The sequence below is a fragment of the Neovison vison genome, chromosome 7 (genome assembly GCF_020171115.1).
Source record: "Neovison vison isolate M4711 chromosome 7, ASM_NN_V1, whole genome shotgun sequence".
Classification (NCBI taxonomy): domain Eukaryota; kingdom Metazoa; phylum Chordata; class Mammalia; order Carnivora; family Mustelidae; genus Neogale; species Neogale vison.
In genome coordinates, this window is record NC_058097.1 from 49950336 (window position 1) to 50056937 (window position 106602).

Below are 106602 nucleotides of genomic sequence, written 5' to 3' on the forward strand. Positions count from 1 at the left end.
TGTCTTTTTGTGACTGGCTTATCTCATTTCACATAATGTACTTTAAGGTTCATCCATACATAGCATGTGAGAGGATATCCTTTTTTAAGGCTGAATAATATTCCATTTTATGCATACATCATATTTCGTTTATCCATTCATCCATCAATGGGTTATTTTCACCTTCTGGCTATTGTCCATATGCTGCTACGAACAGGAAATGTGCAAATATATTTCCCAGATCCTGCTCTCAGTTCTTTTGAATATGTATAATCGTAAGTCCACAAGTGGGATTAGGGGGTCTTTGATTATATAAAAAAGGAAAAGGAGGTATCAAGTTTCATTAGTTCTAAGTGTGTGGGGGGTGTTTTGTTTTGTTTCTATGAGTGTCCCTGGAGTTAGGATGCCTGGGTTCAAATCTCAGCCCTACCTCTTACCTGCTATGTGCCCCTCGACAAGTTACTTCACTTCTCTGCCCTCAGTTTTTCCATCTGCGAATAGGAATATTGACTAGAAACTACAACCTTCAGGCTTTTGTGAAGGTAAGTGATTAGATATGCACAAAATATTTTTTAAATGCTTATAAAAGGAACAGATGATTGATACACGTAACAACCTGGATGGTTCTCCAGGGCATTACGATGAGTGGGGAAAACCCCAATTTCAGAGCGGTACCTATTATATGATCCCATTTATATAACATTCTCAAAGTCACAGTGGTTGTCGGGGCCAGAGGGTGGGGGAAGGGTGTGGTCCCTAAGGGAGAGCACGTGACACTTTTCTTCCTGATGATGCAACAGCTGTGTATCCTGAGGGTGGTGATGAGAGAGTCAGAGAGAGATGTTAAAAATGACGGAATTCAAGTAAGATCTGTCCCCCACTTTCTATTGTTGTAGCAAAGTCAGCGTGCTGGCTCTGACAAAGGACTATGGTTGTGAGAGGTGTGATTGAGGAAAACTGACTGCGGGTTCTGTGAGAATTCTCTGTACTTCTCCTGAACAACTTCAAAATGAAATGTTATACTAAAAACCATGTCTGGCACACTGGAAGAGGTCAATGAGCGTTAGTCATTATGGTCCTAGATCTCCCTTTGTACACCTTTCATCCGGTCTTATTTGCTTTCTTTTCTTTCTTTTCTGGCAACCTCTAAGCTGGACAAAATGAATAACAAGTTCCCTTGGGGAGGGGAAAAAATGTTGCCTCCCACTAAATTCTCCCAGACTGAAAGACTTCCCAACCTAAAGTTTTATAGTCACAGATATAATTATGATTCATCTGTAAATTTCACACCAGTCATTGTTTTACAACTTATGTAATTATCTAAACAGTATTTCACAAACCTTGAAACTACCCAGGCATGGCAGGTCTTCCATGCTTATAACAGGAAAAAGAATTAACCAAGTGTTCAGAACACCAGGAGACGCCTTACTTTGCTGGGAGCCCAACCCAAAGGCTAAAGACAAGGGAAAAATAAGAACCCAACTTTGCACTTGCCGGTTTATGTGCAACGAAACTTTTGAAAATGACCCAAGTAATATATTCTAGCTGAAGAAGCGGTGAGGACAGAACAGAAGGGGGATATGGTCATGATTTATCACTCTATACTTTAAAAAAAAAAAAGATTTTATTTATTTATTTGATGGAGAGAGACAACCAGGGAGGAAACACAAACGGGGGAGTGGGAGAGAGAGAAGCAGGCTTCCTGCCAAGCAGAGACCCTGACATGGGACTCCATCCCAGGACTCCCGGATCATGACCGGAGCCAAAGGCAGAAGCTTAATGGTTGAGCCACCCAAGTGCCCCTATAGCTTTTAAATAAACATATTTCATTTTTGTAACATGTGAGAATAGTACCTATTCAAAAAATTAAGTAGAAATGATGTTTTGCATACACACACATAGATTCTCATCCAAGTCTCTCTGGTTTTAAAACTGGCTATTTCTGGGGCACCTGGGTGGCTCAGTGGATTAAAGCCTCTGCCTTCAGCTCGGGTCCTGGGATTGAACCCCACATTGGGCTTTCTACTCCGCAGAGAGTCTGCTTCCTCCTCTCTCTCTCCCTGCCTGCCTCTCTGACTACTTGTGATCTCTGTCTGTCAAATAAATAAATAAAATCTTAAAAAAATAAAAACAACAACAAACACTGGCTATTTCTTTTTCTTTTCAGAGAAAGAGAGGGAGGGGAGAGACAAAGGGAGAGGGAGAGCCCTAATAAGCAGTCTCCATGGCCAGTGCAGAGCCTGATGGTGGTGTGTGTGTGTGGGGGGGGGTACTCAATCTCATGACCTTGAGATCATGACCTGAGCCGAAATCAAGAGTCTGACGCTTAATGCCTGAACCACCCAGGCGCCCCCAAACCCAGTTATTTCTTATTCTGTGACCTTGGAAAATAATTTTAATGTCCCTTGGCCTCAGTTTTTCCTGCTTATAATGAGGATAGCAACAGCAGCAAGGTTTATGGGAATATAAAAAAGTTAATCTGGGGGTGCCTGAGTGGTTCAGTTGACTGAGTGTCAGACTCTTGATTTTGGCTCAGGTCATGATCTCAGGGTGGTGACATTGAGTCCCAGCCCAGGCTTCATGCTCAATGAAGAGTGTGCTTGAAATTCTTGTTCTCCCTCTCCCTCCCCCTCTCCCTACTCATGTGTGCCAGCATTTGCTCTCTCTCTTTCTCTGTCTCAAATAAATAAATCTTTTTAAAAAGTCTTAAAATAAAAAATAAAAAATGTTAATCCATGCAAAGCCCTTAAAACAATTTTACAGAGCATTCGCTCAGCAGACGTTGGTCCATCTGAAGAGACCCCTCTTCCCTTCCCCCTACTTGGACAATCCTCCCTTATCTCAGCACAGCCCTGGAGCTAGGAGGGGCAACGGCATGTTGCGGGGGAGATAGGTACGCTTGCCGTGCGCGGCTTGTAACGCGCAGATAGTCACGTAGGCAAGGGGGGTCGCCTAGATATGTGGGCAAGGGGGGTCGCCTAAGTATGTGGACCTAGTCACGTAGGCAGGATGTTTCTCTGCTAAGTAATAAGGTCCACTCCCCCTCCTCACTCCTCCTCCCCACCTTTCTCTTCGCGAGCCGGGGTCCTTCAAAGCCAATCTACAAACACCGAGTATGCCTTACATTCAAACCAGCCAATGAAAACTTTGTAACCATGCTTCTGCTTCTGTACGTATGCTTTCGCTTCCCCAAACCCCATAAAAAGGCCCTAAACAAAGGGCTGGCGCGCGAGTCTTCCTAAGACTTGATCGCCCGCAGGTACCTGTGTCAACTCAATAAACCTCGTGCTGTTTGCATCTGATCAGTGGACTCGGCTTGGTTTTTGGGTCCGGGGGTCTCCTCCTGAGAAGGGGTCCATTCCGGGGTGCTTGGAGCCCCGGGGGGATCTTTCACATCGTCTTAACATTTCCCCCTGAATAAGTAAAAACAAAAAAGTACTTTCTTTTTACCTTCTGCTGCCATCTTAATGAACCTAGCCAGTGAAGATTCTACTGAGAAAAAAAAGTATTACTTTTTATAATGAGAAAGTCATATTTCTTCAACCCACTGAGCCACCCAGGCACCCCTCATATTTCTTTATCTCTCTGGGTTTGTTTTTTTTTTTAAAGACAGTTTCATGATTTAATCCCAGGAGATTAAGTACAACAACACAAGTAAACCAATGACTATAATTGCTTGATGTATATGAGCTGTTTATTATATTATCACTATTGTTCTTTTTAAAAATTTTTGTAATTTTTTAATTAACTTATAATGTATGATTAGCCCCAGGGGTACAGGTCTGTGAATCGCCAGACTTACACATTTCACAGCACTCACCATAGCACATACCTTCCCCAATGTCCATAACCCCACCACCCTCTCCATACCTCCCTCCCCCCGGCAACCCTCAGTTTGTTTTGTGAGATTAAGAGTCTCTTATGGTTTGTCTCCCTTCCAATCCCATCTTGTTTCATTTATTCTTTTCCTACCCCCCCATATTGCATCTCCACTTCCTCATATCAGGGAGATCTTATGATAGTTCTCTTTCTCCGATTGACTTACTTTGCTAAGCATACTACCTTCTAGTTCCATCCACGTGGTCGCAAATGGCAAGATTTCGTTTCTTTTGATGGCTGCATAGTATTCCATTGTAGATATATACCACATCTTCTTTATCCATTCATCTATTAATGGATATCTAGGTTCTTTCCATAGTTTGGCTATTGTGGACATTGCTGCTATAAACATTCGGGTGCACGTGCCCCTTTGGATCACTACATTTGTATCTTTAGGGTAAATACCCAGTAGTGCAATTACTGGGTCATAGGGTAGCTCTATTTTCAACTTTTTGAGGAACCTCCATGCTATTTTCCAGAGTGGTTGCACCAACTTGCATTCTACCAACAGTGTAGGAGGGTTCCCCTTTCTCCACATCCTCGCCAGCATCTGTCATTTCCTGACTTGTTAATTTTAGCCATTCTGACTGGTGTGAGGTCGTATCTAATTGTGGTTTTGATTTGTATTTCCATGATGCTGAGTGATGTGGAGCACTTTTTCATGTGTCTGTTGGCCATCTGGATGTCTTCTTTGTAGAAATGTCTATTCATGTCTTCTTCCCACTTCTTGATTGGATTATTTGTTCTTTGGGTGTTGAGTTTGCTAAGCTCTTTATAGATTTTGGATACTAGCCCTTTATCTGATATGTCGTTTGCAAATATCTTCTCCCATTCTGTCAGTTGTCTTTTGATTTTGTTAACTGTTTCCTTTGCTGTGCAAAAGCTTTTTATTTTGATGAAGTCCCAATGGTTGCCCTTGTTTCCCCTGCCTTTGGCAATGTTACTAGGAAGGTGCTGAGGCTGAGGTCAAAGAGGTTGTTGCATCTGTTTTCCTCAAGGATTTTGATGGATTTCTTTCTCACACTGAGATCCTTCATCCATTTTGAGTCTATTTTTGTGTGTGATGTAAGGAAATGGTCCAATTTTATTTTTCTGCATGTGGCTGTCCAATTTTCCCAACACCATTTGTTGAAGAGACTGTCTTTTTTCCATTGGACATTCTTTCCTGCTTTGTCAAAGATTAGTTGATCATAGAGTTGAGGGTCTATTTCTGGGCTCTCTATTCTGTTCCATTGATCTATTTGTCTGTTTTTGTGCAAGTACCATACTGTCTTGATGATAACAGCTTTGTAATAGAGCTTGAAGTCTGGAATTGTGATGCCACCAACTTTGGCTTTCTTTTTCAATGTTCCTCTGACTATTCAAGGTGTTTTTCTGGTTCCATATAAATTTTAGGATTATTTGTTCCATTTCTTTGAAAAAAGTGGATGGGATTTTGATAGGGATTGCATTAAATGTATAGATTGCTTTAGGTAGCATAGACATTTTCACAATATTTGTTCTTCCAATTCATGAACATGGAACATTTTTCCATTTCCTTGTGTCTTCCTCAATTTCTTTCATGAGTACTTAATAGTTTTCTGAGTATAGATTCTTTGCCTCTTTGATTAGGTTTATTCCTAGGTATCTTATGGTTTTGGGTGCATTTGTAAATGGGCTTGACTCCTTATTATTACTATTATTCTTATCAAGATCATTATTTGGGTATCCGGGTGCACAGAGGAGATGGTTCTAGAAGACAACCAAGATCACCATGACCCTGAAAGATCCCCCCGGGGCTCCAAGCACCCCGGAATGGACCCCTTCTCAGGAGGAGACCCCCGGACCCAAAAACCAAGCCGAGTCCACTGATCAGATGCAAACAGCACGAGGTTTATTGAGTTGACACAGGTACCTGCGGGCGATCAAGTCTTAGGAAGACTCGCGCGCCAGCCCTTTGTTCAGGGCCTTTTTATGGGGTTTGGGGAAGCGAAAGCATACGTACAGAAGCAGAAACATAGTTACAAGGTTCTTATTGGCTGGTTTGAATGTAAGGCATACTCGGTGTTTGTAGATTGGCTTTGAAGGACCCCGGCTCGCGAAGAGAAAGGTGGGGAGGGGGAGTGAGGAGGGGGAGTGGACCTTATTACTTAGCAGAGAAACATCCTGCCTACGTGACTAGGTCCACATACTTAGGCGACCCCCCTTGCCTACATGACTATGCACATAAGGTATCCTGTTTAAACAGGAGACCAGTATCACCCCCTAAAAGCCAAGCGGTTACAGAAAGGCAAGAGAGCGGTTAAACAATTAACTGGGGGAAGGGTCTAACAGGGGAAGGGCGAAGCCAAACGATTACAGAAAAGCCAAGAAGCAGTTAGTTAATCAATGGCTGGGGGGGGTGTCTATATGCGGAGTCTTTCATTCCCCCCCTTTTTTTATCATGGATAGAATCTTATATCCATTCGCTCTGGTCCTGTACCAGGTCAGTTTGGGATCTGGTCTGTCGAATTAGCTGATATTGCTGTGTCACCAGTGGTTTCGCAGCCCCAATAGCGACAATAAAAGTGGGATGTCCCACTACAGTAGGTCCACTCTCTGGGTCTGTGAAACCCGGGGCATACATAGAAGGTACGTGTTCTTAACATACTTTGTTGACTTCAGTCCCCATAGCTTCCCCAAGGATTTAACCCGAGTCGCCCCCGGGGGGGATGGTTGTGAAGGCGGCTTTTGTAGGTCAAAGTAATTTTCTACGTCCTAATTGGCTGGAGTTCCCATTGCTAGCTTGCAGATGTTAGGGTGTACTAGCTGCAGGGCTTGCAGATGGGCTTGAGGAACTGAGTTATGTGTCTTTGGAAATTGGGCTATTGATAAGGTAACTTCTTTGTTGTAAATCTCAAGGACATTTGCAAACAAAGGGAGACTCCTGCCTTACAAGACTGTGATCTCTGCAATATAAACATTTGTTCTTTTTTTAGGGCAGTCAGGGGTGCCTGTGAAATGTCATACATATTACCAAGGGGAGTGGGTGGAGAGGGGGTGCAAGGCGCCAGCCCCTGCTCCCTCTTCAGCCAGCCTCCTGAACAATTTTGACCCTTAAATCTTTAAGGTGGTTGAAGGTGGAAGGTCTTATCTTCTGTAACTTCTTCCTGCTGAATAGGGGCGTAGAGCTGTCCCTACCTACTCAGGTCAACATTGATCAGTGGAGGAATGTATAGGGGAGTTACGAAAGGCGGAGGCAGCTGAATCCAGTGCTGACAGTGAAAAAGTATCTTTGCGCATGGTAAGGATCATCTGTCGTGGTGAAGTCATTGCAGCGATGGAGTCTTGGCACCAAGTAGAGAAACAGCGAACAAAGCAACATATTAAGGCTAATAAGGCAATAAGAATGAGAAGCCCAAAAAGGAGATTTGGCCGCAGTCCTCCTCCAAACCAGTAAGCTAACCAATTGCTGAGAGAGAGAGAAGGATCTTGTAGAGCCTTAATCTGGGCATTCATATCCTTTATTAATCCTGTGACATTTTTGTGATAGTCTGGGATGTACACACAACATTCTGTCTTGATAATTGCACATATGCCACATGACATCCTCTAGTCCCAAAGATGGAACAAAAATGGATGCTAAGTGATCATACCATTTAAAAACAGATCGCGTCCACCTTTGTTTCAAGTTGGGGAGATTAGCTGGAGTTGTAATGGTCTTAGTAACGCGCCCATGAATCCAGGCAAATCCTAAAGTACAGCGACCTATCCACCCTGGAGGAAGCCAGGGCCACAGGTTGGTTCCACAGATCCAGTGGGTTCCGTTTGGAGCTGATCATCTAATGCCAGGTCGCCTTGCCCAGTCAGTAGCAAACCAGTCAGTGGCCTGGAGTACTATTACTTGGTAACACATTTCTAATGATAGCCGTCCCAGATATCGTGTGTTATTTGCCCAAATATCACTCGTATGATTTCTTTGTTCCCAGCATAAAACTGCCTTCTGAATGAGCCGTCCAATCGTGGGTGAAAGCCACAGATATGCAGCACAGATCTGATATATGCCATCTTCAGTATAGCGATAAGGAGGGTTTGTAACTTAGACCCATATTTGATTGGGGAGTTATGGATTGATAGCAATCCCCTTTCCTTCCAAATAGCTCCATGGGCATGTAGTACCAGGAAGGCATATTTGGAGTCAATGTTAATGTTTATTCTTAGGCTTTGGCAATTGCAAAGTGCTAGTGAACACTACAGTATACCTAGCTTTTCTTATATATATATTTTTTATGAAAACTATTGTCATCAGTAAACTGTCATTCATCCGGCATATCTGTAAGTATAGCCCAGTATTTAATTAGTCGGCCTTCATCATTCTTTGGTGGCCTTTGAATTCTAAGAAAAATCTGGACCTGATGTGAACTCATTAGTTAGGGGCTGTTCCATAGTGAGCTCTGAGGCTCTTTTTATAGGAGGGCTGTTTTAGGTTTCGCTAAAGCATCTGTTTGCAATTGCACCTCAACAGAGGTGGCCTCTAGGATAAATATGACTAAGGGATGAAACCAGTAAGACCTTTGAGTGGTCCAGCCTTAACAATATCCTGATTATGGAGGATCACTGGCAAGTGAGAAAACTTGTCAAGAGATAAGGGGAGGCCCCCATGCATCATCCGATCTAATCATAAAGAAAGTGGGGTCATCCGTTATCTCTATAAGTCCATAGTTAATCCTATGGAGTGCAATAGGCTGGCCTTTAGGCAATTTTATTATCCCAGCCACAAACAAGGTGTTAGTTAAGTTATACAATTATAGGGGAATCGATCCCATTTTCCAGTTGTTTAATCATGTGCCGTGGGGTCTGCTAATATCCCCACAAAATAAGATCGACTAAAGGAGCTATTGTACAACTTCTCTGAAGTTTACCTCAAATTGTTTAGCTTAGGTAAACAAACATTTATAGACAATTAAATCTAGAACTTAACATCCATAAAGGTGTGTTACTAAAACAGAATTTCTCTCTAAAATAACCCTCATTTCCAGAGATAGCCAAATCAGGACTAATTCACTTGTGAAACAAGTCCAGTTTCAACAAACTTGGCCTAATTATTTACACAAGCTTAGCAAGAACAGTGAGTGTGATCATACAGATCTTTTAGAATCTGCTTTGCTGGAACTTTTTATAAGGAATCTCTAGGTTGAACTTCTAGTAGCCTCTTCAGGCCAGAAGCCAGGCCACGTACTTGCCATCAGGCATGCCTGCAATACCTGTCGATTTGGGCATATGCCTCTTCATGAGATTCTGCACCTACCAAGGAGTGACATTCTTTACTCACCTGGTGAGGCTGCTGGGAACTCTGTAAACAAGGTATCAGGCCAATAGTCCCAAGGGGCTTTATGGCTCCAGGTTTCATAAAGTCAACCTTAGTTCCTTAAAGCTGTCTGGTCATATCTGAGTCTATGCATGTCTTTTTCAACTATGACATTCCAGTCAAAGCCTTGGTAAAATAACCAGTTTCCAATGCTGTCCTGTTACAAAGAGAACAGATTCTTATTGAACTTATGCAAATGACTGATTGCCATGGAAGAAAGAATACTTACTGAGACCTTTTGGTTTCAGAGGGTTTAGATTAGAGAGAAAAGTTGAATGCCTTGAGCACTTTTACATCTCTGTGAGTTACAGATAACTTAAGAAAAAGTATCCCTAGTCTGGAAGAGCAAACATTAGAGAACCAGCAATGTCTAAAACAAGACAAAACATTAAGAGACATAACACTATAATCTTGTAGTTCATTTAGTCCCATGTTACTAAATCTGGTGAATGCACCTTTAGTTAGTTCTGGAAATTCTTACCCATTTCAGTTTTAGGATTTTCAAGTATATCAAATATCTATTTGTCCTGAAAGTCCTTTATATGAATCTCCTTTAAGATAAAACTCATTTTACAAGAGAATTAAAACAATTACAAATGACAAAACTCGGAATGGATATGGTTAGAGCTGATGAGACAAGAGTTTACAATTTAGCTGGCAAGGAAATCAGGTTACTTCTGTGACACATAACATTTCTGTAATTATAATATCAAGCGATGATTTTTTAAAACATTTAAAACTTTAGGAAATGTATAGAATCTCTAGAATAATTATAGCATTTTCCCAAATGTAACCCAAGGTTTATCATTGGTTTAAATCTTGTCAACAATTGCTAAAATCTTAGAAAGTTTTAAAGCACATGCCTAAATATAATTAGGGATGTTAAACACGTGATAAAACAAAACATAGAGACTGGGTTTTCTGGGCTGGCAAAGAGAAAACCATTTACATTCTCTTATCTGATCAATTAATCTAAGAAAACTTTGTCCTTTTAAACAAAGAAAACCAGCTTTTTTTTTTTTATACCAGTGTCTTTTCCCTTTTTAATTTTATTTCTAAGTGTGCAGTCTTAAGATAGGAGTTTTCTGGGTTTTTCTCCCATCATGAATGATGTCGCAGACAAGGGAGGGGGATCTTTCCCCTGCTGTCCTGCTCGCATTCCTCACAGGAACTTAGGAGCGTTTTAGCTAAGGCCTGTCCGAATAAACCCTAGACCAGGCTACTCCGTGGAGTAGATGACCGTTCTGCCATATGACGCCCTGCGAGACTCAGGGTACAGCCCACTCAGACTCCGTAGCCGAAGCAGTGAAGCCGTACAGACAGATTTACACAGTCAGGCACTCTTCAGATTCAAACAGGTTGGATACCCTCCCTTTTGGGTATCTCTGGCTAATGGGAGGTGATCAATCTCCCTTTTTACTCTTTACAGATTAGAGTGAATTTCTATGGTTACAGGCAATGGAGGATGGCAACCGGGTGTTTTCGCAGTCTCTCAAGGTTGGGCTGCTTTCTTAATCTCTCAAGGCCAAATGGCCCTTATACTTGGAAGTATAATCTATGTGGAGGCAGGTCAGGAGAGTATTAAATCACCTTGGAGGCTGTTTTTCTTTTTTTAGTCTGTCCTGACCATATCTAAAATTCCTTTTCTGAAGATTTCCCTTCACAAACCTTTTACATTTTTCCTTTGCATTCAGGTTTTGTCCCAAGCCATTTTCTTTCAAACAACCATTTTATTGAGGACAAAATTACCTTCCCTAACCTTCAACAAAATGTTTTCCCATTCCTTAAATCTTTTTTATATATCACCTACTTTTTTATAGAGTTTTCCTTATTTCCATCAGTTTTAGTTACACTGAGCAGAATTTGATAGTCTTAGAAACCCCTTAATCTCTAGTTAAGACTAAGTATTAACCAACTGTGAACTGTTACAACAGAATTCTTCAGATGTCAAATTTATGAAACAGTTAAGTGCAAAACACGTTTACCAACAGATTTAAATACTCTTAGTTTCTTTGCAGTAAGAAGTCAAAAGCATAAACCTACATCCAGTAATTAACGACTTAGCATTTTATCCTTTAAGACCTAGATGTCCACAATTTAATTCCATTTGTCATCCAACCAAAACTTTAAACTTTCAGGTTACCAAAGACTTTGAAAGCTACTTCAGCAATTACCCATTAGAACTTAGTTTAGTCATTTCTTTGCTAACAAATTTTAATAAATAACACAAGCTTATTTGACCTTTAATAAACTTTGATAGAATAAAAGCTTCACATTTACTGCTGTAACTTCAAAGACACATCTTATCTTAATTAAACCAACAAACTTAACTTAGTTCCAATAGTGATTTACGTTTCACCTGGGCCCACTCCACTTTGAATGTTTACCTGAGACATGCATGGGAAGATCTGGAGTGGGGGTGCGTTAGGTCCAGGGGCTGCTCTTCTTGCTCCTTGACAGTGAAGAGAGAAGGAGCCATGGTGCATGATTGAGAGGCTAGTCATGCAGGCTGCACGCACATTGGTACAGAAATACGATAAGGGGGAAACAGAAGAAACAAAGTGCTGCCAGGAGGCAGAGAAAAGATTCCCGGTTTTAGAGCTCATAAGCCCCAACAGAGGAGCAGATGCCATGCTTTCCCACCAGCAAGGGGGGAGGGGTTAAGCAGTCCAAGTCGGGCCAGAGAACACAGGGAAACTTCCCCGAAACAAAGAGAGTTTTGGCAGCTGCTTGGGAATATTCCTTATGGTCTCTGTCTCGAGTTAGACCAACCCCAGTTGGTTCCAGTTATAGCCATTAACATGGGAAGTGAGTGAGGGAGAAACCCCCACATCTATTAGGAGAAACTCAGAATCTCTTCAGTGACCTAAAGTGAGACTTAAGGGGGTGGTAAGTGTTTGCCCCATTTTAGAGTCAAAGAAAACACCAAGGACAATAAGTAAGACACACAAAACAGTTAACAAGAAGGACGCTGCGCGATTTCGGTACAAAACCGAAAGCAAAAACTCAAGCGGAGATCCCGGGGGTCCGGATTCCCCCTCTCCAACCAAGGCCACGTATCTCTCTGATACAGGCTGAGCTCCAAATGCCCCGCTGCACCGGGGCCCAAATGTCCCTAAGGACCCAAATGTCCCGCCCGGCGGGACTACAAACGCCTCTGGAACGTCTTCCAGGGCTGCGAGGGAGAAGTCCGAGCCTGTCAGCTCCTTCTGGCCCTCGCCAAATACAAATGGATCCGATCGAACCCCAAACCAAACGCATGCGCAAATACTCAAATGTCCCGCCCGGCGGGACTACAAACGCCTCTGGAACGTCTTCCAGGGCTGCGAGGGAGAAGTCCGAGCCCGTCAGCTCCTTCTGGCCCTCGCCAAATACAAATGGATCCGATCGAACCCCAAACCAAACGCATGCGCAAATTCACAAGTAACAGGTTCAGACGCAGCCACAGACGCAACGAACAGACACAACGAATAAAGTGCTGGCCAGCTTACCTCCTGACAGTGGGTCGGTGGTCCTTGGGTGGGGGGGTCTCGTATCCCGGACGAGCCCCCAAATGAAAGATCCCCCCGGGGCTCCAAGCACCCCGGAATGGACCCCTTCTCAGGAGGAGACCCCCGGACCCAAAAACCAAGCCGAGTCCACTGATCAGATGCAAACAGCACGAGGTTTATTGAGTTGACACAGGTACCTGCGGGCGATCAAGTCTTAGGAAGACTCGCGCGCCAGCCCTTTGTTCAGGGCCTTTTTATGGGGTTTGGGGAAGCGAAAGCATACGTACAGAAGCAGAAACATAGTTACAAGGTTCTTATTGGCTGGTTTGAATGTAAGGCATACTCGGTGTTTGTAGATTGGCTTTGAAGGACCCCGGCTCGCGAAGAGAAAGGTGGGGAGGGGGAGTGAGGAGGGGGAGTGGACCTTATTACTTAGCAGAGAAACATCCTGCCTATGTGACTAGGTCCACATACTTAGGCGACCCCCCTTGCCTACATGACTATGCACATAAGGTATCCTGTTTAAACAGGAGACCAGTATCACCCCCTAAAAGCCAAGCGGTTACAGAAAGGCAAGAGAGCGGTTAAACAATTAACTGGGGGAAGGGTCTAACAGGGGAAGGGCGAAGCCAAACGATTACAGAAAAGCCAAGAAGCAGTTAGTTAATCAATGGCTGGCGGGGGGTGTCTATATGCGGAGTCTTTCAACCCAAGAATAAACAGAAATGATGGTGATGTCTCCAACTTATTTTTTTTAAAGATTTATTTATTTATTTAAGAGAGAGAGAGTTCTCTCACACTGAGGTCCTTCAAGGGGAAGAGCAGAGGAAGAGGGGGAGAGAATTTTATGCCAACTCCAGCTGAGCGTGGAGCCCACCTCACAGCTCAAGCTCATAACCCTGAGGTCATGACTTGAGCGGAAATCAAGAGTCTGATGCTTAGCCAAGGGAGCCCGATTTCTCCAACTTATTAAATCATTACATTGTTGGCCATCCTTGGAGGTTCCAGTGGCTGAGCTCTGAGGCAGGAATACTCAGTCTCTTGCCCAGGGTCTGATCCCAGAGGCCATACTCTTGGCCCTTCCCTTTAAAACCTGAGAGACCCAAGGTCAGGACAGGAGCTCACAAGGGGCAAAGCTCAGGTGGTCACCTCCTTCTGTCGCTACCTGAGGTACACCTGCCACTCTGTCCCCTATCTAGCACCAGAACTGGGTGCTGAGGCCCACAGTGACCCACTCTGGGGAACTTGGGACCCCTTCTCTATTCTTTACTTCCACAACGGGACTGTCTCCCTGTGTGTGTCTCCGGCTCCACCAGGGGTCAGTGTTGCCCAGTGGTTGGGAGCACACAGTGGGGATGGTGTGGGGACCAGGGCTCAGATCCCAGCTCTGCCACTCTCCAGCTTGGTCCACAAACGCCTCTCAGCTTCTCTGTGCTTTGCTTTTTTCATCTGTACAGTAGGGGAATCTAACGGTTCCTATTTCAGAGGATGTTGAGATTATGCCAGTTAACATTTGTGAGGAAGGAAACAAGGTGAGAACTATCTGTACAACCTATAGGGAGGTTTATATGTAGGTTCTCCATAACCATAATGTCAGTGTATTACTGGTTTTTGTGGCTTGCTTTTCTCTGATCGCTTTGTGTCTTGAGTCTTTCTGCGTCCACGTGTCCTCTTTTTTCCTTCACTGGGGTCATGAACTCTGCTGCCTCCTAGGGCCAGGCGGGTCAGGAAACCCTGCAGCCTGCCCTCAGGGGGCTGGCCACTCAGAGCCGGCTGCTGATGGATAATGTCCGTGGGAATGCAGACACAATGTTGATTTTCAGGAGAAGCTTGAAATCTCCTGGTGCATCAATGCTGGTGGCCAATTAAAAAAAAAAAAAATTGCCCAGGGGTGATTGGGTGGTTCAGTGGGTTAAGTGTCTGCCTTTGGCTCAGGTCATGATCTCAGGGTCCTGGGATAGAGTCCTGCATCGGGCTCCCTACCCACGGGGGAGCCTGCTTCCCCGTCTGGCTCTGCCCTTCACTCCCCTGCTCCAGCTATCTTTTTTTTTTTTTTTTTTAAGATTTTATTTATTTATTTGACAGAGAGAGATCACAAGTAGGCAGAGAGGCAGGCAGAGAGAGAGGAGGAAGCAGGCTCCCTGCTGAGCAGAGAGCCAGATTCGGGACTCAATCCCAGGACCCTGAGATCATGACCTGAGCCGAAGGCAGCGGCTTAACCCACTGAGCCACCCAGACTCCCCCAGCTATCTCTTTCTCAAATAAATAAATAAAATCTTTAAAAAAAATGCCTAGAATCCAGATCCCAGAATAAACTCACCCATACGTGGTCAACTAATCTTAGAGAGGGTGCCAAGAATAGACAAGGAGGAAAGGACAGCCTTTCTAACCAATGGTGTGGGGGAAAATTGGATATCCACATGCAAAAGAATGAAACTGAATCCCTATCTTACACGCCACATGAAAATCAATTCAAAATGGATTAAAGAGAGCCAACTGAGTGGCTCAGGTGGTCAAGCGTCTGCCTTTGGCTCGGGTCATGATCTCAGGACACTGGGACCAAGTCTGGAGTTGAGCTCCCTGCTCAGAGGGGAGTCTGCTTCTCCCTCTCCCTCTGATCCTCCTCCCTGCTTGTGCTCTCTCTCTCTCTCTGTCTCAAATAAATAAATAAAATCTTTTAAAAATGGGTTAAAGATTTAAACAGAAGACCTGAAACTGTCCAACTCCTGGAAGAAAAAAGGGGGGAAAGAATCTTCATGATTTTGATCTTGGTAATGATTTCTTGAATATGATACCAAAACACAGGTAACACAAGCCAAAAATAGACAGGTGGAATCATATCAAACTGAAACATTTCTGCCCAGCAAAGGGAATATCCCCAATGACAGGTAACCTATGGAGTTTGAGCAAACACTGGCAGACCGTACAATTGATAAGGGGTTAATACCCAAACTATATGAGAAACTCCTTCAATTCAATAACAAAAAACAAACAAAAAGCAAAAACAAAACAAAACAGAATAAAAACCCCAAATAACCTAATTTAAAAATGGGCAAAGGTAGGGGCACTGGATGGCTCAGTTAGTTAAGAGTCTGCCTTCGGCTCTGGTCATGATCCTGGGGTCCTGGGATCTAGTCCTGCATCGGGTTCCCTGTTCAGCAAAGACTCTGCTTCTCTCTCTCTCTACAGGTCTCCTTGCTTATGTTCTCTCTCTCTCTGTCTCTGTAAAATAAGTATATAAATAAAATATTTTTTAAAAGGACATGAGAACATTATACAAAACGACTATTGTAACAATGCTCTGAAAAACAAAAATGCCCTTAAAATTCTCCAGCAAAAATGGGCAAAGGACAGGAATAGACATTTCTCCAAAGAAGACATAGAAATGACAACCAGGTATATGAAACAATGATCAACATCACTAATCATCAGGGAAATGGAGATCAAAACTACAGGGAGGGGGCACCTGGATGGCTCAGTGGGTTAAGCCTCTGCCTTTGGCTCAGGTCGTGATCCCAGCATCCTGGGATCAAGCCCTGCATGGGGCTCTATGCTCTCTCTCTCCCTCTGCCCGCCTCTCTGCCTACTTGTGATCTCTTTCTCTGTCAGATAAATAAATCAAATCTTAAAAAAAAAAAACACACACACACAGGGAGATATCACTTTACAATTGTTAGGATGGAAGTTATTAAAGCAAAGACAACAAAAACAGAGATGAGAAGGGTTGGTGAGGATGTGGAGATATTGGAACACCTGTTCACTCTTGGTGGGAACACGAATGGTGTTACTGCTGCGGGATACAGTGTGGTGGTTTCTCAAAAAATTAAAAGTAGAATTGTACTGTATAGCCGTATGATCAGCAATCTCACTCTGGTTATTTATTCAAGGGAAGTGAAATCAGAGTCTCCAAGAGATATTTATTTGTGTGTGTAAACAACCCAAGTGTCCACCAACAGATGAATGGATAAGAAAAATAGAGCACATCCACACAACAGAATATTATTCTGCTTTAAAAAAGGAAATCCTGACATATGTCACAACATGGATGGACCTGAGGGATGTTGTACTAAGTGAAATAAGCCAGTCCCAGAAATACTGCACAATTACACTTATATGGGATATCTAACCACCAACACACACTTGAGCAAGACTTTTTTGTTCAAGAATGGATTTCTTATGCTCCTAATAGGAAATAAATTGGCAGCTGAGTTCGCTAAGCTAGAGTGGTGAAGTCAAGATTCAGTTTTTGATTGAGTTCTATGTACTGTATTTTCTCACTTGGTGAGTTTCTGATGACCAAGATGAGTGCCATAAGGGTCCTCCAAGATGTTAGTGAGGTTTTTTTTAAGACTTTATTTATTTGAGAGAAAGAGAGTGAGCAAGAGAGAGAGAGAGAGAGAGAGAGCTCTTGTAAGCATGGGGGAGGGGCAGAAGAAGTGGGAGAAGCAGTTTCCCTGCAGATCAGGGAGTCTTACACAGAACCCAGCATGCTGGGATCAGGACTTGAGCCCAAGGCAGATGCTTAACCGACTGAGCCATCCAGGCACCCCCTGAAATTGTTTATATCCATTTTGATCTACACAGAAACCTCCTATCTTTGGGTTAGCATCACATTTTGTGAAACACTGTTTCAGATATTTGCAAAGTAATATTAATATTAACAACAAGAGTGAATACTTATGAAGTACTTCCCATGTGTGCCAGGCTCGGGACTATCTGCTTTATAGGTTTGAACTGAATGAAGTTTCTCAGTATTCTGTGAGATAAGTAATATGGTTATCCCCATTTCACAGATAAGAAAGAGAGGCTCAGAGAGATTTGGTAATGTCCCCAAGGTTATCCGGCTAGTGAATGCAGAGCCAGGATTTGAACCCTGACAGCCTGGGCTCCAGAGTCTGTCTCTTAATCAGGGTAAAATCAGTTTGGAAGTTGTTTCTGTTACTGTAAATCAGTTGTTAGTAAGGGCATTAATTCTTCCCTCCCTGAGGGCATTTGTTCACTCAGTGAATATTTATTGACTACCTACCATGTTCCAGGCATTCATTTCTCTTGGCCCTAGCCATACAATTGCAAACTTGGCCGGGAAGTTTTGTTCTCATGGAGGAGTTTATGTTCCGGTGGAGGAGACAGACACCAGGAACAAGTGAATCACTAAAGCATCATGTGATTTTATGGTGGATAAAATAATGCCCACCAGCAAAGATGTCTTGTGAATATTTGAGCTTACTTGGGGACTTTGCAGATGTAATTAAAGATCTTGAGATGGGGTGATTAACCCAGATTACACAAAGGCTCTTCTAAGAGACAGGCAAGGGCATCAGAGTTAGACAAGGCAATGTGACAGTGGAAGCAGAGGTCAGAGTGATGCGTTGCTAGCTCTGAGCATGGAGGAAGGGACCACCAGCCAAGGAACGCAGGTGCCTCTAGAAGCTACAAAAAGCAAGGAAGTGGGTTCTCCCCTAGAGCCTCCAGAAGGAATCAGTCCAATGAGATTGCCTTATGACTTCTGGCCTTCTGAACTATAAGAGATTAAACCTGGGTTGTGTTGAGCCACTATATTTGTGATATTTTCTTACAGCAGCAATATGAAATTGATATAGATTTATCAAACCAAAAATAAGTTTTATACTGATAATTAGGGTATATATACTGATCATAAGGGTAGAAGAATGGAGCCACTAGAGTGGAGCTAGACAGGGAGCCATCAGGGAAGGATCCTCTGGGGAAGGGACATTTAAGAAGAAACCTGAATAACGACAGAGACAAGTAGATATGTGGGCAAAGAGCATTCTGGGTAGAAACAGCAGCAAGTGCAAAGATCCTGAGGTGGGAATATGCTTTACATATTTAAGACACAGCAAGGAGGCAGGTACTGCTGGAGTGAGCAAGGTGGAGAAGGAGGAAGTGAAGTCAAAGCAGGAATAAGAAGGGAGAGATCATGAGTGGGCCTTTGGGTCAAGGTAAAAATTCTAGCTTCTACTCTGAGTGTGATCACAAGATTTTAGGACCAAGTTTGCATGTTAAATAATTTTCTCATATAGCTAAGGGTCATTGTAGATCAGCCCAGCCAAGGATCTGTTTCTAGAGCTTTTTTTTTTTTTCCCTGCTCCCGCTCCCCCATCTCCACAACCAGTTTACAAAGTGCTTTGGCAAGGACTCCTGGGTGGCTCAGTCATTAAGCATCTGCCCTGCTCTCAGGTCATGAGCCCAGGGTCCTGGGATCGAGTCCCACATTGGGCTCCTCACTTGGCGGGGAGCCTGCTTCCCCCTCTCTCTCTGCCTACTCACTCCCCCTGCTTGTGCTCTCTCTGACAAATAAATAAAATCTTAAAAAAAAAAAGTTCTCCTGGAAGTTTCCACTTACGATCACTTGATACCACTTAAGCTTTGATCCCATTTAATTTGATTCCTATTTTCTCCAAATCAGCCCTATCCAGTGAAAATCTAACATGAGACAAATACATAATTTAAAATTTTCTAGTAGCCACACTAAAGAAGAGTGGGAAGCAAGTAAAAATTTAATTTTAGAGATATTTTATTTTATCCCAGCATATCCAAATAATGATCATTCCAACATGTAATCAGTATAAATTAATAATAAGATAGCTTACATTCCCTTTATACCAAGTCTTCAAAACCTAGCAAATATTTTACACCTACAGCGGTATCCCCACCCAAACACTAAATCTTCATCGGACATAACTAATCTCTATGCATCCTATGAAACTTCAACTTGGAAAAGCAGATTCATGTACCCAGATTGTCCCAAATGCACTTAAAACCTTTCCAGTAACTGAAGCGAGATCCAGTATTTACATTTAAATTAGTTAAAATTGAATAGAAGTTAAAAGCTGGTTCCTCAACCACACTTACCCTGTTTCAAGGGCTCGGGAACCACCCGTGGCTGGTGGATGTTGTACTGGGTGAAGCAGATCTGAGTCCACCAGGCAGGAAATGTCTCAGTCACTTCTGGGGTTCCCTATCCTGCTCTGCAAAGTGGTGAGAGAACTCAGCTTGGCTGGTGCTAGAAACATGGAGGAAAGTCCAGGCCATTGGCCCAGGGGTGCGCCATCTTAATTTCTGCCCCTTGGATGTTTGCTGAGGTCCCTCCCAAACCCTGTTGCTGCAGAAGGGACAGGAGGGCCAGGAGGTGCCTCCCATGGTGGTCCCTGCCATCCTCCCATCGTACATGTGGTCAGGGTACATTTTCTGTCACTCCCCATGCTAGGGTAAGCTACAACTCTCTCTCTCTCCAGTAAAACCCTCTCCCTCTATTCTCCCCCGTTCCATGCAGACCCTAGGACTGGCCCGGTCAGTTCTGGCCTCTCCCTCGCCTGGGACAGGAACAGGCAAGGGAGATGCTCCCATGAGCCTTTGTGGGGTTTTCCCTACTGAATCCCCCATTGCTTCTCATTTTGTTTTGTTTTGTTTTTAAGATTTTATTTATTTACTTGACAGAGAGAGAGAGTGGGAGAGCACAAGTTGGGGGAGCGGCAGGCAGAGAGAGAGAGAGAGGGAGAAGCAGACACACACACACATACACACACACCTCCCCCACTGAGCAAGGATGCATGGCTTTGGATCCTAGGATCAAGACCTGAGCCGAAGGCAGACACTTAACCAATGGAGCCACCCAGGTACTCCTCCCTGTGTGCTCTTTTTTTTTTTAATTAATTTATTTGACAGGCAGAGATCACAAGTAGGCAGAGAGGCAGGCAGAGAGAGAGAGAGAGGGGAGGAAGCAGGCTCCCCACTGAGCAGAGAGCCCGATGTGGGGCTCAATCCCAGGACCCTGGGATCATGACCTGAGCAGAAGGCAGAGGCTTTAACCCACTGAGCCACTCAGGTGCCCCTTCTTGTGCTCTTAATAAAGGAGGAAAACACTTCACTTCTCTTCAGGTAGTATAATCTGCCCCAATGTAGATTTAGTTATTAAGTGAGACAGGGCTTGGGGCCACATCCCTCTGGGAATAGACAGAAGCAGGCACGAGTAGGAGTGAAGAGGGTCTGGACAGGGAGAGGGGAGGCGAAGCAGGTGACCTGCTAGGTCTGAATTATGTTTCTGAGGAGGTGCTGCCTGGGGGGCCTGCAGGTGAGCGGAGAACCAGAGGGGACTCGTGAATGGGGTGCTGCTTATGCAGAATGGGTTCTGGGCCTAGGATGGATCAGGCTGGGGGAAATTCACACTCCCTTTTGTCTCCTTTTTTTTTAAGGTTTAATTAATTAACTAATTAATTTGTCAGAGAGAGAGAGAGAGCATAAGCAGGTAGCGTGGCAGGCAGAGGCAGAGAGAGCAGCAGGCTCCCTGCTGAGCAGAGAGTCCAATGCAGAGCTCAATCCCAGGACCCTGGGATCATGACCTGAGCTGAAGGCAGATGCTTAACTGACTGAGCCACCCAGGTATCCCTTGTCTATGTTTTTAAAATAACTTCCAGAATGCGAGATAATTTCTCTGTCTGTGTCCCAATCTGTCTGTCTCTGTCTCATTTTGGGTCTCCGGCTCTCTTGTCTCTGTCCCTCTCTGCCTTTATCTCTTCGCCCTGTTCTCTCTCCTTGTCTCTGTTCCTCTCCCTCTCATCTGCTCTGTGACCATTTCTCTCTCTGCTCATCTCTGTCTCCCCTTGTCTCTATGTCCACCCTCCCCCAACCCCAGTCTGAGTTCTGAGCCAGGGAGCCCGGTTCCTGGGCCAACACTCCAAACCATTCCCACCTGCCAGGCCAGAAGCATCTCCACGGCGTAACTCTCCCACAGCTCTGTCCTGGACCCATACCCTAATAAGAGGATCACTTCTGTTTTACCTCAGGCAGTACAGGGCATAGGAGAGACCATGAAACAGGGACAGAGAGACGTGACGTCTACTTTCTTCTTTTTTCTTTCAGCTGCCCAGCCCTGGGCCCCAGAACTGGCCCCAACCTGCCTCCTGCCACTGTCCAGACCTTAGTCACGTCTGGGCGGCTGGGAGACCTGAGCCCACCCTGAACCCCCGCCCCTCCTCCATGCCTCGTCTGTCCTTGTGATTAGAGCTGCTGGTCCCAGGACCTGGGCAGGGTTGGGGGGCGGGTGTCCATGTGTCACCAGGAGACTGAACGCAGGCAGATAAACGGAGACAGAGCTAGAGAACCAGACAGCCACTAAGAAAGCTACAAAGAGAGACAGGGTCGGAAAGACAGAGACGAGGCCAGAGAGAGGCAGAGAGAAGCACAGACATTCATGCTTCATCATCACAGTCATCTGTCGCCCAACCCCTCATCAAGCAATCCACACCTGCTCCTTAGGTGATCTCACCCAACCCCATGGCTCTAAACACCACCTCTCCCCTATGACTCCCCACCACTTCTCAGCAGCGCTGACCTCTGCCTGCACCTCTGCTTGCCCATGCGTCCAACCACTTGGCTCCCAACAGACATCCCCAGCTCAGCCCTTGCCCCCACATCTCCTTGCCTGCCTCCACAAAGTGTGCCACAAATGGTCAGGCCAAGCCTCGCCTCCTTTCCCCTCCCCTCCCCCCACTTGCCACCCCTTGGTAAGTATATTGGCTCTATCTTCAAACCGAGCCTCTTCTCCCTGGACCACAGCATTGTCTACCTGGGCTGCTCTCCCTCCCACCTCTGTGTTAGTCACTGCTCCCTTCTCCCTCTCCAGTCATTCTCCACACAAGATTCTCTTAAAAGTAAATAAGATCACATTACTCCCTCTACCCCTATGCTTAAAATCTATTGCACTTAAATAAACCCAAACTTCTTCCCCAGCACAAAACCCTGCACAGTCTGTCTTGTTCCTTCTCCTTATTCTGCCTTGCACTCACCAAGTTCTCACTTTTTCCTGCAAGGCTCATGGGGCATGGTGGCTGTAAGCCTAAATGCCCCCTCCTCTGACTCCCCAGCCACCACCTTGTCTGCAGAAAGCCCACTGTTCCAGTCATTCTACCATCACCTGTGTTCTCTTCACACATGTGACTATCAGATATTTCCTTTCAGTTTTTCTTCTTTTTAATATTTTATTTGACAGAGGCAGTGACATCACAAGTAAGTAGAGAGGCAGGCAGGGCGGGGTGGGGGGCAGGAAGCAGGCTCCCCGCTGAGCAGAGAGCCCCATGCTAAGAGGGGCTCCATCCCTGGACTCTGAGATCATGACCTGAGCAGTAGGCAGAGGCTTAACCGTCTGAGCCACCCAGGCACCCCCTTTCAGTTTTTCTGTTTGTCTGTCTCCCCTACTGGGATGTGAGCTCCATGAGCCCTGGAATTTGCTGGTTTCTTCCTGCATCTCAAGTGCAGACAGCAGAGCTCAGAGCATGGCAGGTGCGTACTTGCTTTTTTCTGAGCAAGGGTTTCACCGTGCTCCCACTTACTGGCTCCTACTACATGCCTGACACTGCGCCAAGGCTCTTTCCCTGCATTCTCTTTTTGGATAGGTATTTTTGGAGTGAGGAACAGTAATTCCCTGGTTTTACGGATGGGAAAAGGTAAGCTCAGAGAGAGGCAGTCACCCCAAGTTTCCAAAGGTAGACCACTAGGGTAGACCCCTAGTCTCTCTGTTTCTCTGAACGTCTCTGTCCATGACTCTGGCTTTCAGTTTGTCTCTGAACCCAGGAAGGTTTGCTGGGAAGCATAGTAGGGAGACAGAGGGAAAGAGGGAGAATGAGAAAGATTTAATAGAGAGAAAATAAGAGAACACAAGAGAGAGAAAATGAAAGACAACAAGAGAGAATAAGAACACAAGATGATGAGAGAGGGAGAACCAAGAAACAAGTGGGACCCTGAGTCCAGGATGTCCCCGCTGGGTCACTGCTCCCAGCACCTCTGCGCACAACCCCCCCACCGCCAGCTAGTAGCCTGGCACTAGGGCTGAGCTGGAACTGTGCAGCACCTGACCCCAGGAATGTGTCCCTGGGGGTAGGCCGGCCCAGCTGCGAATGCTTATAAGTCCCACAGGGGCCCCTGCAGGAAGCAGCCAGTGGGAGTGCAGCCCAGCGCAGGATCCCGGAGCCCAGAGGCAGCCAGGTGAGCATCCCTGTGGTCTCCTCGCCCATCCCGCCCCCCCTAAGAGCACAGTCTCCCCACAACCCCACACCACTGTGAATTTCAGCCTTAGGACCCTGTGTCTCCCAGTCTCCTCTCCAGGAGGTCTCTATTTAGTTAGGAGTTTCTACCTTTCTCTCTCTGGCTCCCCTGGTCTCTCTGTTTCTCTGAACGTCTCTGTCCATGACTCTGGCTCTCAGTCTGTCTCTGATTATCTCTTGAAAGTGCTGTCTCTGTCCCCTCCGAGCCTCAGCGCCCCGTCTCCATGCTCCTATTCTCTCAGTTTAGAAACAGAAAGACACTTCCTCCTTCCCTTCCTCTCCACCTAATTCTCTCTCCTTCCATTTCTCTCTCCCTCTCCCTTTATCTCTCACTCTCTAAGTCTCTCTAGGTTCTGGGGCTCTGAGCCAAGATCTCAGACCTACCATGTGTGTGTTGGGAGGCAGGGGTGGTGTAGGGGTCCTAGTCTGACCAATAATATTCTAGGGGGACAGAAAGAGAGGGAGACAGAGACAGAGGGAGAGATTTGAGCTGTAGGTCTCCCCAGACTCATCAGAAACTGACTGTCTTGTGCAGGTGCCAAGGTCATGACCACAGCAGGAAACCCCTGGGGCTGTTTCCTGGGGTACCTCATCCTTGGTGTCACAGGTATCTGAGTGTGTATATGTGTGTCTGTCAGTGCCTAGGGGCACAGGGTTCGTCCCTGTGCAGGTATGACTCAGTGTCCTCCTCGGTGTGACTAAAGCTGCCTGTGTGACTGCCGCGTGACCATGCTCTCTGGTTAAACACGTGTGATTCCTTGTATCATAGGGAGTTTGTGTGTGTGCTGCTGGTGCACTGTGTGTGTGTGGCTTTGCACACCTCTGTGTGCGACACAGAGTGCTGAGCTGTGTGGTTGAACCAGTGAAACGCGGTGAATTAGGGACGGAGGATTCGGAGTGTCTGTGCCTGAGAAGATCCCGTGGAGTGACAAAGGCGGCGGACGATGCTGTGAGGACATGGGAAGCCCAGGGGGCCGCGAACAGGGAGGCTGTGCTTCTGGATGTGTCACCCATTGCGGGGAATCCGTGCCTACTTTTTTGAGCCTCTGATCCAGGGATCCCCAGGGACCCACGTCAAGGGCGTGATGGGGTTTCTTTGGGAACTGGCTTGTTGCTGGTGCGACTGCGGGGCGGGACTCAGGGCCACAGAGAGCGACACTGCTTGCTTGAGCGTCTGGCTGCGTCACCCTTGTCTCTGCACCCTGTTTGAGGGTTTGAGTCCCCTGTTCTGGGGAACCGTGGCCCGGGTAGTGCACGAGCCTGGCGTGTTTCGTGGGGGGGGGGGGGTGGCGCGCGCGCGGGGAGGGAGGGAGAGAAAGACGGACAAAGGTAGCAAATGGGTCTCGGAGGTGGGCGTGACTGGCTCAAAGCTGCAACACCCCTCTCGACGAGAGACCCCTCTCCTCTGCTCTGATGACTTCCGGACTCCCAGTCCACCACAAGAAACGTCATCTGGTCCATAAAAGCCCTGCGCCAGGACCCCACCCCCAGGAGGCCTGGTCCCACCTCCTGCTCTTACCCTAGCATTCCTGACTCAGCCCCTAGGAGCCAGACTCTGCCCTCAGGGTCCCTGACTGCACCCATGAGGCCCTGATCACGCCTAGGCACCATAGCAGCCCCCGAAGTACTGGTCACGCCCCCTCACCGAGACCTCCCCCACCCCCGCCCTCAGGACCTTAGTCCTGTTTTTTGAGCCTGCCCCCCCCCACCTGGCCCACACCCCTGCAGCGATCCCTGCCCTTAGGAGCCCTGGTTGCATCCTGAGACCATCCCCAGTCCTGCCCACACCCTCGAAGCCCTAACCACGTCCCTAGCCCATGGCCACGCCCCCAGGAGCCTTGGTCCCACCCCGAGCCCGCCCCTAGCCCTCGTCCGCCCTCAGGATCCTTGGCCTCGGGTGGCGGCGGCCACATCATCAACGGCGAAGACTGCAGCCCACACTCGCAGCCCTGGCAGGCGGCACTGTTCACGGAAGACGAATTCTTCTGCGGGGGTGTTCTGGTGCATCCGCAATGGGTGCTGTCGGCGGCACACTGTTTCCAGGAGTGAGTGCGGGGCGGGGTGGGGGTGGGGAGCGGACCGGACAGGGCAGTACTGTCGCTGAGGGGAGGGGCCTAATATCAGGCTCGGCCTCCGTGCTAAGAGCCGAAACGTCTGCGAAGCGAGGCTCTGCTCGAGAAGTGGGGAAGAGAGTCAACCCAGGGTCGAAATCCCATCTCAGCTGCTGAGTCACTAGTGAATTAAGACAAGTTCTTATGGCTGGATTGTTGATTGTATGAATTACGGTTTGAGATCATGGCTGGCTATCTCTTAGCGTCGTGCTTAACAAGGAGGATGAGGTTGGGGTCGGTGGGTGGAGATGGGGTTGTGCTTGAGCGTGGCCATGGAGATAACGGTGTAGTTGCCACAAAACTAACCGGTCGCCCGTGTCCCTCAGCTCCTACACAATCGGGCTGGGACTGCACAGTCTCGAGGCCAACGAAGAGCCAGGCAGCCGGATGGTGGAGGCCAACTTCTCCATACAGCACCCAGAGTACAACAAACCCTTTATCGCCAACGACCTCATGCTCATCAAGTTGCAAGAGTCGGTGTCCGGGTCTGACACCATCCAGAACATCAGCATCGCCTCCCAGTGCCCGACTGCTGGGGATTCTTGCCTCGTTTCTGGCTGGGGTCAGCTGGTGAATGGTGAGCTCCTGAGTGTGCGTTTGCCGCCCTCCCTGAAGGGTTCTCCTCCCAGCCGGAGGGGGCTGACCCAGAGCTCTGCGTCGCAGGCAGGCAGCCCCAAGTGCTCCAGTGCGTGAATATCTCGGTGGTGCCCGAGGAGATCTGCAGTGCCTTCTACGCCCCCGTCTACCACCATAGCATGTTCTGCGCTGGCGGAGGACAGGACCGAAAGGACTCCTGCAATGTAAGAGATGGGGGAGGGGAGGAGAGGGAAGGGGGCAATGGAGAAGGGAGGGAGGGGCACGCAGGGAGAAACCCACCCCGGGAGACAGAGGGATGGAGAAACAGAGTAATAGACATGAGCTCACGCACACACAGAGATACACCTCAGGGAGAAACAGAGATAGACTCAGAGATGAAACGCAAAGAGAAGTAGGGGGAGGGAAACAGTATACCAGAGATGCAGAGAGGCACAGAGACTCTGGGAGTCAGAGACAGAGAAACAAGCCATAGGTGGAGATAAAACAAACAAACAAACAAAAAAGAGTGAGAGACAGAATAACAACAAATGCAGGAGAATCAAGCAGCCGTTGAACCTCAGGGAGCAGAATTCCATGTAGTCAGGGCACTGGAAGGGGCCTTGAAGGTGTACATCACTGTCTTTTATTTCCCTCTTTGTCTCTTGGTGTCTTTGGGTTCCTTTCTGGTTTCAATCTGTCTCCACATCTCTGTGTTTTGGATTCTCTCTTTCTTCCTCTCTCCAAAACCAGGGTGACTCTGGGGGCCCCCTGGTCTGCAACGGGTCCCTGCAGGGCCTCGTGTCCTTTGGACAAGCCCAGTGTGGCCTACCCTACGTGCCAGGAGTCTACACCAACCTCTGCAAGTTCACTGACTGGATACAGAAAACCATCCAGGACAGTTAACTCCTGGGACTTGGACCCAAGAAACCGAGCCCCCAGTATATGTTGTAGAAGGGATTCAGGACCCTGGGTGTCCAGTGCTTTCCTGCCTGAGACCCAGGAGTTTACACTCCCAACTCCCTCCTCCCTTAGCCCCAAGAATCCAGTCCCACCAAGAATCTTTTCCTGTACACAGTGCCCCCTAGTGGCACAATGTTGACCCAGCCTTACCAGTGGCAGAGGGGGTTGGTTTTTCATCTTTTTTGTCCTCTTCTCTTAAGCCCAGAAATAAAAATTTAAAAGAATCTCAGGCTCTGTTTGAACTGTCCTCCTTGCTTCCAATCCTATTTAAAGGATTCCAACAAATAACTTTTCCTTCTTGGGAACCAGGAGAGCAACTGGATTCCCAAGGGAGGAGATATGCTTGAGAGGTTAAGAGAAACTGATTCTGTGGATGTCCAATTTCAAAAAAGCCAAGTCAGCAAATGGCCAGTTAATGAGATTTTCTTGCTTAGTTGTTGTTGTTGTTTTTAACTTTGGTTAATCTGTTTTGTTTTTGTCTTCTTAAACGCATTCGAAGAACTTTTCATTTGAATCTGCCTCAGAATCCTCCTCCTGGAACTGGGGCATGATGGGAAGGATCACGGAGAGATATGGAGACGGAGGGCAGAGATGGTGGGAGACTGAGGGCCCAGGAATATTTGGAATTAAAAAAAAAAGAATATTTGGAATTGTTATCATACTCTTCGTTGATATATTATATCCATAAGAATACACTGCTAAGAATGTCTATTCAAGAACGAGTTAATAAATATATTATTTGGGAATCTATTCATCTGGAGATATTCCTCAAAATACATAAAGTAAGGAGTGAAATAACTAAAAGTGAAGTAAACAAATTCCCACTCTTAAAAGAGGATTTAAAGATGGCTCTTACAAAATAATAGAACAGGAGCCCCTGGCTGGTGCAGTTGGTAGAACACCTGACTCTTGATCTCAGGGTTGTAAGTTTGAGCCCTGAGTTGGACATGGAGCCTACAAGGAAGAAAGAAAGAAAGAAAGAAAGAAAGAAAGAAAGAAAGAAAATAATAGAATGAAAAAGATAAAGATGTGTAAGGACATAGATGATCAATAGGATTAATAAACTCTATTTAGGGGCACCTGGGTGGCTCAGTGGGTTAAGCCTCTGCCTTCAGCTCAGGTCATGATCTCAGTGTCCTGGGATTGAGACCCATATCGGCTCCCTGCTCAGTGGGGAGCCTGCTCCCCCAACCCTCTCTCTCTGCCTGCCTGCTTGTGATCTCTCTCTCTGTCAACTAAATAAATAAAATCTTTTTTAAAAACCCTCTATTTAATGGCTAAACAAGATGGGATCAGGAGGGAGACAATCCATAAGAGAATCTTAATCTCGGGAAACAAGCTGGGGGGGTGAGGGGGGAGGGACAGGATGGCTGGGTTATGGACACTGGGGAGGGTATGTGCTATGGTGAGTGCTGTGAACTGTGTAAGACTGATGATTCACAGACCTGAGCCCCTGAAGCAAATAATACATTATATGTTAATTTTTAAAAACTCTATTTAATGGTTATATATAGAACACTGTACCCAGTATCTGAATAATATACCATCCTTCCAAAAGATACATCTACCAGAATGGCTGGAATTAAAAAAGAATCACAACACCAAGTGTTGGTTAACATGTAGAGCGGCTGTAACTCTCTTACTTCGCTGAGGGGGCATAAATGGTACAACTGCTTTGGAAAACTGTTTGGCCATGTCTGAAAAAAGATGAGCATACCTCTACCCCATGACCAGCAGGTTGGCTTCTAGGTATGTATGTAAGAGCAATGAGAAAAAACAATAGACTAGTCAAGAATGCTCAGAGAAACATCAAGTTCCTCATAGAAGAATAGAAGTTCCTCATAATAGCCAAATTGGAAACAACCCAAATGTCCATAAAAGGCTGAATGGACAAACTAGGACATAGTCATTCAATGGTATGCTACTCTGTAATGAAAAGAAATGAACTGTTGATAGACCCACCAATGGAGGTGCAGCTCAAAACTCCTTATGCTGAGTGAAAGAAGCCAGACACAAAATATGACATACTGTATGGTTCCTTTTATATATGAAATTCTAGAACAGACAAAACTAATCATGGGGTGGGAAGGAGTAGGTGTAGAAACAATGGGAAGTGATGTAAGAGAACTTTTCTGAAGTGACAGAAATTTTCTAGAACTTGACAGGAGTGTGGGTTACAGGGGTCCTGCATTCATAGAAACTCATTGAAATGTACATTTCACTGTATATACCTCAATAAAAAATTATACTTTAATTTAAAAGCTTCATAGAGTATCTACAAAAAGTGACCAGATACTGAGCTATGAAACAAGTCTTAACAATTTTCAAAGTTATAATATACAGAGTATGTTGTCTGACCACAAGGTAATTATGCCAGAAATCATGACAAAATGATTATGCAGAAAATCCCCACAGGGCTTTTTTTAGAAGATTTTTATTTATTTGAGAGAGATCAGAAGCAGGGGGGAGGGGCAGAGGAGAAGCAGACTCCCTGCTGAGTAGGGAGCCCCTTGCAGGACTCTCCATCCCAGGACCCCAGGATCATGACCTGAGCCAAATGCAGACGCTTACCCTCTGAGCCACCCATATGCCCTCCTCACGTTTTGATTTTTGAAATATACTTCTAAGTAACCCACAGCTCAAAGAAGAAACCATAGGGGAAATCAGAAAATATTTTTAGTTGCATGACAAGGAAAATACAATGTAATAAAATATAAAATATAATCACTAAAGAGTAGAAATAGGGTATATTAAGTCCAAACAAACAGAAAGGAAAAAACAAGGGGGAAAAATCCCACAAAATTATATGATCCCCAAAAACTTAGGAAACATGGAAAAAGCAAGACAAATAGTAAATTTAAAGTAAGAAAATATTAATAGTGCCCAGTACGTCAACAATCCACAATAAATGCAATTGGTTAAACTCAGATTAGAATGTAAAAGTCTGGGACGCCTGGGTGGCGCAGTTGGTTAAACGACTGCCTCCGGCTCAGGGCGTGATCCTGGAGTCCCTGGATCGAGTCCCACATCAGGCTCCCAGCTCCATGGGGAGTCTGCTTCTCCCTCTGACCTTCTCCTCGCTCATGCTCTCTCTCACTGTCTCTCTCTCTCAAATAAATAAAATAAAATCTTAAAAAAAAAAAGAATGTAAAAGTCTGTTCTATGCTGTTTATTAGAGACACACCAAAAGCTCATGGAAAAGTTGAAAGCAAAAAAAGATTTACCAAGAAATATTACCACTAAGAGTGGGTAGCTTTACTGGTATCGATCAAATTAGACATTAATACTAAAACCATTACTAGGCAGGGTGAGTCACTACAAAGTAATAATTCATAAAAAATTTATAATGGATACAATTCCAAATTTGAATATTTGTAATAAAATAGCTTCATAATACTTAATATAAAAATTAGTAGGAGTATAGGGAGAACTGGAGCAATTCATCCCATGGAAGTGTGAGATTTCAATGCCACTATCACACCAAGGATTTGGTATCACACAGATCACACTCTCCAGCCATGATGCAAGAAAATTAAAATTAAAATTAAAATTCAATATGCACATCAACACAATACCCATACGCACAGAAGTTAAAATGCAACCACTCATCTGCATAATTCATGAGAAAAATTAAATCATAATGGACAAAAATGGATGAAAAAATCATCATAAAGCAAATTTTTAAAAACTTAGAATGATAAAAATGTGACATATGAAGACTTGTGGGGAGCAGCAGATTTATAGTTTGAATAATTAGATTACAAAGAAGAATGAGTGAATATAAAGGAGCCAAGTGTTAGACAAAAAAATAGCCAATTAACCTAACGCAAAGGAGACTGAGGTGGGGAGACCTCCAGAAATGAAATCGGGTGCTAGCTGGAGGTGAGAGCAACCTGGGGTGTCGCCCTCGGCCCGCAAGAACGACAACCAGCCTGGCATGGTGTTAATGCTTCTTCTCTTTATTTCGACAACTTTCTTAGCTTATATGTGTCAGGGTGACCAATAAGGGGCCAAACAATGGGGAGAGCCAATGAGAGTCCTGTTACTATGCTGATTAAATTTGAAACAGCCAATGACTATGTCCTCCTTTAGGTGGGCTTCACCAGAAAGTTCGGTGTTCACTTGCAGCCTATTTTGCTGGCAGTGAGCCAAGCACCATCGTGTAATGGTGGGGACTTCCCCGGCCGGAGGCGGTCCCCGACACTGGGGCTCTGGGTCAGAGCTCAATTTCAAAGTGCCTGTCTCCAACCCATGCTCTAAACACCCTCATGTGGGTCTGAGAGGTGGGTGAGCTGAGGGGTTGTGGACTGGAAGAGAGCAGCATCTGACCCCCATGTGTCCACCTGTCACAGGGGTGGGAGAGCTTGTAAGCCCCCCTGTGGCTCCACGAAGCAGTGGCAGATTGGAGCCCAGCCAAGCCCAGATCAGCTAGGTGAGTGAGGGGTGGGCTAGTCTGTGTCCTGCCTCTCTGGCCCCCACATCACCTTCTGGGTCTCTGACGGCTCTGTCTCTCCATCTGTAAGTCTAAGTCTGTATCTCTGGCTCAGTAATTTCTCTCTCCCTCTGTCTCTGTTCTGTCTCTGTATCCCCCAGATGCAGAACCCATCCGCTCTCCTATCCTGCTCTGCGTCTCCATCACCTAATTCGTCCCAGATCGGACCTGCTTGCCCTTCCTTCCTTCCTTTATTTCTTAAGATTTTATTTGATTATTTGTCAGAGAGAGAGAGAGGGAGAGCGCACAAGCAGGGGGAGCGGCAAGCAGAGTTCTCAGAGAAGCAGGCTCCTTGCCCTGCAAGAAGGCTGATGTGGGACTCCATCCCAGGACCCTGGGATCCTGACAACCTGAGCCCAAGGCAGATGCTTAACCCATTCAGCTACCCAGACCGACCGCCTTCTCTCTCTCTCTTCCTCTCTGAATCTCGTGTTTCTCTTTGTTTTTTGTTGTTGTTGTTGTTGTTGTTTTCTTTATTACTGTCACGCTATCTTCCCTCTGCTGCCGCCGTTCTAACTGTTGCTGACACTTTCTCTCTTTTCCTCCCAGGTGTCTCGCGTCCCTGTCGTCACAGGGCTGAAGTCTCAGGGCTGAGGATGAGGTGTCCTTCCTGCACCCTTTCCCAGCCCAGAGATCTCCTGGGAAACAGTGAAAGAATGGAGGGAGGCGGGGTGGACAGGCCTGAGCTAAAGGCCCCGTACTCACCTGAAGACTCGGTGGAGCCTGAGACTCCCCCGTGACTCTTGTATGGACCGAGAGGACCCGTCTTGCCGAGGGAAAGGGAGTGAATGTGAGATGCCGTGTGCACCCAGGCAGGTTTTGCAACTGTTGTGTCTGAGGGTGGGGATAGGGGAGGAGTTGGGGGAGAGAGATGCAGAAGAGGTGTCCTAACGCACGGCTTTCTTGACTGGAGACTGTGTCCAGGCCTCACCTTCCTGAACCTTCCTTGGTCCTTAACCCGCCCGCTGAGCTCTGGCCCCGCCCTGAACCCTGGCTCCCACACTTTGTGCTCTGACCCAGCCTCTAGGCGTCCAGGCCAGGGCCCGGCCAAAGCCCCATCACTAACGGCACGGGGTGCAGACCACACCCAAACATGGCCGTGTTGCAAGGAGAGGGACTCCACTGCCTGCCCGGTGCGCGCTCTTGAAGCGGAACGTAGACTTTGGGGGCGGGACCTGAGTTGGGGGCGGGGCTTCATCTATGGGGTGGGGCCTGAGTAGAAGAGGAGTGCCTTTCTCCGAAAAGGTTTCCAGCGGAATTGAAGAGGGGTTGAGACCGGATGGGTTTGCGGTGGAAATGAGATGCGGCTGACTTTCGGGTGGGAGCTCAGATGAGGGGAGGCTGCCGCCGCACGGGCGTGCTGAGGCAGGGAGAGATGTGTTCATCTGCGGCAACTCCAACATCCAGCTGGGTCCGCACAACCTTGTGGGGACCGAGATTCTCATAGCCAGGACCTCACGCTCACCAAACCGAACTCAGCAACCACGGAGCCGGACTGGGTCGGCACCAGCAGCATCACCACTTGTGTCCGGCTGGCACTTACATCCCACAGTGAGCTCTTCAGTCATTGTTGCTGCCCTTGAGCCCGTGGGGGTGGGGGTGGGGGTCTGTCCCTAACAGCTCTGTCCCTAGTCCACATCTCCGAGTGTGGATCCTGTCCGTAGGCGACGGCCCAAGCTGCCTGCAGTGGTGTCTGAGAAGGATGGTCATGGAGTTCCCTCTTGATTCACTCTCTTTTGAGGGCCTCATGGGCAGGGGGCAGAGGTAACTGTATTCCTTGGCTCATGTACCGTTGATCCAGCATCCATGACCCATCCTCCCACTGTGTTTATATTCAACTCATTGACTCAGACTCTCAACTAATAACTAATGATTCCCTCTCATCCCCATAACCCACTCCCCTTCCCACAGGCACCCCTTCCGGTGTCTTCACTGGGCGTCATGACTTGACTGTGCTCTACAGAATGAGTACTGTGGGCGCATAGTGTAATTTACATAAGGCTGTTAGGCTCCGTGACTTATTGTGTGTTCACACGTTTTCACTCATGGTTGTGCTTTCATCCCTGACATGCACGCATCGGCTTTGTACTTCGGACTCTGCTCAGTGCCATGTGGCGAGCACCTACCACATGTCACTGTCCACCTGCCCAGGGCGGACACCCACCCTTTCCACAAGAGCCTGGCCACCCCCGCCTTCAGTGTGTCTGTACAACCTGGGTGAGAAGGTGTTTCCAGACACTGCCTAATGTCTCCTGGAGGTTGGGGGGTTGCCCCCATTTGAAAGCCACTGGTCTTCCCCATCTGTACCCCTGGCTCCACACTTTAAGACACAGGCCAGGTGGGTCCCTGACTTCCACATCTAGAAAGGACAAACGAGGCCAGAATTTGCTGCGTATTCTATTTGACTAAGGGGAGGGGAAGGTCAGAGGCATTCAGCTGTTGTCCAACATGGTCTCTTTGATCCATTGCAGATAGGGCATCACTTTGATATAGACGGAGGGCATACTGGGGCTGTCACATGGAACATGGCCCCCGGCTGGGATTCCCTGAAGCATACCATCGCAGATCAGGGGGCCCTCCAAGTCACCCTGCAGCACAAAGGGGAGAGGAAAAGGAACATTAGCAAGGCCTTCGGTTCTGCATGCAGAGTACCAGCTCCTGGGCCCACAGAGCAGAGACAGTGACACCCCAGCTCCGGGGGAAATCAGAGTTGTCTCCAGAGTCCACTGCCAGAGGGCTGGTGGGATTCCAACAGAGAGGACAATAGCTTGAGTCCTGGCCAATGGGGAGAAGACTTAAGGGTCTAGTTTCTGAACAGTGGGGAGGGTCCAGGAGAATAGTCCCAGCAGACAGATCAACGGCAAAAAGAAGTGGGGTCCATCTACTGGGCCCTCCAACCTTGAGGGCCCATCTCTGATATCACCTCTCCCCTATAGCTTCCCCGGGTCCCTCCGAGGAGTGGCAGTCACCTCCCTGAGGCCCCATGTGGGGTCCCACAGGAGGGACCCCTTCCCTCTGGTGTCACCTCCCACCCTCTCCCCTTGCTCACTGGGCTCCATCCGCACTGGCCTCACTGACACCCTCACATACACCAGGCCCACTTGCCCCAGGACCTCTGCACCTGCTCTAGCCCCCATTCCACGGGGCTCACCCTCACCTGCTGCAGGTGTCCACTCAATCCCACCACCTCCTTGCCTTCCCCTCAGCTCACTGGCCATCTCCCCCGGCTCCATGATTTCTCCTTCTGCCCCACGGCACCAGCATCTCCTGACATGAAAGCAGTGCCCCTCATGAAGCCCCCCCCCACCACGTGAGGGACACAGACAGAAACAGTGAACGTGACATAGACAGCAGTGACTGCTGTCTTCCCATGGGCTAGGTTGGTGTCGGGCACGCAGTAGATGCTCAGTAAGTATGTGCTGCCTGGAGGAAGGGATGGACTGTGATGTAGAAGACTGAGGTGCGGGTGGTGCCTGGAAAGGGTGTGGGATAGGGCAGGGGGCACACAGCTGGACAGGAGTGGGACCGATGCCTGGTTAACCCTTGCACCCCGGTCCTGTATCTGGGCCTCGTGTCCGAGCCTAGGTGGTCGAGGGGGAAGAGGCTGGCTCACCGGGCAGGTGTCACTGTTGCCCTCCAAAGGGCCAGCACACAACATGTGATCTGTCACCTTCTGGATGTGGGCCTTGGCACACACATCATTGGGCAGGAGTTTGAGGTCCATACACTGGAGATCGCCAGTGTCTGAGACTAGGACCAAGAGAAAAAAGAGCTGTGGCCAGACCCCAAGTGGCTCCTCAGTCCTCCTCCTCCCTCAGATCCTGAGTCCAGTCCCCAGCCCCCTCCTCCCTACACCCAGGTGTCTGGGCTCCAGGCTGCATGGTCCAGCTCTGGCGTACACTTACCTGGTTCAATGCTGCCCCAACCAGAGGTGTAGCAGGTGCTCCCCGGTTTGGGTTCCTGGGTGGGCAGGTCCAGGACCCTCATGGCATCTGTAATCTGGGCGGGCTCTGCCAGGCGGAGCAGCATGAGGTCGTGGCTGTAGTCCTCTCCAGGGAGGCAGGTGTGTTTCTCCAAGAGACTCAGGTTGAATTTAGGGTGTGGGAAGTTTCTAATATCCTCAAATAATTGGGCTGTGTCTTCATGCTGGAACAGGCTGCGGCGACCCAGCCAGAGCTGGTAATTTCTGGGGAGAAAGGGAGCCCCAGGGAATGAGAAGAGAGAAGGGGGAAGGGAGGTGGGGCCAGGGAGGGTCCTGAAGACAGAGTGAAACAAGAGGCAACCATGCAGAAAGAGAGAGAGCCTGCGGTAAAGAATTAGTCACGGAAAAATAGAGACCTGGGGAAAACAAAAGAGGGTGACAGCATGAAAGGCAGATCCAGAGATAAAGAGAAGCAGTGAAAGAGAGAGCTTGAAACAGGAGAAGGAACGAGGCAGAGGGTAGAACAGGGAGCCCGAAGGAGCACAAAGGCAACGGGAGAGGAAGCGAAAAGGTAGCGACCCTGAGGAAGGGTCCCTGGAAAGAAGCAAGAGTGAAAGAACAGACAGGAAGGAGCAGCAGGTCCAGTGCGACAGGGACAGGAGCAAGAGGAGAGAGGGAGGAATGCAGGCAGGTGGTGGGTGCAGCCTGAGAGAGAGCAGGGAGGGAGGACAGGAGGGGCTGGAAGGGGACCTGGGACTGGCTCAGCTGCAGCAGGGGCTGCAGGGCTGGCTCCCCAGCAGCGGGTGGCCTGGCCCCCAGCCCAAGGTCGGCAGCCCCCTTCCTCCCAGGACCTCCTCCATCTCCTACCTCTACATCCCTCCACCACCCCCTCCCACCCAGGACTATCTCCGCTTCTCCTCCCCCCCAACCAGCTCCCCTTACTAACCTTCCTCCCCCTCTTCTTCTCCACCCCCTTCTCCCCCTCTTTGGCCTCCTCTTTCTCCTCCTTCTCCTTCCTCCAGGGCCCCCACCAGACTCCAGCTGAAACCAGCCCTTCCCTGTGTCCCCTGGAGGCCATCACTGTCCTGGAGGGAGGGGCTGGGCACATGAGAAGCCCCACACACACACACACACATCAGGAGAATCCCTTCCTTTTCTCTGGGGGTCTCCCTCAGTCCCATCCTGGGGGTGCTCATCAGCAATCGGGGGAAGCGAGTGAGGCAGAGACCCAGAGAGACAGATGGGGCAGAGGCATGGAGGGTGAGACCTACAGTGACAGGGATGTAGGATGTAGGGAGGGACCCAGAGGTGGACAGACACAGGGGGACACACAGAGACCCTGAGACAGGAGAAAAAGGGAGACAGATAAATCATAGACAGACAGACACACGACAGAGCAAGTGACTGAGAGACAGAGACACAGGGCAGGGAGACAGGAAGATGGTTACAGGGAGAGACACAGAGACACGGGCTGCCATGGGAGGGCTTCCCTGGGGTGATCCCTGCCACTCTCCATGGGCCCCAGACCAGCACCATCTTTGTTTCCCTCAGCCCCCCAGCCTTCCCCCTCCCCAAGAGAGATTTCACAACCCAAAGCCCATTGGACCCTCAAATACATGCACTATGTCCCTGAAGCTCTCTGATACCCCCCTGAACCAAGATGCCTGTCCCCCAACTTCCCACATCCCTGTGGGGTGAACCCAAGGTCTGTGCCCCATTGCTTATTCCTGTGGGAGCCCAGACACACCCTCCCAGACCCCATGCTCAGACTCACTTGTACATGCACTGGGCAGCTGTGAGCACCCACTGTGGGTGCACCAGGACACCCCCGCACCTGACACTGCTGAAATTGTACACAAGCGACAGCCAGGGTTGGAAATTATTACACTCCGAGCCTCCGATCATCTGGGACTGGATAGGAGCCACAGCACCTGCAGAGGGATGCTGGGTCAGGGCAGGTGGGAGGAGATGATGGGGCTGGGAGGGTCTAGGTTAGGAGAGGGACACAGCCGCAGAAGAGCAGAGCTGAGGTTCTGATAAGTGGTGCGGTAAGGGTCTGTGATTTTCCTGCAGTCCCTAAATTGGGTGGGTGACAGGTCCTGCCTGAGAAGACATTCTGCTGAGACAGACTGCACCCCAGGAATCAGAAGAAAACAGGAAGCATCTGGAGCAACTTGTGGTGTGCAGGCCAGCTGTTTTGCAGTGATCTGGAGTTCCTGGACTGGGGGACAGCTGGTTTTGGGGGAGGTGTTGGCTCAGAGAAGAGGAAGGGGATTTAGAAGCCAGTGTTAAGCGGGCGCCTGGGTGGCTCAGTGGGTTAAAGCCTCTGCCTTTGGCTCAGGTCATGATCCCAGGGTCCTGGGATGGAGGCCTGTGTGGGCTCTCTGCTCAGCAGGGAGCCTGCTACCCTTCCTCTCTCTCTGCCTGCCTCTCTGCCTTCTTGTGATCTCTGTCTGTCAAATAAATAAATAAAATCTTTATAAAGAAAGAAAAAGAAAATCAGTGTTAAGGACTCCACAGGAGAGGGTCATGGATCATGGACTGGGAGAGAAGAATTTGAGTGGTGCTAAGGGGTCTCAGTCTTAAATATCTTCTATGCCTGTGGTGGGAATTTTTGGTTCTGAGAAGGTTTCAATATTTAGGGGATGAGGACTGAGAGATGACAGCTGAAAAGGAAAGGTCACCTGGGGGCTCAGGAGCCAGAGCACTGGACCTTGGAGAACTAGGAGGTAGGACAGGAGGATCAGGGTCCCTGGGTCCAATGAGGAGGAGGTGCTGCTTGGAAGAATTGGGAAGCACTGAAGAGAAGAGACAGAGATGGCTCCAGACTGCGCGTGTCCGGAAGCTGTCTGGGGGTCACTGGGAGGAAGCAGGCACCCAGTGTGGCAGTGAGGACTGTAAAGAAGATGGCAGGGTGGAGAGCTAAGGAAGGTTCTGGGGTGGGGGTGGGAGAGGCAGGAAGAGACTGGTACCCAGCCTGGGCTGGACTGTGGGTGGGAGAAACAGGCTGCACAGATGGGGAGAGCGCTGGCCTTGTGGGGGTGGCAGGGTGAGAGCACCATGAGAGTCAGGGCCCCTCTCCCTCTTTCAGATCCATTCTACTCACCAGTCCACCCCAGGGACATTGCCAAGCACAGGACCAGGAGCCACATGGTGACAGAGTGTCCAGGAGCTGGCAGACGGTGAGCTAGGAGCTGGGGAGCCTTTAAAGTCTACAACCCCCCCCAAAAAAAAAAAAGTCTACAACCCCATGGCCACACCCCTGATCTGCTGCTACCAAGAAGCTGACCAAAGCCTGGCCCTGCTTCTGGGTGTGGACAGCCCCCACCCCCAGGGCTATGGGAGGGATGAAAGAGCAAGCACCTGTTGTTCTTAGGTCCTTAATCACGCTGGATATATGCTGGGCTCTGAGTCCAAATGGGCCAGGGCCTACAGCCCTGTTGCCTTGCTCTTTTCGACACAGGCAGTGAGAGGAAGCCCGAGAAAACAGAATCAGCAGCACTGGAGAATCAGGATTCCTATTACAAAGCCTCCAATGGCTACACTCCAAGAGAGATTTCACAACCCAAAGCCCATTGGACCCTCAAATACATGCACTATGTCCCTGAAGCTCTCTGATATCCCCCTGAGCCAAGATGCCTGTCCCCCAACTTCCCACATCCCTGAAATACGAGCTTGGCTTTCAGAACCCCTGTGCTTCCAGATGCAGGAATGAGTTGCCCGACTAAAATGTTCCCCTCAAAATCAATTCTTGGAATGCCAGAGATCCACAATCCCAACACTACTGGACCCAGAGATACGAAATTCCAAAGGTATCCTGAAGCGAATCTCCTAGCATCCCAAAATCCAACGTTCCCCAGAACAATTCAAAGGTACCAACATAGACCCCCTCCCAACTCCTCATTCCTTAACCTGGACATCTGATGACCCAGGACACCTGGAGGAGCTGCATATTCACATCAAGAGAACCCTCGAAGAATCCAGTGGCCCTGCTCCAGTGAACATTTAGATTAGAGGGGCCTCGTTAATGCACCTCAGGATGAAGTGGCATTGAACATCGCATTTTGGAGTCTCAGAAGAGACTCAAGAACTAGAGCCTTTTGGGTCTCCAGTGTTATCTTATGTGCTATGGACAGAATGTCTGCATTCCTCCCAAATTCTTACATTGAACTGCTACTCTCCAGTGTGATGGTTTGAGGAGATGGGGCCTTTGGGAAGTGATTATGTCACAAAGGTGAAGTCCTCATGAATGGAATGAATGCACTTAAAAGGGATTCCTTGCCCCTTCTGCCATGCCAAGACACAGAGAGAAGAAAGTCATCTGTGAGCCAGGAAGGGGGCTCTCACCTACGGAAGACAGGTGGATCCAGCCCCTCCCATATCAAGCACTTGATCCAATCTTTCCCTCTCTGTGCTGAGCCGCATGAGAAGCTCCCAAGACAGGAAGTGAGAGAAGTGGTCACCGACAGTCACAAGTAAAGACCATAAAGACTGGGGTACAGGAACACATTCAGTCCATGATCTGACCTCCCCCACACACAGATCAGTGTCACCCTGTGGGAGAAATGTGGCTGCATTAGTGAGGAATCCCTGGAGACAGTGCCCAATCCCCATCCTAATCCCCATACATGACCTCAACCAAAACCCAGTACAACCCAACCGCAACCAACCCCAATCCCACATGTGTCCAATCCAAGGCAAATGAACCCACCCAACTTAACCCAACAGAATACAGCCACCACCTTCTCCACATTCAAAATCAAACCAAACCCATACTATCATCCTTCCATCCAACACAACCCAATCTTAACCCCCAGGTCTTCTACATCCCCAAATATATTGCCCACCATCCCCCTTTAGCCCCCACATCATTCCCATCCAAATCAAACCAAAACCATTCCAAATCCCAACTTTACCCATGCCTTCCTTTCAATTTCTCCAGGTGTTCCTGATGTGTTTTTTCAACATTGTCCCCCTTCTAGCTTTTCAAACTATGGTCTCTTTCCTCTGGAACTCCATTCCTTTTGTCCCTCCCACCATCTCATTTGCTAGTACCTGAAGGAGGGAGGAGAGGAAAAGGACAGGAGGGCAGGGGTTTCCATGGTTTAGGATGGAGGCAAAGCCAGTGGACACAGATTCAGACATGTGGTCACTTGGACTGAGTCACTCAATGTCACCCATGTACCATACCTCTTAAGTGGATGTAGCCACTGAGAATGGATGACAAAGAGATGTCTCTGTGTCACAGATGACTCCAACATCTCAGCCAAACTCAGTGTCACACAAGGTTATGAATGTGGTCATCCTATTTCATGGATGTACACACATGCAAATCACACTTTCAAACTTGGGCACTGAGTGGACAGCACCTCATGCTGAAACTCACTTGACATATGCACGTTATTCAAGAACCACAGTAGATGTTCGTATGTGCATATGGATGTAGGCAGATAAGTCATGAGTGCCTGTGCGCGCGCGCACACACACACACACACACACACACACTGACACCAAGCTTTGGATGTACCAACTCAGACCTAAATTCACAGTGTCCAATGGAGGTCTGACCACATCCAATATCAGAGATGCACACACTTGTACATGGGGTCTAGACATAGAAGCCGGGTCCTGAATAAGGATACACAGGGGAGACATGTCAGTATGGACTCAGGACCCTGAAGATATGTTCAGAAACATAGCTCTATAAAATGGTATTATAGCCAGCATTTGACCTCTATGTGTTTCCATTTCCTCATCTGTTAAATGGAGGTTGTTTTAAGGTTAAAGAGGGGTCTGTGTGTGAGAGAATGCCTAGGACAAGTTGCTGCTTAATAGCAGTTATTTTCGTCAAGGGCTAAATGTGGGTATTAAATGTTGTGGACACAGATATGGTCATGCTCAGACATAGATGCAGACCCAGGTAAGATAGTCAAGGTCAAAACTGGATTATTCCACAAGCCACTTAGTGGTGGTGATTCAAAGTGGCAGGCACAAACCCAGAGGCCGAGCATTCAGTTGTGGACCCAGTGGATCCGACCCCAGTGCAACACCTGGACACAGGCTGGACATTGAAGATGACAGAGACAGCTGGAGATACAGGCTTCAGGACAGGACACTACTATCCATCGCTACACCAGCCCCCAAGTCAGATGCTTGATGTTCAAGATCTCTCACTGTGTTTCACGTATGATGACAAAGTTCACAAGAGGAAGCAAGTAGGAGACAGGTAAGGCCTTGCACACTCATCCCCCCACACACTCACAGCTGCACTGTGCACAAGTACCAGACAGGCAGTTTACGAGCTCGAAGGACTATGAACTTCTATGAACTCCTTGTCTACGATAGAACTCTCTATCTATGGGAAACATAGAGACATCCCCTCAAGGTCAAAGCCACACACACACACACACACACACACACAGAAATAGAAGCCAACACTAGGGCAGGACTGGACATCAATCCCACAGATCAAATGACCACACTCTTCCCCCTGCTGTTGGAAACTAGAGCTGAACTCTGGTGAGCAGAGGCCATGTAGATGTGGTGGAGAAAGAGCATGAGGAAAGCAGAGTGATACTACCTTCCCCTTCCTTGGAGGAAAGGGAAGGGGTGAGACTGGACTCATGTTCTCAGAAATTCTCCATGGGCATGTCACATCTTCATAACAAAGGAATCAATATGTATTTTACTTTGGACTGTCTTCCAAGATTGTTTGTCTATCATGCAGCCTTTCAAGATGGTATCTCCCTTAGAGAAGGTTTGTTTACTGTCCACGATTTAATAAAAGATAATGTCTGTTTATGGCCAAGGACAACAAAAATTATATGTCCCTCCAGAGAAATTTTATTTGCAATCCAGAATTATAAAGATAATATCTCAACCACATTCTGACTTTGGAAAGTTTGCCAGCAGCCCCCTTATAAGATTAAGGATTCCCAAACTCAAATCCTCAGCTATGACACAAATCACTGTATGCACAGAATCTACCTATGTTCCTTGATCACCCCCATGGGCGTTGGGGAGCCAGGTGAATGGGTGTAAATATAAAGCCCATGCTGCCTCCTGGGCCATGAGTCGTAAAATCCTGCCTCTGACCCAGGATCTGCTGTGTTCTGCCAGTACTCACAAACTGGCCAGCTAACATTTGCTTGCAAGGCAGTAAAATCTTGGACTTTTCAGAATTCGTGACAAACAGCTAGGCACTGAGGCAGCAACTGGCCAGATGGAGGTGGAGGTAGACAGGGGACCTGCTGGGCAGCCACATGGTGGAGGACAGACCAGGACTGAGCTGAACTTTGGGGGAGAGGTGTAAGCAGTGGAGATGCTGGACTCGCCTGCCCCAAGGATGCATCCAAACACAAAGTTATCTCACCAGCTTTTTCAGAAACTTCCTTTCATCACTCACGTCCCTCCCCCTGCCCAACACGCTCTTCCTCTTGTCTCCCTCTCGGGAAAGTATACTGTTCCCTCAGGCACCAGGACAGACCCCAGGTGCCTCACAGACCTTCAGACACGAACACTTGCTCCCTGGATCTTCTCTATCCCCTACACCCTAGCTCAGACACATCTCTATTTGGACCCTACCCACAGTGTCCTCCCTTTCATCAGGATCTTCCCATATATCTCCTTTTGAACTTCTGAACGCTCTTCTTTCCCAGTCATGCCTTCATTTGAACAGAAGATACTGGGATGGCTGGCAACTCATTTTACATTGTAATTCAGCCACTCAGAGGGTAAGACTCCAGGTTTGGATTTCAGAAACCTCAGCTCTGCAGCAATAAAAAAATAAATGGTTCTTTCCGGGCAGACATAGAATGGTGAAGACCACCAGAAGCAGTTTGCTTGCAGTTCCTAAAGCCAGAACTACACCATACACCAGAAATACATCTTATCTCAGGGATATATCAACTCTCCACTTTAAAAAATTTTTTTTCTTAGAGAGAGAGTACACATAAGCAGCGGGGCTTAGAGGGCTTGGGCTGAGTTGGAACTGTGCTGTGGAGGTGGAGGGACATGGCGACAGGAACACTGCTCAGGGTCCGGATAGAGAGACAAGGGGAGTGGGAAGGGTGGGAAGGTTCTGAAATTCTGGAGCCATCCCTGGGGTTGTGGGTTGGTGGCAGGGCCTGGGTGGGGAGACTATAGTGAGTGTATAGAGAGCCAACTACAAGAATCAAGCAGGAGACAGAGGCCAACATTTGGAGTAGCATGTGGTGTGGGGGTCTGGTGATTTGAGGAATCACATGGCAGGGGGTGGGGGGAAATGGTGTGTGGTCTGGGATATTAAGAGTTTCCAGAGGGGGGCACCTGGGTGGCTCAGTGGGTTAAGCCGCTGCCTTCGGCTCAGGTCATGATCTCAGGGTCCTGCTCTCTGCTCAGCAGGGAGCCTGCTTCCTCCTCTCTCTCTCTCTGCCTGCCTCTCTGCCTACTTGTAATCTCTCTCTGTCAAATAAATAAATAAAATCTTTAAAAAAAAAAAAAAAGAGTTTCCAGAAACTCCACATAAGGGTCCCAGAGGGGCAGAGGCTGAGAGAGGAAAGCTTTAGTGAGTTCCATGCTGGAAAAACTTTTGAGGCCTGTGGTGAGCTTTTGAGGTTGTAAAACATCACTGATTTAGGTGTTAGTTCTGGTGGGCTGAGAAAAGCATCTTGGATGGATTTAGGGTGTTTGAGAATGGGGGTTCCCAGAACTGTGGCTGGAGGCTTTCAGCTGGGCTAAGAGTTGAGAGAATTGGATATCTCCCTATCACAAGGTGACTGAAAGGGTGAGGGTCAATGCTAGGAGTGATCTCCCATGAGCTGTTGGCATTCTAAGAGGGAGTGGGAGGTTCAGGAACAATGCTGTGGTCATGGTGGGAATGTAGTCAGGAGGAGAGAGGTGAGTGATAGTCATCCTGGGAGGGGGTGAGAGGTGGCCCTTTCTGTCTGAAGGACATGGAAATCATGGTCTCAGGTACCAAAGGGACTTGGGTTTCTCCTAGCAGTGGTCTCAGAACCAGAATGGAAAAGTAGCAAAGCACTTGATAGCCTAGGGATCCTGGTTCATTTGACAACCCAAGTCAAGAGTATCCTCATGCAAAATCCAGTACTTTGTGCAATGGACTATGTAGTTCTCAGGAGCTAGATTCATGCATCTCAAGGTTCATCTTTGGGGGTCTCAAAGGAGAGACAGAATGGTTTACTAGGCTTCCACCATTTTGATTTCCAAGGCTCTTTGGAAAAATCAGAGCTACTCTTGATGGGTCAGCCTAAGGTATGTGTTTAAAACTTGATAGAAAATCCCCCTCCTTTCCTATTAAGTGCACAAATAAGCTCTTGGGGGCATTGAGGGGCACATGGCTGGGACAGTTGGTAGAGCACTGAACTCTTGATCTCAGGGAGATGGGGTAAGTGAGTTCAAGCCCCAAGTTGGGGATAGAGTTTACTTTTTAAAAGTAATGAAATATCCTCCTTTCAAAAATAAAATAAATAAGTGGCCATTGTATAAACTGAAACTAAAATAACACAGCATGCTAACTATACTGGATTTTTTTTTTTTAATGGGCAGACACAAACCCATTTTAAGATCATAAGAACTGGAGTAGAGGAATATAGTCATTCAGGGGCCAGAAAACTCACATGCAGATCGGGGTCCCCCGAGTCACCCTGTGGAGAGACCTTATGGGTCCAGCACCCAATCTCCATCCTGACCCTCATCTACAAGCCCAACCAAAATAGCACCTGACACACCTAACTGAATGCTGACCCCCTGTCCCCATACAACCCCAACTCACTCATTTCAAACCAAACCAATTTCTGGACAATGGCCATTCCACAATGCAGCCTTGGAGCCTATGATTCCTGGAGAGATGATGTCCAGCCTTGATCATCCATCTTCCCAACATGGCTCCCTGTGGTCTTGGGCTCCCTGTCAGACACGAGGGCTCAGCCAGTTGCCATGCAGGCTCTGGCCACAAGGGGGCAGTTGTGGGCCGCACTCTGGGCAGTGCAAGTGGTAGGAGTCACAACGGTTGGGCTAGTTTCAACAACATGACCTCATGGTGATGACCTTGTGTCTCACAGCACTGCTAGATGAAGCCTGAAACAGCCCACAGTTGCCCTTGAGCATTGCGTTTATGCAAACTGTACGCACCACGAACACCCACGTGCAACTGTGTAGGCAGATGGCTATGCACAGGTTGAGTGTGGGGCAGACAAAAGAGCAAAGTGTAAGCAACCTGGGCTCTCTCAACCCTATGGGACACTGGAGTTCCACTCACCTGCTCTTAACATCCTAGAGCCACAGTCTTGCCCTGCCTCTCAGATTCCTTGCAGTCCGGAGGCACACACACATGCACTCCAGCCCCGTAACTCCAGTACCTCTTCCACATAGTATGCGAGCTGGGAAATGTCCCTTCGTGGGAGGCATATTTATTTTCTAAAGAGCAAATAAATCTTTATGAGAGCAGGATGTTGTCTTTATGCGCTAGGATAAGACACGGACTTTTTCTGGAGAGAGATCTCTATTGTCCCGGATTGTAAACCAACTGCTCGGACCGGAATAACCGTCTTGCAAGACGGCTTGGTAGACCAAACTCCAAAAACACGCAGAAACATGGGAGTCCATGGAGAATTCTATTGCAACCACCTTTGTCTTTTGTCCTGCTCTGTCTCTCTCCTCCTCTTCTCCGAGTCACCCTCTCTTTCCTCACCCCACCGGTTTTGATGTTCTGCGTGACTTGGATCTTGGTCCCTTTCCCTCTGTCCCGGAAGCGCGGCGGGAGCCCTCTGGTCTGAGGTGGACGGATACTTGCAGACTTTGTGTCCACGAGAGCACAGGGCTGCGAAAAACTCCCGCACACCAACCTAATTCCTGCACAAACCTGTGCCCGTTCGCCGAATGGACCCAGGAATTCCTGCAGAACAGCTAAGAACAAATTCCAGGACGAGTCTCCAACCTACGCCTCTCGGCCGCCGCCAAGACCCACCTCCTTCAGCGTTCCCGAATTCTGCGTTATTCCCCCAAACCCTCCTGCCTCAGACCCGGGAGCAAACCTCCGTGGACAAGCGCACTTGGCGCCACCTAGTGGCGAGAGCCTGCCAGGCCAAGAAGAAAAGACGCCATGTTTTCAGTCTCGGTCCCCCACCCACAGCCCCGCCCGCGGCTCCTCCCAGCACAGAACTTGAGACAAAATCTCAAGAGATAAACTAGTAATCCTAGTCCGTACCGGAGTACTTCTCCCTGCTGGAGAGAACACTCTCACGCTGGGGTCCCAAACATCTGTTTCTTACCCCCTGGGACTCAGTGTCCCCGTGTGTAAAACAGGAGTCTCTATAAAGGAATTTCAGAGAAAGGTGCCATATCTGAGAGGTGGACAGTCAGATTTCGGATTCTTCAAGTCCTGGAACTGCCGCTGCGCGACTGTGTCATCTAAGACAGACCATACGACCACTTCTCCCCAGGATATACAGGACTAGTCATCATCTGGGATTACTAGGCCCTAAAAGCCAGGCATGGCAGCATTTATGGCCCTAAATGCCAAGCAGGCACTCTTGTCTCAAAACATTCCTATAAGGCAGAAGCAATTATTTGCACCTTACAGATGCGGAAACTGAGGCATAGGGAGGCCAAGTGACTTGCCCAAGGTTGCACAGTATTATGGACTGGAGGCAAGATGCCAACCCAGGCCCCTGGCTCTAGAGTTCACATCTGAATCACATCCTGTGTTAACTGGTCTTTTAAGTGCGAACCTAATGTTATGATTTACACATCTGCTCCATGCATATTACCTCATCCAACCAGAGACCATCCCCACCCTTTTTCCACTCCTAACCCACAACGAGACCCTGATAACCAAAGAAGTGATGCTTTGCACCCAAGGACCCCTTGGATCATTCTCTTGCCCCCTCCCTTCTGCAGCCTAGATGACCTTGAACAACTGGGGCCTTCCCCTCCCCACTGTTTGTTAGTGTGTGAAATTAACAGTGCCCTTAGCTCCTTATATGTAGTGGCTCTTAGACACTCCTTGGGAAACTCTACAAGGAGACCCTCTGATTATCTGATTCTAAAGATGAGAATCAGAAGCAGAGAAAGGAAGACACACCAGAATCTCCCAAACTAGCAAGCAGTGAGGTGGAGCTCTCTGACTCCAGAGCCTGTACTCTGAAACACCACCTTCCACTGTCCCACATTGAAGGTGGAGGGGAGGGGTGAAGGGAAGCCTCAGGCACCAGGAGTCCAGTCCCATTCCAGGGCAGGAGGGACACAATGATTGTCTCCATGGGGAAGGGGGTTCAAGATGAGACTTGTTCGGACAAGGGGATCCCAGCCTCAAATGACTCACTGAAGGCAGGTACCTTGTCCAGGGGTGATGCAGTCACCACTGAAGGGCTATGAGAAGGGGAGGAAAGAGGTCAACTCTGAGTGTAGAGAGACCTTCTGAGATCACCTGGTAATGGGTGGGAGGAGACAAAATAGAGGACGGGAGGCTGGAGGTGAGGGTCTAGGAGTAGAGGAGGATGCCTGACTTGCAGCCAGGCCAAGGGAATGGAGAGAAGGGATGGGGCTGGAGACCATTGAGCTGTAGGGGATAAGGAAAAGGAAGGTGTGGGGACAGTGCCTGCGGGACAGGCCATAGGACAGGGTGAACAGTGGAGCTGTCCCTGAGATGGAAAACATGGGAAGACGAGTTTGGCAAGAGAGAAATGAGTTAGGACACTGTGAGTGAGAAGGGCCTGAGGGCATTGGGGGTGGGAGGATGCCCAGAAGCAGGTGGCTGCCAGAGGCTGGAGTTCGAGGTCAGATGAAGGAGACTTGTGTGGTTGGTGGTTGAACCACATGAGTTGAGACAAGAGAGGTTCAGGCTTCAGGGAGTGTTCTCAGGAGGAGGAGGAGGAGCAAGGCAGACGGCAGGACTCAGGCCTCCTGTGGAGGTGAAGGACAACTGGAAAGAGGCCCAGAAGGACATGGATCGATAGCCCAGGTCTGTCTAGGTCAAAGTGGGTGGGAGGAGGGGCGCTGACGTCACTGTGTCAGGGCGGAGCGGGGCGCCCTCCCCATGAGCCTGTGAGCCTGGGCTGAGCTAGGTCTGAGATCTGTCCGTGTCCCCATCTGTGTCATGGGGATGCTTACAACACCTGTCTGAGTGAAAGGAGCACATGCGATCATGATGGAAAGTGCTTAGCCTGACACCAGGGAAGTTCTCATGGTGATTACCCCAGGGGTTCACCTCATTCCCCTCTTCACCACCCAGATCCAACAGAGGTAGGTGGCTCCTGGGATTGAGGCAATGGGCCAACCAGGTGTTCGAAGAGTCAGAATGCTGGATTCTTCTCATCCTCTGCATGACCATTGCCTATGACACCCCTCTCTGAGCTTCAGTTTTCTCCACATTAAGAAGGAAGCCATGATAACCACCCCCACAGGGCTGTCAGGAGGATAAATGAGATAAGGTACACAGGAACTGCCTAACTGAAGCTGTAGCCCACTGAGTCCTAGAGATCGTCAGCACGAATTTTTTGCCAGATGAAGGGACAAAGGAGTTCTAGAATAGCTTCTCGACTGGGAATCCATAATGTCTAATGTCTGGGGGGATTCCAGAACATCTGAAGATCTAGGGTTCTAGAATATGTGGAGGTTCGTGGTTCTAGACTATTTTAACCTCAGGTTCTAAAGTGTTTGAGATCCTAGAATTCTAGGTATCTTTAGTTCTAGATACAAGATTCTAGAATCTGGAGATGTAGTAGGCTAGAAATTTTGAGGATCAATCATTCTAGAATAACTGAGACCCTAAGATTCTGGAATAACTGGGGGTCAGTGGTTCAGGAATATCCCAAAGGCATCTGGTGGCTTAGATGCCATCATTCTCACATATTATCTGTAGGGAAATCAAGGACCAAGGACCCAGAGGCATTGGCCACTGATCCCCTAAACAGTCAGCCCTGTTCATGCAGCCTCTTCCCATATAGGTAATGGCTTTCCAGACACTAAGAGGGACCATGTTTGTAGTAGGTCCCATCCTTCACTGGGTGATCTGAGGTCAGACCCTCCTGCTCTCCGTGCCTTCTCATTAGTTATACAAGCCAGCACAGACTCTAGAAAATTGCTAAGGGCCCTCCTATGGTCCTGAGACATTGGAAGACAACTTGGAATTCCCAAAGCTTTGAGTCATTTTAATAATGATCTCCAGAAAGCAGAATCCAGATTTCAAAATGCAGAATTTCTTGATCCAAATTAAAGGATCTAAATTAAAGACTCCAGTCTCCCAGTGTCAAAATTCATATTACAGAGAAGATTCTAGGAATCTCTGACTTGTGGAACTCAGGCCCATATCTCCCAGTTCAGCCTTTTAAATGAAAAATGTAGATTTGAAACTCCAGACTTTACATTCCAAAACTAATCCATGAAATCTTAAAGGTTTAGATCCAGACTCTAGAATCCAGGCCTTAAAACTCAAAATTTAAAATCTACCATTCATGCCCCAGGCTTCACACAGCAGATGTGAGGGATCCTAACACCTCAAGTCCTAGGTGCTAAACACCAAATTCCAGACTCCTAGTCTGGATTCTAGATTCAAAGGCCCTGGATCTAGAATCCAAGACTAAGACCTATCGCTCAAAGACCAGACTGTAGGATCCAGATTCCAGACCCAAACTCCAGAATACAGACTCCAAAATCCATACTCTATACTTCAGATCATAAATGCCTGACTCTAGACCACCAAATTCAGAGTCCAGAGTTGGAGACCCACAACAAAACGTGCAAAACCCAAGATCCACAATACAAGGCCCAGGATCCAGAGTTAGGAGTCAAAGGCACCCAGATCCAGAATCAGAGATCTGAATCCAAAACCCAAAATCGGGAAGTGGGGATCCAGATCCAAACTCCACTGTTCAAAATCAGAGATCCAAGGTTCAGAATCCCAGAATTGAGGGGTCCAGATCCAGGTCCAGAATCTGAGATTCAGAACCCTACCTCAGGCATAAGAAACATGGCGCTAGAATACAGTTTCTACACTCCAGACCCCAATTCCAGGTTCCAGGTTCCAGATTGCTGGTCCTATCTATTGATTTCTTCTGATTTGGGGCTCTTGCCCTCCTGCCTCCTCTCCCTTTAGGAACTGTCCCTGGCAGGGAATTCTTCCTTATAGACTCAGACAAAAGCGTCAACCTAATAAATGCTCATTAGGCCTTGTCCCCCACCCCACTAGCCACCTAGGTGTCCCCACCTGTAAACCTGACTCTCAGCCACCTTCCACCCCACCTTACCCCCTAGAGACTCTAGGTGAGGCCAGAGCCTACAAATTCAGGTATTCAGGTGCCTGCTCCCCTTCTTCTGGCATCCAAGCTGCCCCAGAAGAAGCTGGAGGATCTTTGGGGTGAGATCTTTGAGACAAGAGCTAGGGATGGGGGGACTGGGAGATAGCCAATAAGACACAGGTCTGCCCTGGTCTAGGGAAGACACTGGATGCCCTGGTCCCAGGAAGCAGACATACACTGCCCTGAGGGACTTGAATTTCAAGGGTACCTGTGTAGGTCCATGTGCCCTTTACTGAAGCCTCAAGTTGGACCTGAACAAAGAAACTGTCCTGGAGATGCAAGAAGGAGCTGCAGAAGGGCCAGGGAGGAGGGGGATAGAGTGAATCAGGAGGATGTCCCCCAAAGCTCTTGTATCAGAGCTAAGAAAAGTCAGGAGTTATCAAGGGTTCAGGTCAGCTCAGCTCAATCTCCCCAGGTGCCAGGCCCCAGGCTGGGGACACAGAGATGACCTTATCTGAGCATTCCTGGGGATCTGTGATGTGATAGAGGTACACCAGGGGCTGTAAGGTCCAGAAAAGACACTTGCTAGGTCTCAGGGCTTCTTGGAAGAGGTGGGAGCTGAGCCTCGGAGGGAAAATATGAAGTTGGAAGATAAGGGGAAGGCATTAATTCATTCCCAAAGCTTGTTAGGGCCTCCCATGGACTGACCCTTCACCAGGAATCCAGTGTTCAGTCAGGTCAGGCCTGCCTACAGCAAGTTCTCAGTCTGATGGAGGAGGCAGACACCACTCATTAGAGATGGTCAGAAAATCCCTCAAAGTCAAGTGGATCCTGAAAGGAATGGCATACCTGGGAGGAGGAGGCATGGAGGCATGACATCAAGGAAGGAAAATGGGAGAATCAGCTGCATCTAGAAGGGCAAGCTCATGAGAGACCCCCTCAGAGGGCCTGGTGGAAAGAGAGAAACCACTCATATCCTCAAAAGTAAGGCTGGGGAGCTAGGACTTTTTACTGGGTGTGCTGGCGATATCCTGAGGGCTATCAGCAGGAGTGCAACATGGTCAGCTCTGGTTCTAGAAAGACCCTGCAAGGCCATGTAGGCTGGGGGAGTGTGAACTTGATTGGAGAGACAGACAGGAGGGGTGGGGGGCAATGGGCACCCAGGAGGCCAGGTAGGAGGCTGGGTTACGGTCTGGGGGGAGAATGTATTCTGAACCAGAGCCTTGAGCATGGAGAGAGATCCAGGAGCAAGTGGGATGGTGTTGGGGCCTGATAGGCTCTGGAGGCACCTGAGGGTCTGTTTTGGTGCCTGGAGGAACAACACAACCCTCAGAGATGGAGAACCGGGGTAGGCTGGGGTGGATAGGAACCTGGGAAGGCCGGGAGGTGGGAAGAGCAGTCTGGGGTGAGTGGGGGCAAAGGTGGTAGAAGAAGTTTATCAAGCAACAGGTGGGATGAGTTTGTGTCTGGAGGGATCCAGGTGAGGGCCCAAGTGTCCAGCCTCAACTGGGTTCACTCTCTCCTCTCCGCAGACTTCAACAGAACCCTTGTCCCTGCTCCACAATGTGGCTTCTCCTCACCTTCTCCTTCCTGCTGATATCTGCAAATGAGGTGGGCCCAGGTCTGGTCTGGGTCTATGGGAATGTCGTCCCCCTCCCCAACATCAAGAACAAATCCAGGCCCTACAGTCTTCTACTTTCCCCCTCCCCACCCCCCAGAGTCCTCACCCTACCTTAAGACTGTCAGAGGCCTGGGGCTGCCCTGGAGTCCCCATGTCAACTGGGGCCTCTTGCACTTCTGACAACAAGAACAGTCCTTGGGGTGACACAGACCTGAGTTCGAGTTCTGGGGCTGCCCTTTCCTTGCTGTGTGACCTTGAGGAAATTACCTCTCTCTACCTAGAGTGCCTTCTCTAGAAGACAGCAGCTACCTATGACAGTAATGGTGAGGTTTCAGTAGCATAATGTAGATAAAGCTCACCAGAAGCCAAAAAAAAAAAAGAAAAAAGCTCACCATAAGCCTTAAACAAGTGTTAAGAGGCCACGAACACAGACTTCTGGGCTGGAATTCCAACTCGCTGTGTTCTGGTGACTTAACATCTCTGTGATATGGAGATAACAGAGACGCCCCCAGGGTTGTAAGGGTTAAATCTGGTCCTGTGGGTGAGGCATGAGAAGATACTTAGTCCAGGGTAGTGTCCTGTAAGTGGGCTGAGTGCTGGGTAGATGCCAGGCAGCCACGAGGATAATATGCCAGAGCTCCCCTAATTCTCAAAACATCTCTGTGGGGTGGTCTCTACTAGCCTCATTTGACAGGGAAAGGGGCTGAGGCTGGGGAGGGGTGACCACTATGTCAAGGTGACCCTGGGTGGCAGGAAAACTCCAACCCATGTTCAACTACCACCTGTGGAGAATTTAACTGTAACCTGATGCCTTTACTCTGGAGAAGCAGAGGGTGGACTTTCATTATACCTGCACATGACCCTCGCCTCTGGGCACCCCTTGAAGCTCCCCCCTGCTGCCAGCCTCCCCTCCGGCTTTCTCTGTGCTTTCTCCTCCCTGCCTCCTGCCTGCCTGCTGCACCCAGCTGGGGCCTGCACCCCCCTCCGGCTTGTACTGGCCTGGAGCAGCCTCGACACCGGCGGTTCAGCCTGCACCCTCTGTCCTTCCTCACAGGACAACAACCCCGCCCTTCCCTTGTTAAGCCCCCTGTCCACCACATCCGCATTCCCCCAACCTTGCCAGGGCCCTTGGCCCAGTTCCTGACCCTGGCAGGCCGAGGATGGGTTTTTGGTCTGGCTCTGCAAATTCCTGCCCCAGGGTGGGTGTCTGCGTGAACTTCAGAGGTCATATCCCCATTGCCCAGCAGCAGATCATAATCTTGTAACCTTGAAATATCCCTTTATGTCCTTGTGCATGGTGCAGTGTGTGTGTGGGGGGGGTTTCAAAGCTCTGTGTGTCCACACCCTACCAACATGTGTGAACCGGTTTCCCTATGTGAAACCCAGTGACCTTGAACACCAGTGACTGAGTAGGGGGCTCATCTAGAGATGGGAAAATATGTCCTGCCCTGTGTCTCCGGCTACATCTTTGACCTTAGATACCTAGCCCTGTGTGCAGTTTCCCTGGGGTCTGATCTAATGGGTCCACATCTGAGTATTGGCCCTCTGGATTCATGTCTCTTACTCTGAATCCCCACAGTGACTTGAAGAAGAATCACAATTTTTTTTTAAGATTTTATTTATTTATTTGACAGAGAGAAATCACAAGTAGACGGAGAGGCAGGCAGAGAGAGAGAGAGGGAAGCAGGCTCCCTGCTGAGCAGAGAGCCCGATGCGGGACTCAATCCCAGGACCCTGAGACCATGACCTGAGCCAAAGGCAGCGGCTTAACCCCTGAGCCACCTAGGCGCCCAAGAATCACAATTTTGACCTGACTCTCTTCATCTGAGCCTGGTCATATGTCTGACTTACTTTGGCTAAATTTCTGTCCAGAACCTAATTATCCACATGTACACCTACATAAGTAAATCTATGTCATTTATTTAAAATAACTAGTCTTTATTAAGCAACTATAATAAGCCAGACATCATAGACACACACATATTTAATCCTTACAATAATCCCATTTTACAGAGGAGGAAACATAGGCCCAGAGAGGTCAAATAATTTGCTCAGAGGCTCACAGATAGCACGTTTGGATCTAGGGCCTTTATTCTAACATTCCATATTTAACCCCTATACATAGACTCATGTCTGTGAACAAGTCTTTGAGGGTCTGAGTTCATATGTATGTCTCTCCCCATGTACCCTTATTAAGGACCCCACCGTGTTGTCTAGTCCCTGTGCACTAGTGTGCAAGTCTGTGACTGGTATATTCAGATCCACACTGGAAACTGTAAATTTATTTTTTTAAAGATTTCATTCATTTATTTGTCAGAGAGAGAGAGAATGCCCAAGCCCAGGGGGAGCAGCAAATAGAGGGAGAGGAAGAAGCAGGTTCCTCGCTGACCAGTGAGCCCGATGCGGGGCTTGATCCCAGGACCCTGGGATCACAACCCACACTGAAGGCAGACGCTTAACCAATGAGCCACCCAGCCACCCCTAGAGACTGTAAATTTAGGTGTGAACTTCTACGTGCAAATCAGGGTCTGTGGTGTGTAGGTGTGTGTGCCCACACACGCACGTGCACACACGCCACTGCTGTAGCTGTTAATATTCGGCTATGTCTATTAATATGCTGTGATTCTTGAAACTTCAACCCATGTATATGCAAGTGAATTTAAGCTTAAAGTGCTCTCTTCCTCAGTTCCTAAGTTCGGGAGACTGGTTGTTCCCAAGTTTGCCCATGACCTTGTGTGGCCATATCTGCATTTGGCTGAGATATTCAGACTCTGAAGCCAAGACTGCGTGTCATACGTATCGAGTGGCCACATCCATTTGATGTCTGTGACAGCTTGGCGACCTTGAGTGGCTGGTTCCAAGTGGTCATCTTTTAGAATCTGTATCCAATGTTGCTGTCTCTACTAATCTCAGAGGACTTCTTGACTTCTAGTCCTTTCCCACCTCCCTGATCTCCCAGAATTCTGTAGTAAACAGGTGAGGGCCAAGGGCAGGGGGACAGTTCTGGAGAAAACAAGCAGCAGTGGTAAAAGCCAGAGAGAAGGCAGTGCTGAAAATTCAAGGACAGGGACATCTTAAGAGATTGGGGGCAAGCACAAATGAAAAATGTATGGTATGGATAGGGTCCAGGCAAGGTGTAGGACCCAAGGAAAAGGACTCTGTCTTCAGGGACCCTCCTCTGCCCCCTCTCCCAGCAGCCCAGGATGACACTGACTAGATGCTGGGAAGTTAGGAGTGTGAGCCCCACTCCCAGTCATGCCAAGTGACCCTATCTGAGCGTGGGCATTTCAGCTGTGGCGCTTCCCTCATTTCCGCACTCTGGGTGTGGTCTACAAATCACTGCCAAACCTGGAACGAAGGCAGGGCTCCAAGACCTGAGGGGCATGTAGCAAGGGTCTAGGGATCTGAGCATCTTGGATTCTGCGGAGGAAGGAGCTGGAACCTGGGGATTGAGTTCCAGGGCGGGAGCAGGGGAGGAGGGGGGTGCATCTCCTTGGTCTCTGAGTGGCAGGGCCTAAAACTATTGGCTGCAGCGCCTTGGACAGTGTATGGCGTCTCCAGATTCTCGGAAGGTGGGGGGACCCCAGCTCGCTCGCTCTTTGATCTTTCTGTGCACTCCTCACTCCTCTTGCGGGTAATCACCTGCCCTCACCCACCCTCACAGCCTCATGAGAGTGCACCTGGGCAAACACAATCTGCGCAAGCGCGGTGGTCCCAAGCGGCTGTGCACTGTGGCCTGAGTCATCCCACACCCACACTATGAAGCCCGCAGCGATCGCTGCGACATGTTGCTGTTGCTACGTCTGACACGGCCCGCGTCCCTCTCCCTGCACGTACGCCCCGTGGCGCTCACTGCCCACACGTTGCCCCCAACGGGGTGAGGCCTGCGTGGTGTCCGGCAAGGGCCTGGTGTCTGATGACAAGCCTGGGACCAAAGGGAGCATAGAGTCACAAGGTGAGTGAAAGGAAGGCGCTGGGTGTCAGGCCTCCAGGGACCCTATTCTCCAGGGCTCTTGGGTGAAGGAGACTAGGGCCTGAAAAAACGGATTCACTCCAAGTCCACTGTCTCCCCCGTGAGGGATACCCAGATACCCTGCATCTAGTCAGTGTCATCCTGGGCTGCTGACCATACTGAGCATGGTGCCAACATCAGTGTTACCCCAGCCACATCTTGTAACAAGGACTACCCAGGGCGCCTGATGGCCTCTATGGTGTGTGTGTGTGGGGAGTACAGGGCGGAGGCCCGGACTCCTGTGAGGTCAGAGCCACGGGGTAGAGGGACAGGTTTGGGAGTTGGGATGGGGTCAGGTTGTGCTTGCTTTGGGCCAGAGAAGATGCCAGGGAGAGGTTTGGGGATGGAGAAGGAAAAGCAGTCAGAATGGGGGTGAGGTTGGAGATGGATTAGGTTGTGTTCGGGGTGGATGATTGGTTTGGAGTGGCCTGGGTTTGAGTTAAGAATAGGAATGGGTTTGGGACACCTGGGTGGCTCAGCCGGTTAAGCGTGGCTCAGGTCATGATCTCAGGGTCCTGGGATCGAGCCCCGCAACCAGCTCCCTGTTCAGCGGGAAGTCTGCTTCTCCTCCCTCTGCCCCTCTGCTCATGCTCTCTCTGTCTAAAAAATAAATAAAATCTTTAAAAAAGGAATAGGAATGGGCTTGATTTGATTTTTTTTCCAGACATATTTATTTATTTTAGGGAGTGAGAGAGAGCACAAGGTGGGGAGGGGGCAGAGGGAGAATCTCAAGCAGACCCCCTACTGAGCACGAAGACTGCACCCTGGAGCCCTGTGCTGGGCTCCATCTCAGGACCCTGAGCTGAAAGCAAGAGTAAGATTCTTAACCTACCGAGCCACCCCAGTGCCCCGATGGAAAATATTTAGGGTTGAACTGGGGGATAGGGAAAACTTTGTCTAGGGTGTGAAAGACATGATGATGACTAGGATTGGTTGTGTTGGCAAAGAGGATAGGCATAGGTCTGGTTTGATTCTGAATGGGGAAGATGTAGGGGTTTAATTGGGTTGGGTGGGGTTACATGAAAAGGATAGAACATGGGTTGGCTGAGTTGTATTGACTTGTGTTAGGAGTTGGGTTGGACTGGTTTGGGCTAAATTGGGTTATGTTGAGTTGAGGTGGGGTGGGATTGCATGGGGTGGGGTTGGATTAGATTTTGATTGAGATTGTGAAGGGTGATTGGGATAGGAATGGGGGCCCTGGATCCAGAAGTTTCCCATTCACACTTTCCCTTTTCCCCACAGAGTGACTCTGGGGGACCCCTGGTCTGTGGCAGAGTCTTGCAGGGCATTGTGTCCTGGGGTGATGTCCCCTGTGACACTACTACCAAGCCTGGTGTCTATTCCAAAGTCTGTAGCTACTTGGAGTGGATTAAGGAAAACATGAAGAGGAACTGACAGTTTTGGTCTCCTACCTTGTGTCTCTGAGAAGAAGCTCCCAGAGCTGACCAGCAGCCCCATCCTGACTGGGGACAGAACTGAGCCAACCCTCAAGACCTCATTTGTCCAAGAGGCAGATGTTATCCAAGGACTTGTCCCATCTCAGGCCAGGGCCAGTGCTCAAGTTCACCCATTTTAAACACTGAGATAACAAGAGTCCTGATGCAAGCTTCTCTATAGCAGTTTCTGTGACTTTTTCCTGGGGATGAAAGGAAGTGGGAGCCAGAGACTGTGGGGAGACCCAGAGCCACTGTACACTGTTCCTTTTCACCCACACCCCAATGCCTAGGTGAAGAGAAACTGCTTGAGGTAGGGCTCTCTTCATTTCCATACACATAGGATCACCTGTGTAATCTTTTTTTTTTTTAAGATTTTATTTATTTACTTGACAGCCAGAGATCACAAGTAGGCAGAGAGGCAGGCAAAGAGAGAGAGGAAGAGAAGCAGGCTTCCTGCTGAGCAGAGAGCCCAATGAAGGACTCGATCCCAGGACCCTGGGATTGTGACCTGAGCCGAAGGCAGAGGCTTTAAACCACTGAGCCACCCAGGCGCCCCCACCTGTGTAATCTTGAGGAAAAGACCCAGTGCCCCTCAGCTTCGGTTTTCCCATCTGTAAAACAGAACTTACCGTATTGCTTCCCTCACAGGGCTGTAAGGATTAGATGAGGAAGCTCATATGAACTGATTCAAATAGTGCCTGGCACTGGGCAAATATATCTCCGGACCCCAGTGAGAGGACCCAGCACACTAGATGATCAAGAATGACCTCATTTTCTTCGAGACTTCATTGTGGACTTCTTGGTAGCCAGGCAAAATGGCAAATGCTCTCCTTTCCTTGGGCGGGCTTCCTGACACATAGTGGAGACTAGGTTACCCTGCGATGTACTTTGATTTTACTGAAGAGCCAAGGGAAGGTGTCAGGGGCCTATGAATTTAACACTGAGGCTGCAGGAATCTGGTCCCAGTTCTCAACAGAGATCCCCCCCAAGTGTGATCTTCAAGGTCACCCGATGTTGAACTACATGAACCTGGCTCTTGATACCTAAATATTTTACTGGGGGAAGGGGAATTAGAATTTGTGGAGAAGATGCACTTGACCGTGGAAGGCAGAGAGTTTGGAATTTGCGGGACTTTGGGGGACATAACCTTGAGCATCCAGGGGACTAAGGAGTAGGGGTGAGGTGTAATGGGATCCCAACATTGTTGAAGGGCAGGGGGACACTGGGTTTTGAAATGCTAGGGAACATAATCGGGGAGACCACTGAAACTTCATACTTCTCGATCTGGGGGTACTAGGGTGATGGTGGTAGATACCTAAGACTTTATTTTAAGAGAAACATTAGAGTAGGGCCTAGATCCTGAGTCGGGGAGTGTAAGAATCAGGGTGTTCTTTTTTTTTCTTTTTAAGATTTTATTTATTTATTTGACAGCTAGAGCTCACAAGTAGGCAGAGAGGCACGCAGAGAGAGAGGGGGAAGCAGGCTCCCTGCTGAGCAGAGAGCCCCATGCGGGGCTCCATCCCAGGACCCTGGGATCATGACCCGGGCCAAAGCCGGAGGCTTAACCCACTGAGCCACCCAGGCGCCCCAGAATCAGGGTGTTCTGAAAGCCAAAGCTTACGTTTCAGAGGCAGCTGAAGCTGAGAAACTGGCATCTTGGCTTCAGGTGGTGCAGGAAGAAGGGAATCAGAGCCCCACCTCTGGTGTTTGAGGTTGCACTGGTTCTTCAGGTGTGTGACTTTCCTTGGGGTTCCGATGTATGGGGCTTTGTATTGGTGGTCACTGATTCCTCCACTCTCCTCTTTCTTGTCCCAGTCACCCCCCACACCTCTCCTCACTGGCTCTTATCTCCAAAATCAGGGGCCCAGGAGCTCCAAGCCCTGCCCTCTCTGACCTCAGGCCCCAGGAACCGTTCTAGCACAATCAGAGCCAGCGTGTAACAGGTGCTCGGTCTCCCGCCCCTTCCACAGCTCTGGGGTGGAAGGAGGTGTACAGCCCCCAGGCAGCAGGGGCAGGGCCTTGGCCAGTATCTGTTGCCAGCAGGGCAGGGGTGGGGCTAGGGTGGGAGGGGGGATGAGGGCTTTAAAACACTCCTGGGGAGGCTTCCAAGCTCAGAGCTCACCACCAGCCTGCCCGTGGTCACCATGTGGTTCCTGGTTCTCTGCCTTGCCCTGTCCGTGGCGGGGACTGGTGAGACAGTGGGGAAGATGTGGGGTGGGGGAGTGGGCCTGACTTTCATGCTGCCCTCACCCCCCATAACTTCTTTCTCTCCCACACTCCACCCCAGACCCAGGGCCCTAAAGTTCCAGCCCCTCTTCCTGGTTGCAGTCCTCATTCTTGCAATAGGTCCCTGCCCCCTCCCAGGACCCCCAGAACTTTCTCCTCTTCCCGCTCAGACTCCTTCCCCTTACCAAAGGGGCAGAGCCTGGGCCATCTCTGTCTCTTTCTTTGGGGGACTCCAACTCTTCCAAGGAGGGCCCCCAATCCCAGCAGGCCCTGGGATCCTAATCACCCCCACCCACCCCTTAGTTCTCTATGGCTTTGGCTCCTGAGTCCCCAAATTCTTCTATACCCTGGTGATTTTTCCCATCTGGCTGTCCGCTCTCAACTATGTCCTCCTGTCCCTGGCATCTGGCTCCCTTCAAATCTTCCCAGGACCCCCAAATTCCATCAGACACCTATATTTCTCCCCAAACAGACTTTCTGGCTCGTGACTCTGGGTGGAGCCCCCCATCATGGTATAAGAATTCTACAAATATCTCCTCCTTCCCCAACCCCTTGTCTGTGAACCCTGCTCCGGCACCACCCCCTCTTCTCCCTGAGGAAGAACACCCAGAACCCCCAGCTACAGGCTCCTTCCTTTCTGGAATGTCCTTCCTCCCCATGCTCCAGCCCTCCCCAAGTGAATCCCTCCTGTATGGCTCTGGTTTTCCCGACTTCCCTCCAGGATCCCCAAATACCTTCACAGGCCAGCTATCCTGCCCTAACCAGCCCCCCCAAGTACTCCAGCTTATATTTCTAAAACGCCACATCGAGTGGGTCCTCCCTGCATTCCCATAGCTGTTTGGCCCCAGTAAGTCTCCATCTTCATTCCTATCTGGCACCACCCCTGAGAGACCCCCAGATCCCTCCTGTACCTGCAGACGATGAACCCCATCTCCATAAGAATCACCCAATCCCAGAGGAACGATCATGGAGCTCTGCCTCCCCTAAGCCCCCTCCCAGTCCTGACCCCAACCCCAGTTCCACGGCTTCACCCCTTTTACAAAACCGTTCCTGTTCAAGGACATTAGACCCCCAGGGGACCCTCTCCCAGCCCCAATCAAGGGACCTCAAATCACACCAAGACTCCTCAGCCCAGGTGCTATTCTTGGCCTCTCAGACCTAGTTCCCCTGAAAGTTCCCTTGAATCTTTCCAGACCCCCAAAAGCCCAACCTGGGCCCTAACCAATTGCTCAGCCTGGGATCTCTGTAACCTGCCAAATCCTTCCTCCCCAGCTTTCGAACCACTCTTTTGAGGCATATAACCTCTATTTCTAGAATCTTTTTTTTTTCCCTCTCAGAACTTACAATTTTCTGTTCCCCAGGCCAAGATCCCAAATCACCCACATATCACCCGGTCCCCACACATGCTACTCTACATACTGCCTTCTTATCTCCTGCCTGATCCCTGTGGTTGGCTCTGTTCTCAGCATAGTCTCCCCACACAGGATCCGTCACCAATCCATAATCCCAGGGATGGCTCCAGAATTCCAGAAACTCCCCACACCCCTTGCTCATCTCCCCAGGCCCCCAGCCCTGCTCCTCTGCCCTTATGTCCCTCCAGCCCCACATCACAGCTCCCTCTCCTAGCCCAGTATCCCCAGCCCGAGGGCCACCTCCCACCTGCCCTGACCCAGCACCCCTTCCGCAGGTGCCGTGCCCCCAGTCCAGTCCCGGATCATAGGAGGCTGGGACTGTGAGCTGAACTCCCAACCCTGGCAGGCAGCTCTGTACCATTTCAGCAAGTTCCAGTGCGGGGGTGTCCTGGTGCACCCACAGTGGGTGCTCACAGCCGCCCACTGCATAAATGAGTGAGTGGAGACAGGGCGTGTGGGGAGGGGGGATGTCTGTGCTCCCACAGGAATAAGCAACTGGGCACAGACCCTGGGTTCACCTAAGGGGAAGCTGGGGGGCTGAGGGAAACAAAGATGGTACTGGTCTGGGGCCCATGGAGAGTGGCAGGGACCACCCAGTAAGCCCTCCCATGGCAGCCTATGTCTCTGTGCTCTCCCTGTAACTGTCTTCCTGTGTTTCCCTGCCCTGTGTCTCTGTGTCTCTTAGTAACTGGCTTTGTCCTGTGTCTGTCTGTCTGTGTCTCCCTGCATCTGTCCACCTCTGGGTCTCTCTGCTGCAGACCTCACTCCCTCTCCTGCATCGCCGCTGAGCACCCCCAGAATGGGAATGAGGGGATCCCCAGAGAAAAGGAAGGGATTCTCCTGACATGTGTGCATGGGGTTGCGGGTGGGTGGGGGAGCGCTTCTCATGTACCCAGACCCTCCCTCCAGGACAGTGATGCCCTCCAGGGGACACAGGGAAGAGCTGGTTTCAGCTGGAGCCCGGTGGGGGCCCTGTAAGGTTGGAGGAGGAGAAGAAAGAGGAGGAGGAAGGGGGAGAAAGTCTGGGGAGGGAGGTGGAGCAGACCTTGGGCTGGCAGCCAGCCCACCGGCTGCTGGGGAGCCAGCCCTGAAGTCCCTGCTGCAGCTGAGCCTGTCCCAGGCCCCCTCCCTGCCCCTCCTGTTCTGCCTCCCTGTCCTCCCTCCCTGTTCTCTCTCAGGGTGCCCTCCACCCCCACCACCTGTGTTCCTCACCCTCTCCCTTTGCTTCCTGTCCCTGTGGCACTGAGCCTGCTGCTCCTTCTCCTCCCTGTGTGGTCCTTCACCCCTGCTCCTTCCCTCCTGCTCCTTCCCTCCTTCTACTGTCTCTGCCTCCTTTGTGCTCTGTCTCTCACTGTTCCCCCTCTGCCTCTCATCCCCTCTCTCCCTTTGTGCTCTCTCTTTTTCACTCTTCCTGTCTTTGTCTCTGGCTTTGACCTTGTCACATCCTTCTGTCTCTCACTCACTGTCTTTTCTTCATAGCCCTTTATCTTCCCAACTGTCTCTCTCTCTCTCCAAGGTTACTCCTTGTTTCTCTGTCTTCAGGACCCTCCCTGGCCCCATCTCCCTTTCTCCCTCCTCTCTCCTCATTCCCTGGGGCCCCCTCTCTCCCCAGCAATTACCAGCTCTGGCTGGGTCGCCACAACCTGTTTGAGCATGAAGACACAGCCCAGTTTGTCCAGGTCAGTGAGAGCTTTCCACACCCTGAATTCAACCTGAGTCTCCTCAAGAACCACACCCGCCTCCCGGGAGAGGACTACAGCCATGACCTCATGCTGCTCCGTCTGGCAGAGCCCGCCCAGATTACAGATGCCGTGAGGGTCCTGGACCTGCCCACTCAGGAACCCAAACTGGGGAGCACCTGCTATGCCTCTGGCTGGGGTAGCACTGAACCAGAAGAGTGTACGCTAGAGCCGGACTGGGCGGCCTGGAGTCCAAGCACTTGGGTGTAGGGAGGAGGGAGCTGGGGACTGGACTCAGGGTCTGAGGAGCCACCTGGGGTCTGGTTACAGCCCTTTTTCTGTCTGGTCTGTAGTCATATACCCAGACGATCTCCAGTGTGTGGACCTCAAACTCCTGTCCAATGATGTATGTGCCAAGGCCCACACCCAGAAGGTGACAGAGTTCATGCTGTGCGCTGGACAGCTGGAGGGCGGCAAGGACACCTGTGCGGTGAGTCAGCCTGCCCCACCCCCTACCCCCAGGCCTCTTGGTGCTAGGGGAGGGGACTCAGGTTCTGGACTTGAGAGCTAATCAGGCATCAACTCCAGCTTCCCCAACCAGCCTCTGTGCCCTCACCACTGCCCCCCTTCCTTCCCACAACCTCATCCTGGTGTCCCATGGATCTCCCTCCTCCACATCAGAGTTCACCTCTGTTGGCATCCCACCGGCCCTCTGGCAGTGGACTCTGGAGAGAACTGGGTCTTTCCCAGAGCTGGGGAGTCGCTGTCTGCGCTCTGTGAGCCCAGGTGTTAGAACTGGTGGTCCGCACACAGACCCCGGGGCCTTGCTGACCTTCCTCTTCCTCTCCACCTTGTGCTGCAGGGTGACTCAGGGGGCCCACTGATCTGCGATGGTGTGCTTCAAGGTATCACATCCTGGGGCCACGTTCCATGTGGCAGCCCCAGTATGCCCGCCGTCTACACCAAAGTGATCTCGCACCTGGAGTGGATCAAGGAGACCATGACAGCCAATTCCTGAATGCCCCCATATGTTCTCTACCCCAGTAAAATCGCATAAGCATCAAATTCGCATCACGTCTGCTGTCCTCTGGCCTCCCAGACGCTGGGAACCTGGCTGGGGATCCCAGCAGCCCAGTCTAAAGCCCTCCCAGGCTCTCGGCAGGAGGTGTGCACGAATGAGCCAAGACAGGTGTAGACAAACCCGCAGAGAGAGGCTCAGACCCCAAAGGGCAAGCAAGGGCAAGGGACTCGATACAGGTTCACACACGTTGAACCCTGGACCCTGCCCTGGGGGAGAGAACGCAATAGAGGGTCGGACTTAAAGGTTATGAGGCTCCCACGTTTTATCGTGTCGGAAAAGTCAGTAAGGGGGAGGGTGTAGGAAGTGTTATCACAAGCCATGCCTTTCTGGGGGAGAAGCTGGTTCCCCAGAAGGGTGCAGCTACATCAGATGGGGGGTAGTGTAGTGTTCCGCCGGGACGTGACTCGCCCTGGAAGGGGAGGAGTTCCCACGTTGTAGTGCAGCTTCGGGGCGTGGCCTGAGGGGGCTTGTCACCCAGGGGCGGGCCCTAGCTAGGTTGGGGGTGGGGGGCACACCGGCAAGTTGCGCAGAAGACAATTTAGGAATCGAAGGGGGCCGTATCGCACTGTAGGGGTGGGAGCAGAGATTCAGTGGGCGGGAAAAGAGCTGGAAAGGGTAGCTCGAGGAATGGGGGCACATTCTTCGGGCACGTGGCCTCGATTAAGGGGATGGGCCCAGTATCTGACCGTGGTCATCGGTCAGTATCCTGAGAAGCTCCGTGCGACTAATTCGGGAGGCTTGAGGGGGTGAGTGCCTTGGGCAGGTCCACGGTGTGCTTGTGGTCCGAGTCAGGCTGCTGTTGGGACACGCTTCTCTTGGCGTTCTTCAAAGCCCACCGACGATAACTCACCCGCCGCTCCTTAGAGGACGTCCTTTTGCTCCACATGCCCACGTGGTTTAAGTAGCTCAGAGTTCCTGCGGGCCGGGGGAGGGGGTGGGGGGGGAGCGGTGCGGGGAGGCCGAGTGAACGGTTGCACTCCGAGTCCCGCCCTAGGGCCTGTCCAATCCCTCGTGGCTGTCTCCCCTCGGGTCCATCCCTATCCAGCCCCGGGCCCTGCCTCCAGTTCTCCCCCGGGCTCCGCCCCCTGCCCTCCCGAGGCACCGCCCCTTCCTCCCGAGGCACCGCCCTCACCGGCCCACAGCATCAAGGCGCCTGCAGTCCAGCACAGGTAAGTGGTTACCAGGTAGGATATCTGTGGCCTCGGGTGCAACGTCTCGCAGCTGACTACAAAGAGTGTCAGACTGAGAACAATCAGGAACCCTGCACTGGGGTGAGGCCAGAGATGGACACATGGCTGGGCAGGGACCCCAGGACCCCCCCAGAAAGAGAAAAGAGACAGCCTCTCCTCCCCACCCCACCCCCCACTTTGTGACCAGCCATTGTGCGTGCGCGCACGCGCGCGCACACACACGCGCACACACACTCCCGCGACAGACAGAAAGATACCCAGACAGAAGTGGAAAGAAAGAGGGGAAATAGGAAGGGGAGAGAGACATAACCCCCAACACTCACCCTGACTGCAAAAGGTAAAGTGGAACTGAGATGCACACAGAAAGAGCGTAGCAGAGAACCCTAAATGACATTCAAAGACAGACCCAGAAGGTAGCAGGACAGAACTTTAGAGGTACACCTTCCCAAAGCCAAAAAGAGAGTCGTGGGGAGAAATACTGGTGGTGGGAAAGGCACCTCTTTCCCCAACCCGACACTTACCAATGCTGAAGCTGAGAAAACTGAAGACAAGGTCGACCTTAGTAAGGCGTCGGAACACTGGCCGGAAGGAGAGGCCCATGGTGGGGAGGAGGATGAGGCACAGGGTCAGGGCCAGCATCATGAAGCCCATGCTCATATGGATGAGAACTAGAGAGAGAAGAGGAAATGCTCCAGAGTCATCCCCAGACACTCTTCAAGGTCACCTTTCAATCTCATCCCACTGCCATCCCCAGCAGCGGCCCAATGAACACCCCCAAAGTTTGGCAACAGACCTCCTCAGCTTTACCCACAATCCCATCACCTATGTACCTTCCTAGAAACCCCAAAATGACTCTCATAAAGTCACCCTAGGCACCTGTGTAGTCAAAATCAGCCCCAATTACACCCTCAAAATTGTCCCAAATCACCCCCCACCGACCCCAAAGTCAACCCCAGAACCTTCATAATCAACTCCACCAATACTTCCAAGATGACCCCACAGATGACTCCTGAGTCACTCCCACTCACAGCCTCAAAGTCACCCCACAGAATCATCTCAGTCATTTCTAGAGTCATCCCCACAGACACCCCCAAAGGCATCCCACAGCAACTCACATTAATACCCTCAGTATTGTAACCTGACACCCCCAGTAGCACCCTCAAAATTATTCAAAACACTTTAGTCATCCCTAGTCTCCAAAGTCCCCCTACTTCTGCTATAGTCTCTCCCACTTACATCCCAAGGTCCCCTAGGGATCCCATTTACACTCCCAGAACCTCCCAAATATTATCCCCATTCACATCCCAGAGTCCCCCACAGATATTCTCCAAATCACCTACCTTGACCCTTAGAGCATACACAGATATGTACACACAAGAAAAACTTCCAAATACCCTAAAACATAATCACACTCAGTTTAAGTTGCTATTTATCCAATATACATTTCAGAACAAAAATTTTGCCCCTTCTGAGAATTGCATCTCCTTTTCACTCTTCCCTACTTTGCCTACTTATGAACAGTGCAAGACTGTTACAGCCAAATAACCTAAGACTCCATCTGCTTTGCTTCTGGCAAACTGAATATCACATAACCAGAAAGTAAAAGCTTGGTCATATATACAGAATAACAAGAGTGCTCTGGGGGTCAATCACAAAATCCTGGTTGAGGACTTCTCATGACATACCTTGCCTTCCCCGGGCCACAGAGATACTCATGACCCTGGCCGAGCCAATCACAGTGCCCTATACCTCAGGCCATGGTGATTGGCCTAAAGATGGGCACATGACCAAAGCCAACCAACCAAGCTCTGCTCTGGGTTTTTTTTTTCTTTGTTTTTTTTTTTAAAGATCTTGTTTATTTATTTGAGGAAGAGAGAGAGAAAGAGCACAACCAGGGGGAATGGCAGGCAGAGGGAGAAGCAGACTCCCCACTGAGCAAGGAGCTCAATGCTGGGCTTGATCCCAGGATCTTAGGATTATGACCTGAACCAAAGGCAGACCCTTAACCGACTGAGCCACACAGTTATCCCCTGGGACTTTTTCTAATTGAAGCTGTCAAAAACTCTTTCTTTTAGTCAAGAGGATTATAAGCCTGGGGCTGCCTGAGCCTTAGACCCAGTCTCCTGGGTGCTTAAGATATGATAGAGTAAAACTAAGAAAGGGAACCAGACAGGAGGACAGGAGAAAGAGAGTTGAGATGACATTCAAGTCCCTGGCTCTTGTCACCCAAGAGAATGGAGCACCTGTGTTTGGTCAGAAGTAGACGTTTGTGGTGTAAGCTTCAAGGTCCATTCACCGCTCTCAGCCCCACTTATAAGCTGATCAATGCATTGCATTGCTCTGGCTGCTGTATTTGATTTGGGGTGCTCATGTGACCCACCACACAAGACTTTTGCAGAAACTTTTTGTGGGTTTTTTTTTTCCTGCCAGACTTGAGGCCACATTGTTAGTAGTTCTGCCAGTTTGTCTGTCTGCTCTCAGATCCACTCCCCACCCTTCCCTGTTCTTTACTGCAAGGAGTGCATTTCTGAGCTTCCTTTGCTCACTGGCTTAGCATGTTTGGCTAATGCGCAGCACAGTGGAAGACTGGCTCTGGAAGAAGAGGACAGGCCAATGTATTTATTTCCCTCTCCCCACCCCACCCCCTCAGCTGGTGTCTTTAGCAGTAACTGCATTTCCCCCCCTATGATTCTAGTCACCTCTAAGCAAATCCTACCATGAGTCTATGCCTTCAATATGGCTCCAGCTTCCAGGCTCTGGTAATACTACCACCTCCCTTTCTTCTGTCTCTATATTAACTACCCTCTGAAGCATCTAGAATTATCTATTTTTCTAACTAGATCCTGACTTACCACCATGTGGAGTCTTGAGAGTGAAGCCAATTCAAGTAGCCAAGAAACAGACAGGTAGTAATGTCTAATGCTATCACTTGGACTCTTGAATTCAGCCATGCCTGAAAGCATTCCTACTCCCACTCTTTTTCATTTAAATAAGACCATAAATTCCTTCACTCAAGCTATTTCAAGTTAGAGTTTCTGTTACTTATGATCTCAAAGACTCCTGACAAATTCAGATTCTTTCCATAGGTTGGCAAGGAGCACAGGATTCAATTCTCTCTGCAAACCCCATATTAAAATCACAGACACACACACACACAACCACTATTGAATTTCTGCCAAAAATCTAGAGGGAGAAGAACTCCCCAAAGCTGAGAAGCAAGTGGTAAAATCTCAGAGGCAAAGGTGGGGAAATTAGAGCGTAAAAATTCTGAGTTTCTGGAGTGCCTGGGTGGCTCAGTGGGTTAAAGCCTCTGCCTTTGGGTCATGCAACTGCCCCTCAGAACAATGTATTACTTAAAATATAACCCATGGGAAATTTTACTAGTTACCAAGCACATTTAGATATAGCCTTAAGAAAAACACATACTGGCAACAGGCCTCTGGGGGAGAGGACGATATACGGCCTTGAAGCTGAGCCGCTGGGGATGCCCTGGCTTGCTCAGGGTGGAACGCCACCTGCTTCATTTTTCCGTTATCTCCCCTTTCCTCCCGGAGAGCACCTGTGGCTACTTAGATAAGTCCTTTGAATGTGCTTGTTCAACTATAAACTTTATACTGCTTGTACAAACCTATTTTGCCCTCCTTCTTGTTTATCTACAAGGCATATGACTAACGTTTGGCCTTCTTCGGCCCTTCTGTTGGTTACTGTTTCTATCTAATAAAAGCAAGACTGAGGAATTGTTTGGGGCAACAGTCTTTTCTACTGTTGCCCCCTGCTCCCTTTCTCTTGCAGCTGACTTGTTTGTGCCTCGTTCTTCTCCGGTTCGCCAACAGGAAGTGACAGGGTCAGGTCATGATCCCAGCGTCCTGGAATCAAGCCCCACATCAGGCTCTCTGCTCAGCAGGGAGCCTGCTTCCTCCTCTCTCTCTGCCTGCCTGTCTACCTACTTGTGATCTCTCTCTCTGTGTCAAATAAATAAATAATCTTTTAAAAAATTCCAAGTTTCTATACCTTAAAAAAAGCCCTCATAACCTATATGTTATGTCTTTATACCAACCATAAAGGATTATACATTCTTAGCATTCAATAAATGATGATTTACTTTTAAAAAGAGATCTGTAGAGGCACCTGGTTGGCTCAGTGGGGTAAAGCCTCTGCCTTAGGCTCAGGTCATGATCCCAGGGTCCTGGGATCGAGCCCCACATTGGGCTCTGTGCTCAGCAGGGAGCTCGCTTCCCCCCCACACCCGCCTCCTCTGCCTGCCTCTCTGCCTACTTGTGATCTCTATCTGATAAATAAATAAAATCTTTTTAAAAATTTTTTTAAAAAATAAAAAGAGATCTGTAATACCACCTTGTGTGTTTTTAAGTGATAAATATATGCAATATATAGAGAGACATATGTGTGGGTGTTTATGTGTGTATGTGTAGATGTTTATACATACTGTATATAAACATAGCTATTTTCTCATGTGTGCAGAAAATAAGACTAGAAGAACACACAGGATCTTAAAAATGGCTTAGTAGCACAGGTTGCCCCCAGAAGGGGAATGGGTGGAATGGGGGACAGAAATGTGAGGGAGACTCTTGAACTTGTTAAAATGTTAATCTGTGTAAATATATTGCCTGTTGAAATAAAAGTAACTTAAATTTTAGGGAATGTGTATCAAAGTCTTACAAAGTCTTCTCAGCTCTTCTGAAGGACTGCTATTCTGCTCTTGGGAATTTACCCCCAAGGTAATTAAGTTCCAATAAATTATCATCAATATGGGAGAAATTTGTGAACCTTTTTTTTTTTTTTTTGCTTGCCCAGCATCCATTCCTATTCTTCTGGCAACAGCAACCAACTATACTATGGTTGGTATAAAGACATAACATATAGGTTATGAGGGCTTTTTTTAAGGTATAGAAACTTGACTTTGTTTTAAGGAACTCTCTGTCCACCTTTGGTCCTTGTGCTTCTGACAGAAATGGCCCCTCTATTGACTTGTAAGAAAAGCATCTGATCTAGACTCAGCCATTCACAGCATGACTTCTTCCTGACCACAGCAACTGGTGCAGGGAGGAGTGAGAAATCCCAGAGAAGTAAATATGATCCCCTCAGTGCTAATCCTGAGATCTTTGCTTGAGGGATATGGAAGATAACTTATTCTCTTTCTCCCATGGTTGCTCACAGAAAGGAGAGAATCTGAGTGCTGCTCATGGTCCCCACTGCCACTGTCCAGGCAGTGCTTGCCTGAGGCCCAACACAGAGGAAGCTTTCACAGAGGGGTGGCAAGAGACAGATTCCCTAATGACACCCTTTAAGCGCCTGGATACAGCAGTACCTGAACCTGGGATAGATCTAGGCCTCTATACTTTTCTATAACTTGAAATCATGTTTGTCTTACTTACACCAACTTGAGTTTGGGAGGTATACAAAAAAGAAATATCCAAAATAAATAAGATTAATACCGCACAGTGTTCTGGAAGTTTCATAAACTTATTTGAGACCTGAAATGAAGGTAGGTGCATTGGATGAAAAAAAAATCCCTTATAATAATAATAGCTAATGCTGGTGTAGCACTTAATATGTACCAGGCACTGTTTTAACTTCCTAATTCTTCTAACAATGCAATAATAGGGACTGCTACCACTACCATTTTAGAAATGAGGAAACTGAGCCACAGAGAGGCCAAAGAAGTTGCCGAAGATCACCCAGCCAACAAATGGTTGAGCCAGGATCCAAACCCAGGCACTCTGGCTCCAGGTTCTGGGCTGCCTCCTGTTGCAGTGCTCATAAGTGCTGGAAACACACAGAGACCTACAAGGAAGCAAGATGTTTCTGAAGGAGCTGGAAATCATCTTTCTTTAACCATCTTTTTTTTTTAAGATTTTATTTATTTGTTTGACAGACAGAGATCACAAGCAGGCAGAGAGAGAGGAAGGGAAGTAGGCTCCCTACTGAGCAGAGAGCCTGATGTGGGGCTCGATCCCAGGATCCCGGGATCACGACCTGAGCCGAAAGCAGAGGCTTTAACCCACTGAGCCACCCAGGCACCCCTCTTTAACCATCTTTTTAAAAAAACACTATTTTAAAAAATGAGGGAAGGGGGTAGCTATTGAACATCTGACTCTTGGTTTCGGCTCAGGTCAGGATCTTCAGGTCCTGAGATCAAGCCCTACCACAGGCTCAATGCAGAGTCTGCTTGGGACTCTGTCTCCTTCCCCATCTCCCTCTGCCCCTACCCCCTGCACTCTCTCTCTCTCTCAAATAAATAGATTTTTTTTAAAGTGAGGGAGAAAATGATGGTGTCTTTAGCCATCTAATCATGAGACAGATTGGTTTTCTGTCAATTGTGATGCTCTTCCTATCCAGTAGGACAGTCTTGTTTCCCTGTTTCCTCAAAAGTCATATACAACTCCAGAAGACTCCTTCACAATGCCTTTAGGGAATCTCCGGAGACCCTCCCAAGAATTCTAAACATTCCTAAGAATATCCAAAGAGATTTCCCAGAGATTCCTGCCCCAAAATAACGTCCTGATACACCCCCTCCCTCAAATATCCCATAGCCTGCCCAGGTGCCTACTGACCAGTGACTTGGCCCAGGTTGGCACACTTGTACCTCCTGCAGTCTGTCCAGATGCCCAGGTAGCCTGTAAAAGAGCCCTGCAAGTAGACCAGACGTCCATCCGCCACACTGAGCACCATCAGGGTTGCAAGGACACTGAAGACAAGAGACCAGCCCCGCAGGATGAACTTGCGGTCCTCGTCCCAGGAAGAGACCACGTTGGCTGGGAAAGAAGAGATTTCTGGGGGCTAGGATCCACCTGCAAACCACTGCTGTGTGCTCGTCTCCATTTCTGACGATGGCCACATCTCCACCCCAACCCAAACCTTGCCTTTTACCTCATTATCAATCCCCTTCCTCCCACAGCCATCTCCCCACCCCCACCCAAACCCCAATTCCCACCTCAGCCCTGTCCCTGATTCTAAATGCATCCTCATTCTCATCTCTAACCCTAATACCCAACTTGGCCCCCATCCACAACCCTGTTTGAAGCCCAAACATACTTGTTTTGTCTCCAACCCCGTCCTCCAGTTCCTGGTCCCCAAACCCCAGCTCCATCTCTGCTCTCAACCTCATCCCCTTATCTAGGCCCTGTCACAAATCTCAATCCAGGACACACACAGCTACAACACAGGCTCCAAAGCATGTTCACGAGGCCGAGATCCATGGTGTCATCTATACCCTACATCCACCAAGCCCCTGTGATCCTGTCAACCTTCCCGACTGGCAGGGACTCCTGCCCCACCTCTCTTGCTCACTTATGTCCAGCCACACTAGATTCACAGAGTCCCTTTCACACTGAGAGCTTCTCTACCTCAGCACCTCCACACACAGTTCAGGCTGCTCCTTCTGCCTGTTGTACTCTTCTTCCACCTGTGCCCAAAATGCCCTAACCACCCTCCCATGCCACTCCTTCCGCATCTCCTTTCCTGAGCTGTCCAGCCTAGCCAAGCCTCAATTCTTGGACAAAGCCACACACCAAATGCTCCCACCGTGCAACATGCAACTTTTCTTCACTGCTGTCACAGACTTGTGATTCCCCTTATCCCACTACTTTTTTTCCCTACCAGTCTTCTCCAATGGATCTCACTGAGGGTCAGCAACAAATATCTTCTGCTTCCCACTGACCCCTCATCAGCTGGTATAGACCCTTTGCTATTTGCTTAATGAAAAAGGTAATGATGGAATGTGAGAATAAATGAGCTGGTGGGGACATTCATGGTATCTAGTTGTAGTAATTCCTTCCTGTCCTTCTGAGGCACCTCTCAGTGTGGATTTCAGAGGAAGTTGGGTATACGGGTCTAGGACTTGGGAAGGAGCTTGGGGAATGGAGAAAATAACTTAGTGAGTCGAAATCAGTATCTGCGAAGTGTAAAAAACCCAACAGGTTTTGATTACGATTGGTTCTAGGTGCTTTTACATGTTCTTAATCCACTTCATCCTTTTCTTTTTAAAAATATTTTATTTATGACAGAGAGATAGTGAGAGAGGGAACACAAGCATGGGGAAGCTGGAGAGGAAGAAGCAGGCTCCCTGGGGAGCCTGATATGGGGTTCAATCATCAGGACCTCAGTAGAAGGCAGACGCTTAACGATTGAGCCACCCAGGCGCCCCAACCCATTTTATCCTTAAGACAACTCTCTGAAATACCATTATCTCCTTGGACAAATGAGGAAAACAAGACACAGAGGAGTTTGATATTCATGTAATTAAAGACATAAAAGTCTGTGCATTTTTTTTCTTCCTTCCTTCCTCTTTCTTTTTTCCAAAAGGCTACCACAAAAGCCTAAAGGAAGGATAAGGGAAACGGAAGTTTGCAATATCACCATTCCTGACTGGAAAGGCTGCACATACTTGGAGTTCCTGCATTTCCACTGACCACTTTTGAGCCCTTCTCAAGCTGTGGCTGTTCTGCCTCCCCTCCCAAGCCTGGGCTGCAGGTCTCTGAGGGCAGGGAATGGGTCCAACCTCCTCTTGGTCCCCAAGGCCTCAGGAAAAGATGAAGAGAGACAGAGACAGAGGAGAAAGAGAGCTAGGAGGGACACTGAACTGGAAAAGGGAATACAAGGAGGAAATTGGTTCAGACCCCCTGGAAATGGGGTGGAGTAGGGGCAGATAGGAGGAGGGGCTTAAGATTCAGATCTCACACCCTCCAGAAATTTAAGAACTGACCTCAGGGGCACCAGGTCTGGCTCAGCCCTGCCCAGCCCTGACCCTACTCTGGCCCCTCTCTGATTCTGCTCTGACTGGTCACTCCCTCCCCACTGCCACTCCATCCATGCCCAGTCCTGACATCTCTCAAACCCAGGCATGACCTCTTCTTGACCCAACCCTGACTCCGCCCATACCCCACATGGACCCCACCCTGACCTAGCCCCAGTCCAGTCCCCCTGTCACTCACACAGGTTAGAGCATGAATCCATGGCCAACGTCCTAACCTCCTGGAATCTCTCCAACTGTCATGGAACCTCCCCTTCCCCCCAGCTGTAGGCCAGACTGAAGGCCTGAGGCCTGCCCCTAGATAGCAGGAGAGACCAGAGAACACAGAAGGAGGGTCAGAGAGATCCAAACCACAAAGGACAGAGCCTGAATCTAGAAAAGAGACCAAGAGACTCCTAGGTGGACATGAAGGTGCCTGGAAGGAGGGGCTGAAGCAGTTGGCAGGCTGTTTAATTCACCTGGGGACTGGCTTTGCCTTCCATTTCCACATGTCCCAGAGGCCCCAACCTCACGACAAGAGCACCCAGCCAGATGTCCTTCCAGCAGCTCCCAGTAATACCCAAAAGGAGACCCCAACCTCTCCATCCATTCTCCACAGTCGCCAGGTCAACACCCAAGACTCTCGGCCCATTCCCTACAGGCATCAGGTCAGCATCCAAGAACCCTTGCCCGTTATCCACAATCGCCAGGTCAGCACCCAAGAACCTCCATTAGTCAACAGTCTCTGGGCCGATACCCAAGACACACCATCTGTCACCCACAGTCGTCGTGTCAGTACTAAGGACACACCAGCCACTCTTAGCAGTCACCGGGTCAGTGTCCAAGATGCACCATCAGTTAGCTACAGTCATCACTTCAGCACCCAAGATGTTCCACCCAATTTCCAAACTCACTACTTCAACATTCAAAATTCTCTGTTAATGACTACCAACTCCCTGACTAATATAGAGTCAGATACCCACAGCAGAAGTCAAGCTAGTAGCAATAGCCACTGGCCAAGACGCTGGAGTTCTCACTCAAGTATTCAAGGCCTCACACCGCCAGTCAGGGCTAAAGTCGATGTCCCCCCTTCAATTACCCACAGCCCCACAGTCAGTATCAAAAGCGTTGAATCAGTCATCTGGCCCTCCCAGGAGAGTTTCAAAGGTTCTGTGGACAACACCCAATCCAACCAAAGTACTCTAGAAAATAATATCCAGAGCACACAGGCAAGCAGATCCAAAGAGATCAATGCTGACAGGTGAGAGGCAGGGGTCCAGGCAGCGGGCCAGGTTCTGGGCTAGAATTCTGGGGAAAGGAGAGCATGCAAAGGAGAGGAAGCAGAACTAAAACTAGTATACTGGAGGCTGGAGGATGGGCCCAGGTGTGGCAGGAGGCTGAATCAGAAGGTTGGCTGTGGGTGGGGCTTGGCATAAAGGCTGGACCTGTGATTGATTCAACCTAGGAATGGAGTGTGGGGGTGGCACGGTTTGGAAGCTAGATCTGGAGGTAAGGGAACCTAGAGGCTGAACGTGGGTCAGCAGGTTCTAAAGGCAGGACCTGGGGGATACAGGGCATGGAGGATGGACATAGAGAAAAGAAAGTCTGAAGGGTAGACTGGTTGGGACAGGGTCTGGCAGCTGGACCTGGGGTGGCTGGGCTGGGTGGCTGGACTCAGGGCTGACACTGGTGGTGGGCAATCTGCTACAGGTTTCAGAACAGGGGTAGACACAGCCATTCACAGCTGCCCATGGGCTGGCGGCTGCTGCATGGAGCCAAGAAGATCAGCCGTCAACTGAGTCTGGCACTAAGCCTGGTTGGCATGATGATCATCGGTCTCATCTCTCTGGGCCAGCCCTGGATCCACTTCCAGGTGCCACTCAGACCTCCTGAGCACCCTGATGGCTTCTTGACCATCCCCATCAACACTGTCCTCTTTGTGCAGTGCCCGGACATCTCCTGCCTACATGAGTACGACCAGAATGCTTGTAAGGCCTGTTCTATACTCACCATTCTTGGGACTTATCTCTCCTCTTTGTCCCAGGGACCCTTCTCTGCCTTCCCTGGGATGGTCCTCACTGCCCTGGGTTAGTCTTCCCTTCTCTTAATAGTTCTCATTACCCCTTGGATAGTCATCCCTTCCCCTCCCCCAATGGTCCCCACTGCCTCAGGACCATCCCCATTGCCCTGTGCTCATCTTCACCTCCATGATGCCCAACTTCAAAGTCCTTATAACCCTAGGATCTTACACATTATCCTGAGGCTTTGCACCCCATGGAATCTGCCCTCATCACAGAGCTGGTTCCTCAATGCTCATCTCCCCTCTCCCTGCCCAAGAACCTATTCTCATTGACCCAGAGGTGTGCCCTCTGTGCTACAGGCATCTATCTGCCTTAGTATCTCTTCTCTAGAGAACAATTTCAATTTTGTTAAAATGAAGATGAAGAATCTGCAAGGGAGAGTGTTCATGAATATTCCCACCTTCACTGGGGACCCTCTCCACCATGCTCAGGGACCGAGTGCCTCTTTCAGTGTTCCTGGTTTTCTTCCTTCCCCAGATTTGCTGGACTTTGCCTGGGCCTCTCTCCTCCTCGCCAGCATCGCCAGCTTCTGCCTCTGCATTTTACTCATAAACATCATCTTCTTCACCAGCTCCAACTTGCCCGTGCTGGACTTCTCCAACGTCATCATCAGCCTCCTGGCAGGCACGGCACTAAGATTTTTCCCTCAGGAACCAAGGCGAGAAGTACCTTGTCTGGTGCCCATCATGATATCCAATCCCCTCCCCACCACATTCCAATCCCATCCCCATCTTCCCTTTTATCACTAATCCCAGTCCTATGTGCCTCCAAATCTCCAATCCATGCCCATAAAAAAATATGAACTTCCAATACAACCCCATCTCTAGCACCAATACCAGCTTCCACTTTGCCTCCCATCTCTATCACCAACAAATTTCAAACTCACCCATTTCCCCCTTGGGGGTACCGATCCCCATCCCAAACCGCATTCCAATCCTATCTACTTTTCAATCTCCAAACCATCCCCATTCCCATCCCCAATCCCTTTCCAAATCTCAACACCCAACCCAACCCCATACCTAACCCTCCTCGACACTCATTCCAAATTCAACCCAACCCTATCACCCATGAACCTCAGTTTCAAACTCAACCACAACCCATCCCCAACCTCATCCTCCATCCTTATCACACAAACGTCAACCTCTACCCAATTAGCCATTTATAGTTCCAACTCCCATCCCAAATCCTATCTCCCCACCACCGCCTGCTCTGTAATTGTGTTCAAGCTACTTAATCTTTCTGAGCCACAATTTTCTCATCTGTAGGATGGGGATAAAATTTCCCACCACATGGAGGTATACTGAGGACTGAATTAGAATATGTTGCTACTTGATGGTAGATATTTAACTTTGCCCAAGTCCTTAACCATGACAATCCTCCCACCTGACACAAATAACTCAAAATTGATACTCTGATTAGAATAGTCTAGTTTAAAAAGAAGAAAAAAGGAGGAGAAGGGTCTAGTTTCCCACTTGCATGCCAAATACACTTTTTAAAAGGAGGTGGGGCGGCACTTCAATTTGGAAATGAAGGATATTACGTTCCTGTTATTTGTAGTAATTGACCACAACTTTTATTTGTATCAGGAAAACATTCTTGGAGAGTGATAGCAAAGTCAAGAATAAGCAACACTCGAACTTCCTGTTGCCTTGTGTGCAAGAAGTATTTATCCAATTTGTTCAGCAGCTCTTCCCAATTGTTGAAATATAAGGTACAAAGGGTATAAAACACCTTAGTTTTGTGTCATTTATATAAGACATTTTTCTACAAAAAAAAATTCTGCCCATTCCTTTTAATTAAATGGAAAACACCTCCTATATTATCTTTCAATAACATAAAGGAAAAAATTACCCAAGCCTTCACTACCCAAATTTTAAAAGTTGAAATATTCAGAATGAATGGGTTTCTTGTCCCCTCCTTCAGAAGCCCAAAATTAAAGACACAATACAATGATAATAATTGAGCTCAATTCTGGGCTCACTGTGTATCAGGAAATGTGCCAATCTCAACAACTCATGATAGTCCAAGGAGATGAGTCCTATGATTATGCCTGCTTTACAGAGGAGGGAAATGAGGCTCAGAGAGATGAAGTGGTGGGAGAGATGAGGTGGGAGGGAGATGCAGGACAAGAGCTCTGGTCTGTTGGCTCCAAAGTCTGTGGTTTTAGACACCACCATGGCCTGGTTGAAGACTTGTGCTTCCAATGTACTCTACCATGACAAGGTCAGGAGCCTGGTTTCCCACCTGTGCACAGAGGTACAGGGAGGCAGCAGAAAGTGGGACAATACTGATCAAGGGCTAGGCAGCTGCACAACTATGGGCGGGGTTCTGCACACACCTGATGCCCAGCTTCCTAACACCTGTACTCGTGCAGGGACCAGCATCATCTTGGGTGTCCTGTTCTACCTGCTGCAGGCCAGGGAGTACTTGCAGGAAGGCATGACTTACAAGCTGGGGCTCAGCTTCTACCTGGCATGGATCGGCGTCTTTGTCTTCCTGATGACTGGTCTGGGTTCCAGTGGGGTTGGGTTTGGGCATGGGTTTTCAGGAAGACAGACAGGGGCTGAGTGGGATAGAGCTTGGGATGAGGATGGATAGTGGATAGGGCTAGATAAGATGGGACTGTGGTGGGAGACAGGATGGGGGAGATGAGGGTGGGAATGTGTGGGCATAGGGCTGGATGTGGGGATGGGGTTGGGTTTGGATTTGGGAATGGATTTGGGACAGGGTAGGGGTATGACTGGGCTTGGGGAGGGAGTTGGGGTCAGGGGTGGGCTGTGAACTCTGCTTCTCACCCTCTCTGCTCTCTTCCTTCTCCAGGCTTCTTTTCCTATCTCAACTACATGAATTTCTGGTCCATCCTGGCGCTCCAGGCCATCTGGACTTAGGACGGGGGAATGACTCCACCTCTCCAGGCCTGTCTCCATGGCTCTCTGCCAAGTACCTGACAACCGGCTCTCAAGCCCTCCACCCCTCTGAGAGTTTTGCCCTTTTCAGTCCTCTCTGAATCCCCCCCACTCAGATTAATAATTAGTATATCTAAACAATCTGTATTTCTTGCCCAGAATATTCTCCTAGCTCGGTACATTGTTAAGTGTCCTGTAGAAATGCCCCTCTCCTTGGGCCCTCTGGGGTAGAGGGACAGGTAAGGGAAGGAACTCAGGAGAAAGAGATGCAAGGCACAAGGTCAACAAATAGACTGAGCCAACAGTTCCTGGCATACATACAGATGATGCCGATCAATATTTGTTGGATAGCTGAGTCTCTACAGGCTCTCAAGGCTTTATCTTTTACTTTCATGAACGCCAGTAATGTGCCCCTTCTGAAGCCAATTCTCTCTGCACCCACACTTTGCCTCCTGCTTTCCCCAGCATCCCCCATTGTGACCTCCTCTTCTTCCCTAACCGTCCCCCAACACAGACAAAAAAAATTGTCTATTTATGTGTATACCTATCTTTAAGGTTGTTCGATGCGACATATTTTTGCTCTCAGAGTCATTTGCTGAGCAGGGGCAGGGTTGAAACTCAAGTACAGATTTTATTTCATTGCCTGGGTCCCTCTGCAGGGTCTCAACCAGGGGGACCCCTCTACTTCCCTTTCCCACAGTGGTTAAGCTAGAAGGGTTGAGGGTAGGCTCTGCCACTTATTAGCTCTGTGACCTGTGCCCAGGTATTGAACCATCTGGGTCTGTTTCCTCATCTGTAAAATGGGGGTAATGATAGTACTTCAACTTAGATAGAATTCAACATAACACCTAGTCCATAGTTTGTGTTCTTTAAGGGTTACTAAAATAATCCTGCCACTTCTCTCCCACAAAAGGTTCTCAAATTATCTTCATCTTTAATGTAAATTGAGCTTCAACTATGTGGCAGACACTGGATCGATAGCAGTGATCAAACCAGCCACAAATCCTTTATTTTTATGACTTGACATTTTGGCAGAGAGGCAAAAAATATATGCCCACAAAGAGATATGTTAGGGATAAGTGTTATGAGGAAAAATAAAAGAGGGGAAGAGAGACAGTTCTGGGAAGGGGTGGGGTCTCCTTGCCAAGGTGACATCTGAGCAGACACATGACTGAAGAAAGGGGAGCCATAGGGATAGACTGAGGGAAAGGATTCCTGACAGAGGGAACAACAAGTGCAAAGGTCCTGAGGTACAAATGTCCATCCTTGGCAGGCTCCAAGAAGACTAGGGAAGCCCTGAGCAAGGTAGGGGGGGGAAGGGGCAGAGGGGGAACAGGAGACAGTTCACTCTGGCCTTTGTGAGCCACAGTGAGGGCTTTGCTCTATTCTGAGTGAGGCAAAATCCAGTGAAGGGAATGTCTCATTTTCTTAACAGGAGGGTGTAAGTCTCTTTTACTTCAGACCATAAACTTCACGGGAAGAAAACAATCCAAATGACAAGGGAGACCATGTGTGTTCCACTCCAGAAGGGAATACTTTGCCTCTGTTTAAGGAATGAGGTCACTCTATATGTACTGATGGGCAGGGGGACTATTTATGGGAAAGAGTGGAGGAGGGGCGGGAAACATCATTACCCACAATACTTGTATGCGTGTGTACAGCCATAATGTAAAAAGTCTACACCACATCGACAGTGGCGACTCTGGTGAGTGGGTTGGGTTTGAAGCGGAAAGTTTCATTTTTTTATCTTTGAAAAGAAAAAAATGTTTACAATCATTGTCAGTTGAAAGACACTCCCTAGAGCTCCAACCCTACGAAGAATCCAAGCCCCCAGGTCTTAGATCATCTAGACTGGGGGTGGGGAGTTGAGGGCAGGGGATCCGGCCCTCACTCAGCCCAGGATTCCAGGCCCCCAGCGTCCAGGCTTCCAGCCGGGTGTCCAAAGACCAACCCCTCCTTTCGCAGCTCAGGACCAGCCTCTCATTCTGCGCCACGCAAGCACCGCCCCAGAACGTCCTTGTCAATCTCCGCGCCGGCCCCGCCCCCGCCCTGCGCTCGGACTTCGTCTGGGTGGGCCCCGCCCCTTGCGCCCAGGGCTGGCGCCCCTGCCCCGCTGGCAATTCCAGTTGCCTCGCGGTCCTTCTCCGGCCGCATTCGGGGTCCTGCCCCTTTTCAGCCCGCCTTTGGTACTGTCTTCAGAATTGCCTGACTCTCCTGACAGGATAACGGGGCCCGATATCCCACTTCTCCTTTTCTCCGACTCCAGGGACAACATTCTGTTGTCTGTTCAGGAAGATTTTGCGAGAATAGGCATTATTCGCTTTCCCAAGCACCAAAGTTGGTTTTCCGACACCGGTGCGTGTGCTGGACGCCTCGGGGCGGAGCCCGGGCTGGCGCGCGCGGTGGACCCGGCGAGCGGCGCGCACTATAAAGCGGGACGCGAGGGCACCGCGCACGCTTTCGAGAGGCTGAGGGCCGGGTGAGATGTTCTTACCCTTTTGGCTTCATTCCGTTCTCGCGTTTGGGCTTTGGGATCTGGGTCGCTTCTGTGAGAAGGTGCCCAAGGGCTGCGGCGAGGCGGCCAGGTCGTCGCGTGAAAGGGGTCTGAGTCCCTGTGAGACCCCAGTGCGCGTTCCGAGGCGAGCCTAGGGTTCTTTGCGGGTCGGGCACACTTTGCAAAGGGCGCTCAGGGTGGGGAGGTCTCTTGCCGCCGGAGCGAACGAAGACTCCCAGAGCTAGTGTGCCTTTGTACCGCAGTCTGGCTGCGCCATCTCTTTCCCACGTTGCAGGGCTCCGCCATCTTGTCCACTAATCTTGGGGGGGGCGGGGAGGGCTGGGGAGCGCGTGTGACCCTGAGTTTTTCTTAGGTTTTCCACCCCTGTGTTAGCTACATTTGTTTTCCTTAGGCAGTCGCTGTTTTTTCGATTGCACATGGCTGACATTTTGTACAGCCTAGCACAAAGTTTATTGGGGGAGGATTTCTAAGGAATGAGGCGGAGCAGAGTCTCGAAATGAATTACTGGGTTGTTTCTGAGAACCATGTAGGTGTGGTTTTAGGAGTAAGCAAGTGGGGCCTTTGTTTACCCTCACGAATCATTCTGACACGGTCCGTCCAGGTATCAGGAGTTTTGTGTTCACTCCATGCATCAGTCTCGTGAAATGTAACTTTTGGGCTCATTGGTCCTTGGGGTCTTGGACATCCATTGGTTTCCTGATTCCGGAGAAGACCCAGCCCCGTGGCAGGTGGCTGATCATCTGTCTCCCCACCAGGACCCACCAGAAATCCTGAGTTTCTTCTCCCTTTGGGCAACCACCTGGAAAATCATTGACTTGATCCTAACAGTGGCCGCCCCACAAGTGAAAGGATTTTTCTCCTCCATCACTGGTGCGCCCTCTGTCGCTGTTGTCCGATGTATTCTGCTTCACTTTTTATCATTAAAATCCTCAGGCTGGTGGGAATGCCACCAAAGTTTAAGTTGTAACGTTTTGCCATGTTTGCTTTCCTTGTGTTTTGAAGGCACGTTTTTAATTTTATCGAAAATAGTTAACACTTTATATTGTATTTGTGGTTTCAAAGTCGTCTCCAAAATGTCTTCCTCAGCGGATTTATTCCAGAATGGTTGCAGTAAAGGGTCTCTGGTCATTGCATATGCTGCTTATATCTTAGGGGTTTTGTTTTTTGTTTCTTGTATTTTGTTTTTTTTTCTAGAATAACTCCCTCCTTTATCTCCCAATAGGTTCTTCCAAAGGATGGATGTGTACCCTAGCAGCTTTCATTGCTTCGGGTACTAGCAAGTAGAGCCAATGCTGAAAATCTGTATAACGGGGCAAGGGCTGATAGACACTGGGGTTTCTCCATGTAGTGGGTTTGAGGACAGTCCCCTGTGGACCTGTGACACTGGGGAAGTGGGGTATGGTGTGTCTCCATAGGGAGAGTTGAGGGCTTTCATACATTCCTGATGGGTTTTGTGTTTCCCAGTCTCTTGAGTGCAGTTAATCTGGCCTCTGTTCCTGAAGGTAAGTGGCCTTGGGATGTGGTTGCCTTGGGGACCAGGGCTCCCATGATGTCCAGCACTGGGCTCCTATCACCCCTGAGGATGCAGTGCCCCCCAGGACCTTTGACACCTGGGGATCTGAAAGGCCCTGGTTTGGATGTCTCTGGACCACCACCCCTGCCCCAAGACTGTTTCTTCCTCCACCCTCCCTATGTCCTTTCTGTGTTACAGGTATATCTTCAAGCTGAGGGACCACCCACTACAACCTCATCTTGGTGAGAACCTTTGCTTCCACTCCCTGGCCCACCTGTTCCCCCCCACCCCCAAATCTAAAATACCTTCATTTGGAGTGACTTCACTTCACATCTCTCTGTGTGGACATGTATTTATGGGCCAGCGTTTGTGCTGGGGATGCAAATCCTCATGCAAATCCCTGTTCATTTATAGCCGTGGAAGTGTAGTCAGAATGGGCTGTGTCCAAATCCCAGCTCTGCTGTTCATGGGCTTGGAGAGCTAGACAAGTGATTGGTCTCCTGAGCCTCAGTTTCTAAGTCTGTCAAGTAGGCACCACACTTGAGGAACATATGGGCTTGAGTCCTCTTTGCAGTTGGGGAGAGGGCAGGGGGAGAGGGTAGCAGTGATGTTTCCCATCTTCAAAGGTAGGGGTTGAATTAGATGGAGAATACATGGATTATGGAAGAAAACATAAACCTATATATGGGTTTCAAAGAAAGGGGCTAACCAGAAATCTAATTTGCAAAGTCAGCAGAACAAAAGAAACAAGCTGGCAACATTTATCACTGTTAATACTGAGGGTTTTGTAGATTGAATACCTTGTACTTTGAAGCAGAGCTTAGCTTCCCCAGAATCCTTTACCTATAAGCTGCTACAGTTATTAAAGTTACCCTTGATATACACAGTAACCATTGTCTAAAGGGACCCTTTATCTGGAGAATGTTGCTCAAGTGTTTCAAGAAGCTAAATCCTAAAATGGGTGTAGAGACCTGTTATCAGAAAAGAAACAAGTGTTCTTGGCTCTAGGACGCTCTTTTCTGTTGGGAACAGAACTGCAAGTGTGTTCTGGTGTCCTTGGAGGTTTCCACTCTTCTGACAGCACTTCAGGGAGAAGAAGCTACTTTTTGTGATAAGTGAGCTCAGATTTCAGATCACGAGTATCTGAGGACCAGGGCTCTTCGCCTAGGGTGTCCTTCTGCAGAGCATTCATTGCCGCTGAGAGGGAATTTCTGGGAAAGTGGAGTAGGAAGTTTCCATTTTTTCAGCAAGGACAGGTGAGGGGAGATGAGAACAGAACTGGAGGCTTTGGAAGAGGTGCGGGGCAGGGTGAGGAACGTGAGGTACAGACAGCAGACATGGGGTGTTTCCAGTGGGGGCTCCTTGGAGTTGAACACAGGAGGGAGGCCTCCATCCCCCCATGGGTCTGTCAGGCAAATCTCTGTTTTCCAGGAGGAGAAGCACCCCTGGGTGGGGCAGTGCGGGGGTGGGGGCATGCTGTAGTCAGTTGCATTGGTGTGGGGGGAAATATGGCATCAAAAGGCACGTGATGGGGGTTTGCTCCTTGGTGCCTCAATGGGCACGTATCAGTCATTTGTCCCACCTGGATGAGCTCTTGTCTGTCATCCCCACCACCCCCCAACCACCTTAGGACTGGAGGCAGGTGGCTCTGCGACCTGAGTGAGGAGGTGACAAAGGGTACCAGGGCCCCCATGATGCCCAGCACTGGGCTCTGACCTCCCCTGAGGACAAGGTGCCCCCCTGGGACCTTTGACACCCGGCAGGATCTGAGGGGCCCCCACTCTGGAGAGGGAGGGATGGAGGGCCATGGCTGTCCTGTGCCCCACTGACCCGCTCTTTCCTCCCTGACCCCTTCCCGTCTGCAGGTGGTTCCTCCAGGAATCAAACAGCCACACCATCCCTGTGCTTGGTAAGAACAGAAGAGAGTCTCTCATTATTAATACCATGATAACTTATTGTTGTAAGATCTGTAGATGATGCTCATCCTGTAAAAGCAAATGCTGAGCTCTGGAGTCACTTGATCCTTACAGTGTGCCTATGTGGGGAGGTGGCAGGAGGAGGTGGGTACAGGAGAGGTTGCAGTGATGCTGACTGCCAGGGCTTTTTGCAGGGACTGTGCTTGGGACCCCCGTGATGTTCAGCACTGGGCTCTGACCTCCCCTGAGGACACAGTGCTCCCCCGGGACCTTTGACACCTGGGGATCTGAGGGGTCCCACTCCAGGGAGGTGCTGGAGGGTGTGGCTAATTTCCCATTGATGACCTCTGTCCTTCCATAAAGGTCCTGTGGTGGCACCCCTCCGGGCTTCCTGCTGTTACCTGCAGGGGACAGCTGTGACCATGGCTGAGAGAGCACTGGCACTCACCCAGATAAGGCGGGGGGACCGTTACTACACGTACACCGAGCTCCTGGCCATCTCACGGCGCTTCAAGCAGAACCCCAATGAGCTCATGATCACCTGGATCCTGCGTGTGTATGACCAGGGGGGCCCGGCCCTGTCCCTGAATTCTGGAGAGCTGGCCCTGCTGGGCGACCTGACCAGCGATGCCATCTTCAACTACCGCTGTAAGACCCTGCGGGGTGGATGCAAGTCACTGCTCACCTGGCTGCTGCTGGCCTGGCGCCAGCGCTGGGAATCCTTCCTGCACTTCGAGGCTACCGAGCTGCCCTTTCGACCCTGGACCACCATGGAGGAGGGCATCCAGCTGGTACGTGAGCTGGGCATGCTGGACTGGATCTACCGCGAGCCGTCCTCGCCTCCCGCAGGCGAGCAGGGGCTAATGCCCGCACCTGAGGACGTGCCCTTCACGCAGGGCCTCCAGCGGCGCCTGCTAACAGCCGCACCCTCGGAGCTGCGGCTCTCGCTGGTCAGCCTGCTGGTCAAGGGCATGACGGTGCTGGAGGCGGTGATGGAGATCCAGACCATCGCTGACGTGGGCCTGCTCTGGCGTCAGAGCCAGCCAGGCCGTGCCAAGCTCATGTTGGGGCCCAACCCGACCCGCAAAGACCTCATGGGCTGGCTGCTGAGCCATGGCGTGCCCAAAGAGAGGGTGGACAAGCAGCCCACCAAGGTGCTCCTGGAGCTGTACATCAAAGAGGCCAAGCGTAGCCGCAGCCACCCAGCCTACATGCTGGGGGATGAGCAGCCCCCACCTCCCCCCTACTCAGACCAGGCCTGTGGGGAGGAGCCGCCTGTGCCTGTGCACCATGACTAGGCCTCCCAGCCACGTTTTCAGTGGGACTCCATGGCAGAGGGAGGCTGGATTCCAGGGGAAACACACTCTGGCTCCACCTACCCACCGCAAACCCCCCCACCCCACATCGTAGACTGAGGGATGGGCCGTCTGCCTGTTCTCCAGCCTCCCCACGGCAGGCCGCACTGTTACTGTATTTGAGGTTCCCAGAAGAGGGGACTGTCCTTGCCCCCAGCCACCCCACAGGTGTCACCAGCCAGAGCAGTGGAGGCAGGTGAGCCAGCCGGTGGCCCTAGGTGCCTCATTCCCCTGGGGCATGACCTGTTCCCTTTTATCCGTTACATTTCAGCCCGATTGGCACAGTGGGTGGGCAGGCACCCACTCCTTGGCCACATGGGCCCCCTAAGCACTACAGGCCAAGTGGGGAGACCCCACAGCCCATTGATGTGAAAGCACCTTGAAGTTTGTACCTTTTTTAAGGTATTTTTAAATACAGTGTTTTTACCTAATGATTTAAAGCATGTACATTTTGATTTTAGGGATGCTCCTTTCTCTTGGAATTTTTTTTCCCTTAAGACTTTTTTATTACTGTTTTGCAATTCCTTTCCCATTTAAAGTGGACCTCTGCTGTTTGCTCACCTGGAGAAGCAGCTGCCAGTCCCATTAGGTAGATGTATGACCTCTGGCCAGTGTTGGTCACATCTGGATTAAAGATGTTGGGGCCAAGAATCACAGCTTTGTGAGGACAGCCAGCCATCCTGGCAGGCCACACTGGGCACATGGGACTCATTAAATAGCGTGAGCATTGCTGTGTGTGGACCTTGGTGTCTGAGCAGGGTTGTGGCATGGTCCTGGTGGGAATCCAGAACCCTCCTGGGTGAGGGTAAGGTCTTGCACTGTAGCCCTAGGAAAGCCCGCGCCCCCCCCCCCATCTCCTTGGGCCATCCCAGTATGCTGAGAAGGCTGGGCCCCTACTGGAGTCACTCAGAACAGGGTAGGGGAACCTGCTAGAACTTCAGGTCCAAATCTCTAAGCAAGAAGATGCTTCTCCCCACCACCACCACCAGCTCTCCCCCCGGAAGCTCATGAAGACACTGCAGCCCTGTGATGGCTCCGTACCTCCAGGGCCAGTGATGGGCAGGGAGGTGTGGACATCAATAGAGCTGAGCCCCCACCCAGGGATGGGTGTGAAAGAAGATGATCTCGAGCTTTTCTAAGTTGTACAGACTCCAGGGCTGCTGGCCCCAGTCTGAGGGCCCTGGGCCTTATTCCCCACCAGGTAGAAGTTTGGGGTCCTGGTGGCTAGGAGTAGATGGTGCCCCCCCCCCCATCTCTGACCACCTCTAGCTACCCTAACTGATGGGCACCTGCACACTGGGCTCCCCACGGACAACACAGGCGTGACCATCGGTGCCACACGCTAGGGGTATGGCTGGGGGGGGCTGGTGCTACACATTCAGGCCACTCTGCACTTGGCACGCAGTGGGAGCGTGCACCTCCCCTTGCAGGTTGAGCGGTTAGGTGTGGGAACACATGAACGAGCCTGCTGTTCACTAGCAGGTGTGCAGGGCAGCTTGAGTCTTAATGCTGTCACAAGCTGTGCTTGCAATGAGGGGAGCCCTACCTACTCTGACCAGCCAGGCCTGGCCAGAGACCCCAAGCTGTAGCCAGTGCAGCCGGGGCTGGAACGTTCCACTTTATTTCATTTAGCCACGTGGCAGCCAATGGATGCTGCTTCAGATCCCGCCCTCCACTATTGCGCAGCAGCCCTGAGTGATGTTCCAGCCCGACCTGCTGTGCTGGTTCCCAGGAGGTTAATGGCCAGGGTTGTGGGGTCTGATGAATTGGGGTTCTGGGCTCTGCCAAGCGAGGTGGGAGCAGAGGCTGGTCACTCAGCTCACCTCAAGCTTGCCCACGGCTCTGGACCTGGCACTGCCAGAAGGCTCTCCTGCTACACTGCAGGCCTGACCCACCTCGCGCAGAAGTTGGGGGAAAAGGTGACACCAGTCCCTACTGCCCCGAGAGCCTGCAAGGGTCACCAGAGCCAGATTGGCTCCCAGGAGCCCTGTCTCCACAAGGTGTGTGACCTGTGCAGGGGCGCCCTGAGCAGGTGCACACCTACAAACCCGTAGCCCCATGTGTACTGATGTAGCATATACTCCCCAGCTTGTATGGAGACACAGGAACACACCCATACACAGCAGCCCCACATGCACCAGCACACACGTGTATGCATAGAAATGTGTCACAGGGACACATGCACATAGGCTCCAATGTGAGTCTCCGTGCTCCTGTGTAGAAGTGCAGAAGCACACGTGAATGTGTAGACACAGGAGCCAAACATGTACACAAACCACCCCAGGCACACATCCAAGACACACGCAGGATCACACGCACAACTGCCTGCAGCTTCCTGGCCGGAGAGCCCCGCCGCCCCCATCTCCTGCAGGAACAGGTGCGCACAGTAAGTCACGGAAGCCAAAGCAGTGGGTGAGCAGACATGTTCGGATGCAATGCCAGCTGTGGAGGAGGGGGTGCCCGGGGTTCCCAGCTCACACAGGGCCCCCCCAGGCCCGCAGGCAGCTGGGTCTCCAGGCCAGCAGGCCCAGCCCCACGCTGAGCGCCGTCAGCACTGCCACAGCCCCGGCCAGCAGGGGCACCACAGTGGCTGTGGGGAGAACATGGGAGTGTGAGTCTCGGGACCTGGGCCCCCCCACACTCCCGCCCCAACGCCAGTGGCCATCACCTGCAGGGGTGGCAGGCTCATGGGAGCCGTGACAGGGGACCCCGTGAGCTGGAGGCCGGGCTGGGGCAGTGAGCTGGCGGAAGCGGGCTAGCGGGCAGGCACCTGGGCACCCGGGGAGGCTAAGGGGCAGGGGCAGTCCGGTGGAGTCGTTGCGGTAGAAGAGGGAGATGGTGACATTCCTGGAGGAAGACGGGAGGTGATAGCACCCAGATCCCTCCTTACCTCCCCCGTCACTGACTTAAATCTGGAGTGGAGACACTGGATTCCTGATTCCTACGTATCAACCTCCTTGAACCATCCCACACAAATCCCCCTCTGCCTGGGACCCCATCTCTTCTTGAGACAGTCCTGTCCCACCCATTCCCAGGCACTGCCCTCTCCTTACCCAGCATCTTCATCTGGGTCCCCGAGGCGCCTCCGGAATTCAAAGCCGAGGCAGGCAGCATACGGTGGGGTGTGCCCGTCATAGAGACCCAGGGCTCCCTGGAGGGCCAGCAGGGTGCTGTCGTGCTGCAGGTGGATCCCAGGGCTGAGACACGCTCCTCTTTTGATGTCTCCCCTCTCCTGAACTCTAGACTTGTGCATCCAGCTTCCTCCCAGATGCCCCCCAGATCTCTTAGAACCAACCCTGCCCCCCCCCAAATCAGCATCCTGGAGGCAGTCCCACCAGATACAGGGACTCACTTAATGAACATTGGTCAAATAGATGCAAAAATATGATTGGGCAGCTCAGTTAAACAGCTTGTCTTTCCAGAAGAGCCAGATTCTCTTATAACACCAACATCTCCCTCCTTCCAGACTGCATACCTCTAGTGATACAGTCTGAGAGTATGGTTTGAAGATATGAGTTACCCAAGGCAGTGGGCTGGAGTTCCATTGAGACCACCCCACCAGCTCTTCCTGACCATCCACATTGCCATCTGACATCCCCCATCCCTGTGCCCATGTGGCACTGCCTCCCTCCCCAAAGACTCACAGCTGAGTACATAACCATCTTAAGGGGCAGCCCCAGGTGCTGGGCCCGAGAGAAGTTGGCAAGGATGGCATCCAGCAGGATCCCTGAGAGGGCAAGAACAGTGCTGAGAATCCCCCAAAGGAAGGCGCTTTGGCCTCCCAGCCTCCTAGCCCCACACCTCACCCCCTGTCAGCTGGGCCTTCTCCGCTGCCCGGGGTGGACCCACGTGGGCCCCAATATCCAAAGCCGAGATCTGGGCTAGGGTCCGTAGGACTTTCGGGGAGGCCCAGGATGGGAGGGGAAGACCATGGGCTTGCTGGAGAGAGACACGGAGAGAAGACAAAGTGACTGGGACATTCTGAGCTTGTTATGCTCCCCTCAGGCCCTTCCAGTACTTGTGCTGTCCCCCCTGAGCTGCAGTCCTCTCTCCCACCCCTCCGCCAAACCCCTCATGGGCTGGCTGGTCAGGAAATCATGGCCAATAGCCATCATTAATTAACAATAATAATGACCATCACCCCACAGCCCAGGAGCCCCCACGCAAGGAGCCAGGGGTGTTTCAAACGTCAGACGTTTTAGAATCTAGAAGGTTCCCACGGTGGCAATACCATCTCCCTCAGAATACATCCAGTGGGGGCTAGGCAGCCCTCTTAATCACACACGTTGTTATTCCCACCGTGCAACTAGGGTAATTCTTACGGAATGGGCTAAACAAAGACTATCTATCTAAAGAGCATCACACCGGTTCCGGTCGGTCCCTGCTGCCCAAGTTCTGGGTTTGGGAGCCTTTCCCACAAGAGATCTAACAGAGGAGGAACAGCAAACATGTAGCCTCAACCATTCCTGCAGGCCTGCATGCCAGGCATTGTTCTAAGCACATCGCGTGGATTAACCCGTTTTGATCTTCCCAGAAACCCCAAGTGCTGTTGGTATCCCCACTGTGCAGATGGGCAAACTGAGGCACCAAGAATTAAGTGACTTGCCTGAGGGAACGCAGATAGTGAGCAGCAAAGCTGGGATTTGAATCCAGGTGCCCTTAATCACTCGGCTGGGTGGGTGGGGCAGGGGCTCACCTGGCATATCAGTGTGTCTAGAACCTTCCATGCCCTGCGGAGAGGCTCTCCAACCAACAACAGCCCAGTGACGTTCTCCAGGTGAGTCAGGAAGTCCTGGGTGCACGGAACCTGGGTGAGTCCAACCGGCCGCCCCCGGCCCCGCCCCCGCCCCACACCCTTTCAGGCGCGCCCCGCCAGCCCAGCTCACTGTCCAGCCCTCCAGGGCAGTCTGGTACTCCGCCGCCTCTGTGGCCTCTCTTAGCAGCTCATGGTATCGGGGACAGCTGCGCATGGGGAACCTCAGCAGCTGGGGGAAACTGAGGCTCAGAGAGGACAGCGTGACTGGGACCCCACAGTCGCAGCGCGGGAGCTGGGGCTGTGGAGCCCTCGTCCAAATCTCTCTTTTCAGATTACGCGGTCTCTCCCAAATCTGGCCGCACATCATGGGGATGGCGGCTTACGCCATCCATGAGCCACCTAGACAGCTCTGTCGCAGGGCGGGTCTCACGGCTCCCAGCCAGCACAGGCTGCCTCTCCCAATCACTGGCTCCCCCCACCTAGGGGTCTCGTCTGACTCCATCCCTCCCACCCCACTGCACCTGTCCAGCCCCCTGACCTTGTCCTCGGTGATGGGCACTGTGTGCACCGGGATGGGCCTCCAGGCAGCCTCTGGGCGCCCCGGAGCAGCCTCAGGGAACAGCCCTGCGAGGTTGGCCTGAGCACTCTCCAGCGTGCGGTCAAAGTCAGTGCTGCGGACATACACCTGCGGTGGCGGGGAGAGGGCAGGCAAGGGGCCCAATGTCGGGTCAGAGGTTGGCTGCAGCATCAAACTAAAAGCTTCAGATTAAGTTCAGGGTTGAAGGTCAGGTGTTGGAAGTCAAAGCTGAGGGTGAGCTGGAGTGTCTGGTCTTCCATGTTGGAAGGTGGGACCAACAGTCAGAGGTCAAGGTCAGGAGCAGTGGGGTTGGAGGTCAGAGATTGGGCGAACATGTGGGATTAAAGGAGTCAGTTGCATCAGTGAAAGAAAGGAAGATCACAATTGCTGATGGCTGGAAGTTGGAGTTCAAGGTTTAAAGGGGAGGTGGAAGGACCTGGGACCAGAATTCAGTACATGTCTCTCAGGGATCAGAGGTCAGAGGTCAGGAGGAATGATCCTAATTGAGAGATGTCAAAAGACAGAGGAGGACATAGGAAAGACAAATCATATTTGACGAAGGGCAGAGATCAAACACTGAACTCGAGGGCACATTGAACCACTGAGGGTCAAAGTCAGAATCAAGTTTTGGAATCAGAAACCAGAGGTCAGAAGGTCTGGTTGGAGTTGGTGGGTGTCTGAAGACAAAGGGGGAGGCCAGGAAATAAAGTCAGTTGATGGAGTCCAGAGATCAGAGGTGAAGCATGGGACACATGTTGAGATGGGGTCAGAGGTCAGAGGTCAGTGCAAGTTAGCTGATGGTTTGGAGGTCAGGGATCAGATATGGGGTGCAGGTCAGATTATTGGGGGTCAAAGGCCAGAGGTGGAGGCCCAACTTTTGGAGTCAGTGGAGGTCAGAGGTGAGAGATCAGGAGGCCAAGCAAGGGTCATCTCGTTGGCAGTACCTCCTCCCGCCGGTACTCCGGGCTCAGAAAGGCCTCATAGCGGCTCCTCAGGAACCGTCCCAGCTCCAGCTGCTGGCGGACCCCCTCCTGAGGACAGAGGAAGCCTCAGCAGACCCCTCCCCACCCCACCCACTCCTCCCCCACACCCCGGCTTCTCACCCCTGTCAGCTGTCCCAGGCCTCTTGGCCACACAGCTGCAATCGCCTCCTTGTGAGGGTCCGTGGGGTAGGAGGCCAGCGGGGCCCGGTCACCGTGGCGGAACACCTGGGGATGGGACCAGGTCAGGGCTGGCTGGGGAGAGGGGAGAGGCCAGGCCAGGGCAGGGGACAACCTCACCACAGCCACAAACACCAGGGGTCCTTCGGTCAGGGGCTGGGGCTGCAGCAGCGGCAGGAGCAGGAGAAGTCCAGCGGGGAGGCCCCAAAACCCTGTCCCAGCCATCTCCGCACAGCCCAGACGCTGAGCTCAGCCCACCGTCTGCGCCGCAGCCCCACCTGCTCATTACCCCTGCCTCAGCACCCCCCGGAAAGCAGGTCCTTGCATGTCTCCCCCAGGAGCCGAAGTGGCCTCCTGGGATCTGGCTCCCCTGGGGCCTTTGCCAGCCTTGGATTTGCCAGTGGATCAACCTGTTTAATCTTCACTGTAACTCTGGCAGGGGCTGATTCTGTTCTCACCATCCCCATTGTGCAGGTGGGGAAACCGAGGCACAGCAGGGTCAGTAATTTGCCTGAGGGAACACAGGCAGTGTGTGGCAAAACTGGGATTTGAACCAGAGGCCCTTAACTTGGGTGCAAAAGGAGACAGAGAGACCCCCCCCCCAACCCAGCTCCGCATTCTAGACACATTCTCTGCCTTCTCCTCCCTCCCCACAACCTCAGTCTGTCTTTTCCTATTCTCACCCCTTCAATGTTGGCGCCCTTTGAAGCTCTCCTGGGCTTCTTGGAGATGTCACTTTCTTCCGGTGCCACCCACAGCTGGCCCCAGCCAGCACAACCCAGTGGTTGAACACCCAGACCCCGGCTTTGGCTTGGCTGCATTCAAACCCCCTTTACAAGCTGTGCAACTGTGGGCAAGTTACACACCTCTCTGTGCCTCCTCATTCATCAAATCCATACAATGGGAATGAGTGCCATCTGTGCCTCACAGGGCTGCTTTGAGGATGAATGAGTTCAAAGGGCAGAGTGTCACCTCGTTGGGACCATGTGTGTACCTGGGACCATGTGTGTATCCAGCAACTCAAAATTTTGGCCGTTCTGCCCATGTCCACTAATGACCACGAGAAGGCAAAGGGCATGGCATTTTGGGATTTGAGAATTTAGCAAGGAGAATTCACAGAGATGGGACCTGTGGGTGATGACCTTTGACTGTACTTGTTTCTTTAGCCTCCATATTTCTGGTAACCGGGAAGTTAGTTCCAAGGTGTAACAAACAAAAAGAGTTGGACACCTATAATGCCAGCGGGAAGGTTGGTGGGGTGAAAGTCAGGGAACCTGGGGTTGGGGGGGACACGGTTGGAGTCTCTGGCGCTGTCCCTGTGCCTGTGGTCCACAGGTGGGCAAGTTGCCACCCTCTACCCCCCAGCACTAGTGACAAGACTCATGGGAATGCCCAGTTCAGCTGCTGCTCCTCACAACCTCGGGTCTGGCAGACTGCGGGAGAAAATTTTCCCAGGGGCCACCTCCCAGCTTTCAGCCTCTTCCTTGTTCCTAAGACACTGACAGTCAGAGCTGACTCAGTGCCTCCCCTGTTCACAGCCTCCCATGGCTCCCAGCACTCTAGGGTTGGGGGGCGAGGGGGACAGATTTCTCAGTGTAGTGTTGAAGATCTGGATTCTCAGATTTCAAATGTCCCGATCCCAAATTCACATACTGCATGTAACATTCTGCCTCCAAGTCCCCTCTCCCTCCAGCATCTGTCCCATGTCCCCTCTACCCAGAATGCCCTTCTCTCGTCACCACGGCCACCATTCTGGTCTCCCAGGCAACCCCTCTTACGTTCTAGTGGCTGATCTGTCCTCTCTGCCTCAGAGTCCAGGAAAGGAAGAGAAAGGTCAAGCAAGCACGGAGTTCAAGACCATGGCCATGAACTTTCAGGAAGTGAGGAGTGGTCTCGCAGGGGGAGGGAGATCAGAGGGAGGGAAGGAAGGGAATAAGCCCTGACCTCTGACTGCTCCCCCCAGAATGTAACCCTGGCTATGGCTGTATTCACCATCCTTGCCTCCATCTACTTCTTCAACAAGGTGAGTGGGAAGAGGGTAAGGGTGGTGCGCTGAATCTCTGTCTCTTTGGCCCCAATTTAAAAAAATTTTTTTTTCTTTGGCCCCAATTTTAACCACTTAGCCTCTTCTCCTCTCCCATGCCTCTATGTATCTCTGTGTCTTCCTCCCTTAGGCTCAGCAATGAGAAGACACAGGATGCCTAATCCAAGAGCATTCGGCCCTGGATCATGACTCTGGCCTCTGAGACCAAATAAATGGACTGAATCAGCACAACCTGTTTCATCCTGGCTGGTCACAGCCTCCCTGGCTCTGTTGGAGGGGCAGGTCTCTTGAGACAGCAGGAGGAGGGGGGCCAGGAGTCCAGTCTCCTGGGCCTGATAAAGGAGCTAGAGGCCCGGAGTCTCTGGTTTGAGACAGGGAGCCCAAAATTTGAGCTGGGTTTTGAGAGATGAGTAGGAGTCTTTCAGGAGCAGTTAGGAGGAAGGACATTTGTACTCTGGGTGCAAAGGCACAGAGGGAAGGGGCACCTGGGTGGCTCAGTTAAGTGTCTGCCTTCGGCTCAGGTCATGATCCCAAGGTATTGGGATCAAATCCCACAATGGGCTGCCTGCTCAGCAGGGGAGTCTGCTTCTCCCTCTCCCTGTCCCCCTCCCCTCTGCTTATGCTCTCTCTCTCTCTTTCTCTCTCTCAAATAAAATCTTAAAAAAAAATAGAAGGCTTAGAGAGGAGAGAGAGCAGGACTGACTCACCTGGCATCAACACGAACTGCTGCGTACTTCAGCTACATTCCTTCTCTCTGAACCCTGGTTTTCTTCTCAGACAAAGGTGAAAATTTTTGTTCAGTGGGCTCTGAAGGCCACAGCCAGAAAAACTTGAGACCGAAGACACATACTGAGTTTGTCAGGTATCATCTTCATTGTTATATTTTGCAACACATCTTTCTCTTTTCTTAGAAAACTTCTACTCAACCTTCAATACCCACTATTAATGCCCCTTCCTTTAGAAGTGTCTAGACCTCCAGATAGTCTGTTACTAGCTCCCTCACTAACCACCTCCTCCCCACTGCCTGCCTTCATCCCCAGCAGATGGAATGCCCTGGGGGACACCCCAGCCTTTGGCTGAGCTTCCTCCACTTTCTTAAATGATGAACAATTTTATTTCAACTCAACATTTAAAAGGGCAGCTCCTGAAGAGGGTGAACAAACATCCCGACTTTCTCAGGAAAGGCCTAGCAAATTTCGATTAGGAACGGACTTATAGCCTCACTACAATTTATTTAATTTAATTCTCAAAAACGTCCTGATGTAGAGGCTAGTTTTACTTACGGGAAGCCCTGGCTGCAAAACTAGGAGCCACCACACGAGGGAGGTGTTGGACCATTTTCCCAGCCAGAAGTTAGTGCCCCCCCCCCCCCCCCCCCCCCCCCCGGCTCCGGGAGGGAACTTGGCTTGGGCAAACCGGAATTCAGAGACCTTCCTGGCGGGCTCCCACCAGGGTTTCTCTCTCCCCGGACCTTCGCCTTACTTCCTGTCTCTAACCTCTAGCTCTCACAGAGGTCCTTTACATCCAGAGCTGACTCTGTCCCTCCCTGCTAGCAGCCTTCCCATGTCCCCCACCTCAGGTCGCCCCCCTCCCCCCAAGAGTCCCAGCCCTTCAGCTTGGCCTTGGAGTTGTGTAGGACCTGACGTCCCTCTAGTCTTTTTTCTTTTCTTTTCCTTTCCATCTCACCTACGCCCTTCGCACAGCTCCCCCGCACCCCGCCCCAGTATATCCTTAACCACATATAACAGAGATAGTAAAAAATGTTATTCCCTTGTGTCTTTGCACATACAAGCTGTGCTTCCCGCCTGGAGTGCCCCTTCCCACCTCTGCTCTGCGTCTGCTTCCTCTAGAAGGCTTCCTAAAACCCCTCCTGCTCCCAATGTGGTTGCTTGCTCTCCCCTCCCATCCTTGGTGGCCGTGACCAGGGAGCTTGAAAGTGGGGTGCACAGAATAGGATCTGACTCCTAAGGGACCCCCCAGCTTGGGTCTTGGCTGTTAATGCTTGTAGAACAACCAAATACAGACAGAGCAGTCGATCTGTGCATGCCCCCCCTCCCCGCCCCCAGGGTTTTCAACCACTTAGTGCTGGGGTTCTGGGTCCCCTGGGAGCTATTAAGGTTGCATTTCTACAACCACAGGCACTTCAGAGGGATGGGGCTCAGCCCGCTGCCCGTGGGGAGCTTTTGAAAGTCCCAGAGCCCAGTTCTACCCTGGACCACTTAAACCACAACGCCTGGGGATGGGGCCTGGACATCGATTGGATTTTAAAAGCTCCCCCCGGAGATTGTGATGTGCAGCCAGGGTCAGAGGCGTCTCTGTAATGCGTTTTCCCAAGACAAGAAGAGATGAATTTCCCCGCCCGCCTTGGAGCTCAGTCCACGGCAGCTCCATGGATACATCAAAAGACTCGGAACGTGAAGCAAAATTTAACCTTTAGTTTAGCAACATTTGGGAGTTTGAAAACAAGAGAAAGTAGTTTGTTCCCAGAGCAGGGCACCGGAAGGGCGATGGGGAGGCCCATTTCCCAGGGCAGCGAGAGAAAACCGGCATGATGATAACCAACGCAGTGCTGAGCCAGAGAAACCGGTGGCCCAGGGCTGTCCCAGTGTTGCTCTGTTCCACCTGGGGGACCAAGGCGTCCTGGGCTGCATCAAACTTTCCAGTTTGAGCCCCCAGAGCCCTGGATCACAGGAAGCGCTCAGTCCTGGGATAATCAGGCTTGTGGGGGGCCACACTCATTCCAAATTCCTCAGCCATGTCCACAGTCCTGCCTTTACATGCAAGCCCACAGCCCATGGTCTGTCTCCCTGTCCGTCTGTCTCCCCCGAGCGCTCTTCTTCAGGTTGAGGCTGGTGCTATTTCTGTCTTTCGCTGGAGCTCTTCGTGTTCCTGTCTCTCACTGGGTCTTTGTCTCCATATCTTTTTCTGTCTCCTCTTCCACTTGATCCCTCCTGGCAGCCTGACCTGCCTCTCACCTCCCCTCCCTACTTTGGCTGCCATCTGACGCCCATGTCTACGCAGTCTCATCACGTTTGCACCTGCACGCATCCCCTCCCCTCCACCTCTTCTTCCATTTCACCTCATTTCTCAGGGCTTCTGCATCATCTCCGCCCCCCACCAGCGTCTCTATCCCTCTCTCAGGGTCTCTGTCCCACTTTCTCAGGGTCTTCTGTGTCTCCCTCCACCCTGTCTCTGTCTCCCTCCTCCCTGTCCTCTCTGCATCTCTGTCCCTCTCTCTCCTCTCTCTCTCTGCCTCCCCATTCTCCTATATCCATCTCTTGCTGAACCTGCACACCCCATATTTTCCAGGCTTGGAGGAGATAGGACCTCCCCCACCCTCCGCCTTCCCCCATACTGTCTCCAACCCCCAGGAATTTCCCTTCAGGTCCTCCCAGGATGGCTGGACCTCTCACCCATGTCCTCCTCAGACACTCTCCCTCGGTTCTGCCAAGGGTCTGGCATAGCCTGGAGGCCTGGTCCCCAAGTGTGTAACGCATAGGGTTGAAGCACCCACTACTCACCCTCCCCTCCCCCACCCAGGGTGAGCTCCAGTGGTCTGAGCAGCACCCACACTTCCACCATGTCTGGCCTGGGATCCCCTATCCCCACCAGCCCCAGCAGAAGCAGCAGGGTAGTAAAGCCACAGATGAAATTAAGCCTATTTGTCAAAATAGGGGGAGGATCCTGGATTATCGGGGGGGGGCATATAGTCACTAGGAAGTAGGAGAGGGAGGCAGAAGAGCGAGGGACCCAGAGACCAATCCTGCTGGTTCTGAAGATGGACTAAGGTCCACGAGCCACAAAACAGGGCAATTTCAGAAACTAGAGAAGGAAAGGAAATGGATTCTCCTCTTGAACCCAGTGACCCACCCCAATTTAGGGCCCCCAGAACTGCAGGATAGATTCATGTGGTTTTAAGCCTTTAAGTTTATAGATATTGGTTACAGCAGCCATTAGAAATGAATACACCCATTTCGTAGACCAGCAAATGGAGGTGCTCTGAAGGTCACACAGTTTGAAAGTCAGTAAGTTTGCCTCTGAGGACAGGAGTACGGAGTTGAGGGCAGGCAGCCGGAAGAGGGGGTCTGGACCCAGGATGGCGGCAGGGGAGGCCTGGAGGGTGTAGCAGGCTGTGGGAAATGGAGAGGTTAGTCTCCCATGCTCTGCCAGACTGGAAGGAGATGAGGCGAGGGAGGGTGTCCTGGATTAGAGCCCACTAGTAGCCCCTCCCTCCTTCATACTCTCTTCTCCATCTCTATGGCCCGGCCCCCACTCAGGCCTTCTCCTCTTCCCCAGGACCCTCATGCTCACTTTCTCCTGGCCTCTTTCTGTCCCCCAGGGGACCCCAGAGGGACTCCTCTACATTCAGGGTTGACTCTAACCCTTCTCTGCTCACACACCTCCCATGGCTCCCTGGTGCCCCTCAGCCTGGCCTTCCAACAGACCCCATCAAAGCCTTCAACTCCATCTCTCAAGCCCACCTCCACCTCTTACACCTGGTCCCTGCTTTGTCACAGCCATAACCAATTTGATAGTTCACTGACCATATCCATCTCTGTGGCCAGCCTGCAGCCTCTTTGAGATCAGAGTCCTGGGATGACTCCTCTGGGGTCCCCCGCATCACCCACCACTGGAGGAGGCACATGGGAAGCCCCATTTTCAAAGAAATGAATAATTCATTACACTGGGCAAGGTCTGGGTCAGCAAGACCCAGAGGGTGGGGCAGCACATCATTCATGATAGACCACATCTCAGGAGCGAGGGACACAGAAGCGAATGAAACAGACAAAGGGGTAAGGCTGTCACCTTGCCCCCCCTCTCCATTTGATTCTGCAGGGACAAGAATGGGAACCAGGAGACCCATAGCACAGCTGGTCGTGTGTGTTGGGAAGGGCATGGCCTCTGGACTCCCGCCACAGTGCTGAGTTTGCCCCCGGACCCTGACATCCTGACCCTGACTGGGACCCTGAGCAGTTCAGTCTCTCTACCCCAGCAGGGGTGCGTGAGGATTAGGAAGCATTCTGTGCTCAGTCAACCGGAACAGAAACTATGGCTTTGTTGCTGCTGAGGAAGGAGGGCTTCCGGTGCTGGGAAGGGAAAGGTGTCAAGTGTCAGGGGGTGAGGAGTCTCATGACAGCTATTTTCCAACGTTTGATGACAGTCTGTCTGTCTCCCACGGCTAGGAACATCTCAAACCAGGCCAGATTGGGGGCGCCGCCTTCCCTCTCTCCCTGCTGAGAGAAACAGAGGTAGTGATTAAGAGCAAGTAATTGCTTCCCTCCTGCCAAGGAGGTAAATATCTTTCTGCAGGATTTTGCTGTTCAGGACTGTCTTCCCTAGGCTGTGAGCTCCGTGAGGGCAGAGGCCCTGTTCTGGTCAGGGATTCAGAGGATAGCAGAGATTTGTGCCGTGGGCTCCGTCAATACTTGAAGGGACAGACTATTGTGAGGAGGAGGCTGTAGGCTCTGAAAGATAGGGGTTGTTGGCCCCTCCCCTTGGGACATAAGCTCCTCCACCAGAATGTCAGCCCCTCCCTTTGGGGTATCAGTTCCTCCCCTGAGATGTCAACCCCTCCCCTGGGATGTTAGCTCTTCACCCAGAATTTCACCTCTTCCCCAGGGCTGTTGACCCCTCTTCCAGAATATCAACCCCTCCTCCTGGGGTGTCAGCCCCTCCCTGTACTATGTAAACCCTCCCTCAAAATGTCAGCCCCTCACCTGGGTGGCTCAGTGGGTTAAGCCTCTGACTTCGGCTCAGGTCATGATCTCGAGTTCCCGGGATCGAGTCCCACATCAGGCTCTCTGCTCAGCAGGGAGCCTGCTTCCTCCTCTCTCTCTCTGCCTGCCTCTCTGCCTACTTGTGATCTCTTTCTGTCAAATAAATAAATAAATAAAAGCTTAAAAAAAAAAAATGTCAGCCCCTGGGGCGCCTAGGTGGCTCAGCGGGTTGGGCCTCTGCCTTGGGCTTGGGTCATGATTTCAGGGTCCTGGGATCGAGTCCGGCATCAGGGTCTCTGCTCTGTGGGGAGCTTGCATTCCCCCTCCCTCTCTGCCTGCCTCTCTGCCTACTTGTGATCTCTCTCTGTGTCAAATAAATAAATAAAATCTTAAAAAAAAAAAAAAGTCAGCCCCTCCCCCTGGGATGTTAGCTCCTTCCCCAGAATGTTAACCCCTCCCACTGGCATGTCAGCTCCTCCTGTTGGAATGTTAGCTCCTCCCCCTCAAATGTCAAGCCCTCTCCCTTGAATGTCCCTCTCCAAAGTAGGGATCTTTGTCTCCTTCACCTCTCTGTCTCTAGAGCCTAGAACCATAACGTTCAGCTCACCGGTTCTCAACAATCATGACTGAATGGATTAGTGGGGTCAGTCTTTTCAAGGCCCAACTACCACTTACTCGCTCTGTGACCATTGGTAAGTGGCTTTACCTCTCTGACCCTCCAGCTTCCTCATCTGTAGACTAGTCATAATCACATTATCACTCTGGTAGGGTCGAGATGCCAATTTTGGGTGTCTGTATGTTTATAGAGCGCTGGACAGGGCCTGGAGCACTGGTCACCATCAGTGCCGATGAACTGCCTTTATCTGGGTGAATGAAGCTGTGATCACCTTCTTGGATTCTCATAGAAATTTTATTAAAGAGAGATTTTCAGTCCCCAAAATCCGAGGCTTAGGGCATCCTCCACAAGCCTCTCCTATGGAGGCTGCCCAAGGAAATGCTGTTTCCTTCCCTTGGCCATGCCAAGAAGCAGTGCTCCCTCTGGGTCTCAATCCCACCTTACCAACCATGCGGGGCTCTTCCCAACCAAAGACCACCATCTCCCTGAAGAGGATCCTCAAATGCCTCTAAAACCAGAGTCTCCTGAAAGACTACTTAACCGCATTCATTAGAAAATCAATACAAATTTAAAACTTCACAGGGATCTCACTGGTCTCCTGGGGTGTGTGGGAGGGGAAGGTGGAAGATGGTGACATCCTGGTCATTCTGATGAAGCACAAGAAATGCCCAGCTGGGTGTCCTATGGCAACATGTCCTATGCAACATGTCACACGTCCTCTGGCCTGGACAGTCCCCTAGGAAGAATAAAGAAAAGGAGAAAAATCTTTCTTTTTTGTTGCTACTTAAGATTTTATTTTATTTTATTTTTAAGATTTATTTCTTTAAGAGAGAGAGCAAGAGAGCAAGTACATGAGCCGGGCCAGGGAGGGCGGTACAGGGGGAGAGGGAGAGAGCAACTTTAGCAGACTCTGTGCTGAGCATGGAGCCTGATGCAGGGCTGGCTCCCAGGACCCTGAGATCATGACCTCACCCAAAACTAAGAGTCTGAACTTAACCGACTGAGCCACCCAGATGCCCCAAGATCTTTTTTTTTTTTTTTAAGAATGTATTCATTTATTTGACAGACAGACCACAAGTAGGCAGAGGGCAGGCAGAGAGAGAGAGGAGGAAGCTCCCTGCTGAGCGAAGAGCCCATGCGGGGCTTGATCCCAGGATCCTGGGATCATGATCCGAGCTGGAGGCAGAGGCTTTAACCCACTGAGCCACCCAGGCACCCCAAGATTTTATTTTTTTAAAACAATCTCTATACCCCATGTGGGGCTTGAACTCACAACCCCGAGATCAAGAGTCATGTGCTCTACCCACTCAGCCAGCCAGGCCCCCCTCAAAGTGCTCAAAGAATAGCAGTGGCAACCAAGAATCTTATACCTAGCAAAGCTATCTCTCAAAAGTAAAGGTAAAATAAAGACATTCCTAGATAAACAAAAACTGAGAGAATCTGTTGCTAGCAGACCTGCCTTACAATAACTACTAAAGGAAGTTCTTCAGGCAGAAGGCAAAGTAATTACAGATGGTAAGGCAAATCCACAGGGAAAACTAGTTAAGGTAACTACGTTATTTTATTTTATTTCATTTTCTAAGGATTTTATTTTTAGTAACCTCTACACCCAACGTGAGGCTCAAACTCACAACTCTGAGATCCATAGTCACAGTCTCCACCAACTGAGCCAGCCAGATGCCCTGGTAATTATGTAATTTTAAAAGACACTATTAATGCAGTTTTTCTCCATTATTCTTTTAACTGATTTTGAAATCAATTGTATAAAATAATATGCAAAATAACATATCATTGTCCTATAACATGCAGAGATGTAAAATATTTGCCAATATCAACACAAAGGAGGTGGTAGAGGAAAGCTAAGGAAATAACTATGGATAGTAAAGTAGTAATAATAATTGTTGGGTTTGTAATATTAATACATAATGACAATAATACCACAGGAAGAGAGAAAAGAGAATAGAGCTCCATAGGAGTTCCAATTCTCTATCTCACTGGAATTAAGCTAGTATAAATAAGAACCCGATTCCGATCAATTAAAATGTAAGCCCCAAAGCAACGACAAAACAAACAAACAAACAAACAAACAGGGGTGCCTGGGTGGCTCAGTGGGTTAAACCTCTGCCTTCAGCTCAGGTCAGGATCCCAGGGTCCTGGGATCAAACCCCGCATCGGGTTCTCTGCTCAGCAAGGAGCCTGCTTCCCCCCGACCGACCTGCCTCTGCCTACTTGTGATCTCTCTCTCTGTCAAATAAATAAATAAAATCTTTTAAAAAAAACAAACAAAACAAATAGATTAAGAACTCTTCCAAGTCAGTATCAAAAATTCAAATCACACAATTTTTGAATGGGCTAGAGATCTGAATAGACGTTTCCCAAAGGAGATACACAAATGGCCAAAAAGCACATGAAAATATCTGCATCATTAGTCATCAGAGAAATGCAAATAAAAATCACAAGGAGGTAGGTACCACTTCGCATCCATGAGGATGGCTAAAATTAAAAAGTCAGATAATAGCAAGTTTGGGCAAGGATGAGGAGAAACTGAAACCCTCACACACTGCTGGTGGGAGCATAAAATGGGGCAAACTGTGGGAAACAGGCTGGTAGTTCAAAAAAGTCAAACATAGAGTTACCCTGAGATCCAGCAATTCCCCCTCCTAGACAGATTTCCAGGAGAAATGAAAACATACAACCACACAGAAACTGGGACATGAATATTTATAGCAGCATTAAAGGTGTTAACAGTCACCATCAACTGACGAATGACAAACAAAATGCAAGATATCCATACAATGAAATGTTATTCAGCCATAAGAAGGAATGAGGGGCTACTCATTGCCACAATCCAGATGAAACTTGAGAACACCACACTAAGCTAAAGAAGCCAATCAAAAAGACAACACATTTACACGATTCCCTTCATCTGAAATATCCATAATGGGAAAATCTGTAAGATCAGAAAACAGATTCTTAGTTTCTTGGGACTGGGAGTGGATGGAGAGATAAGATAATTGCTAAAGCTACAGGTTTGGGGCACCTGGGTGGCTCAGTGGGTTAAGCCTCTGCCTTCGGCTCAGGTCATTCTCAGGGTCCTGGAATCGAGCCCCACATCGGGCTCTCTGCTCAGTAGGGAGCCTGCTTCTCCCTCTCTCTCTGTCTGCCTCTCTGCCTACTTGTGATCTCTGGCTATCAAATAAATAAATAAATAAATTCTTTATTAAAAAAAAAAAAAGCTACAGGTTTGGTGTTTGTTTGTCTGTTTGTGATGGTGAAATGCTCTCAAATTGACCATGATGATGGTTGCTCATATCTGTATGTACCAAGAGCCGATGAATTGTCCACTTTAGTTGTATGAATTATATGGTATGTGAATCTCAATAAAAGTTTAAAATAATCCAAGTAGAAATCTGCTTACAACTATGTTAGATCTATGACTTTATGGTGAGGTATTAACATCTGTATAATATTTAATCACACAACCAAGAGCATAGAGTGTCTTTATTTATTTATTTATTTATTAAAGATTTTATTTATTTATTTGACAGAGATCACAAGTAGGCAGAGAGGCAGGCAGAGAGAGAGGAGGACGCAGGCTCCCTGCGGAGCAGAGAGCCTGATGTGGGGCTCGATCGCAGGACCCTGGGATCATGACCTGAGCCGAAGGCAGAGGCTTTAACCCGCTAAGCCACCCAGTCGCCCCTAGAGTGTCTTTATTTTTATTCCAATCATCTTTGTGTCCTTAATTAGAGTTTGTGGCACCTGGGTGGCTCAGTCAGTTAAGCATCTGCCTTCCGCTGGGGCAGGGTCCTGGGATGGAGCCCTGCGTTGGACTCCTTGCTCAGTGGGGACTCTGAACTGCCTCTCCCCCAGTTCATACTCTTTCTCGCTCTCTCTCTCTTAAATAAATAAAATCTTTTAAAAAAATAAAGTTTTCTCTCCCAAAATCTTAATTTTTTTAATGTGTTAGTTCCCAGATGATTTCAAGGTATTTCAGAGGGATGGTGAATTTTTTTTTTTAAGATTTTATTTATTTATTTGACAGAGATCACAAGCAGGCAGAGAAGCAGGCAGAGAGAGGAGGAAGCAGGCTCCCTGCTGAGCAGAAAGCCTGATGTGGGGCTTGATCCCAGGACCCCGGGATCATGACCTGAGCCGAAGGCAGACGCTTTAACCCACTAAGCCACCCAGGCACCCCGATGAATGGTATTTTTAATTACATTTCATGGTTGTCTATTGTCGGTGTAAAGAAATGGAACTGATTTTTGTAGGTTAATCTTGGGGGGTTTTTTGTTTGACTTTTTAAAGGTTTTTTTTTTTTTTTTTTTTTAAAGTAATCTCTATACCCAATGTGAGGCTCAAACTCACAGCTCTGAGAGATCAAGAGTTTCACGATCCACGACTAAGCCAGCCAGACACCCCTCTAGGTTAATCTTGTAATTCAGGACCTTGCTGATATCTCTTACTTGTTCCTACAGCTTTTTAAATAAACCATTAATCAGGATTTATATACAGTACTGTGTTAAGCAACAGCCATGATGAGAATATCCTAATATCATTCTTGCTCTTGGAAGGAAGCCATCCAAAATTTTTATGGTGTTTGCTGGAAGCTTTAAAGGGTTAAGAAAATATCCTTTCCCCCACCTAGTTACTGTTTTAATTTTCACTCATAAATAGATATAAAACCTTACCAAATTATTTCTCCATGTTGACTGAAATCATTACATTTTCCTCCTTGGTCTATTAGTGAATTACACTAAAAGAATTTTTTTTTTAAATTTTGAACAACCCTTGCTAACTAGCGATAAATCCTACCCCATCATGATGAATTACAATACAGTGTTGGATTTAGTAGGCTATTATGAGATGTAGGATTTTTGCACCCACATTCACAAATTAAATGGACCTATAATTTTCTTTTCTTGTACATGTTCCTTATCTGGTTTTAGAATCAGCGTTGCATTAGCTTCCAAAAATGAACTAGACAGATTCTACATTTCTATTTTCT

General features: G+C 49.9%; 8 protein-coding genes and 3 non-coding genes across 12 annotated transcripts; 9 read left to right on the plus strand and 2 right to left on the minus strand.

Moving 5' to 3' along the window:
- Positions 1 to 23649: 23649 nt before the first annotated feature.
- LOC122913861 (kallikrein-4-like) lies at positions 23650 to 25784 on the plus strand. Its single transcript, XM_044260500.1, has 3 exons — positions 23650 to 23676; positions 24271 to 24342; positions 25618 to 25784. Exons 2-3 carry the CDS (start codon positions 24282 to 24284, stop codon positions 25782 to 25784), a joined length of 228 nt encoding a protein of 75 aa, XP_044116435.1. The 5' UTR covers positions 23650 to 23676; positions 24271 to 24281.
- Positions 25785 to 26021: 237 nt separating this feature from the next.
- Positions 26022 to 28336, plus strand: LOC122913860 (kallikrein-4-like). The gene is made up of 4 exons (XM_044260499.1): positions 26022 to 26074; positions 26173 to 26423; positions 26510 to 26646; positions 27173 to 28336. The coding sequence occupies exons 1-4, from the start codon at positions 26031 to 26033 to the stop codon at positions 27323 to 27325; spliced, it is 585 nt and encodes a 194-aa protein (XP_044116434.1). The 5' UTR covers positions 26022 to 26030; the 3' UTR covers positions 27326 to 28336.
- Positions 28337 to 34258: 5922 nt separating this feature from the next.
- LOC122913862 (kallikrein-1-like) lies at positions 34259 to 38948 on the minus strand. Its single transcript, XM_044260501.1, has 5 exons — positions 38903 to 38948; positions 37571 to 37727; positions 35780 to 36060; positions 35488 to 35624; positions 34259 to 34462 (listed from the first exon to the last, which is right to left on the minus strand). Exons 1-5 carry the CDS (start codon positions 38946 to 38948, stop codon positions 34307 to 34309), a joined length of 777 nt encoding a protein of 258 aa, XP_044116436.1. The 3' UTR covers positions 34259 to 34306.
- Positions 38949 to 52595: 13647 nt separating this feature from the next.
- Positions 52596 to 58062, plus strand: KLK15 (kallikrein related peptidase 15). Its single transcript, XM_044260503.1, is given in 7 exon segments — positions 52596 to 52643; positions 55856 to 56001; positions 56315 to 56498; positions 56500 to 56608; positions 56761 to 56873; positions 56876 to 56911; positions 57908 to 58062. Coding segments are annotated over 7 exon segments (789 nt in total). The 3' UTR covers positions 58061 to 58062.
- A 2126-nt stretch (positions 58063 to 60188) lies between these two features.
- On the plus strand, positions 60189 to 64483 carry KLK1 (kallikrein 1). Its single transcript, XM_044260504.1, has 5 exons — positions 60189 to 60291; positions 62015 to 62174; positions 63352 to 63638; positions 63772 to 63908; positions 64281 to 64483. The coding sequence occupies exons 1-5, from the start codon at positions 60246 to 60248 to the stop codon at positions 64434 to 64436; spliced, it is 786 nt and encodes a 261-aa protein (XP_044116439.1). The 5' UTR covers positions 60189 to 60245; the 3' UTR covers positions 64437 to 64483.
- A 10896-nt stretch (positions 64484 to 75379) lies between these two features.
- Positions 75380 to 79407, plus strand: LOC122911775 (outer dense fiber protein 4-like). Its single transcript, XM_044256786.1, has 5 exons — positions 75380 to 75699; positions 76149 to 76426; positions 76997 to 77143; positions 78894 to 79025; positions 79340 to 79407. Exons 1-5 carry the CDS (start codon positions 75380 to 75382, stop codon positions 79405 to 79407), a joined length of 945 nt encoding a protein of 314 aa, XP_044112721.1.
- A 2335-nt stretch (positions 79408 to 81742) lies between these two features.
- LOC122911774 (Friend virus susceptibility protein 1-like) lies at positions 81743 to 87453 on the plus strand. Of its 2 annotated transcripts, XM_044256785.1 has the most exons (4): positions 81743 to 81904; positions 83652 to 83695; positions 85319 to 85362; positions 85733 to 87453. In XM_044256785.1, the coding sequence occupies exon 4, from the start codon at positions 85792 to 85794 to the stop codon at positions 86665 to 86667; it is 876 nt and encodes a 291-aa protein (XP_044112720.1). In that variant the 5' UTR covers positions 81743 to 81904; positions 83652 to 83695; positions 85319 to 85362; positions 85733 to 85791; the 3' UTR covers positions 86668 to 87453. The 2 variants fall into 2 exon arrangements, with proteins under 2 accessions (XP_044112720.1, XP_044112718.1); XM_044256783.1 differs by lacking the exon at positions 81743 to 81904 and having other exon boundaries at positions 81911 to 83695.
- On the plus strand, positions 83479 to 83569 carry LOC122914904. Its single transcript, XR_006385968.1, has one exon. It is a non-coding gene; the product is annotated as a small nucleolar RNA SNORD88 (small nucleolar RNA).
- On the plus strand, positions 85137 to 85230 carry LOC122914903. The gene has a single exon (XR_006385967.1). It is a non-coding gene; the product is annotated as a small nucleolar RNA SNORD88 (small nucleolar RNA).
- Positions 85576 to 85667, plus strand: LOC122914902. Its single transcript, XR_006385966.1, has one exon. It is a non-coding gene; the product is annotated as a small nucleolar RNA SNORD88 (small nucleolar RNA).
- Positions 87454 to 89198: 1745 nt separating the features above from the next.
- ACP4 (acid phosphatase 4) lies at positions 89199 to 93442 on the minus strand. Its single transcript, XM_044260505.1, has 11 exons — positions 93338 to 93442; positions 93161 to 93265; positions 93002 to 93088; positions 92019 to 92165; positions 91611 to 91709; positions 91421 to 91516; positions 90531 to 90663; positions 90369 to 90451; positions 89778 to 89902; positions 89393 to 89571; positions 89199 to 89314 (listed from the first exon to the last, which is right to left on the minus strand). Exons 1-11 carry the CDS (start codon positions 93440 to 93442, stop codon positions 89199 to 89201), a joined length of 1275 nt encoding a protein of 424 aa, XP_044116440.1.
- Positions 93443 to 106602: the final 13160 nt, after the last annotated feature.

What these genes read in the sequence shown, in the direction of transcription:
- LOC122913861 (XM_044260500.1), top strand. Translation starts at nt 24,282, where the DNA reads ATGACCACAGCAGGAAACCCCTGGGGCTGTTTCCTGGGGTACCTCATC. An exon ending in CCTCATCCTTGGTGTCACAG is followed by an intron (nt 24,343 to 25,617) that starts GTATCTGAGTGT and finishes GTCCGCCCTCAG; the next exon opens with GATCCTTGGCCTCGGGTGGC.
- LOC122913860 (XM_044260499.1), top strand. Translation starts at nt 26,031, where the DNA reads ATGGCTGGCTATCTCTTAGCGTCGTGCTTAACAAGGAGGATGAG. An exon ending in TGCTTAACAAGGAGGATGAG is followed by an intron (nt 26,075 to 26,172) that starts GTTGGGGTCGGT and finishes CGTGTCCCTCAG; the next exon opens with CTCCTACACAATCGGGCTGG. An exon ending in CTGGGGTCAGCTGGTGAATG is followed by an intron (nt 26,424 to 26,509) that starts GTGAGCTCCTGA and finishes TCTGCGTCGCAG; the next exon opens with GCAGGCAGCCCCAAGTGCTC.
- LOC122913862 (XM_044260501.1), bottom strand. Translation starts at nt 38,948, where the DNA reads ATGTGGCTCCTGGTCCTGTGCTTGGCAATGTCCCTGGGGTGGACTG. An exon ending in GCTGCCCAGTGCATGTACAA is followed by an intron (nt 36,061 to 37,570) that starts GTGAGTCTGAGC and finishes CTTTCTCCCCAG; the next exon opens with AAATTACCAGCTCTGGCTGG. An exon ending in GCAACAGTGACACCTGCCCG is followed by an intron (nt 34,463 to 35,487) that starts GTGAGCCAGCCT and finishes TTTGTGCTGCAG; the next exon opens with GGTGACTTGGAGGGCCCCCT.
- KLK1 (XM_044260504.1), top strand. Translation starts at nt 60,246, where the DNA reads ATGTGGTTCCTGGTTCTCTGCCTTGCCCTGTCCGTGGCGGGGACTG. An exon ending in TAGCACTGAACCAGAAGAGT is followed by an intron (nt 63,639 to 63,771) that starts GTACGCTAGAGC and finishes TCTGGTCTGTAG; the next exon opens with TCATATACCCAGACGATCTC. An exon ending in GCGGCAAGGACACCTGTGCG is followed by an intron (nt 63,909 to 64,280) that starts GTGAGTCAGCCT and finishes CTTGTGCTGCAG; the next exon opens with GGTGACTCAGGGGGCCCACT.
- LOC122911775 (XM_044256786.1), top strand. Translation starts at nt 75,380, where the DNA reads ATGACTACCAACTCCCTGACTAATATAGAGTCAGATACCCACAGCAGA. An exon ending in AAAGAGATCAATGCTGACAG is followed by an intron (nt 75,700 to 76,148) that starts GTGAGAGGCAGG and finishes AATCTGCTACAG; the next exon opens with GTTTCAGAACAGGGGTAGAC. An exon ending in CATCATCAGCCTCCTGGCAG is followed by an intron (nt 77,144 to 78,893) that starts GCACGGCACTAA and finishes GTACTCGTGCAG; the next exon opens with GGACCAGCATCATCTTGGGT.
- LOC122911774 (XM_044256783.1), top strand. Translation starts at nt 83,385, where the DNA reads ATGGGTTTTGTGTTTCCCAGTCTCTTGAGTGCAGTTAATCTGGCCTCT. An exon ending in CCCACTACAACCTCATCTTG is followed by an intron (nt 83,696 to 85,318) that starts GTGAGAACCTTT and finishes TCCCGTCTGCAG; the next exon opens with GTGGTTCCTCCAGGAATCAA. An exon ending in CCACACCATCCCTGTGCTTG is followed by an intron (nt 85,363 to 85,732) that starts GTAAGAACAGAA and finishes CCTTCCATAAAG; the next exon opens with GTCCTGTGGTGGCACCCCTC.
- ACP4 (XM_044260505.1), bottom strand. Translation starts at nt 93,442, where the DNA reads ATGGCTGGGACAGGGTTTTGGGGCCTCCCCGCTGGACTTCTCCTGCTC. An exon ending in TGCCCATCACCGAGGACAAG is followed by an intron (nt 91,710 to 92,018) that starts GTCAGGGGGCTG and finishes AGTTTCCCCCAG; the next exon opens with CTGCTGAGGTTCCCCATGCG. An exon ending in AGATGGTTATGTACTCAGCT is followed by an intron (nt 89,903 to 90,368) that starts GTGAGTCTTTGG and finishes ATCCACCTGCAG; the next exon opens with CACGACAGCACCCTGCTGGC.